The sequence below is a fragment of the Fringilla coelebs genome, assembly GCF_963513975.1.
Source record: "Fringilla coelebs genome assembly, contig: SCAFFOLD_38, whole genome shotgun sequence".
In the NCBI taxonomy this organism is placed as follows: domain Eukaryota; kingdom Metazoa; phylum Chordata; class Aves; order Passeriformes; family Fringillidae; genus Fringilla; species Fringilla coelebs.
The window spans coordinates 2044994-2187078 of record NW_028167583.1 but is presented as its reverse complement, the minus strand read 5'-3'; the positions used below and the strand labels follow the sequence as shown (position 1 = coordinate 2187078).

At 50.8% G+C, this 142085-nt stretch overlaps 3 protein-coding genes and 1 pseudogene across 4 annotated transcripts; 1 reads left to right on the top strand and 3 right to left on the bottom strand.

Moving 5' to 3' along the window:
- Nucleotides 1–22678: 22678 nt before the first annotated feature.
- LOC311165752 (olfactory receptor 14A16-like) lies at nucleotides 22679–23611 on the bottom strand (the record flags this gene model as incomplete). The annotated part of the gene is made up of 1 exon (XM_084227260.1): nucleotides 22679–23611. The coding sequence occupies one exon, from the start codon at nucleotides 23609–23611 to the stop codon at nucleotides 22679–22681; it is 933 nt and encodes a 310-aa protein (XP_084083386.1).
- Nucleotides 23612–48485: 24874 nt separating this feature from the next.
- On the bottom strand, nucleotides 48486–49418 carry LOC311165751 (olfactory receptor 14A16-like; the record flags this gene model as incomplete). The annotated part of the gene is made up of 1 exon (XM_084227259.1): nucleotides 48486–49418. One exon carries the CDS (start codon nucleotides 49416–49418, stop codon nucleotides 48486–48488), a length of 933 nt encoding a protein of 310 aa, XP_084083385.1.
- Nucleotides 49419–73473: 24055 nt separating this feature from the next.
- LOC311165749 (olfactory receptor 14C36-like) lies at nucleotides 73474–74406 on the top strand (the record flags this gene model as incomplete). Its single annotated transcript, XM_084227258.1, has 1 exon — nucleotides 73474–74406. One exon carries the CDS (start codon nucleotides 73474–73476, stop codon nucleotides 74404–74406), a length of 933 nt encoding a protein of 310 aa, XP_084083384.1.
- An 18236-nt stretch (nucleotides 74407–92642) lies between these two features.
- LOC311165748 lies at nucleotides 92643–132197 on the bottom strand (annotated as a pseudogene). The gene is made up of 32 exons: nucleotides 132103–132197; nucleotides 130040–130097; nucleotides 128985–129095; nucleotides 128675–128803; nucleotides 128094–128222; nucleotides 127609–127669; nucleotides 127377–127513; nucleotides 127135–127257; nucleotides 126450–126602; nucleotides 125238–125367; nucleotides 123740–123865; nucleotides 122606–122763; nucleotides 122036–122047; nucleotides 119001–119188; nucleotides 117442–117554; nucleotides 115406–115428; nucleotides 114097–114216; nucleotides 112563–112616; nucleotides 112169–112303; nucleotides 110535–110635; nucleotides 107753–107877; nucleotides 106756–106874; nucleotides 105405–105628; nucleotides 103409–103476; nucleotides 101022–101254; nucleotides 100118–100218; nucleotides 98739–98874; nucleotides 98128–98232; nucleotides 97425–97432; nucleotides 96440–96635; nucleotides 94921–95147; nucleotides 92643–93073 (listed from the first exon to the last, which is right to left on the bottom strand). The product of its transcript is annotated as an uncharacterized misc_RNA (transcript).
- Nucleotides 132198–142085: the final 9888 nt, after the last annotated feature.

The window sequence follows — 142085 nt, the reverse complement described above, 5'->3', positions numbered from 1 at the left end:
ATTTGTGCTGCTGGCCACTCTTCCTCCCCCCAGGCTTGTTTTCGGCTCATCACCGGTATTATTTTTTTTAAGCCTCTCCTCTCCCTTCTCAGGGTCTCATATAATGGAGCCCCCAACAGATTACTTTTTGCTCTCGGGAGAATAAAGAAAACGGGTCAGATCATGCCTAGAGTGCAAGAACTCTTCCACCTTGAGGGTAACTCACTGTATGCCTTTTCCCCACATATCCAGTGAATTCCATCAGGTGCTTTCCATTTTTCATTTATTTTCCCTGGGTCTTCCCAGGATTTTCTCACATCTTCCAGGGATTGGAAGGGGTTGGCTCCAGGACTTTTGACCCAGCACAATCTTATTCTCTCATCCCATTCAGAATTTGTATCGTTTTTCAGGCTCCAATACCCCAAAGGAGGCGCTAGGTGCCATGCTTTGCTCTTCGAATCTGAGTTCACCATCAGGGTAGATGCACATGGAGTGTATTCTACCATTTCAGTGTATTTTTCTTCCCTCCCAACTGACACAAATTGTGCTAATCACCCTCTGATATAAAATCTATCCCTCGGGTCTCTGCACCAATTTTGAGGCCCTTGGGTTGTCCCACTTTAAGAACTGTTCTGGAGCCAAACCTTCCCCTTTCCAAGGCCATTTTTCAGCAGATTTCAGCCCCCTGCAAATCCAACAATTCGACAGACCAAATTCTGTCGCGATTTATTGTATTAGATCAATGAACAGGTTTCTGTCTGGGGAAGGTAATTCCCCATCAGCATATTGCCTTTCCAGTACTTCGTACTGCTCACCCAATGTTTTCAATCTTTCCTGTTCGACTTTGTCTCCTCAGTTCTGACTCCCTTAGTTTCATTTCTTGAGTTATTTATCTCATCTTTCCCTCAGTATCCTTATTGCTTTTATTTTTCGAAAACCAGACTATCATATTGTAGGCACACCCTGTCATCATTTACCCGTGCCAGATCCAATATGAGTGGGTCCTTGTTCGGAGTAACCTTACTGTTAAATTTCATATTCTTTGTTACCCAGTACATTTTACCATTCATCATGCATATTTCCAGCCTTGTGTTATCATAACACAATGGGTTCACCTGGTGATATGCAATGAAAATAGATTCTGTCTTTCCCCCGACCCAGACGGTTCAATTACACTGGTTACAAATGGGGGTTGACCTCTGTTCTACTTCTTGTTTCTACTTCAGGTGCCTGTGATCGTTTGACTGTCCGTTCCTTAGCCCAGCCTCGGGACTGATACACCAAGTCCCAATTTCCAATTCACATAATTTTACCCGAATGCCATTCCTCCAACAGTACCTGCCAGTTCCACTGAGACATTTCTTTAGGGCTTGGTATGCCGAGTGACCCCCATCCCCTGCGACAGGGACCACCTGAGTGCACTTTCTGCACTCATCCGTGGAGCCCTCGCTTCCGCCTTTCTTTGGGACCTCAGTGCCCAGACTCTATGTCCTGCACATGGCTAGGCTCAGGCCAATCAGGATTCCCACTAGGTGTGCTCCTCTGCCTTTGCCTCCGCCCCCTGGGGTGCCACCAGGGGTGAGGAAGACCATCTTCACAGCAGCAGGAGTACTCTTCAGGGAAGACACCTTCGAACCTAGCTGCATACCTCCTCTTAAAGGTGCCCCACCTGGATACCCAAATGGCATTGGAACTGCACAGTACTCTGATGGTTTTCCAGCACTCCACATCCAGAATCTTGGCTTGTGCCCTGAGCTTTCCATGCACCCCGTTCTGAAAGATCCAAAACCACTCTTGTGAATCAAGTTCAATGATTCCTAAATTTTTGGCTAAGGTTAGGATACGGTCAGTCAATTCAAGCTCCTCCTCCAAGCACTGGGTACACAACCCCTTTGGTCTTTGTCCCCTCCTGCAATGAACCACGAAGACCCCCTGACAATATTCACACTTTAAAAGTACAAATGGATAGCATACACAATCTGACAGTATACAACTTATCCGCTCGTTGCTTGTCATTGATGAGGACGTTGGAGTTTGACTTTCAAGTCGCCAGGGGAAGAAGTGACCCTCCACTTGGGTGCTTCCTCCTGCAGCTCAGCCTTTTTCACTCTAAATGCGTGTGTTCAGCCTTTCTCCACTGTCCGAATGGCCGTGTCTGTTGTCAGGAGCACAAGAAAAGGACCTTCCCAGTGAGGAGAGAGAGGGACTTCTTTCCACACTTTCACAAACACCTTGTCCACTGGCTGGATTTTGTGAATAGCAAACTCTAGAGGGGCGCTCTGGGCTACCATTCCCTGCTTTTGGAGTTCCTAGAAGTTTCTGTTGATTGCAACCAGGTATGGTTGAATCTACTTGTCCTCAAACCTGGGGTGTCCCACCAGCATTCCATGCCTATATGGCATTCCATACAGCATTTCAAATGGTGAGAGCCCCGTGTCCGAATGAGGCATGATTCAGATATTAAGCAAGGCCAGGGGCAAACGCTTCAGCCAGGACATCTTTGTTTCTAAGATTAATTTAGATAACTGTGTCTTCAAAGTCTGATTCATCCTCTCCACCTGTCCTGAACTCTGGGGGTGCCACGGGGTGTGGTACTCCCATCAGATGCCCAGCACATCAGTCATTGGCTTAATAACCTTTGATGTAAAAGGTATTCCTTGATTCGAATTGACAGAGTTCACTACCCCATATCGGGGTACAACTTCTTCTAACAATTTTCTGGCCACGGTCTGAGCCATGACTCATGAGGTGGGGGAGGCTTCCACCCAATGAGTCAGTTTGTCTACAATTAGCAGTACAAATTTGAACCTCCCCACCTTTGGCAGTTCCGTGAAATCAACTTGAATTCCTTCAAATTGTCGGTATGCAAGGGGACGACTCCCCAGAGCAGCTTTTTTGGGCCCTTGATTTGTTAATCTTTTGACAAATCAAGCATCCCTCTACCTCCTGTCTTGCCAATTCATAGATTCCTTTGCACCCGTAAAATTTCAAAAATTGTTCTGCCAACGCCTGTGCCCCCTAGTGTATTCTTTGGTGCAATCTCCGTAAAATTCTCCTGGTGAAACCCCTGGACACCAATTCCCTCCCGTCAAGTAGCCTCCACCTACCTTCCTTCAGTTCACCTCCGATCTTTTCAAAACATTCAATTTCCTTTTGGGAGAGCTGGGGAAGTTCATCAGGGGTTTCTTCCCTCCTGATCTCAGGGGTACTTACCACCATCAACACCGCAGTTTTGGCCTCCTGATCTGCCAAATTGTTTCCCCTGGTTTGGAATTGAGTCCCTGTCTGATGCCCCTCCACATGGACCACTGCAATCTCATCTGGTCCTCTCAAGGCTTCTAAGATCTGCCTAATTAACTCCCCGTGCATCAGTTCTTTTCCCCTTGTGTTGATCAACCCCCTCTCTTCCCAGATTTTCCCAAACATATGAACCACCCCAAAGGCATACCTTGAGTCGGTGAAAATTGTCCCCTTTTTCCCTTTCAATCCTTTCAATGCTCTCAAAACTGCATACAATTCGCATGCCTGTGCTGACCAACTTGCATTCAGAGGACCTGCTTCAATTACATTCCCCATTTTCCTGTCCACAACTGCGTATCCGGACTTTCTTTTTCCTTCCATGATTCTGCTTGACCCATCAATGAACCATTTTTCCCCATCCTCTAATTCCTCTTCCTCCAAGTCCTCCCTAATTTTGATTTGTAATTCGACTATTTCCATGCAGTTGTTAACTAGTTTTTCTGCGGCTTCTCCAAACAAAAACTGTGCAGGATTCTGCACAGTCATGGTCCTCAATTCCAAATCTTGTGAGTGAATCAAAATGGCTTCATATTTTAACAACCTTGCATCTGTGAACCATTTGTCTGCCTTTTGTTGTAGTATTCCCCTCACATTGTGAGATGCAAATACTACCAGAGGTGCTCCGAAGGTCACCTTCTTTGCTTCTTCCACTAACAAAGCCACAGCCATAATTGCCTGCAAACATGTGGGCCAGCCCCTGCTGACCGGGTCTAAAAGCCAGGATAAGTACCCCACCGGTTTTCTGACCCCCGCCCAGACCTGTGTCAAAACTCCATGTGCTGTGTGATTGCTAGTGTCCACAAACAACTGAAAAGGTTTTCTCACGTCCGGGAGGCTCAGCACTGGAGCTGCTGTGAGCGCTTCCTTGACTTTCCTGAATTCCTCTTTGTCATTTTGTGTCCATTTGATCCAATCTGTGGTGAGTTTCTCATAGAGAAACTTCACCTTTTCACTGTAACTTTCGATCCATTGCCGGCAGTATCCTAACAGCCTTAGAATCTGCCATACCTCCCTCTGACTGTGGAGGTGTCAGGGCAATAGTCCCTGCCACCCTTTCTAGGTCCAGCTTTTTCTTGCCCTTAGTTAGCCAATGCCCTAAATACCTGACCTCCTGTTCTGTGAACTGCAACTTTGACTTTGAAACTTTCAACCCCTTCTTCCCTAAAAAATTTAGAAGCTCGATTGTGCTCACCCTTACCTCCTCCTCCCTGTGTCAGGCGACCAGTAAGTCGTCCATGTATTGTAAAAGCTTTGTCCCCCTGGTTGGTGTAAAATGGCTTAAAACTTGTTCCAGGGCTTGTCCGAATAAATTCGGAGAGTTGACAAAGCCCTGCGGCAGAGACGTCCACCTAAGTTGCTGCTTCCTGTTTGTCTCTGGATCTTCCCACTGAAACGCGAAATAATCGCAGCTGTCCTCTGCCAGAGGACAAGTCCAAAAAAAGCATCCTTCAAGTCAATTACACTATACCAAGTGTCCTCCAGAGAGAGATTATTCAACAGCGTGTAAGGGTTACAAATAGTGGGGAACAAAGTCTTAGTTCTCTGGTTCACAGCTCTCAAATCCTGCACCAGCCTGAAACTGCCATCAGGCTTTCTGACTGCCAAAATTGGGGTGTTATGCCTCGACGTGTATGGTTCCAATGTGCCCTTTTTCACTAGTTCATCAATTACTGATTTCAAACCCCTTCTCCCTTCCATGAAGAGGGGATATTGCTTGACCCTTATGGGGTCTTCTGGTCTCTCAGTTTCCACCCAGATGGGTTCTATGTCCAACCTCCCCACTTCCCCAGGGACATACCACACCCTTGAGTCTATCTTTTCCTCATCCAGACCCATGAGGCTGTAAAGCCTGACTTTGAGTTGGGATTTTTCAACCGCCAACCCCACCCCCAGAGCAACCATCATATCCCACCCCAGTAAGTTGAAGTCAGCGTCTTTTGCCAAGAAAACATTGCCCGTTTGCTTTCTATTTCCTGTATTTATTTCTACATTTTTTATGATGGAACCTCAAAAGGATCCCCTTTGCCCCAGTTACCACCATGGAGTCATTGCTCAGAGAGCACCCCTTCGGTAGCTGTAGCACCGTAGTCCATTCCGCCTCTGAATCTACCATAAACCATAGTTCTTCTTTGTAGGGTCCCACCTTCAATTTTATCAAGGACTCCCTGGATGTTCCAGACCCCAGACTGAAAAGCCCCTGACACCTCTAATCCTCTTGAAACATTGCCTGGTCTTTGGCTCTGTTGGGACAGTTTCGTTTAATATGGCCCTTCTGTTTGCAGTGAAAACACTCAAAATCCCGCTTCTGTTCACCTGAGCCCTTCTCTTGAGACGGACCTGGCTTCTTTGCCGGCATCTTTTTCATGGTGACTTTCTCCCGTTCCTGCTTCTGAGCCTCTCTCACCACCGCCACCAGGACTTTGGCTTGAGTTTTCTGCTTTTCTTCATCCCGGCGCATGTATACTTTTTGAGCCTCCCATAATAGTTCTTGCAATCCCTGCTCTTGCCATCCATCTATCTTTTCCAGCTTTCTCCAAATATCCTCCCAAGATTTCGCACTAATTGTGTTTTTAACAACACCATCCCCACCGGAGAATCAGGTTCTCTGCCGGAGTACATTCTCAAACCTTTCCGGAGTCTTTCTAACCACTCCGTCAGGGTTTCGTCTTTCCCCTGACATTCCCTGAGCACTTTGCTTATGTTTTGCCCTTTCGGTACTGCCTCCCTGATACCTTGGATAATCATATTTCTCAAATTTATCATCTTTTGCCTCCTCTCCTCCATCTGGGCTTCCCAGGATGGTTTCTGTTTGGCTACTGTTCCTCCCCGGCCCCCCCATTTGGGTTCCGCCTCTCCCAGTCCTTGATCACAGCTGACTGAATCATGTCCCTTTCCTCATTGTTGAACACCGATCTCAAGATCGCGTGAAGATCCTCATAAATGTATATGCTGGTTCCCAAAAATTCATCCAACCTCTCTGCCACCCCCAGAGGATCATCCATTAATTTCCCCATTTCTTTTTTGAACGCCCTTATATCGCTGGTATCAATTGGGGTGTGGACGTATCCAATCACCCCTGGGACTGTCGGAACCTCCCGTAAGGGGTAGATGCTGGGCTTCCCCGCTTTGTCCACACTCCCCCCCCACTTCGATCTCCTTTTTTGCCACCTGGTTTGATGTGTTGGGGGAGATGCGTCCCTGGGGACGCTTATGTCTACTTTTTCCTCCTCACTTTTTGTTGTTTCTTGCGGCTGCATCTGACCCTCAGCCCCTTGGCTCTGTGGAGGGGCGGTTGCCACTGCGTGACCCAGTGGCAGTGGCAGAGCGTTTACTTGGGCTTGCGGAGCCCCTGCTCCAGGTTGCATTCTTGCTGCCGCTTGTGCCTGCCCAGGGTCGGGTTGTTGTGGGGCCATGAGGTAAGGAGGTGGAAGATTTTCTAGCGGTTCCCATTCATTTCCCGCTTTCACAGCACGCTGGTGAGCTCGCACTGGATATAGACCAGAGTAAACATGCCTCCACATGTCTGCGTATTCGAGTTCCTCTGGATCCAGCGGACTACTACTGGTCACATGGTCAAACAAGAGACTCACAGGTCCAGTTCTCGAACGTGCCGAATATCGGCCAGACTACGTACCTTCTGATCTCCTTCCCTCCCCATTTTTCCATGCAAAAATGGATCATTTTCTCCTTGGACTTTCCCACCCTTTGTGGATTTTCGTCCCAGTGTCTCAGCACCCATCCCAAAGGACTATCTCTCAGGACTTCTGGTAAGACTTTCTCAGGGACCTGGGAGGGTTTTTCCTGAACTTTCCTCTGCTGTCTACTCTTCCCCACTCCCATTTTCTCAAGGAGTGTGGTGACTTTTCTTACTCTTTCTCGCTTTGCTAGGTTGTTTTGAGTCCTGTTTTTCCTTCCAATGTTGGATTCTCCGACTTGCGAACAGCCGCCAGCCTGACCAGGTCGAGCAGCGAACCACCCTGCTGACCCGTAGGCTGTTTTCTTATTTTCCCTTACCTGTTTGTCCTGGTTTCAGAAGGTGGACAGGTTCCTGGAACTCCCCAGGCCTGTCTCTCCCCTCCTGATCCCAAACATGACCGGCTTTCCCCCTAGACTCTTTCCCGAGCCCCGGGTCTCATGTGTTTCGAACACAGCCTTTCACTTCCCCCGCGCCTGACCACGTCCCTCGTGGGATAGTGGAACTGCATCCTCGGGTTCCGCACTCACCTCGTGACAATGTCACGTCTCACACACACTTCCGATCACGCTCCACCCAACCACACAATACTTATGGTTCTTTGTCTTGCGTGGATCTCTTCATGCACGTTGAGTTTTTATGGATGAAAACCTCGAGTCTCAGAAATCTCCCTAGATCTTTCTGATCCGAGAATCGGGGCCTTTTATCTCCCTTGGCTGTGGCTCTTTTGCAGCACGCAGCTCCAATTACCATCCATGGCTTTTTGCGGCTCTTTTGTGGATCTGATTGGTTTCAGAATCCGATTCCCGCTCGGGCCACTAGATCCAGTGGGGTGCCCCCCAGGCGGGAAAATGGTTTCCTAAACCCCAATATCAGATGTCGTTGGGTTGTCACCAAATTGTTATAAATTATTGACTCCCCAGCCAAATTTTAAAAAAAATGACAAGGATTTATTAATTACAAATTGTCCAAAAATATCCGCCACAGCCAAGACAGCGCCAACTCCAGAATTTGGCGCTGGGTGAACCTGGATCCGACTGACAGAGTGCCAGCGTTTCCCAGGAGGTTCACCCTGATCGTCTTGTACAGCCTGCTTATATACCCTATATTCTCCCCGAGGCCTGAATAACACAGGATGTCCCTTGTGTTTCTTCATATGTAGAGTTAGAAAACAGGGATGCAAAAGTCAGTCCCGGTGCTTCTACAACCATCTAGGTCCTTCCTGGATGTTCTTTTCACATGGATAACCGAGTCCATACGGATGCAAAAAGCGTGCCTCGATGTCTGCATAGCTTTCTTTCACATGTACTCGGGTGGTGCCGGTGTTTTGGGAAAACTGATGTAATCAGCTACTAGCGTCGATTTCTTGAATAGTCGAGGACGACAACGTTCATGGCCCGGGAAGGCTTCATTCTTAGGCAAAAGACTTGATATTATCTTTAGCATGTTCCGGGAACTGATTGAATAGAAATGGGACTATGCTCCTGGCCGGAGTGGTCAAGGGCATGAGGTGGATTAATGTAATATTTTATACATACACATATATTTTTACAGCATGATTTAACCATACATATATAACACCTTTGAACACTATTTTTCCATTTTCACAGACCTTGGAATGGACCCAAAAATCTCCCAAGATGGGGTTTGAAGGCCTCATCACATAACCAGCAGGGAGAGGCTGAGGGCTCTGGGGTCAGTCATGTGGAGACTGAGGCCAGAACAGAAATGGCCTGGAAAGGATTGAAGGGTAGTTTCAGAGAGGCTGGAGCTTTTCTTCCTAGAGGATATAAGCATGAGAAGGAAATAATGGCAGCAAGGGCAGCTGGGGAGGCCCACAGTGGACATAAGGAGAAAGGAATTTCCCTGCCAGGGCAGGGCTGTGGTGCAACACATCCCCCAGCAGGAGCCTGAAGCAGCCCAAGGCTTTGTGTGGGCAGGCAGAGGCAGGCAGGAGGCAGAGCTGTCAGCAAAGGAAGGGGCCAGCCAGGTGGGGTAGCCGGGGGATGATGACAGCCTGCAGGGACAGAGGTGCAGGGCAGGGACACGGTACGACAGCCTGGGCTGCACAGGGCAAAGGGATGGGCAGCAGCTGCAAGGCCCTGACAGAGCCGACTCCTGCAGCACTTTGGCCATGGCTGCTGGCCCTGGGACCACGAGGGGACAGGTGACCCTTGCAGGCCTGGGGCCTCATTGCCTCTTTGTCCCTGCTCAGCAGCCTGGCAGGGGCCACCCCACGGTCCTGCCCTTGGCATTGCCCATCCCCACATCCCAGTGCCCATCCCAGGAAGAGCCCTGAGCAATGAGGCAGGGACAGGATCTGCCTTGCCAGGGACTGGGGCTCAGGCCTTGGCCCTTTGCATTCCTGAAACACATCCAGGTTTGCTGAGCACCAGAGACACCTTTGCCTTGCTTGTCCCCACCATTCATCACTGCCTCCAGTGTTCTGCTCTAGCTGGAACCTGGGGACGTATTGTCAGTCTTGTCCCTCAGAAGGATCTATTTTATGTATGAGAAACTTCAGTGTTTCAACCACACTTCAAATTCTTGAGAAGTTCTTTGAGCACACTCTGAGGGACTGAGTCTGATGCAAAGAGCACCAAAGCCCCAGAGGGTCATTAAAGTCTTTGTGCTGTGTCTGTGCTGCTGAGCTGGGCCGGGCTCCTGGCCCAGAGGAAGCTCCTGGCAAGGGCAGCGCTGCAGAGAGACAGCTCTGGCCAGGAGCAGCTCCTGTGCACAGCCCAGCAGGGCTGGGGCACGGCCAGGGCACCTCAGGGACACCAGCAGGGCACAGACAGAGCTCACAGGGGCTCAGCATTGGCAGGGGCTGTGGGATGTCCCAGAGGGGGCTGTGTCACAGCAGCACCTCTGTGGCTGTGTCAGAGAGGCACAGAGCAGCTGTGATGTCAGCAAGGGGCTGTGTGACAGCACAGAGTGGGCTGTGTGAGGTCACAGATTGGGCTGTGACCTCACAGAGTTTGTTGTGTGAGGTCACTGAGCAGCTACACCATCATAGATTGGATTCTGTGAAATCACAGAGCAGGCTGAGACATCATGGCATGACTGACATCATAGAGTGGGCTTTGATTTAAAAAGGTGTGCTGTGACACTACAGAGTGGCAGTATGACATTACAGGGAGGGTTTTGTGACATCACTGAGGGGGTTGTGGAATCACGCAGCTGTCTGTGACATCACAGAGTACGGTGTGAGGCCACAGACCAGATCCTGCCATCACAGAGGGTGTCTCTGTGACATCAGAGAGAGGGTTGTGACATCACCAGGTGGCTGTGTAATGTCATAAGGCAGGCTGTGACATCACAGAAGAGATTCTGACATCACAGAGTGACTTTGTAACAACACTGTCTTCTGTGCCATTGCAGCACTGATGTATGGCATCACAGGATGACATCATAGAGTTGGGGCTGTGTGATGTCCCAGAGTGGGCTGTGTGACATCACAGGAGCTGTGTGAAGTCACTGGGGAGGTCACTCTGCCCTGTCACCCCTCACAGTTCCCCCCAGAGCAGTCCAACCCTGCTTGAACACAGCAGGGTCCCCTGTCCCCCCAGGGGCCCCCGCCCCTGGCACTGCAGCCTCCCCCAGAGGATGTTCCAGAAGATCGACCCCAGAGCCTGACACGGGGACGCGGGGCGGGGGCCCTGGGGGTGGGACAGGGGGACAGGGACCCCCTGGCAACGTCCCTGTGTCCCCCCAGGCCAGAGCCTGGGCCAGGTCTCCTTCACCCTGTTACGAACAAGGGCTTGAGGGCGCTGAAAAAATCCCCAGCAAGGGATCAGCAAATACCAGATTTAATATTAAGGGACAGCAGCACAAAGTTTTGTGGCAAGAGTCATTCTGCTCCTGGCTGGACACTTCAGGCACACCAAGGAAACAAAGCAACAACAAAACCACGCAAAATCCAGGCAATCAAACCAGAAATGAACTAAGAACTGTCCCTCTGTGTGTGTTTTACAAAAGAACAGTGAGGGCAAGGATAAAAGGAACACAGCCCAAAAGGTTAACAGAGCTCAAACTTAACAGGACTTAACCTTGACTGGTACCTGAAACTTCACAATTTTGCAAAAGAACAGCACGTAACAGTATTTAAATTAACTTAAATCTATGACTTTGCAATTAAACAGAGGAATAACATTTAACAGTATTTAACTCCTCTTATAACATACATTAAACAACTTAGCAAAAGAACAGCCCTTAGCAGCATTTAACTTCACTTAGACCTTGTAATTTAGCCTTACCTACAGGCCTGACTGACTCAGCTATCCAAGGCACTCAGACCCCTCAGAGAGCAGCATTTCTGCCACATTTCCCCAGCACAGGCACTCCTGTGTGCACACAGACACCAAGAGTCAGTGCAAGGCACCTGGGAGAAATTCCCCTGAGGGCAGGGAATGCTCCCTGCTGATGCTTTGGCATCTCCCCAGCAGGTGAAGGGCTGAGCCTGGAGGAGTGGGGGGATCGGCCCAGGCTCTGTCGTTGTTTGGGATCCCCGAGTGCAGCAAACGGGAGAGTTCCCAGCTGGGAGAGGCCCCACTCAGAGGGAGTCGCTGGTCCAGGAGAGCTCCAAGGGCTCCTTTTGGAGCGCTGTTTGCAGGGCCCCACGAGAGGGGCTTCAGTCCCAGCAATGGTTCATCCTGGCCACACTTGGCATCAGCAGCTTTCTTTGGCAGTGTGGGAACAGGGATGTTGTGCCACTGAGGGAACAGAAACAGCTCCCAGGGCTGCTCCTAAAGGAGCCAGGAGCTGTTTGGGCAGCAGCAGTGCCTGGAGCAGACAGTGTTTGTGATGAGCTGCAGAGGAGCTGAGCCCAGGGGCTGTTGGCCAAGGCCAAGGCCCAAGGAGCATTTCTCAGCTGGCAGGGCAGCCTGAGAAGGGGAGGGGGAAATGCAGCAGCACAGGGCCATGGAACCAAGGGACCCTTGTGACACTGTGGGACCTCATGGAATCATGGAGAGCACTGTGACATTGCTGAGCCTCATGGAACCAAGGGGACTGTACTGATGCTGTGTGGCTCCATGGAATGTAGGGATCATTGTGACACTGAGAGGCCCCATCAAACCAAGAGTCCATTGTGACACTGTGTGGCTTCATGGAACTGTGGAGACCATTGTGACACTTTGGGTGTCATGGAACCAAGGGGGCATTGTCACGCTGAGGAGCACCATGGATCCAAGGAGACCATTGTGACACTGTGAGGATCCGTGGAATAAGCAAAGCATTGTAACACTCTGAGGCCTCATTGAACCAGTGAGACCATTGTGACCCTGGCAGTCCCTACAGAACCAAGAGGACCATTGTGATTTTGTGGGGCCTGGTGAAACCAATTGGCCTTTGTGACACTGCAGGGGTGCATGGAACCAAGGGGCCATTGTGACATTGCAGGGCCTCATGGCATCAAGGCTCCATTGTGACACTGGGGAACAAAAGGAGACCATTGTGACACTGCAGGGCTGCATGGAACCAAAGCTCCAGGGTGACACAGAGTGGCCTCCTGTCATCAATGGTGCATTGTGACACTGTGGAGCCAAAGGAGACCATTGTGATACAGCAAACCCCCAAGGTCCAAAGGTACATTGTGACATTGCAGACCTCATGGAAGAGAGGAGTCAGGTGACATTGGGGGGCCTGGGGAACCACGGAGACCATTGTTACACTGCAAGGCCTCATGGAATCCTTGGGATCATTGTGACACTGTGAGGCCTTATGACACCTGGGAGCCAGCGTGACACTGCAGGTCTTCCTGTAATCAAGGGGTCATTGGGACACTGCTGGAACCCATGGAATCAAGTCACAATTATGACACTGTGGGGCCCCGTGGATCCAAGGCACCATTGTGACACTCTGGAGCCCCATAAAACCAAGGGAACACAGAACAGGTCTGGCTGGTTTTGTCTCCCAGGAGCCACCTGACTGGTCTGGCTGACCTTGGCATGTTGAGGGTCTCTTCTCATCTGCTGCTGAAACACTGGAGCTCCGTGCATTCCTTCCTATGGAAGAGAACTGTCCTTCTCCTCCAGGCACCCATGGACCGAATTGGGATTTCACTTCCAACATTGCCTCTTGTGAGAGACTGGAGGAGATTGTTTGCTCTAAACATTTCATGTGTGGGGGAGGAAGGGGCAGGTGCAGCCTTGCCCTGCCCTGCCCTGGAGACCAATCTCCCGAGAGCCTCTATCCCAGCCCAGCAGTGCCTGCCAGTCCCTGGCACAGCACAGGCAATGCTCCACAGCCACCACTGGAGCCCCAAGCCCAGCTCCTGAGGGACCAAATGACCCCAGGTCATACCCGGGGAAAGGGCCCAGGAAGACCAAGGGGTATTTAAGGCTGACCATGAGGCAAGCACACATCTTGACCCTACCTCCTCTTGGAATTTCCATCTGAACATCACTGGATTCCAGGAGTTGGTAGCTCTGGTTGTGTGCTTCTCTGTATCTTTTTTGTCTTTCTCTCTTTCTGTGTCTTTGTCTTCTGTTTCCATGCTCCTGCAGATTTTGATTAATTGAACAGGCTTAGAGTCTGTGAGGTTGAATGGGCCAAGTCAATGCTTTGAGAAGTGTGTTTTGTTTACTGAATGTCTGTTGTAGTTTGACATGAGAAGAATTTTAAAAAGTAATACAAAACTTTTTGTGTAACTGACAATCTGTTAAATTTCTAGGATACTGAACGTGCCTCTGTGAAACACATATATTAAAGATGAAAAAACCCAGGAACCTCCTCTTTCTTTTCCAGTCAACAAAGAAGAAACAGGCCCCAGCCCCCATCTCAACCAAACCAAACCAAACCAAACCAAACCAAACCAAACCAAACCAAGCAGCCTTGTCATGGGCCAAGCCCCTTCCCCCCTCTCCAGTCCATCCCCTCCCCATTGGCCCCATTCTGACCAAACCAAACCCCAACAACTCCCAAACAGGAAAACAAAAGAGGCTACAAAACCCCATCCTGAACAAAGCTAGCCACAGCTATTAAAATCTTACCGTCAAGTCCCCTCCCCCCAACAAAATTTAAAGGAAAAACTTCTACAACATACAACACACACAAAATAATGCTACAACTAAAATTAAACACAAAAAAACCCCGAAACCAACCATAAAATCAATCCTAACACAACCCAACCACAACTTCCCCCACAAGTTACTGGCAGGTCAGGTGTTAATCCTTTCAATGCTTCAATCCTCCTTTGAGTAAAAGGAAAACAAAACACAAGCATTTAAAAAAACAGCATCAAACCATCAAAGTCAGTAAAGAAGAAATTAAATCCTAATTAAAAAGGAAAAAAAAAACCCTTAATCTCAAAACTAAAATCCTCTTACAAACTTTAAAGGAAAAACTCTTTTTCTTTATAACACATAAAACTATAAAAAAATTAAAATATTCAAAGTAATATTAAGCAAAAACCTCCATAATAAGATAAAAAATGTTAAATTAACTGTATTTTCATCAAAAGTTTTAACAGAAAAGAAAGTAATGCAGTACCCCCAAGAGAAGATTTCTATTCCCAGGGATAAAAATAATTCTAAAAGTAAATAATAAAAATGTTTACCTTTAAATTACTCATCTTTAAAACAATACCCCATAAGTCAACATGGCCCATCAACAAGCTGTAAAAAAGCTTGTAGCAATAAAAACAACTTCCCAATAACAAAGTTCCCCAGAAAACTGTTATCCAAGACAATTGGAAGACCACCCTCAAAAATATTTTTCGTCTTGTAAAAACACTTGTAGAAATTTAAAGTTTTGTTTCTTTACATTGTCAGTTAAAAAAAAAAGTTGTTAAAAAAAAAGTTGCTAAAAAAAAGTTGTTCTAAAGAATTTATTTTAATGCTTACTGTCTTTTTTCTTTTAGTTACTTTTAATAAAATTTTCTTTATACCCCTTTAAAATTTTAAGCCTACTTTACCTTTCTTCTAATCGTATCTCACGACAAAATGAATACATAAATAATTAACCAACACTAAAACCCACCACACTCATCAGTCCATTAATTAAGAAATCTCAAGATTACAAAAATCTTAAATCCACAAACCAAAACCACTACAATGTCAAAAATAAACCTTTTGCCAAAGTTTATCTGATTTTCTAAAGTTCCCAGTAAAGGCTGTTTGGTTGTTTGGAGCTCTTGAGAATCTCTTGTTGATATTTCTCCAGGGAGTCCAACTCAGAGGACACAAACAATTGTAATTGCTTTTAAATATCTCCTTGAGAGAGTTGTTTGGGGGATGGCAGTCAGGGCTTGTCCGTCCTGCAGGACACAGCCCAGGCAGGGCTTTCCCAGCCACATTCCACACTCCATTTCCCAGCTGGAGCTGCTGGTGCCCCTGAGGTGTGCTGCCCCAGCCCCAGGGACGCTCTCCTTGTCTGCCCATTTCCCCACGGGCTCTGGGCAGGGATGGCCTCAGTGGGGGCAGCTGATATCCTCAGCAACTTGGAGGCTGCTGCTGAATTTTACTGCTCCAGAGGCTTGTTCAGCCTTCAGCTCTTCAGTTCAGGAATTCAGTGTCCCAGGGCTCATTAACATTCAGAACACCTTAACAAGCCAAACCTCTGGGAATAGTTTGATTTCAGTTTCCAAATACTTTGAAGTTAAGTAGCTCTCAGAAGTGTATTCAAAGTGAATACATGATATTTAAAAAGACAGCAAGATGAGATTTTTTTAGCTCCTGTTTAGTTTTGTTTTCCTGTAAATTTATTGATATGTGCAATCTCCAATTGACACTGAATCCAAGCACCTCCTCATGCAGTTGGAATTGATATGAAAGCCAAGACCCTTCTTGGCTGACAATCAATCAGACTCTGTCCCTACCCCCTCCCCACCATTTACCCCATCCAAGACCTGGCACTCAGAGCAGCCTTGTGCAAATCCCTCCAGCCCAGGCTCCACCTGCAGCTTTCAGCTCCTTGGCTCCAACTCCCACCTGCTTTCCTTGGAGAAGGAGCTGCCCAAGACACAGAGGGATGTTCATTTATTGTCAGTCAACAAAGCCAAGAGAAGGCACAGCTCCATCAAATGCAAAAGTTATTCTTCTCCCTGGCTCTGCCCTGCCCCTGATCCTCACAGCCTGTCCTGTTTCCTTCATCCCTGCATTGCCAGAGAATTTCTGGGACAAGGGAGCTCTGCTCTGTCTATGGCGGGGGTCCAAGTGCAGCCACTGGAGTGGGAACCACAACTCATCAGGTTTGTGTTCTTTGGGGGTCAGGAACTGGTGAGACTCAGAGGCACAGAAGGTTTCTCTTCATGACCAACAGACCACAGTTGAACAAGACACAATTTAATAACAATCTTGCTCTTCCCTGAGGTATGTGTGATGTCCTAACAGCATCTGATGAGTCCACCATCCACAAGTGATTTGCATACTAAAAATAATTTTAGACAAATGTGGTTCTGTGATAGATATAAACACAATTAAATTCTTGTATCAGGGTGCTCATCCTGGAGTGGTGGCAAAACAGCTCCAACAATTCCTGTTTTGCAAAGCTGTCAGTGGTGGATGGAGAAGGGAGGTCAGGCTGCTCTGGGTGTTGAGGAAATGCTGAAACCAGCCTGACTCATTTCATCTCCTCCTGTCCTGGCTGATCTCCCCTCTCTCCCCTCCCACCCATTGGCTTTTGTCTCCCACCAGGACCCCTGGTGAAGACCCTGGCTCTGTGTTCTCCATCAGCTCCTTGCTGGCACTGTCAGGCTGGGATGAGGAGCCCCTCAGCCTTCCCTGCTGTGGGCTGGACAAGTCCAGCTCCCTCAGCCTCTGCTCACAGCCCAAGGGCTCCAGCTGCTCGAGCTGCCAGACATCTTTCCTGCCCTGGGGAACCCAAACCAGGCTACAGTCATCTGGATAATCCCCATCCTTGTTGTCCTGGTCACACAGCCCTGGCCCATTTTCCCCATGTCAGGCTCTGGGGTGGATCCTGTGGAACATCCTTTGGTGGAGGCTGTGGCTCCAGGTGGGCTGGGGGGATCCTGGGGGACAGGGACCCTGCTGGGCATGAACAGCATTGGACTTGTTGGGAGAAACTGTTAGGGGGACCTGGGGCGGAGTGACCAATCCAGTGACCTCACACAGCCCTGCTGGGATTTTACACAGCCCTGCTGGGATGTCACAGCCTGCTCTGTGATGTCACAGCCCATTCTCTAATGTCACACAGCTGGTCTCTGATGTCACAGCCAACTCTGTGATGTCATAGTCTGCTCTGTGATGTCAGACCGTCTGCCCTGTGATGTCACAGCTGGCCTTATGATGTCACAGATGCAGTCTATGATATCATAGCTCTCAATGACCTCACACAACCCACTCTGAGATGTCATAGCCCTCTCTGTGACCTCATGTTTCCAGATGGTACATTTTCTACACCAGGTAAGCTGACACCTGGAGCTTGTTCTCCAAAACTTCAGGCCTATGGAAACAACAAAATGCCCATTGTGTCAGAAGGGGAACTGGAAGTTCACCAGCCTCAGTGTCCTGCCAGCTCAGCCAGGCCCACTGGAACATTGAGGTCCATGACCACCAGGGACCACCAGAGAGACCCCAGGACACAAGAGTGCATGGGTAAAGGGGAGGGGAGATATGTTATGATTTTGGGGAAATTTTTATCATATTTATGTTTAGTCCAGGACAATCAATGAATATGTGTGCAAAATACAGAAAATAAACACAAACTTTCCTGTACTCAGCATGCACAGCTTTGGGAGGAGCTTTCCCCCGTGCATCCAGCTGAATCAAGAATGCTGCTTCGTAATGCTACATTGGTGTTAAGGAGTTTTCCTTTTACCGAATATTGGTAACGCTCCCACTCCCAAGGAAAGCTCTGTCTCCTGCTGTTCACAAACAGAGAAAGGCTGGTGGCAGATGTGGGGGTCAGAGGCTGCCTGGGTCACAATGACCATGAAATAATCAAGTTTTCAATGTTGTGTGAAATAAGGAGGGGCAGCAACAAAACTTCTACACTGGAATTAGGAAGGGCAGACTTTGGCCTATTTAGGATGCAGATTTGGGGAGCACTGAATCAGGTATTGATTTTTTAAAGGAAAACAGCCCTTAAAAACAAAGGGGTCCATGAAGGATGGACACATCTCAAGAAATTAATCTTAAGGGGCAAGAAGCAGCCTGTCCCAGGGTGGCAAAAGATGAGCTAGTGAGGAAAATGATGGTCCTGGCTGCCCATGGAGCCTTTGTGGGGAACTCAGGGGAAAAAAAGGACTGGAAGCTCAGGAAGTGTTTAAGGGTGTCATTAAATTATAGAGAAAGAAAAGTTGAGACGTGAAAGCTCAATTTAGAGCTAACCTAGCCACTTCTGGAAAAAAGAAAATTATAAAAAAATTTATAGCAAAAAGAGGGAGATGGAGAACCTTTATTCATTTTTGGATTCAGTGGAGAATATAGTAACTGAAGACAAGGAAAAGGCTGAGCTTCTTAACACCTTGTTTGTCTCAATTTTCAGTATTAAGAGAGGTTGCCTCAGGATCAGTGTTCCCCTGAGCTGGTAGATGGGCACAGGGAGCAGAACAGCCCCCTGGAATCCAGGAGGAAACAGCTGGTGACCTGCTCAGCCACTCAGATGCTCACAGGTGTATGGGATCAGATGGGCTGCATCCCAGGGGAATGAGGGAGCTTATGGATGAGCTCCCCAAGCTGCTCTCCATCATTTACCATCAGTCCTGGCTCAGCAGGGAGGTTCTAGAGGACTGAAGGTGGCAGTGTGAGCCCATCCCCAAGAAGGGCTGGAAGAAGGATCTGGGAAACTCCAGGCCTGTCAACCTGACCTCAATGCCCAGCAAGGAAATGAAACAGATCACCCTGAGTGCCATCTCAGGGCACCCACAGGATGGCCAAGGGATCAGAGCAAGCCAGCATGGATTTAGGAGGGGCAGGTGTCCAGCCTGACCAACCTGGTCTCTCCTGTTATGACGAGGTTACCTATCTGTGGAGGTGGGAAAGGCTGTGGGTGTTGTGTGCCTGGACTTCAGAAAAGCCTTTGACACAGTAAGCCACAGAATTCCCTGGAAAAGCTGCAGCCTATAGGTTCGACATGTTCACCCTTCCCAGGTAAAGAGCTGGCTGTAGGCTGGGCCTAGAGCATGATGGGTATGGTGCTGCATCCATTGCGTGTCCAGTCTCCACTGGTGTCTCCCAAGGGTCTGTGCTGGGCCCAGTGCTGTTTAAAATCTTCACTGACAATGTGGATGAGAAGACTGAGCCCACTATTAACAAGTTTGCAGAGGACACCAAGCTGGGTGTGAGTGTGGATCTGATGGAGGGTAGGAGGGCTCTGCACAAGGCTCTGGACCAGCTTCATCCAGGGCCCAAACCCAACAAGGTGAGGTTTAACAAGTCCAAGTGCCAGGTCCTGCACTTTGGCCACAACAACCCCTGCAGCACTACAGGCTGGGGACAAGAGTGGCTGGACAGCAGCCAGGCAGAAAGGGACCTGCAGGGAATTATGGACAGCAGGCTGGACATGAGGCAGCAGTGTGCCCAGGTGGCCAAGAAGGCCAATGGCTCCTGGCCTGGCTCAGGAATGGTGTGGCCAGCAGGACCAGGGCAGTGATGCTTCCCCGGTGCTCGGAGACATTGGTTGGGCAGCAGCTCAAGTGCTGTGTCCAGTTCTGGGCCCCCAATTTAGGAAGGACATGGAAGGGCTGTGCGGGGTTCAGAGAAGGGCAACAAGGCTGGAGAGGGGTCTGCGATACAAGTTCTGTGAGGAGTGGCTGAGGGAGCTGTGGTTGTTTTTCATGGAGAAGAGGAGGCTCAGGGGAGACCTCATCACTCTCTAACACTCCCTGACAGGAGGGTGCAGCCAGCTGGGGATCAGGCTCTTTTCCAAGAGAACAGTGACAGGACAAGAGCACAGAGGCTTAAGCTGCACCAGGGAAAGTTTAGCCTGGATGTTAGGAAATATTCTTCACACAAAGTATGATCGGGTATTGGAATGGGCTGCCCAGGAAGATGGGTGAGTCAACATCCCTGGAAGTGTTTAAGGAAAACTGGATGTGGCACTCAGTGCCATGGCCTGGGTGACAAGGTGGTGTTGGGTCCCAGGTTGGACTTGATGCTCTCCAAAGTCTTTTCCAGCCTGGTTGATTCTCTGATGATTGGGACACTGCAGGGCCCAGGGGAAGCAAGGGTCCATTGTGAAACTGTGGGGCCTGGTGGCACTAAGAGGACCATGGTGACACTGTGTACAATATGGCAGCACAGAGCCAAGGGGTCATTGTGACACTGTGGGGCTGAATGGAAGCAAGGAGTCCATGGTGACAGTCTGGATCCTGGTGGAACCAAGAGGCCACTGTGACCCTGCAGGGCCTTGTGGAACCATGCAGAGCATTGTGACAGAGCAGGACCCGGTGTCACAATGGGGCCATTGTGACACTGTAGGGCGCCATGGAACCAAGGGGCCAGTGCTGCTCCTCAGGGACACCTGGAATGAAGGAAACATGTTTGACACCATGGTGGCCCTTGGGACCAAGAGGCCATTGTGACACTATGAAACCAAGGAGAGCATTACTGCATTGTCAGACCTCATGGAACCAGTGTGACACTGCAGGGCCTTGGGGACCAAGGGCCATTGTGACACTGCCAGGCCTTGGGGGGCCACAGCACCACTGTGACACTGCGGGCCCCAAGGATACAAAGGACTTTGTGACTCCAAGGGGTCCCATGGAATCAAAGGGACACTGTGACACTGGGAGGCCTCATGGAATCATGGAGACCATTGTGACACTCTGGGGCCTCAAGGAACTGTGGTGACACCAAGTTGGCTGGGAGTGTTGATCTGCTGGAAGGTAGGAGGGCTCTGCACAGGGCCCCAGACAGGCTGGATCCAGAGACCAAATCCAAAAAGGCGAGGTTTAACACTGGTTGGGTAGCACCTTGAGTGCTGTGTCCAGTTCAGGGCCCCCCAATTGAGGAAGGACATGGAGGGGCTGGAGCATGTCCAGAGAAGGGCAACAAGGCTGGGGAGGGGTCGGAAACACAAGAGCTGTGAGGAGCGGCTGAGGGAGCTGGGGGTGTTTATCCGGGAGAAGAGGAGGCTCAGGGGAGACAATGTGGTGTCAGGGAACATGTCTGATTTGATGATGTTAAAGGTCATTTCCAACCTGGCTGATTCTGTGGTTCTCTGAAAGCACCCTTGGAGCAGTTGCAGGATGAGCCCTGGGCCTCCTCTTGAGAAGCTCCAGCAGCCCAGGTCCCTCAGCTTCTCCTGCCAGCTCCATAGCCCATCCTGTCAGTCCTGCAGAGCCTCTGCAGGTCCTCCTCATTGCCCAGAACAGGGAGCCCCAGAGAAAGACACAGCAGCCCAGATGTGCCCCCCTGGCCTGTGGTGCCTCTGGCAAGGGAGCAGTAGGAGGCACTGCGGGAGCCTGCAGACAATTCCTGCAGCACATGTAGGATGATCCTGCTCCCCAAGACACATTCCCATGGTGCCAAGTCAGGAACTGGAATGGGGAGTGGGGCCAGAGAGGAAAGGGCAAAAAGGATGGACTGTTTGCAAGGGAAGGAAAAGTGGTGGGCAATAGGAAGAAATTTCTACAAGGGAAGAGTAAAGAAAGCAAAGGTGAAGCAAAGGAAATGCTCAGGGCAGATTGGGGGTGGCTGTCAGGCAGCCCTGGCTCTGACCAACAGCATCTGCAGTGGGAAAGGAAACTCCCAGCTGACTGGAACAAACTTTCTGGCTGACTGCAGAAGCCAGGACAAAGCTGAGTGGTTTCCTGGGTGTTCCCCAGCCCTTGCTGGCCCCAGGGGCTGATGGTATTTGTGCTCCCTCAGGTTCATGTCCCCACAGAAACAGCATGGGGGTGCTCCCGCCTGCTCTGTGCAATGCAAACAGGGGCTCCTAAGCCAGTGCTGCCGTGGCTGTGCCTGCAAGGATGGGGCACCTGTGTGAGCTGGGGGAGAGGCCAGGGGTTTAGAGGGGGGATGTTGTTGGCAGCTTTATGAGGACTCTCTGGGACACTGCCCTGGGCTCTCCAGAGCACTGGGGATGGATCAGCCCCTGCTCTGCTGCTCCTTCCCATCTTCCCCAGGGCCCTTGCAGAGCACCAGCCATGCTATTTGCCCCCAGCCTGCCCACGGCCACCCTGAGGCTGCTCACAGGGGTTTTCTGTGCTCAGCATTGGCCTGGGTGTGTTCTTGAGAGAGCCTGGGCAAGGAGCCTGGAGCCCCCAGGACCTGGCCTGAGGCGTCAGCGCTGCCCCAGCAGTGCCCATGGCCTGTCCCTGATGCAGCCCCGGCACTGCCACCCCAGCACTGTGTCTGGCCCCGAGAGGACTCAGGCCCTACAGCAACACCAGGGCCACCAGGGCAGTGGGGCAGGGCCACAGGTGCAGCATTGGCAACACCAAGTGCTGCTGCTGCTGGGCACAGCTGCTGTGCCAGCACTGATCTGCCCCCAGCTCTGCACACAGACATTGCTGCTGCAGCTCCAGAGAAGGCAACAAAAGGGCATCTCTGCAGAAAACGTTGCTGGGAGATCCTGTAGTTCCTTTAAAGCCACTGAGCGTGCAGCTCCTCATTCACGTATTCTGTGGCCATAGAGAAAGTGTAGAGAAACAAGATGCGTAATGTCACAAAGAATAACTTTTCTTTGTGGACTTTATTATTAAAGTAAAACAAATTAACAAAACTTCCAAAATGAGATGTACAAGAAGTATCAAAGATGAGTTTTATTAGAAGTGGTTTGCAGAAATCAGCAAGCACTTTAATGTTTTTGAAAGCATCCAGTCATCAGTGTCCACACTGCAGCCTTGAGCTCCTTGTTCCTCAGGCTGTAAATGAGGGGGTTCAGGGCTGGAGTCACCACCGAGTACAGAACTGACAGGGTCAGATCCAGGGATGGGGAGGACATGGAGGGGGGCTTCAGATAGGCAAATATGCCAGTGCTGAGGAACAGGGAAAGCACGGCCAGGTGAGGGAGGCAGGTGCAAAAGGCTTTGTGCCGTCTCTGCTCAGAGGGGATTCTCAGCACAGCCCTGAAGATCTGCACATAGGAGAAAACAATAAACGCAAAGCAGCCAAATACCAAACAGGCACCAACAGCAAGAAGCCAAAGTTCACTGAGGTAGGATTTGGAGCAGGAAAGCTTGAGGATCTGGGGGATTTCACAGAAGAACTGGCCCACGGTATTGCCCTGGCACAGGGGAAGGGAAAATGTATTGGCCGTGTGTAGCAGGGAATAGAGCAAGCCACTGGCCCAGGCAGCTGCTGCCATGTGGGCACAAGCTCTGCTACCTAGGAGGGTCCCGTAGTGCAGGGGTTTGCAGATGGACACATAGCGGTCATAGCACATGGTGGTGAGGAGGGAAAACTCTGCTCCCATGAAGAACATAACGAAAAATACTTGGGCAGCACATCCTGTGTAGGAGATGATCATGATGTTCCAGAGGGAATTGTGCATGGCTTTGGGGACAGTGGTGCAGATGGAGCCCAGATCAGTGAGGGCCAGGTTGAGCAGGAAGAAAAACATGGGGGTGTCAAGGTGGTGGCCGCAGACTACGGCGCTGATGATGAGGCCATTGCCCAGGAGGGCAGCCAAGGAGATGCCCAGCAAGAGGACGAAGTGCAGGAGCTGCAGCTGCCGCGTGTCTGCCAATGCCAGCAGGAGGAAGTGGCTGATGGAGCTGCTGTTGGACATTTGCCGTGGCTGCACTTGGGGACCTGTTCATGGAGAAAGGACAGCGAAGGGTTAGAGGAGATACCTGTTACCACAATCAAAGCCATTTCCCATTCCCACTTCCCTGGAAAACACAGACACAGTCTTTAGTTTTTTTGCGTTTTGAGGTTTTCTTTACAGGCTCCCCCTTATCTCTCCTGGTATTCTTGGATATTAGAAGCCCTCAGCATTTCTGCTGCACCCAGGGAAAACGGAGCAAGTTCTGTGACGCAAAGTGATGAGTGGAGACTGAGTGGAGATGGTTAGTCATGCTGACCTGTTCAGAGTTTCTCTGGGCTTAAACCTCTCTCAGGTGGAGGGTGATCACCTTCCCACATTTTCCCTAAAATGTCACCAGGCCCTGCTGAGAGCATATGGATCCACCACAGCCCAGCTCCACCTTTGTAGGCAAGGACTCACTTTGCTCATTTCACCAACCCAGCAGCATTTTCAGTGTCACAACGCCTCTGTCTCTCCCCATCAATCCTATAACTCAGAGTTGCTCTAGCACAGCTTTGCACCCTGGATTGTAGCTCCCAGCTTGGACAGAAATCTCAGGGAGACTTCCAAGTGTCCTATATGATGGCATTGGTTAAAAGGAGGATGCAGCTCCTTCCCTGGCTGCCCTGACAGCATTGTCCAGAGCCAGGCACTGGGGACAGCACCAGCCTGAGCCAGCTGTGCCCCCTTCCAGAGCCTACATCCCTGTGCTCTGCAGAGGGAACTGCCCTGGGGCTGCAGAGCTGCCCCATGGCTCTACTGCAGCTCTGCCTGCACAGGAGGGGCTGCACGCCTTGGAGCCCCGTCCCTGAGGGCAGAGGCTTGGCTGGGGGCACAGGAGGGAGAGGGCTTGTTCAGAGGGAGGGGCTGCACTGGAGGGGATCCTGTGGGCATCTCTAAACTCTCACTGCCACAGAATTTTTGGGGTTTGTTTTCTCTCATTGCCTGATATTAGCTCTGTTTCCTGGAGATTTTTCTCCTGCAGGTGTTTCTCTGTGCCTGATCTGTCCCTGCCAGCACTCACTGACCCCAAATCTCTGTGCACTCTACTTGACCTGACAGAACCCTGCTTGTTTGCAGGGCACTGTCTAGGGGCAGGTACAGTTTGCAGCTGGGAGAAAGAATGGCTCAAACCGAGCCTGATGGCTCCAGCAAAGGTGATGCTGCTGCTGTCCATGGGCAGAGGGGCTGAAAGCTGATTAGGCATCTCCTGTGAACCTATTGATCACTGAAAGAAACAATTTGGATGTCTCAGGCACTTGTCAAATTCATAAATAATATTTCATAATAAACCTCTAATATTTTTCCCCCTCCCTGCTATTCCTCAATAGTAGGACACTGAATACAAAGTATTTGGAAATGTTCTAATTTTTATCAAAATCCCTGTCTTGGAAATATTCTAGGACTGATCAGAAAACCTCAGCATGTCAGAGCTTCATGAGCATTTCATCCCCCCTGCACCAGAAATACCCAGAGTTGTACTCACAGAGTTTGTAGGTATTGGGATGTTCCAGCTTTAGGTGATGGCTCCAGGAGCTGCAGCTGCATTGTCCTGCAGCCAGAGGTTCCTGTGCCAAGGGCTGGCAGTGATTCAGTCCCAGGCACTTCTCAGCACCTTCCCAGCCCTGACTGATTGAAGCTCTCTGTGCCTCTGTGCTGAGCCTGGGGTGGCTGCAGGCAGTGCCCCAGCCTGCTGGCCTGGAAGAAGAGCTGCTCATCAAGAGAAATGTGCTTTTGAAGCTCTTCTTGGTTACCAGGAGCTGCCTCTGTGCCAAGAGCCCAGCTCAGCTCAGCAGCACAGACCCAGCACAAGGACTTTAATGAGGCTCTGGGGCTTTGTGCTCAGGCCCTGAACATCAGTGCCTGAGAGGGAGCTGAAGAAACCTCTCCAGAACTCCAAGTCCAAATCACACCTCAAAAGTTTCTTGGACTTTTAATGGGTCCCACTGAGGGACACAACAGAGAAAGTGTCCCCAGGCCCCAGGCAGAGCAGAGAACTGGAGGCAGGGATGACAGGTGGGTACATAGAAGCCAAGTCTTGGTGCCCTGGGGCACAGCAGGGTGTGTGCCACCAAGGGCTAGGAGGAGACACCATGTCCTAAGGCACTGGGGCCTCCTGGCAAAGCCCCAGCCAGGCTGGGCACTGTCACTCCCTTGTCCTGCCCTCTGCATCCCCCCCTAGCCCACATCCCAGTGGCCTCAAGGATCTGCTGGAAGGAGTCCCTGGGAAGCCTTGCTCAGGAATGGCTCTTCAATGCTCCCAGGGACTGCAGATTTTTCAAAGGACTTTGGGTTTGGCTTTTGGCTTGGAGTCTCTGAGAGGTTTGTGCAATCATGGCCTCCAATTATCTGCTGGAATTAGTCCCTGGAGAGGCTTTGTCAGTAACAACACTCAGTGGTGCTCATTAATGCTTCCAGGTACTTCAGTTCTTTTAAGGTACTTGGTGTTTCCCTTTTGATCCAGACTCTGGGAGAGGTATGTGCAATCATGGTCCCAATTATCTGCTTTAATGAGTCCCTTGAGAGCTTTGTACTGACACTCAGTGGGGCTCATTAATGCTTTGAGATACTCAAGGAGTTCAAGGTGCTTTGGATTTTCCTTTCTACTTTGAGTTTTCTGAGAAGTTTTTGAGCCATCCTGGCCTCCAGTTCTTTCTTCCAAGGAGTCCATGTGTTGGGGATGGACCTCAGTGGGGCCCATTAATGCCTTGAGACCCTTTGGGTGTTTCTTCTGACTTTGACTCCTGGAAATGTTTTTGCAATCTCCATTCAGGCCCTGAGGATCAAGGGCTCAGGTCCAAATGCACCATGTATCTCATTAAGATCAAGAAAGTCCTGACAAACCATAGCTCTGCCTTGATTTCCCTCTGCTCTTGTGCAGTTCATCAGGAAAGTTTCTGTAGTGGTTTTGGTTTGCCAATTTGAGATTTCTCGGCCAATGCATTGATTAGTATGGTGGGTTCAGTGTTGGCTAATTACCAGCACACTCACTAGAATATACTTATTTCCTGCTGTGAGATAGGATTATGAGAAAGGCAAAGTAGGCTCAAAGCTTTAAAAGGGTAAAAAGAAAAGTTTATCAATAGTAACTAAAAGAATGAGTAATAAGAATTCCCAACACTTCTCCTCTCCCTACAACCTTTTCTTTCTTACTGACAATGCAAAGAGACAAACCCTAAAATTTTCAGTCAGTTTACCAAGTCTAGAATAGTCTTTCTTCAATTCACTTAGGGAGAAGAGTCTCTCTTTCATTCTATGGAGACTTCTCCAGAAGTAAACAGTTCTCTCATGGCTCTCAATTCCCACAAATAGCAGCCACCACGAAAATCTGCACTTGTGAAGTCCCTCCTGTTTTTTCACAGCTTTTCCCACACCTGGGTTTATGAGCCATGCCAACTTATCGGGTATTAGTTTAAAGATGAGGTGTTTAACAGCAAAGGTTTTCTTCATCTATTTCTGAAATCATCTTCATCCCTGAGAAGACAGATCTTTTTCTTCTCTCCCTCAGGGCACAGGGTCTCATCACTCTGCTCTCTTTGTCTGTTCAAACTTCTCATGGGATCACAGCTACTTCAACATTTGCTTACTTTAGCATGGAGGCCTTTGCTGAACAAGTCATCTCCCCATAGTTTTCAATGCGTTATAGGGAAAAAGAGAGTCTGATGTATCAATGACATCTTTCTCCATAGCTTTACAGGAGGATTTCAGCCCTAGGATCAAGGCATCTCCTCATCCCTCCCATCTGGGACTCAACTTCCTCTTCACTGATCTCGGTGTCTTCATGTTGCTCCTCTGTGTGCCTGCACTTAGTCCTTTTCTCTCACTTGAGGGAGGATGGAAGCACTGAAAGAGTTCATATATCACCCTGGGCCTGCAGATGGTTCCGTGACCCCAGCCGGACTCAGTCCTTGAGGCCGGAGCTGTTTTACAATGGAGGTTTTTCTGCAGCAGCTGCGCTGGGGCTGTGTCAGGATGGCCATGGCCACGCTGGGGGTAGGGCCAGGATCTCAGCAGCCAGGCCAGAGCACAACAGCAGCATGGCCGGGGCCCGATGGCTTCTTCTCCCCCTGCGGGGGATTGCAGGCGAACCCCAACGGTGGCAGAATCTTGGCTTAGCTGGCCCAGCCCGGGGCTGCTTCTCGGGCCCGGCGGATTCTGGCTCAGCCTGGGCTAGCGGGTCGGCAGGGCTCAGCAGTGCCCGGATGTTGGCAACTGCAGACATAGCCCAGCCCGGCCTTGGCCCTGTAGCCTTCCCTGCCCTGCCCGGCAGCCGATGGGGCCTGGTGGGGTCCCTGGGAAGAGGCCCGGCCCCACAGCAGGAGCCACACAGCCTGCCCTGGCTGTGACAGGTGTTGTTTCAGCACAGAGCACAGAGCTCCTTTGTCCATATGTACTGCTCATGTGCCTGAGGCCACAAATCCCCTCCTTAGGAGATCTCTGGGCCCTCTCCAAGGTGTTTTCAAATGAAAACATTCAGATCATACTCTAAGGAAATCACCAGAGGACAGGGCCAGTCTGACCTGTCTTTCCTGGCTACTTTTGTTTGGGACCAATCCTTGGATATACGGAATTTGGGAGGCCAAAGTCTAATTTTGTCCACAGTCTTTTGGGAAGAAGGCAGGTTCTTTTCCATAGGACGGAAGGAACAGAGCTCCAGTGATTCAGGGGCAGATTAGAGGTGACCACCAGAGGCTAAGGCAAATCACAACTTGTTCTGAGAGATACCCTTGCATATAGGAAATTTTTTTAGGGGGAGTAACAATTTTGGCAATGGGCATCTGAAAAGACAGTCTATTTCCATGGCAAGGAGCCCTAGTGCTCCAGGAGTTGAGGAGAGGCAGCCCTTGACATCCCAACATCAGCGAGACATGTCAGGTGGCCCCTGGGAGGCCAAGCCAGACAGACCTGTTCCATGTTCCCTCAGATTCATGAGACCCCACAGTGTCGCAAGTGTCCCTCTCTTCCCTGAGGCCCTGAGGTGTCATAATGCCCCCTTGGTGACACCAGGCCCTGAAGAGTCACAATGGTCTCCATGGTTCCATCAGGCCCTTCAGAGCCATAATGGTCTCTGGGTTCCATAAAGCCCCACTGGGTCACCATGGCCCCTTGGTTCCATGGGCTCCAGTGGTGCCACAATGATCCCCTTGGTTCCATGAGGTCCCCACAGTGTCCCAGTGATCTCCAATGGGAAGGAAAGAACCCAGCCCCAGTGTTGCAGGGGCCGCCACCAGAGGCCAAGGCCAGCCTGACTTGATGGTACTGGAAAATTTTGCCTGGGAGCAACCCTTGGATATACAGAATTTTAGAGGTGGAATTCCAATTTCAGCCATGAACACCCGGAGGAGAACGACAGCTCTTTTCCATAGGAAGAAAGCAGGGAACACCAGTGTTTCAGGGAGAGATGAAAGGTGACTGCCAGTGGCCGAGGCCAGCCAGACCTCTCTGTTCTGGTAGCTTTTGTCTGAAAGCAGCCCTTGGATATAGGGAATTTGGAAGGTCGAATCCAAGTTTCGGCCCTTTCTGCATAGAAGAGGAGGCTCTTTCTGCATAGAAAAGAAGGTTCTTTTCCATAGGAAGGAAAGCACAGAGCCCAAGTGTTTCAAAGGCAGATGAGAGACGTGGCTCCTGGGAGGCCCAGCCATCCAGACCTGTTTGTCCTTGCAGCTTTTTTCAGGGAGGAATCCTTGGGTATATGGAATTTGGGAGGAGGAATCTCCATTTTGACCAGAGACACTTTGAGTAGAAGGATGGTTCTTTTTCTTTGGAAGGAAATCACTGAGCCCCAGTAGTTCCAAATCAGGTGAGAGGCAGCTCCCAAGAGGCCAAGGGCAGCCACACTTCTCTGTCCTCGCTGCTCTCACTTGAGAGCAATCCTTGGATGTACAGACTTTCAGACCTGGAATCCCAGGTTTGGCCTGGGGCACCTGGACAAGATGGATGTGTTTTTCCCATAAGAAAGAAAAGCGTGAAGTCCAGGTGTTCCGGAAGAAGATGTCACGTGGCGACTCTTAGGCCAAGCCAGCCAGACCTGTCTCTCCTGGCACCTTTCATCTAGGGGCTGTCCTTGGACACAGGCATTTTGGAGGTGCAATCTCATTTTTGGCCATGGGCACCTGGTTCAGGAAGAGGAGTTCTTTTTACTAGGAAGGAAAGCACAGAGCCCCAGTGCTTCAGAGGCAGATGAGCACCAGCCCTCAGAAAGCCAAGGCCAGCTAGATTTGTCAGTCCTGGAACCTATTGTCAGAGAGCTATCCTTGGATATAGGGTATGGTAGAGGCAGATGCCCAATTTTAGCCATGGGTGCCTGGTCAAGATACTGTTCTCCCCAAGAAAGAAAAGCACATGATCAAAGTTTTCATAGGCAGATGAGAGGTGGCCCCTGGGTTGCCAAGGCAGCCAAATCTGTCTCTCCTGGCAGATTTCATCTTTGCATATAAGGAAATTTGGAGGTAGAATCCCAATTTTGGCCATGTGCCCCTGGGGAAGAAGGACAGTTCTCTCCATAGGATGGAAAGCCCAGAGCCCCAGTGCTTCAGGGGCAGATGAGAAGCAGCCCTCAACATGCCAAGGTCAGCTGGACCTGTCAGGTGTCCCCAGGAGGCCCAGCCAGCCAGAGCTGTTCCATGTTCCCTTGGTTTATGGAACCCCACAGTGTCCCAATGGTCTTCTTGCTTCCATGAGGCCCTGGAGTGTCACAATGTTCCTCTTGCTTCTGTAGTGTCACAATGGTCCTGTGCTTCCATGAGGCCTTAAAATGTCACAATGGCTTCGTGGTTCCATGAACCCTGATGTGCCACTATGGCCCCTTGGCTCCATGCGCCCTCGCTGTGCCCCAGTGACTCCTCCGTGACACTCTGGGCTCCACAAGGTCACCATGGACCCTTGGTTCCCTGGGGCGCCTGAGTGTCACAATCGTGTCCTTGATTCCATGAGGCACCACAGTGTCACAATGGCCCCTTGGTTCCATGAAGTTACATAGTGTCACCGTGGTGTCCTTGGATCTTCATTGTCACAGCTGACCCATGGCTCCATGAGGTTCCATAGTGTCACCATGGTTGTTGTCAGAGGCTGGATGAGAGTGATGTCCCGAGACACCTTGGGATGCTCAGAATGCCTGTGTGGGGCCAGGGCTGGGTCAGGCCTTGGTTTGTGGTGGGACAGAGTGCCTGGCCTGGCAGAGCTGTCAATCACACAGCAGGGGTGGTGCAAACCCAGCTCTGATTGGCCAAGCTGTCAATCAATCACACAACAGGGGCAAGAGGTGTTACCCTGACTCTGATTGGACAAGCAGCTGGTAGTTCCTCCCCAGGGGCGGGCCCATGGAGGCCGAGGGGGTTAAAAGCCAGAGCCTGAAGCCAGCCCAGGGTCTGGATCCTGCATTTTTGTGGGGTTCCTCTGCTGGTGATGCTGGAACCGGAGCAGTTGGTTCCTATGTGCGAGTCTTTCTATAGATCCTCTGTCTTGCTGTTTTTCTGTTTTTCTTCTCCTTCTAATCCTATTTACCTGGAACATTGTTGGGTAACTTCACATCTTAAGTGTTAAAGGATTTTCGGTTTAATGGGCTAAGTTAATGAAGTTAATGCTATGATAAGAGTTTTATGTTGCAGTGGATGTTGTATTAAACCCTTTGACAAAGTTCCTTGATTATCTGTATTCTGCCAGTAAAATTTGGTGTCATTTTGACATCTTAGCTCTATTGGTCAGAGCATGGTGCTGGAATCACCAAGGCTGTGGGTTCAATCCCTGTGTGGGCCATTCACTTAAGATCTGGACTTGATGATCCTCGTGGGTCCCTTCCTACCAAGAATATTCTTTGCATCTGGCCATGTTGAGAATATCTGGTTGGTGTTTCTCCTGTGCACCAAACTCAAGTCAAGGAACCCTTGGTTACCCCCAGCATTTCAGTGTTCTGGTGTGTTCCAGCCCTGCAGGCTCACAATGGCCTCTCATTTCCATGAGGCCCCACAGTGTCACACTGGCCCCTTGTTTCCATAGGCCCAGCAATGCCACAGTGATCCCTTTGGTCCCACAACTTCCCACAGTGTCACACTGGTCCCTTGGTTCCATGAGGATCTGCAGTGTCACACAGGTTTTATGACATTTGTCCTTGCTGCCCCTCACATCCCACTGCCCCACAAATAGCCCCAAGCCACCCGTGAGGGACAGGCCCTGCTGTCCCAGGCCGGGCTCAGGGCTTGACCTTTCTGATTCCTGCAGCCAAGCCAGACCTTGCTCAGCATTGCAGTTCCCTGCTCAGAGCTTTTGGTTCCCTGCAATCCTGGCCTCAAGGACCTGCTCTCAGCACTCCCTGGGCAGCCTTTGGTACTCCCTGCCCTCAGTGGGGCCCAGTGATGCTCCAAGGGATTTGGAGTTTTGCTTTTGACTCCTTGAGAAGCTTCTTCAGCCTTCTCTCAGTGCCTGAGGGTTCTGCATTCAGCCCCAAAATCACTGCTGTGATCATTAAAATACAGAAAGCTCTTGGGGGCTCTTTCTCTTCCTTCAGTGGTCTTCAATTCTTCAGGACTTGTGCAGCTGATTGGAGTCAGTTTGAAATTCTCTTAAGGAAGAAGATTTCAAAGTGCACCTCATGACTTTTCTTCTTTAATCAAGTATTTTTTTATTTTTCAGTTCAGAGAAGAGCTGATAGAAGCACTCCCCAGGTGATCCTGATGCTGAATGTCTCCTTAGGAGGTCTGGGCATGTAGAAGAATGAGCCCCTTGAGGACTGACCCTGTTTGGACAAGCTGCTCCTCACCCCCAGCCTCACCATGTCTGACATGGCCCACCTGGCACTGACATCCCTGTGCCCTGCAGTAGAACCTTGTTCCCTGAGCCCTGCAGCTCCATGTCCCAGCTCATTGCACCCTGTCCCACCTGCTCTCCTGACGGCTCCGCCAGCACACCAGCCCAGGAGAAGTTTTCCTGTTGGGAAGGAAAGAATGGAAAAGCCTGAGCAGCTTTCCTGAGCAACAAACCACACTCAGGAATCACCTGCTCAGTCCAGGCTGCCTGGAATTGTGTCACCTTTCTGCAAGGGACAGTGTGAGCAGAAATGATCTCTGGAAACAGAATTCTCTGAGTCCTGCAGCTGAATTCTTCTGTCCCTGTCCTTTCCCTGGATCTCTGTTGCAGATGGAAGCTGCTGGTGCCATTCTCACCTTTAACCTCTCTTTTGAATGCAAGCAGATATTCCCAGGTGTGTTAAGCAGGATTTGCTCAATGTTTCTATTATTTTCCATGTTTCTACAAGTTTCCATGTTTCTCATGGAACGAAGCGGCCATTTTGGCAATGAGCGGGCAACGTGGAAGTAAGGAGTTAATTGTGACCCTGGGGTCCCATGGAACCAAGGGGCCATGGTGACACAGCAGGGCCACGTGTATCCAGTAGTCCATTGTGACACTGTGGGTCAAAGGTGACCATGGAGACACCCCCAGAACCTCATTGAACCAAGGAGTCCATGGTGATCCAGCAGGGCTGCATGGAGCCAATGGTCCATGGTGACACTGCCCATGGAAGGAGGCAATTGTGACACTGCAGAAGCTCATGGAGCGAGGGAGGTCATTGTGACACTGAAGAACTTCATGACACCAAATATCCATGGTGACACAGCAGGGCATCATGGGAACCAAGGAACTGCTGTTGGCAGTAGGTAAACTCATGGAACCAGGGACCCTTGTGGCACTGCAGAACCAACAGAGCTGCTGGAGCTTGTCCCCTGGCTCTGCACAGCTCCTTGGGAGGCACAAAGGGAGCAGCACCCTGGGAGCCTCGGGAATGCCCCTCTGGGATCCATGGCACACACTCCCAGTGGCTGGAATTCCAGTTCCCAGGCAGGAAAAGATGTTCCTGCCCTCAAAGGCAAAGCTCTGAAGAAGAAGCCAAAAGCCAAGTGGAGCAAGATCCTACAGTGACATTTCACTGCCAACCTTCATAACTTCACCCATGGTTGCTGTAGCTCGTGGATTGGGAATCAAATCAGGGCAGGGTCTTTGGTGGGAGCTGCCCTGGGTCAAGAGAGACACTGAGAGAGAAACAGAGCAGGCAAAGAAAGGCAGGAGAGAAAGGAGGGCACAAACACAATCAGCTGAGAAGGTGGCACTTTCAAAACAGAACTGGAACTGATGGAAAATGAATGGGACAGAAATCAGTAGTTCTGAAAGTTTTATTTACTGTCAGAATATATCCCACACACCCAGCCCCACACAATCCTGATCCCACAGCTTCAAATTTGGATCCCACTTCTCCCAGTCTCCATCCAATCCCATCTCACGCTGCAGGCTGTGGAATTGAGTAATTTTGGCATGGGACTATGGGACTTATTTTTTTTGAGGTGGGAACCAGTGAATTTGAGGTGGGATTGGGCCCCATGAGGGTAAGATTGACTTGTTTTTAGTGGTATTGACTTGTTTTCAGTGGTATTGAATCATTTTGAGGTGAGAGATCAATCAAACTTACTTTTGGAGTGCAAAGATATGGAGAACACTACATGAATTCTCCCAAGAACCCACAAATCTTCTAGAATATGTCCCAAAACCATAAGTTCCTTCTTAAGTAAGTGTTAACTGATGGAACTTTAGACATCTTTGATCAATTCCTTTCTTTTTAGTCCTATTTCAGGTGTTTTTAAGTGATAAAGACAAACGAAGAGGAAATTGTGGCCAAACTAAAAGGATAACTAGCCAGGTGTCCTCCGAGCACAGATCACAGGGAATTTGGCTCACCACGGCTCTGCCCAACATGGATTCTCCCATGGGGGATGAAGCTGGAGCGGTGCATGAAGCTTTTCCAGTTGCTGGGGCACTCGCAGGGCTTCCCTTACCAGTGTGTTCATTGGTGTCTTGTCAAGTGAGAGTTGCTGGAGAAGCTCTTCCCACACTGGGGACACTCGGAGGGCCTCTCCCCAGTGTGGATGTGCTGGTGCCTGATGAGGTGGGAGTTGTGCTTGAAGCCCTTCCCGCACTCAGGGCAGCAGAAGGGCCTCTCATCCGTGTGAATCCGCTGGTGCTTGAGGAGATTGGAGCTGGTCTGAAATCTCTTGTGGCACTCGGGGCATTCGTAGGGTCTCTCCCCAGTGTGGATCATTTGGTGGATGATCAGCTGGGATCTACGACAGAAAGTCATCCCACACTCCCCACACTTGTATGGCCTTTCCCCAGTGTGGATCCTCTGATGGCAGATCAAGTGGGACTTCTTCCTGAAGCTCTTCCCACATTCCCCACACTCATAGGGTCTCTCCCCAATGTGGACGCACCGGTGAGTGATGAGGTGGGATTTCTGCTTGAAGCCCATCCCACACTAAGGGCAGCAGAAGGGCTTCTCATCGGTGTGAATCCACTGGTGCTTGAAGAGATTGGAGCTGGTCTGAAACCTCTTGTGGCACTCAGGGCATTCGTAGGGCCTCTCTCCAGTGTGGGTGCGTAATGGGTGAGGAGGTCTGAGCTGCAGCTGAAGCCCTTCCCACACTCCCCACACTCGTAGGCCCATTCCTCAGTGTGGATCATCTGGTGGCAGATCAGGTTGCTGCTCTGACTGAAGCTCTTCCCACACTCCAAGCACTTGTAGGGCTTCTCTCCCTCATGAAGCTGCTCATGGACCACCAGCTCTGAGCTCTGGCGGAAGCTCTGTCCACTTTGCTGGCACAGGGTGGGTCTTTCCTCCTCAAAGCACCCTGGCCTGGGTTTGCAGCCCCTCCTTATGTGGGATCTCTGTGGCTTTTCTTCCCTGTTGGATTCCTGTGCCCTGGAGCCACTCAGAACAGCCTCTTTCATAAGAGTCTGCCGTGGAGATTTGTCCTCCCTGATCTCCATCCTCAGCTTCTCCTTCTCTGGGTGAGGAAGGACTAGGAGAGGATGGGATTTGCCTCCGTGACAGAGGGAAAGGGAAGGAGATCCCACCAGGGCGTCCCCAGCAGAATGGCGTTGGCAGCAGGGTTGTCTTGCAGCTGGGGGCCGTGCTGGGCTGGGAGGTGGAGCAGGACAGAGGGGGAAAGGGGCACTGATTTCCTCCTCATCTGCCTAGGGGTCCTGCGGTATCTTTGTCTTCATTGCAGCCTCCTCCTTCATCTGGCAAAGGTTTGGGAATGGGATATCCTGGTTTGGGAGGAAAACAACGGATGAGCACATTGAGTCTTTTACTGGATTGAAGGCAAACCAGGGGGAGTGTCTAAGCTAGAATTACAATTCAATAAGAAAATTAAGATCAAGGCAATGATACAGAAACACTGCCTTAACCTGACAGAGTCGGGATATAACCTGACACCCAGTGTGTCAGGGTGGTGGTAGCAGTCCCATGAAATGGTGGCTGCAGTCCTGTTGGAGTGATGAACGTGATTGTGTCGAAGCAGTGATCCTGTAGAAGGGTCTGGTCTTCCTCTGAAGGTCCAGCGGTGGTTATGGAGCTCTTGTCCTCTGGGAATCCAGTCAGCAAGGTGCTCCTGGTGTTGCAAGCCTCAGAATATATCCAGGTAGGAATGCTTGGATCCTCCCCCTGGGCGGAGCATCCCACAATGGGAGGATGTAATTTTATCAGTCCTGCAGTGACACTCAATGGTCCATTCACAGAAGATAGCCCCTGCAGGGCGTTATCAGGGGTGAGCCATGGAAGAGATAAAGAACACTGCACCAGCTGTTTATAACAGTTTATGGAGATGGTGATGGAAAACATGCTTTTGGTTACGTCTTACATTGTAACCTAAACAGTAGGGTAATCCCTGCTCAAGGGGGTGAACACCACCCCCCTTACCCAAACTAGATCAGGGGTACCCCAGGAAACAGCACACACATATAGGGGATAATGTCCCACTTGCCCCACCCCAAGGGACATCTCTGTCCCTATCACTCCCTTGCTGTTCCCCCCTTTTCTCTTTTATGGGCTGAGGGGCTTTGCAAAATGTGAGAATGATTTTCCTGTTTGTCCCTGTCACATTTGTGACAGCTACACAGAGCATTCCTTCCTTTTCATAATCTGTATTTGGCCGAATTTCCACTTTTATCAGAATGCACCAGCAGCTGAGCTGGAGCTCTGCAGGAACCAATTCAACTTGGAATTGCCACAAAATTGCTTCTACTGTCAGTTTAATAAAGTTTGGGATTTGTTTGCATTTCCGTTACAAGTGACTTGTGGGAAGAGCAAATTCAAGGCACTTTATGTAGGGTTAAGTTTGATTTCTGACAAGAAAACACTTTACTTTGTCTGATGCCCAGTGGATTCTTTAGGGGTCCCTGTGCCTCTTGTCCTGGGGCATGCTTGGGAGGGGCTGGAGGGGTTTGTCCCTATCCTTGTCACCCCAGGCTATTCCCCAGGGGGTGTCCCTGTCCCTGTCATCCCAGTCCATTTCCCAGGAGGTCTCCATTTTTCTCACCTAGGGAATGCCTGGAGGCTCCCTGTCCCTCTCACCCCTGTGCCATGTGTTGCTCAGGGCAGTGTCTGTCCCTCTCAGCCCAGGGGATGCTCGGGGGTCTCTGTCTCCTCACCCTGGGGGATGCTCAGGGGGTCTCCATCCCTCTGGCCTCAGGGAATGCCTGTGCAGGGCTGGGCACCAGGGGCTCTGTGTCCCTCTCACCGCTGAGGGTGCTCGGGGCTGGGGGGACTCTCCGACCTTCTCACACCTGGGGGGCCAGGGTGTCTCTGTCCCTCTCAGCCCTGGTGTGACCCCACCCAAACATCATCGGGGTCAGAGGGACAGAGACACCCCCAAACCCCCAGAAGGGCTGAACCTGGGATTTGGTTTGGGGCTGAGGATTTAGGAAGGGGCTGGAATTGGGGCTGGGGTTGCAGTTGGGGCTGAGATTTGGATTAGAGCGGGGATTGGGGTTATGGCTAGACATGGGATTGACTTTAGGGCTGGGGTTGCATTAGGGTCTAGGGCTAGACGAGTCTGGACTGGGATGAGATAAAATACAGAACTGTGAGTGTGTCTAAACATGGAGTGAGATTGAGACCAGGATCAGGGTCACACAGAGCAAGACAGGGGGATGTCACTGCAGGATGTCCCTGGCACCATCCCTGCCCTCATCAAGCGCCTCCAAACACGGGGGGCAGGTGGGTGCAGCAAGATCCAGATGCTCCCACCCTGCCCCTCAGTACCAGGGGAGCATTCCCTGAGGGCAGCCCTGACTGTGACCCTTGGGGCTCTGGAATCAGCCTTGACATCCCTGTGGGAGCAGCTAGAGACAGGATGAGAGATTTCCCCCCTGCTCTTTCCTGTGGAAGGATGAAGCCCAGCTGCCCTTTTCTTCTGGTGCCTCCTCCTCAGCTGAGGATGTCAAACTCCTCAAGAGCAGGAAAATCCCCATTCCCTGTTTCCTTGTGGCTGTAGCCAGGAACATCCACTCCGAATGAAAAACTTTCTGACAGCTGTGCTGAATGACACTGGGAGGAGGTTTGTGAGAAAGGGGGGAAATTGTGTTTTGATAGGAAATAAAGTTACAAAATTGTTGATTTCTGTCCCATTCATTTTCCATCACTTCCAGTTTGTTTTTCAGAATGCCACCTTCTCAGCTGATTGTGTTTGTTTCCTCCTTTCTCTTCTGCCTTTCTCTGCCTGCTCTCTTTTTCTCTCAGGGTGTCTCCCCTGACCCAGAGCAGCTCCCACCAAAGACCCTGCCCGGATTTAATTCCCCATCCAGGAGTTTCAACAGCCATGGTTGAAATTATGAAGGGTGGCAGTGAAATGTCACTGTTAGATCTTGCTCCACTTGGCTTTTGGCTCCTTCTTGAGAGCTTTGCCTTCAAGGGCAGGAACTTCTTTCCCTGGCTGAGAACTGGAATTCCAGCCCCTGGGAGTGTGTGCCATGGCTCCCAGGGTGCTGCTCCTGCCGTGCCTCCCAGGGAGCTGTGCAGGGCCAGGGGACAAGCTCCAGCAGCTCTGGGGGCTCCCAGAGCTCACAGCAAAGGTGGCTTTGCTGGGCATTTTACAGCACATTTCCGGCTGGAACCAGAGGGAAGGAGGAAATGGAAGGTAGTCCCTGACAGAATCCCAGAACGATTGGGGTGGGGAGGGACCCTGCCCATGGGTTATGATCTCACGAGGGAGAGACGCCTCTGCCACAGTGAAGGTGCAAATGAGACCCTGGGATCGCAACCTGCGGATCTGCTCGAACTTGGATTGAACTGAAAAAGAAATGGGAAGGAGAAAGGGAGAGAAAAAGTAGGGAAGAGGTCTTGGGGGAGGGGAGAAAGAAATAGGAAAGTGCTCTCATAGGGAGAGAAAGAAATAGGAAAAAGGTCTCAGAGGGAGAGAAAGAAAGAGGAAAAGGCTCCGGCCCGGACTCCACAGCTCCCAGGGACACCTGAAGGGCACCGCTCTTTTCACAATTCCAGCCAATCAGAGAACGCACTAAACAATTTTCAGCCAACCAGAGCTTTTCTCGGCGATGACTCACCGGTTGCCAGGTGGACCCGCAGAGCCCAGCAGCCCCCGGAGCGGAATTTGGGGCTCGGGCCGGGGGGACGGATCCGCACCGGGGGGGTCCCTGAGCCCCCTGCCCACTCCTGGGGCCGATCGGGGGCTCCCCCCAGCCAGCAGCCGGTGCTGCAGCGGCCGTGGGGCAGAGGGGTGGGAAAGGGGGTCCGGGCTGGGAGTGGAGGAAATGCGGGGGCTGGTGCTGAGCACAGGGCTGAGCACGCAGAGATGGTTTTGTTCTTGCTGAGCTCGCACTGAGCCAAGGCCTGTCCTGCCCCTCGTCCGGCCACGCTGGGGAGGGGCTGGGGCTGTGGGGGAGGTTGGGAGGGGACACAGCCAGGACAGGTGACCCCAACTGAGCCCGGGGATACCCCAGACCATAGGACATCATGATCAGTGTATAATGTGGGGGAACAAAGAGGAAGGAGGGACATTTGGAGTGAGGGTATTGGTCTTCTCAGGTAACACTTAGGCAGGATGGGGCCATGTTTCGCTGGTGGGAAGGGTCAGCACCGAAGACACAGACACCAACTTAACTTTAGGAACAGTGTAACTTCGGTAATGCAAAATTGCAAAAAATTACAAAAGTATTAGATAGGCAATGCAAAAAAATCCTTAGAAAATAATTCCAAAAGAGAAGATGTTGAAATGATTATCACACAACTCTCCATTTCTGGCTGCAGGCTCTGGAGAGTCTATCTCTGCCTTCAGACAGGGTTGCATTCCCTAACAAGTCCTGGTACCAAATCCTGCTTTCCAAGGCTGCAACAGTGTCTCAGGTTTAGCTGGGTGTGTATTCAATTACCATCTGTTAAAGGTGGGGCAGTTATCATCTGTTAATTGAGCAGTTTACTTTATCTCTTCCACAGTGAATCCTCCCTCTGAGGAGATATCTTCTGTGAATGGGCCATTGAGTGTCACTGCAGGACTGATAAAAATTCCATCACCCCATTGTGAGGTGCTCCTCCCAGAGGGAGGAGCCAAGCATTCCTACCTGGATATAAGCTGAGAATGTGAACAATAGAGTCAGCCTTCTCCCACAGGATTCCCAGAAGAGCAACTTTGAGCTCCACTGCCTCCCAGAGGAAGACCCTCGACACCACCACTGGACCTTCAGAGGAAAACTCCACCCTTCTACAGGATCACTGCTCCAACAAATCTGCATCTCTCACTGCAGGAAGACGGCCGCCACCATTTCACGGGATTGCTACCAACACCCTGAGCCACAGCGCGTCAGGTTGTATTCTGACTCTGTAAGTTGTATTTTAGTATTATTGCATTTCTATTTTTAATTTTCCTACTAAAGAACTCTTATTCCTATTCCCACAGCTTTTTCTTGACAGCCCCCTATTTTGAAAATTATAATTCCAAGGGAGGGAGTTAGCATTTTCCATTTCAAGGGAGGCTCCTGCCCTCCTTAGCAGACACCTGTCTTTTCAAACTGACACAATGCCCCTGGACACCCAAGCAGGTGAGGAGGAAGTCAGTGCCCCTTTCCCCCTCTCTCCTGCTCCATCTCCCAGCCCAGCATGGTCCCCAGCTGCAGGACAACCCCAGTGCAAATGCCGTCCTGCCAGGGATGCACTGAGGGGATCTCCTTCCCGTTCCCTCTGGCACGGAGGCAAATCCCATCCTCTCCTTTTCCTTCCTCCCCCAGAGAAGGCACTGAGGATGGAGACCAGGGAGGAAAAATCCCCAGAGCAGAACCTCATGAAAGAGAACGTCTACAAATGCTTGGAGTGGGGGAAGAACTTCAAGCAGAGCTCTGACCTGATCTGCCACCAGATGATCCACACCAGGGAACGGCCCTGTGAGTGTGGGAAGGGCTTCAGCTGCAACTCCAACCTCATCAGCCACCAACGCATCCGCACTGAGGAGAGGCCCTTCCGCTGCCCTGACTGTGGGAAGGGCTTCAAGCGCAACTCCCACCTCTTCAGGCACCGGCTCATCCACAACAGGGAGAGGCCCTATGAGTGCACCCAGTGTCAGAAGAGGTTTCAGACCAGCTCCAGTCTCCTCCTGCATTCACACTGAGCAGAGGCCCTTCTACTGCCCTGAGTGCGGGAAGGGCTTCAAGCAAAACCCCACCCTCATCAGGCACCGACATATCCACACTGGGGAGAGCCCTGATGAACGTGGGGAATGTGGGATGAGCTCCAGCGAGGGCTCTGCCTTGACCAGACACCAACGGAGGCACCAGTAAGGGAAGCCCTTCCACCGCGCCAATTACAGGAGGATCTTCGTTCACTGCTCCAGCTTTATCTCCCATTGGAGGTCCCATGTTGGGAAGAGCCCTGGTGATCCATGTTCCCCATGATTCATGCTGGAAAGACACCTGTCTCTTTTCCTGCCCATGCCAATGACATGGTGTGGGATTGAAGAAGATGAGGGTCTGGCCATGGCCGTGGCATTACATTCACTCCCACCTCAGGTCAATGCCAGGGGCAGGAAAGGGACTCTCTGTCTCTCCCTGAGGAGAATGGTGTCTTTACCAGGCAGAGGAAATACGTGGCCAGGAAGAGCCAGTTGTTGGTGTTGTAGTTTTCTGTGTAAATAGTTTTTCTTATCCCTTCTGTTACCAATATATTTTTTTGTTTCTCTTTGTTCCTTATCTTGTTGCTGTTCCCAATATATTGTTCTTATCCTAGCCCGGGATTTTTGCCTTTTGTGCTTTCCACGGGAGGTGGGAGGGCAGTGAGGGCAGCACAGTTTTAGTGGGAGCAGGAAGTTGGGGGAATCCCATTCCTGAACCCCGGCCCATGGAAACCGAGCATCCCAGCTGGTCCCAGCCCTGGTGGCCATGGGAACAGCCTTGGGAGCGGGTCCCTGGCTGGGGCTGTGGGAGCCTCTTCACTCTGGTGCCCAGGGACAGGAGTGGAGGGAACGGCTGCTGCTGAGTCGGGGCAGGCTTAGGTTGGATCTCAGGAAAAGGTTTTTCCCCAGAGGATGCTGGGGCCCTGCCCAGGCTCCCCAGGGAAGGGTGACAGCTCCAGGGCTCTCTGAACTCCAGCAGCGTTTGGACAGTGCTGCCAGGCCCAGGCTGGCATTGTTGGGGTGTCCTGTGCAGGGCCAGCAGTTTCACTCCAGGATCCTGATGGGTCCCTCCCAGGTCAGCCAATTCTGTGGTTCTGGGATCCCATGACCCTGGAGATGGGACTGCCAATGGTTGCCATGGCAACAGGCTCTGGCTGCAGGCCTGAGCTGGTGTCCCTGGCTACCACCCCTGGCTTGGGGTCTCCATGGAGCTGCCGAGGGTCTGAGCATAGCAACAGGGGGATGGTAATGGTGTCCACTAAGGCTCAGATTTCTCATAGGCCCTCAGCGGGGTTCCCTGGGTACTTTCCAAGAGTCTCCAGGCTGTTCAAGAGCTGGAATGTCACAGGCAGAGTCAGGGGCTCCATGGAGACCTCCCAGGGCTTTCTGGGGATGGTAAAGAGCCCTGTGGTCAGAGGCAGTCACAGCCATTCCATGGTGACATCCCAGGGGACCTTGGGCTGCAAAGGCACCGATCTGTCACAGGCACTCACGGGGGCTCCACGGTGACATCCCAGGAGTCTCTAGTCTGCCAAAGAGCCAGGATGTCCCAGACACTCACAGAGGTTCCTGTAATGGGCAGAGTGGGAGATTCAGGGAAAGGTTTTATTTCTTTACTGGAGAAACTCCTGCTGAGACATGAGGTGGAGAAATGACATCAAACAGCCACCATGGATCCTCAAACCCCTGCAGAGCCCCTAGACTTCTGAAATTCCTTCTAAGAGAGGAGACTGGGAGTGGCTGGTTTCAATCCCAGCCCCAGAATTTCTCAAAGGTTCATGTATAAAAGATTGGACAGGTGGAATTGAACCTTAGCTCACAGGGGCTCAGCACTGGCAGGGGCTGTGCGATGTCCCAGAGGGGGCTGTGTCACATCAGCACCTCTGTGGCTGTGTCATAAAGGCACAGAGCAGCTGTGATGTCAGCAAGGGGCTGCGTGACAGCACAGAGTGGGCTGTGTGAGGTCACAGATTGGTCTATGACATCACAGAGTTTGTTGTGAGATGTCACTGAGCAGCTAGAGCAACATAGAGGGGATTCTGTGACATCACAGAGCCGGCTGTGACATCATGGCATCATAGAACAGGCTGTGAGGTCAAAGTGTGTGCTGTGACATAACAGAGTGGCAGTGTGACATCACAGAGAGGGTTTGGTGAAATCACTAAGGGGGTTGTGACATCACAGACCTGTCTGTGACATCATAGAGAAGGGTGTGAGGCCATAGAACAGATCCTGCCATCAGAAATGGTGGCCTAATGACATGACAGAGTGGGTTTTGACATCACTGGGTGGCTGTGTATATATCATAGAGCAGGCTGTGAGATCATGGAACAGACAGTGACATTACAGGGTGACTTTGTGACATCACAGAGTCTTCTGTGACATCACATAGCAGCCCTATGACATTCCGGGGTGACATCCCAGACTTGGCTCTGAGACATCACACGGGTGCTGTGTGACGTCCCAGAGTGGGCTGTGACATCACAGGCACGCTGTGTGGCATCATAGGGGGCTGTGTGACATCACAGGGGTTGTGTGTGGTCACTCTGCCCTGTCCCCCCTCACAGTTCCCCCCAGAGCAGTCCAACCCTGCTCATGCACAGCAGGGTCCCCTGTCCCCCTGGGTCCCCCCGCCCCCAGCGCCGCAGCCTCCCCCAGAGGATGTTCCATGAGATCGACCCCAGACCCTGACACAGGGACGGGGACGGGGCCCTGGGGGTGGGACAGGGGGACAGGGACCCCCCGGCAGCGTCCCCCTGTCCCCCAGGGCCAGAGCCTGGGCCAGGGCTCCTTCACCCTGTTACGAACGAGGGCATGAGAGCGCTGAAAAAATCCCTGGCAAGGGATCAGCAAAAACCAGATTTAATATTAAGGGACAGCAGCACAAAGTTCCTTGGCAAGAGTCACTCTGCTCCTGACTGGACACTTCAGGCACACCAAGGAAACAAAGCAACAACAAAACCAAACAAAATCCAGGCAATCAAACCAGAAAAGAACCAAGTACTGTCCCTGTGTGTGTGTGTGACAAAAAGACAGTGAGGGCAAGGATAAAAGGAATACGGCCTAAAAGCTTAATAGAGCTCAAACATAAGAGGACTTAACTGATACCTTAACAGATACCTTCAGCTTCTGAATTTAGCAAAAGAACAGCACTTAAACTAAGAAAATCTATGAGTTTGCAATTTAACAGAGGAATAACACTTAACAATATTTTTCTTAGCTTTTAGTTATATTAAATATAACAGCTTATCAAAGGAACAGCTCTTAGAAGAATGTAACTTCACTTAGACCTGGTGATTTAACCTTACCTTGAGGCCTGACTGACTCAGCTATCCAAGGCACTCAGACCCCTCAGAGAGCAGCATTTCTGCCACATTTCCCTGAGCACAGGCACTCCTGAGTGCACACAGACACAAAGAGTCAGTGCAAGGCACCTGGGAGAAATTCCCCTGAGGGCAGGGAATGCTCACTGCTGATGCTTTGGCATCTCCCCAGCGGGTGAAGGGTTGAGCCTGGAGGAGTGGGGGATCAGCCCAGGCTCTGTCGTTGTTTGGGATCCCCGAGTGCAGCAAACGGGAGAGTTCCCGGCTTGGAGAGGCTCCATTCAGAGGGAGTCGCTGGCCCAGGAGAGCTCCAAGGGCTCCTTTTGGAGCGCTGTTTGCAGGGCCCTACGAGAGGGGCTTCAGTCCCAGCAATGGCTCATCCTGGCCACACTTGGCATCAGCAGCTTTCTTTGGCAGGGTGAGAACAGGGATGTTGTGCCACAGAGGGAACAGAAACAGCTCCCAGGGCTGCTCCTAAAGGAGCCAGGAGCTGTTTGGGCAGCAGCAGTGCCTGGAGCAGACAGTGTTTATGATGAGGTGCAGAGGAGCTGAACCCAGGGGCTGTTGGCCAAGGCCGAGGCCCAAGGAGCATTTCTCAGCTGGCAGGGCGGCCTGAGAAGGGGAAGGGGGAATGCAGCAGAACAGGGCCATGGAACCAAGGGACCCTTGTGACACTGTGGGGCCCTGTGAGACCAAGGAACCCTTGTGACACTGTGGGGACTCATGGAATCATGGAGAGCACTGTGACATTGCTGGGCCTCATGGAACCAAGGGGACTGTACTGACACTTTGTGGCTCCATGGAATGAAGGGATCATTGTGACACTGAGAGGCTCTATCAAACCAAGGGTTCATTGTGACACCGCGGGGCCTCATGGAACCATGGAGACCATTGTGACACCTTGGAGTGTCATGGAACCAAGGGACCAATTTGACATGCGAGACCCCATGGAGCCAAAAGTCCATTGTGACATTGCAGGGCTTCATGGAACCATGGAGACACCATAAGGACACTTCACAGCCTCATGGAACCAAGGGGCCATTGTGACACTGAGGGGCGCCATGGAATCACAGAGACCATTGTGACATGGAGGGGACTCATGGAATCGTGGAGACCATTGTGACACTATAAGGCCCCATGGAATAAGCAAAGCAGTGTGACACTGTGAGGCCTCATGGAACCACTGAGACCATTGTGACCCTGGGGGTCCCCACAGAACTAAGAGGACCATTGTGATATTGTGGGGTCTGGTAAAACCAAGAGGCCTTTGTGACACTGCAGGGCTGCATGGAACCAAAGGTCCATTATGACATTGCAGGACCTCATGACATCAGTGATCCATTGTGACACTGGGGAACCAAAGGAGAGACCATTGTGACACTGCAGGGCTGCATGGAACCAAAGCTCCAGGGTGACACAGAGGGGCCTCCTGTAATCAGTGGTCCATTGTGACACTGTGGAGCCAAAGGAGACCATTGTGACACAGCAAACCCCCAGGGTCCAAAGGTCCATTGTGACACTGCAAGGCCTCATGGAATCCTTGGGACCATTGTGACACTGCAGCGCCCCATAGAACCAAGGGGCCAGTCCTGCTCCTCAGAGACTCCTGGAATGAAGGAAACATGTTTGACACCGTGGTGGCCCGTGGGACCAAGAGGCTATTGTGACACTGTGGAACCAAGGAGAGAATTGCTGCACTGCCGTCCTCATGGAACCAAGGATCCATTGTGACACTGCGGGGCGTGGGGGTACATGGCACCATTGTGACACTGTTGGGCCCAAGGGTCCAAGGGACTTTGTGACACCAAAGTGGCCCCTGGAGCCAAAGGGACATTGTGACACTGGGAGACCTCATGGAATCTTGGAGACCATTGGGACACTCAGGGACCTCGTGGAACTGTAGTGACACCAAGTTGTCAGGGAGTGATTATCTGCTGGAGCGTAGGAGGGCTCTGCACAGGGTCCTGGACAGGCTGGATCCAGGGCCGAAATCCAACAAGGTGAGGTTTAACAAATCCAAGTGCCAGGTCCTGCACTTTGGCCACAACAACCCCTGCAGCACTAGAGGCTGGGGACAGAGTGGCTGGACAGCAGCCAGGCAGAAATGGAACTGCAGAGACTGATGGACAGCAGGCTGGACATGAGGTAGCAGTGTGCCCAGGTGGCCAAGAAGGCCATTGGCTCATGGCCTGGATCAGGAATCGTGCGGCCAGCAGGAGCAGGGCAGTGATTCTTCCCCTCTGCTTGGCACTGGCTGGGCAGCACCTCGACTGCTGTGTCCAGTTCTGGGGCTCCCAATTTAGGAAGGACGTGGAGGGGCTGGAGTGTGTCCAGAGATGGGCAACAAGGCTGGTGAGGGGTCTGGAAGACAAGTCCTGTGAGGAGCGGCTGAGGTAGCTGGGGTTGTTTATCCTGGAGAAGAGGAGGCTAATGGGAGACAAGGTGATGTCAGGGGAGAGCTTCGACTTGATGAGCTCCATGGCCTGTTCCACCCTCGCTGATTCTGGGATTCTCTGAAAGCATCCTTGGAGCAGTTGCAGGATGAGCCCTGGGCCTCCTCTTGAGGAGCCCCAGCAGCCCAGGTCCCTCAGCTTCTCCTGCCAGGCCCAAAGCCCATCCTGTCAGTCCTGCAGAGCCTCTGCAGCTCCTCCTCATTGCCCAGAACAGGGAGCCCCACAGGCAGACACAGCAGCCCAAATGTGCCCTACTGGCCTGTGGTGCCTCTGGCAAGGGAGCAGCACGAGGCACTGCAAGAGCCTGCAGACAATTCCTGCAGCACTTGTAGGATGATCCTGCTGCCCAAGGGACGTTCCCATGGTGCCAAGTCAGGAACTGCAATGGGGAGTGGGGCCAGAGAGGAAAGGACAAACAGGGATGGGCTGTTTGCAGGGGAGGGAACAGGGGTGAGCAATAGGAAGAAATGTGAACCAAGGGAGAGGAAAGAAATCAAAGGGGAAGCCAAGAAAATGGTCAGGGCAGTATGGAGGTGGCTGCCAGGCAGCCCTGGCTCTGAGCAACAGCATCTGCAGTGGGACAGGAAACTCCCAGCTGATGGGAACAAACTTTCTGGCTGACTATAGAGGCCAGGACAAATCTGAGTGGTTTCCCTTGTGTCCCCCATACCCGTGCTGGCCCCAGGGGCTGATGGCATTTGTGCTCCTCAGGTTCATGTTCCCCACACCAACAGCATGGGGGTGCTCCCCCCTGCTCTGTGCAATGCAAACAGGGGCTCCTGAGCCAGTGCTGCTGTGTCTGTGCCTGCAAGGATGGGGCACCTGTGTGAGCTGGGAGAGAGGCCACAGCTGCAGAGGGGGAATGTTGTTGGCAGCTCCATGAGGACGCTCTGGGACACTGCCCTGGGCTGTCCAGCACACTGGGGATGGATCAGCCCCAGCTTTGCTGCTCCTTCCCATCTTCCCCAGGGCCCTTGCAAAGCACCAGCCATGCTGTTTGCCCCTGACTGCTCACGGCCACCCTGGGGCTGCTCACGGGGGTTTTCTGTGTTGAGCATTGGCCTGGCCGTGTTCTTGAGAGAGCCTGGGCAAGGAGCCTGGAGCCCTCAAGGCCTGGCCTGAGGTGCCAGCGCTGCCCCAGCAGTGCCCATGGTCTGTCCCTGCTGCAGCCCCGGAACTGCCACCCCAGGACTGTACCTGGCTCTGAGACCACTCAGGGCCTACAGCAACACCAGGGCCATCAGGGCACCAGGGCAGGGCCACGGCAGCAGCACTGGCAACACCAAGTGCTGCTGCTCCTGGGCACAGCTGCTGTGCCAGCACTGATCTGCCCCCAGCTCTGCACACAGACATTGCTGCTGCAGCTCCAGAGAAGGCAACAAAAGGGCATCTCTGCAGAAAACGTTGCTGGGACATCCTTTAGTTTATTTAAAGCCATCGAGAGCACAGTCCCTCATTGACACAGTCTGTGGTCACAGGGAAGGTGGAGTGAAACAAAATGAGAAATGGTAGAAAAAGTGGTTTTTATTTGTGGACAATATACTAAAACTAAATCAAAGGAAATAAACATCCAAAATGAAACCAACAAGAAGTATCAAAGACAGTTTTTATTACAATTGATTTGCAGAAATTTTCTGGCAGTTTAATGTTTGTGAAACCATTCAGTGATCAGTGTCCATACTGCAGCCTTGAGCTCCTGGTTCCTCAGGCTGTAGATGAGGGGGTTCAGGGCTGGAGGCACAACCGTGTACAGAACTGACAGGGCCAGATCCAGGGATGGGGAGGACATGGTCGGGGGCTTCAGGTGAGCAAATGTGCCAGTGCTGATGAACAGGGAGATCACAGCCAGGTGAGGGAGGCAGGTGGAAAAGGCTTTGTGTCGTCCCTGCTCAGAGGGGATCCTCAGCACAGCCCTGAAGATCTGCACATAGGAGAAAATAATGAACAGAAAGCAGCCAAATGATAAGCAGATGGAACACACAAGAAGCCCCAGTTCCCTGAGTTTTGAGTGTGAGCAGGAGAGCTTGAGAATTGCGGGGATTTCACAGAAGAACTGGCCCAGGGCATTGCCCTGGCACAGGGGCAGGGAAAATATATTGGCTGTTTGCAGAAGAGCATTGAGAAAGGCACTGGCCCAGGCAGCTGCTGCCATGTGGGCACAAGCTCTGCTGCCCAGGAGGGTCGTGTAGTGCAGGGGTTTGCAGATGGACACATAGCGGTCGTAGCACATAGTAGTCAGGAGAAAATACTCTGCTCCCATGAAGAAGATCAGCAGAAAAACCTGAACAGCACATCCTTTGTAGGAGATGGTCCTGTTGTCCCAGAGGGCATTGTGCATGGCTTTGGGGACAGTGGTGCAGATGGAGCCCAGATCAGTGAGGGCCAGGTTGAGCAGGAAAAAAAACATGGGTGTGTGTAGGTGGTGGCTGCAGGCTATGGCACTGATGATGAGGCCGTTGCCCAGGAGGGCAGCCAGGGAGATGGCCAGCAGGAGGCAGAAGTGCAGGAGCTGCAGCTGCCGTGTGTCTGCCAGTGCCAGCAGGAGGAAGTGGCTGATGGAGCTGCTGTTGGACATTTGCTGGGGCTGGACGTGGGATCCTGTTCATAGAGAAAGGACAGTGACAAGTCAGGAGAGGCTGCTTTGAGGCAAACCTGGGCCATTCTCTGCAGACTGTCCTGCTGGGACTCATCCAGCCTTGTTCCTGCTCTGGGAAAACCTTCATCCAGGTCCCTGCCTGAGCTCCAGTTGTGCTGGCTGAGTGTGCCTGGGGCAGCCAGGCCTGTGTGTGGGGGCTCTTGAGGAGCCATCCCTGCCCCACTGCCCTGGGTTTGTGGCCCTGGGGCGGGGGGACAAGGCTGGATATTCAGGATTTGTCAGGGGAATCACTCCTACTGCAGACAGGCTTGGTAGCATCTGCACTCCCAGTTCTAAAGGATGGCAGGAGTTGATTTAAAGATTGTTTTCCATCCAACACATCATTCCTGGCTCTCTGAGGTCGAAATCCCCAGCATTTCTGCTGCACTCAGAGCTTGCCACTGAGAGATGGGAGAGGAAAAGGATTCCCTGTGGCTGAGGGAAGGTGAGGGGCTGGATGGGCTTGTTCCCAGCTGCCCTGGCTCTTCACCTTTGGCTGCAATAAGAGCACAATCACACTCCTGGGTCACCTTGGGATACTCCAAGAGGTTGGAACTCCAAGAGATCCAGGCACAGATTTGAATCCAGGAGGGCAGCTCAGAGCATGGAAGGGCACAGAAAGGAGATCCCTGGGTGTGCCCATGATGGGATCTCAGGGAGGGGGCTCAGCTCATTCCCCTTTCCCATGGATTGCTTTGCCCACAGCCCTACAGGTGCCAGGAAGCTTGGACACCCCATCTCCATGGACACATCCCTGCCTGGCAGGAATGCCAAGGGCAGTGCCTGACTCAGCTGCTGCAAATGCCAGAGCCTCCCTGGGAGCAGCAGATAACAGTGACAATATCAGGGCAGTGCAGAAACAAGAGAAGATGTTGTGGTGCTGTGCCTGAGAGGACAGGGCAGAGACAGCCGGGCACTCAGGACAGTGTTCCCGTACCCAGCTGTGCCCAGCACCTCCCACACACCAACAGTGCCCTCCTGCCCCCTGCACTGCTCTCTTCAGCCCCCTCTCCTTCCCTGAGCATCTCCCTGGGCCTGGACATTCCCTCCTGAGAGGAGCCTTGTCTCTGCCAGCACTCACAGAGCCCATCCCACTCTGTGTGCCCTGGCCCCACCCCTACAGAAACCTGCAGGGCCCTGGCTGGGGCAGGCTCTGTGTGCAGGTGGGCAAGGGCAGCTCAGGAGAGCCCTGCTGGGCCCTGCAAAGGTGATGCTGCTGCTTTCCAGGGCTGAGGAGTAGCTGAGGGCCCTTTGGGAGGCTCCCAGCAGGGAGACTAACCACCAAAGTTACAGTTCTGGAGTCTCTGTAAATGTTCAAACATTCCCTTGGATAATCCTGTGTGTCCCTTTCAACTCAGAGTGTTCTGTGATTCTGGGATTACAGTTCCTGTTCTGCTTCTCTCATTCCCCTGTTGCCTATAATGCAAAGAAAAAAAAATCCTTGCATCAAAGTTAGAACAGTAAAGGAAAAAACATTAATTGGAAGCTTCCAGGTGTCCCAGTGGGGATGGAGCACACCTGGCCCCTGATTTCAACAATTGATTAAGGTTGATAAATTAAGATATCTAACAGGAACATCCAATAAGAGATTCAGTTGCCCCTGTTACACACCCCGGGGTCAACCCATTGGAGCAGGTTCAAGAGCTTCTTTGCCTTCAATTTTGTTGCGACTGCTCACATTCTGGTCAATTAAAAAAATGTTCTTGTAGGTTCTCTTCCTGATAATAAGACTATTTAATAATAGGACTGATAATAAGACAGTATTTCAGGTATGTATTTAAACAGTGACCTGATTTGAAAAGGAAGTGAGTTTTTTTGGAGAAAGACCATGAGAGACAGTCAGCTTATTGTTCTAAAATCTAAGAGAAAGGTTAGGAAACATACTAGAGTTAATTAAGGATTATATATATGGAAATATTTAATAGTAGTTTAATGGAGTTTATAAAGAGTTTAATAGAGTTAAGTAAGGATTATATTTTTACAACTATATAATAGTAATTTCTAGAGCTTTGAAGATATGGAAATGTATAAAATGCCAAAATCTTTTTGCTATCACCCCAACTTTCCCTCCTTCTCCAAGCAGGAAATTGAAAACACTCTCAGGAAAGCTCCTGATCTTTCCAGCAATCCCAAGCTTACCTTCTATCGGAAGTGTCCTCCAGAGCTGTGCCCAGGCAGGTCTGGAGCTGGGAGCAGCCCTGCCCCACCCAGCCCCTCTCAGCAGCAGCACCTGCCCTGCTCAGGGTGGCTCCTTCCCCCCACAGCTTCTCCCCAGTGCTGGGAGCAGGTCCCTGGGCCGGCTGAGAGCTGTCCCTGGCAGGCAGCAGAGTCCCTGCTCCAGCACAGTGCCCTGGGCTGCAGGACCCTGCTCTGCAGGACAGCCCTGGGCACCCCCGGCTGCAACCGCGGCTGCTCAGCCCTGCAGCAGAGCCTGGCAACAGGAGCTGCCTTGGGCTGCACCTGGGCTGGGGCAGCAGGGAAAGCCAGCCCTGCCCTAGGGCCACAGCCCTGGAGCAGCTCTGAGAGTCCTCCTGAAAGGTCCTCAAAGCTGTGGGATGTGCAAGCTCCAGGAGATCCCTGCAGGAACTGCAGCTTCTCTCCCCACAGCCAGGGAATGACTGTTTAAAACCTGGGATGATTTCTGCTCTATTGAGCCTTGAGTGAGCTCTGCTCTGTGCTCCCAGCCCAGGCTGAGTTTAACCCCTCTGTGCCTCTGTGCTGCGCCCGGGGTGGCTGCAGGCCCTGGGCTGTGCACAGGAGCTGCTCCTGGCAAGAGCTGTCTCCCTGCAGGTGCTACTCTTGCCTGGAGCTGCGTCTTGCCAGGAGCTCCTATGCAGGTTTTTCAAAGGACTTTGGGTTTTGCTTTTGTCTTGGAGTCTCTGAGAAGTTTGTGCAATCATGGCCTCCAATTATCTGCTGTAATTAGTCCCTGGAGAGGCTTTCTCAGGAACAACACTTAGTGGGGTTCATTAATGCTTCAGAGTACTTCACTTATTTTAAGGTACTTGGTGTTTCCCTTTTGATACAGACTCTGGGAGAGGTTTGTGCAATCATGGCCCCAGTTATCTGCTTTAATGAATCCCTGGAGAGCTTTGTACTGACACTCAGTGGGGCTCATTAATACTTTGAGATACTCCAGGTTTTTATGGTACTTTGGACTTTCCTTTCTACACTGAGTGTCTGAGAAGTTTTTGTTTCATCCTGGCCTCATTCTCTCTTCTAAGGAGTCCATGAGGAGCCTGTGTGTGGGATGGACCTCAGTGGGACCCATTCATGCCTTGAGACACTTTAGGTGTTTCCTCTGACTTTGACTCGTGGAAAGGTTTCTGCAGTCTCCTCTCAGGCCCTGAGGTTCAAGGGCTCAGCTCCAAATGCACCACGGGTCTCATTAGGATCAAGGAAGTCCTGACAAACCATGGCTCTGCCTTGATTTCCCTCTGCTCTAGTGCAGTTCATCAGAAATGTTTCTGTAATGGTTTTGGTTCGCCAATTTGAGATTTCTTGGAGAATGCAGCAATTATTGTGGTGGGTCTAGTATTGGCTAATTTCCAGTGTACTCACTAGAATATCCTTACTCATTTCCTGCTGTGAGATAAGATTAGGAGAAAGGCAATGTAGGCTAAAAATTTTTAAAAGGTATAAAAGCTACAAAGAAAAGTTGATTAAAAATAACTAAAAGAAAGAGTGATAAGGATCAGAACAAAACTTTCAGAACACTTCTCCTCTCCTTACATCTGTTTCTTTCTTACTGACAATGTAAAAAGACAAAAACTAAAATTTTCAGTCTACCACCTCTAGAATAGCCTTTCTTCAGTTCACTTAGGGAGAGGAGTCTCTCTTTCATGCTAAGGAGACTTCTCAATAAGAAAACAGTTCTCTTGTGGCACTCAATTTTCACAAATAACAGACACCTGGAAAAACATGCAATCATGAGGTCCCTCCCATTTTTTCACAGCCTTTCCCACAGCTGTGTTTTTGGACCATGTCAACTTCTGGGGTATTAGTTTAAAGATGAGCTTTTTAAAAGCAAGTGTTCTCTTCCTCTACATGTGAAATCATCTTCATCTCTAGAAACAGAAGTAATCTTCTCTCCCTGAGGGCACCGGGTCTCATCACTCCTTTCTTTTTCTCTGTTCAAACTTCTCATAGGATCAAAGCTACTTCATTTGTTTACTTTAGCATGGAGGCCATTGCTGAAATAGTCATCTCCCAATACTTTTCAATGTGTTACAGAGAGTCTGATGTATGAATTACATCCTTCTCCATATCCTTACAAGAGGATTTCAGCCCCAAGATCAAGGCCTCTCCTCATCTCTCCCATCTGGGACTCAACTTCCCGTTCAATGACCTCGGTGTCTTTATGTTGCTCCTCTATATGCCTGCACTTTCTCCTTTTCTCTCCCTCAAGGGGGGATAAAAGCACTCAAAGAGTTCATATCTCACCCGGGGCCTGCAGATGGTTCTGTGACCCCAGCCAGGCTCGGTCCTTGCAGCCGGAGCTGTTTTACAATGGAGGTTTCTGCAGCGGCTGCGCTGGGGCTCTGTCAAGATGGGCCGCGCTGGGGGGAGGGCCAGGATCTCAGCAGCCAGGCCAGAACACAGCAGCAGCACGGCCGGGGGCCGATGGCTTCTCCTCCCCCTGCCTGGGGGTTGGGGGCAAACCCCAACGGTGGCAGAATCTTGCCCAAACCGGCCCAGCCCGGGGCTGCTCCTGGGCCCAGCGGATCCTGGCTAAGCCTGGGCTGGCGGCAGGGCAGGGCTCAGCAGTGCCCAGATGTTGGCAACTGCAGCCATGGCCCGGCCCAGCCTCGGCCGCGCGGCCTCCCCTGCCCTGCCTGGCAGCCGATGGGGCCTGGCGGGGTCCCTGGGAAGGGGCAGGAGCCGCCCGGCCCAGCCTGGCTGAGACGGGGCCAGGTCAGCCTTGTTAGCTCTTTGCCAGCCAGAAGGGAAAGAGACCCTCCCAGGGTTTCTCGTCTTTAACATGTGTCTTCACAGAGGTGTGTACAGTTTCCTTCATGGTTTAACAGATTGTCAGTTCTCAAAGCTAATTTCTGATTGGGTTTTTCGTCAGACACAGAGGAAACTGCAAGCAGCTTCTCTTAGGACATCACTTCCATAATGCAAAACTACCAGAACAGCACAGAGCTCCTTTGTCCATATGTAGTGGTCATGTGCCCAAGTCCTCAAATCCCCTCCTTGGGAGATCTCTGGGCCCTCCCCAGCTGTTTTCAAATGAAAAATTCAGCTCAGACTCTAAGAAAATCAGAAGAGGACCGGGGCAGCCTGACCTGTCTGTCCTGGCTGCTTTTGTCTGGGAGCAATCCTTGGATATATAGAATTTGGGATGCCAAATCCTAATTTTGGCCATGGTTCCTGGACTTAAAGCTGGTTCTTTTCCATAAGAATGAAGGAACAGAGCCCCAGTGTTTCAGGGGCAGATGAGAGGTGACCACCAGAGGCCAAGGCCAGCGAGAGCTGGCAGGTTTTTTCTGAGGGATACCCTTGCATATAGGAAATTTTTTAGGGGGAGTACCAGTTTTGGCAATGGGCATCTGAAAAGAGGAATAGTTCTTTTCCATAGCAAGGAAAGCATGGAGCACCAGTGCTCCAGGAGCTGATGAGAGGCAGCCCTTGACATCCCAACATCAGCCTGACCTGTCAGGTGGACCCTGGGAGGCCAAGCCAGACAGACCGTTCCATGTTCCCTGGGTTCCATGGGGCCCCACAGTGTCCCAATGGTCCCTTGCTTCCCTAAGGCCCTGAGGTGCCATAATGCCCCCTCGGTGACAATAGGCCCTGAAGGGTCACAATGGTCTCCATGGCTCCATCAGGCCCCACAGAGCCATAATGGTCTCTGGGTTCCATGAAGCCCTGCTGGATCACCATGGCCCCTTGGTTCCATGGGCTCCAGTGGTGCCACAATGATCTCCTTGGTTCCATGGGCTCCAGTGGTGCCACAATGATCCCCTTGGTTCCATGGGCTCCAGTTGTGCCACAATGAGCCCCTTGGTTCCATGAGGTCCCCACAGTGTCCCAGTGATCTCCATGGGAAGTAAAGTACCCAGCCCCAGTGTTGCAGGGGAAGCCACCAGAGGCCAAGTCTGTCCAGACTTAGTGGTACTGGCAGATTTTGCCTGGGAGCAGCCCTGGGATATACAGAATTTTCGAGGTGGAGTCCCAACTTCAGACATGGACACCCGGAAGAGAAGGATGGATCTTTTCCATAGGAAGGAAAGCACGGAAACCCTGGTGTTTCAGGGACAGAGGAAGGGTGGCCATCAGAGGCCTAGGGCAGCCACTCCTCTCTGTCCTGGTAGTTTCTGTCTGTAAGCAACCCTTGGATATAGGGAATTAGGGAGGTGGAATCCCATTTTTGGCCATTTCTTCATAGATAAGAAGGACAGTTCTTTTCGTTAGAAGGAAAACACCAAGCCCCAGTGTTTGAAAGCAGGTGAGAGGCAGCCCCCAAGAGGCCAAGGGCAGACAGACCTGTCTTTCCTGGCAGCTTTTTCTGGGGAGCAATCCTTGGATGTACAGAATTTTGGATGTGGATTCCCAGTTTTGGCCATGGGCACCTGGTGAAGATGGATGGTTTTTTCCCATAAGAAAGAAAAATGTGAAGTCCAAGTGGAAGAAGATGAGAGGTGGCCCCCTTAGGCCAAGCCAGCCAGACCTGTCTCTCCTGGCAACATGCATCTAAGGGCTGTCTTTGGACAGAGGGCATTTTTGAGGTGGAATCTCACTTTTGGCCATGGGCACCTCGTTCAGGAAGAGGAGTTCTTTTTACTAGGAAGGAAAGCACAGAGCCCCACGGTTTCAGAGGCAGATGAGTGCCAGCCCTCAGGAAGCCAAGGCCAGCCAGACTTGTCAATCCTGGCAGCTTTTGTGTGGGTACTATTCTTGGATATATGGAATGCTGGAGGCAGATGCCCAATTTTGGCCATGGGTGCCTGGTTGAGATGGATGGTTTTTCCCCTAAGAAAGAAAAGCACATGATCCCAGTGTTTCAAAGGCAGATGACAGGTGCCCCTGGGTGGCCAAGGCAGCCAGAGCTGTCTCTCCTGGCAGATTTCATCTGGGAACAATCTTTGCATATAAGGAAATTTGGAGGACGAATCCTGATTTTGGCCATGTGCCCCTGGAGGAGAAGGACAGTTCTCACCCATAGGAAGGAAAGCCCAGAGCCCCAGTGCTTCAGGGGCAGATGAGAAGCAGCCCTCGACATGCCAAGGTCAGCTGGACCTGTCAGGTGTCCCCAGGTGGCGCAGCCAGCCAGACCTGTTCCATGTTCCCTTGGCTTTGTGGGACCCCACAGTGTCCCAAAGGTCTCCATGAGGATCTGGAGTGTCACAATGTTCCCCTTGCTTCTGCAGTGTCACAATGGCCCCGTGCTTCCATGTGGCCTTGGAGTGTCACAATGGCTTTGTGGTTCCACAGAGCCCTGATGTGTCACCATGGCCCCTTGGCTCCATGCCGCCCCGCTGTGCCACAATGGCTCCTTGATTCCATGGGCCCCACAGCTTCATCCTTGACCCTTGAATCCATACAGATCCTGAGTTTCACAATGGTCTCCTTGATTTTGTGAGACACCAAAGTGTCACAATTGTCCCTCTCCTTCCATGCAATTCCATAGTGTCACCATGGTGTCCTTGGATCTGCATTGTCCCGATGGCCCCTTGGTTCCATAAGTTCTGTATTGTCAGCAATTGTTTCTTTGTTCCAATGGGGCCTTGATATGTCACAATGGCTCCTTGGTTCCTTGACTTTTCAGAGGGTCATGTATGGAAAATCAGGCTATGAAAATCCAGTGTCCATAATGGAGACACAGGAGTCCTTCAACTTTATTGGAAAAAAGGGAGAGAATCCATCAAGGAACACACCCACGGGGTTTTCTCTCTTGAGGTTTCAGAGGGAACAGCCTCCTTTTATCCTAAGCTCCCGGTCACACGTTACCCTCTTCCTTTCCCCACTGGTTGAGGTACGAGGAAGGTACAGCCATCCTAAACTCCCAACCCCATATTCCCCTCTTGAACCTGTCATTTTAACCCAAAGTTCATAAACTCAAGCTCATGCAGACACACTTGTCTGTTTCAGAAGCCAAGCTGTCAGGGCTCTGTAATAAACCTGTTGCTGGAAGTTAGTAGAGACATTTAGACCCAATTCAAGGATATTAACACCCCTACATTCACCCAACAAATAGTCTGTAAAGACATTCTGCCTACCAGCCACAATGGACTCCTCAGTTCTGTGGGGCTCCACAGTGTCACCATGGCCCCTTGGTTCCACGATGTTCCATAGCGTCACCATGGTGTCCTTTGACCCACATTGTCACAACTGACCAATGGTTCCATGAGGTTCTGTAGTGTAACTGTGGTCACTGTGAGAGGCTGGATGAGATCAGTGTCCCGAGACACCTTGGGATGCTCGGAATGCCCGTGTGGGGCCAGGGCCGGGTCAGGCCTTGGTTTGTGGTGGGACAGAGCCCTGCCCCCAGCCTTGGCCTGGCAGAGCTGTCAATAACACAACAGGCCACGCAAACCCAGCTCTGATTGGCTCAGCTGTCAATCAATCACACATTAGCAGCATGCACCAACCCTGACTCTGATTGGACAAGCAAGTGGCCATCCCACCCCAAGGGGCGGGCCCATGAAGGCCCAGGGCGTTAAAAAAAACTGGAGCATGAGGCCAGCTTAGGGTCTGGATCCTGCCTTCTCCTGGGGTTTCTTGGTGGGTGATGCTGGAACACGAGCAGTTGGTACCTATGGACGTGTCTTTCTATAGATCTTCTGTCTTTCTGTTTCTTCTCCTCCTAATCCTACTTATGTGGAACATTTTTGGGTAATTTAACATCTTAAGGGATAAAGGTTTTTAGGTTAAATGGGCTAAGTTAATGAAGTTAATGCTATGAGAAGAGTTTTATGTTGAAGTGAATGTTGCATTAAACCCTTTGCCAAAGTTCCTTGATTGTCTATGTTTTGCCAGAAATATTTTGTGTCATTTTGACCTCTTAACTCAGTAGGTCAGAGCATGGTGCTGGTATCGCCAAGGTTGTGGGTTCAATCCCTGTGTGGGCCATTCACTTAAGATCTGGACTTGATGATCCTTGTGGGTCCCTGCCCTCCAGGAATACTCTTTGCATCTGGCCATGTTGAGAATATTTGGTTGGTGTTTCTCCTGTGCACCAAACTCAAGGAAAGGAACCTTTGGTTACCCTCAGCATTTCGGGGTTCTGGGGTGTTGCAGCCCTGCAGGCTCACAATGGCCTCTTGTTTACATGAGGCCCCACAGTGTCACACTGGCCCCTTGGTTCCATGGCCACAACAGTGCCACAATGATCCCCTTGGTCCCACAACTTCCCACAGTGTCACACTGGTCCCTTGGTTCCATGAGGATCTGCAGTGTCACATAGGTTTATGACATTTGTCCTTGCTGCCCCTCACATCCCCCTGCCCCACAAAGAGCCCCAAGTCACCTGTGAGGAACAGGCCCTGCTGTCTTAGGCTGGGCTCAGGGCTTGGCCTTTCTGCTTCCCCCACCCAGCCCAGGCCTTGCTCAGCATTGCAGTTCCCTGCTCAGAGCCTTGGGTTCCCTGCAATCCTGGTCTCAAGGATCTGCTCTCACCAGCCCCTGGGGAGCCTTTGGCACTCCCTGCCCTCAGTGGGGCCCAGGGATGCTCCAAGGGACTTGGAGTTTTGCTTCTGACTCCTTGAGCAGCTTCTTCAGCCTTCTCTCAGTGCCTGAGGGCCCTGTACTCAGCCCCAAATCCACCATAGGAATCATCAAAATACAGAAAGACCTCGTGCGCGGGCTCTTTCTTTTCTTTCGGATTTTCAGGGCTTGTGCAGCTGACTGGAGTCGATTTGGAGTTCTTGTAAGGATAAAGATTTCAAAGTGCACCTGATGAATTTCTACTTTAATTGAGTGTTTTCTTATTTTCCAGTTCAGAGAAGAGCTGATAGAAGCATTCCCCAGGTGATCTGGATGCTGAATGTCTCCTTAGGAGGTCTGGGTATGTAGAAGAATGAGCCCCTTGAGGGCTGACCCTGTGTGGAGAAGGTGCTCCTCACCCCCAGCCTCACCATGTCTGACGTGGCCCACCTGGCACTGACATCCCTGTGCCCTGCAGCAGGACCTTGTCCCCTGAGCTCTGCAGCTCCATGTCCCAGCCCATTGCACCATGTCCCACCTGCTCTCCTCAGGGCTCTGCCTGCACACAGGCCCAGGAGAAGTTTTCCTGTTGGGAAGGAAAGAATGGAAAAGCCTGAGAAGGTTTCCTGAACAACAAACCCCACTCAGGAACCACCTGCTCAGTCCAGGCTGCCTGGAATTGTGTCACCTTTCTGCAAGGGCCAGTGTGAGCAGAAATGATCTCTAGAAGCAGAATTCTCTGACTCTTGCAGCTGAATTCTTCTGTCCCTGTCCTTTCCCTGGATCTGTGTTGCAGATGGAAGCTGCTGGTGCCATCCTCACCTTTAACCTCTCTTTTGAATACAAGCAGATATTCCCAGGTGTGGTAAGCAGGATTTGCTCAATGTTTCCACAATTTTCCATGTTTCTACAGTTTCCATCTTTCTTATGGAACGAAGAGGCCATTTTGGCACTGAGGGAGTGACGTGGAAGCAAGGAGTCAATTGTGACCCTGGGGTCCCATGGAACCAAGGCGCCATGGTGACACAGCAGGGCCACATGGATCCAGTGGTCCATTGTGACACTGTGGATCCAAAGAGACCATGGAGACACCCCCAGAACCTCATGGAACCAAGGAGTCCATGGTGATCCAGCAGGGCTGCATGGAGCCAATGGTCCATGGTGACCCTGCCCATGGAAGGAGGCAATTGTGACACTGCAGAAGCTCATGGAATGAGGGAGGCCATTGTGACACTGAAGAACTTGATGGCACCAAATATCCATGGTGACACAGCAGGGCATCATGGGAACCGAGGAACTGCTGTTGGCAGTAGGGAAACTCATGGAACCAGGGACCGTTGTGGCACTGCAGAACCAACAGAGCTGCTGGATCTTGTCCCCTGGCCCTGCACAGCTCCTTGAGAGGCACAGCAGGAGCAGCACCCTGGGAGCCTCGAGAATGCCCCTCTGGGATTCATGGTACACATTCCCAGTGGCTGGAATTCCAGTTCCCAGCCAGGAAAAGAAGTTCCTGCCCTTGAAGGCAAAGCTCTAAAGTTGGAGCCAAAAGCCAAGTGGAGCATGATCTAACAGTGACATTTCACTGCCACCCTTCATAATTTCAACCATGGCTGTTGTAACTCCTGAATGGGGAATTAAATCATGTCAGGGTCTTTGGTGGGAGCTGCCCTGCATCAGGGGAGAAACACTGAGAGAGAAAGAGAGCAGGCAGAGAAAGGCAGGAGAGAAAGGAGGAAACAAACACAATCAGCTGAGAAGGTGGCATTCTGAAAAACAAACTGGAACTGATGGAATATGAATGGGACAGAAATCAACAATTTTGTGTCTTTATTTCCTATCAAAACACAATTTCCCCCCTTTCTCACAAACCTCCTCCCAGTGTCATTCAGCACAGCTGTCAGAAAGTTTTTCTTTCAGAGTAGATGTTCCTGGCTACAGCCACAAGGAAACAGGGAATGGGGATTTTCCTGCTCCTGGGGAGTTTGGCATCCCCAGCTGAAGAAAGAACGAGGCAGCAGAGGCAAACAGCAGCTGGGCTTCATCCTCCCATAGAAAAGAGGGAAGGGGAAATATCCTGTCCTGTCAATGAGGAGGAGGACAAGGACAAGGAGCACAAGGAGGATGAGGACAAGGAAGGAGAGGAGGAGGAGGATAATGATAAAGAGGAGGAAGAGGAGGATGAGGAGGAAGAGGATGAGGACGTGGAGAAGGAGGCCATGAATGAGGAGGATGAGGAGGTTGAGGAGGATGAGGAGGTTGAGGAGGATGAGGAGGAAGAGAAGGAGGAGAAGGAGGAAGAGGACAATGAGGGGGAGGAAGTAAAGGGGGAGAAGGAGGAGGATGAGGAAGACATGGAGGAGGAAGAGGACGAGGGGGACAAGGAGGTTAATGAGGAGGCAGAGGACAAGGACGAGGAAGAGGAGGAGGGGGATGGGGAGGATGAGGACGAGGAGGAAGAGGAGGAGGAAAAGGAGGAGGAGGAAGAGAAGAATGAGGAAGTAGATGAGGAGGCAGAGAAGAAGGACAAGGAGGAGGATGAAGATGAGGAGGGCGAGGAGGAGGAGGTGGACGTGGAGTTGTAGGTTGAGGAGGACGAAGAGGAGAAGGAGGGGGAGTAGGATGAGGAGGAGGAGGACAATGAGGACGAGGAGGAAGACAAGGGAAATGACCAGGAGGAAGAGGAGGAGGCAGAGGAGGATGAGGTTGAGGAGAGGGAAGAGGAGGTGTATGAGGATCATGAGGAGGAGGATAAGGAGGATGAGGAGGAGTATGAGTTGGAAGAGGAAAAAGAGGAGGAGGAGGACAACGATGAGGAGGATTGGGTTGAGGAAAAGGAGAAGGAGGACGTGGAGTATGAGGAGGAAGAGAAGAATGAGGAGGCAGAGGAGGAGGACAATGATGAGGAAGAGGATGATGAGGACAAGGACGAGGATATGGAGGAGGTGGAGAAGGACAAGGAGGAGGAGGCAGACGAGGAGAAGGAGGACGAGGAGAACGTGGAGGAGGAGGAGGATGAGGAGGAGGAAGAAAAAGAGGAGGTGGAGGACAAGGAGGAGAACGGGGAGGACTAAGACAAGGAGAAGAAGTAGGAGGAGGACGAGGAAGAATAAGACGAGGAGGAGAAGGAAGAGGAGTAGCAGGAGAAGGATGAGGATGATGACAAGGATGAGGAGGAGGAGGAGAAGGATGATGATGAGGCAGAGGACGGTGAGGAGGAGGAAGAGGTTGCGGAGGGGGAGAAGGACGAGGAGGAGTAGGACGAAGAGGAGGCTGAGTAGGACGTGGATGTGTATGTTGAGGAGGAGGAAGATGAGAAGGAGGGGGAGTAGGACAAGAACGAGGAGGAGGATGATGAGGACGAGGAAGAGGAGGAGGAGGATGAGAACAAGGAGGAGGGTGATGAGGTTGAGGAGGGGGAGGAGGATGATGATGAGGAGGAAGAGGGGGAGGATGAGGAGGAGGATGAGGTTGAGAAGGGGGTGGAGGACAAGGAGGAGGAGGAGGATGATGATGATGAGGTTGAGGAGAGGGAGGAGGAGGGGAATGAGGAGGATGAGGAGATGGACGAGGAGGCGGCAGAGGAGGAGGAGGATGAAGACAAGGATGAGGAGGAGGAGAATGAGGAGGAGAATGAGGAAGGATAGGAAGAGGAGGAAGATGTGGAGGAGGAGGAGGTGGACACTGAGGAGGTGGAGGAGAAGGGTGATGAGGAGGAGGACGAGGAGGATGAGGACGAGGAGTAGGATGAGGAAGAATAGGAGGAGTAGGAGGAGGAAGAGGAAGACGAGGACAAGGGCGAGGAGGTAGAGGAGGAAGAGGAGGCTGGGGACAAGGAGATAGACGAGGATGAGGAGGAGGAGGATGACAGGGAGGAGCATGCAGATGAGGAAGAGGAGTATGAGAAGAACGTGGAGGAGGAGTACGAGGAGGATGAGGAGGTGGAGGACAAGGGAGAGGATGAGGAGGCTGATGAGGAGGACGAGGTTGAGGAGGACGTGGCGGAGGAAGACGAGGAGGACGAGGTGGAGGAGGATGATGAGTGGGAGGAAGAGGTGGATTAGGAGGAAGAGGATGAGGAGGAGGATGAGGAGGTGGAGGAAAAGGAGGACGAGGATGAGGAGAAAGAGGAGGTAGAGGAGGAGGACGAAAAGGAGGAGGATGCGGAGGAGGATGAGGATGAGAAGGACGAGGAGGGGGAGGAGGATGAGGAGGAGAATGAGTAGGAGGAGCACATGGAGGAGGAAGAGGAGGATGAGGAGGTGGAGGAGGACAAGGATAAGAAGGAGAAGCATTTGGAGAAGGAGGAGGGGGAGGATGAGGAGGATGAGAAAGGAGGAGGATGAAGTGGAGGAAAAGGAGGAGAAGGACCAGGAGGTGGAGGACGAGGAGGAGGATGAGGAGGATGACGAGGATGAGGATGAAGAGGAGGACGAGGAGGTAGAGAAGGAGGAGGAGGACAATGAGGAGGAGGATGAAGAGGAGGACGAGGACAAGGAGGAAGCAGGCGAGGAGGAGGAGAAGGAGGAGGACAGAGGTGGATGAGGAGGAGGCAGAAGAGGAGGACGAGGATGGATGAGGATGAGAAGGACGAGGAGGAGGAGGGTCCAGAGGAGGATGACAAGGACGAGTTGGAGGAGGACGAGGAGGAGGACAGCAATTAGGAGGAGGATGAGGTTGAGGAGGAGGAGGAGGAGGATGAGGAGGAGGATGTGGATGTGGAGGAGGAGGAGGGCAAGGGTGAGGAGGACAAGGAGGAGGAGGAACAGGAGGATGAGGAGGAGGACGAAGAGGAGGAGGAGGTGGAGGAGGATGAGGATGAGGTTGTGGAGGAGGTGGAGGAGGAGGCTGAGGATGAGGAGAAGGATGAGGACGGGGAGGAGGATGAGGAAGAGGATGAATAGGAGGAGCATGTGGAGGAGGAAGAGGAGGAGGATAAGAAGGTGGAGGAGGACAAGGATGAGGAGGAGAAGCATTTGGAGGAGGAGGGGGAGGATGAGGAGGGGGAGGAGGACAAGGATGAGGAGGAGGAGGAAGAGGAGGACAAGGACGAGGAGGACCAGGAAGAGGAGGGTGAGGATGAACAGGATGATGAGGAAGAATAGGAAGAGTAGGAGGACGAGGACATGAAGGAGGATGGCGAGGAGGAGGAGGATGAGGAGGATGACAAGGCTGAGGAGGAGGAGAATGAGGAGGAAGATTACAAGGCTGAGGAGGACGAGGAGGATGAAGTGGATGAGGAGATAGATGAGGACAAGGAGGATGATGAGGATGAGGAAGCAGAGGAGGTCGAGGAGGATGAGGAGGGGTAGGATATCTCTGTCTCTCTAAGAGGAGCTTTTTTGGATGGAGAGGAGCTGTAATTGCCCCTGGGGAGGGTCTTGGGGGGTCTACATGGGGATAGCCTGGTATTGATGGGGCAGGACATTGGTTTTGGGGATCCCTGTGAGAGCTGGTGCTGTGGAACATGGGACCCTCGGGGTGGGGAGAGGGGAAGGGGTGATACTGGAGCTGGGGGATCCCCAGCGGCCTTGAGATGAGGTGGGGATGGGACCCCCTGACCCTGACCAGGGCGAGTCCTGGGGTGACTTCATGATGCTCGTACCCCATCGGTCTGTTCAGCCCAGAAATGAGTTCTGCACTTTTAAGGCTGGTTCTGAGAGCAAAGGGGGGGAGGAAGAAGCAGCAGTTTGTTTTCAGAAACTGCATTCACTTCTCCACATTCCAGCTCCTGGGATGTTGTGATGCCTTAAGGAACTGGAATAGAGGCCAGATGGAGCTAAAAGGAATAAAGTGGATTTATATTGAAGTACCTTCCAAGGTCACACTCTGGCAGTACCAGAGGCACAGTTGTGGCTCTGCCTGGATAGCTCCAAGAGAGGAGCAAAAGAGGGCTTGGTCACGAGATCTCACATTTTTATAAGTTTTAGTCCATTTGCACATAGAAGTTAACTGCCCAATTAATAGCTTCAAATTATGAAGTTTCATCCTCCTTGCTTGCTTGCCCGGCCTCCTCTTTTCATGTTGTTTGTGTAATAAATGGGCAGGAGATTGTTCTCCTTTTGATGCCTTTATTAAAAGTGATCAGCTCAGGATGGGGGCACCTGGCAGGTCTGCAGCTCTGCTGTCGCTGTTCCCAGGGTGACTCAGAGGAGGAGGAATGCGCAGCAGCTTTGTCCCCTAAGGGGCAGAGCTGGGGGTCCCATCCTCACGAGAGTGCTACGGTATACCCGTATCTTTCTGCCGGCCAGTCCAGGGGTCCTCACTCGTGCTGTTGTCTTCTTCAGCTAGGGTGAGGGGTGACCGAGGCTTCCAGCATCTCTGCAGGCTGGGAAGTCTGTTTTTGATACCTAGACCCCGCTCTACTCTCCTAATTTTGAGTTGGCTCGTTGCTTTTGGGGGTTTATTAGATGAGTTGGGGGGTTTTCACCCCGTTGCAATTTGGCTATAGGATTCATTTACATGTCTCTTGATATTGCCCTCCCATCCCACTGAGAAACAGTCGTTTACTCGTCCCAAGCAAGTTGATACTGATACAACACAGCCTTATTGACCACATTAGCATACCAATCTGTTGGGGTGCCAGCACTCAGGAGACAGCGGGCTTTGCCCAGCAGCTGTTCCGGCAGGAAAGGGGTTCAGGCTGGTCCCTGCCCCCGTGCTATTTCCGGGGTGCCCCCTCCGTGGCTCAGTTAGGACTCGTGCCTCATGGGGGGTCAGCCCGCCGTTCCCGGGGCGGGCCGGTCCCCGCGGACACTACCCGCGGGGGCTCCCCCGGCCCCGCCAGGACTCGCGATGGGGAGGGGCCGCTCCACTACCCCCGCATCATCCCCAGCCCGGGCGGGACCGTGCCGAAGGTGGGGGTCGGCCCCCACTACTCCCGGGCAGCCCCGCAGTCACTGAGAACCGGCAATCAAAAGTACACTGTTAACAGAACACTACAACACGAAATTATAAACCACAAATAGCTAGGACTCCCACTTGGCAGTCATTGGCCTCAGTTTTAAACTTTGCAATCTAAAAAGAATGGATATCCTTCTTTTTGTTCATAACATTTGTGCTTTGGCCTGAAGTTTGAAGAGATTGTCCTCGAGTCTCCAGCTAGAATAGGATTTTTTTGTCTTCACCAACCTGTGCAAAGATCCCAGTAACACTTAATATAAAGCTAAAAGCTGCTCACCAAAACTGAACAGAAAAACTTAAACCTAAGCTATCAGTTGTCTGTGGATGGACAGACAGCAGGACAGAGCTCTCCTTTGCTTTTAGTTAGTTTTTAGCTCACTGAGGCAGAGAAGTTCCTGGACTGTGGTTTTTCTTTTTCTTTGGAGCTCTTTAGCCTGCTCTGGACTGAACACCCAGAACACCACTGGCAGCTCACACCTGTGGCCCAACTGGCTGAGCCTGGGCTGCAGCATTTCCAGCACCAGAGGGACTGATAAGAGACTGTCCTGGTAGTGTCCTGGTTTGAAAAAGAAGTGAGCTTTTTGCAAGTTTGGTGGTTCAAACCAATAGGTGCTCAGATTTGAATACTGGCACGTTGTGTGGCCACTGAGGACACGGATACGCCTCTGAGAACACAAGGGGTTAAAAGCAGAGAACTCCCAGGGCAAGCCCTCTTGGGTCTTGTCCATGAAAGAGGTCAGACCTGCCCTGCCCAGCTGCGGGCTGGGTGGGGGAGGGGAAGCCACAAAGTCCTGAGTGAGGTAGGCCGGGGCCTTGGACAGAGAAGAGAGGTGCAGGATGGAAGGGTGGAGGAGCACTGAGAGGCATTGGGCAGCCCCCCTGGGAGAGAGAGAGAGGGAGCCTGTGCCTGTGCCTGTGCCACCTTGAAATTTGATATCATGTTCTGGCAGCACAGCTGGCCAGGAAGGAGAAGTGGTGTGCAGCAAGAAGGTGCCTGGCAGGGCAGCATGAGAGTTCTGGACAGGCAGAGGCTGAGATTTTAACCCTTTTCTTAGATGACAGAAACCTTACAAATGCTGATCTGCCAGGAGCTGAATGAGAAGAGAGATAGAGATGAAATAGGAGGAAATGGGCAAGTGTGATGAAAGTTTGTGCAAATGGAAGATGTCAGAAGAGTTAAGAAGAATCCTAGGTGGGAGGAGATGATGGAGTGGCCTTGAGCTGGACTTTTCTTGTATAGCCATGGACAGAACCATTTTTCCTGTGACACAGAGACTGCATTTAGGGGGAGGCAATGGCTTGGAGCCAAGAGAGTGCACTGTTGTTATGTGAAGGAGTTCATGAACAGAGACAACAGGTGAGGAGGGTGGTGTTGCCCTCTGTCTTGAGTGAAGAAGAAGATCTCTGTTCTCGAGACCCCTCAGACCCAGGGGGTGAATGTGGGGGAAACAGGTGTCCCAAAAGTGAGAGACTGTGCTTTTTTTGGAACTGGGCAAAGCATCCTTAAAAGGGGAACCCTAGAAGCAGCCCTGGTCCATGTGCTCTGAGAACCCTGTCCATGTGGTGAGAGCACTGGACATGGAAGGAAGATGTCATGATGGCAAATGTTATTCAGGTGGTACCACATGTGACATGGAAACACAAGAGGTTTCAACTGTGTTTCCTGGAGAAGCCTGTGGTACAAGAAGGACTTCTCTCTTATTGATGAACTGAGAATTGATAATGTGATGGGTGGTGATGAACTGAGAGTTGGTGATCTGAGGGGTGGTAACTGAATTGAGAACCCAAGGTTTTGTCTTACTGTGATGCATTGGAAATTTGGTGGGGGGGAGGAGGAATGTTTTGGAAGGTTTTCATTCTGAGTTCTCTGTGTATTTCTTTTTACATATAGTTGTAGGTTAATAAAGTTTTTTTTTCTCTTTATTTCTAAGTTGGAGCCTGCTTTGCTCTATTCCTGGTCACATCTCACAGCAGACATTAGAGAAAATATATTTTCATGGGGGCACTGGCATTGCACCAGCATCAAACCATGACACACTCCAAGGTGGAAAATGATTGTACATCGATGGATGATGATGTACATTGATGGATCTTCATGGGTAATAAAGGGGCACAGGGTATCGGGGTACGCTATAGTGGATGAAGGGTTGGTAGCTTAGAAAAGTTACCTTCCAACTGGTCAGCCCAAGCGTGGGAGCTATAAGCCCTAATGTGAGCTCTGGAAATATTAGCACAGAAAAGAGGAACAATAGATACAGACTGAAAATACACTTTTGGAGTAGTGCATACGTTTGGAAACATTTGGGAAGAGAGGGGGCTATTCAATTCAAAGGGAAAGGGGCTGATTCACAAAAAAATTTCTTTTGGAAGAGTTAGAAACTTTACAATACCAGAAGAAGTAGTGGTGGTATATGTTAAAGAACATCAAAAAGAGGTTACTCAGGAGGCGTGAGGGAACAATTCAATCTATTTAGAAGCTAAAAATGCAACTGAAACAGAGACAGAAAAACTAATAATAGTATTAATACCTATGAGAGAAATGCAAAAAGTCCCCGTATTCAGTGGGACAGAAGAGGAAGCACTCCTTAAAATAGGAGCCAGGAAAGATAATGAAGGGAAGTAGAGATTAGCAGATGGGGGGGCAAATGTTGAAGAAACCCCTTGCCAAGAAAATGCTAGAAGGCATGCATGCAACAGCACATTGGGGTACACAAATGCTAAGTGATCAATTCCTGAGGGATTGGGGATGCAAAAGAATTTTCAGAATAGCTAAGCAAGTAATTGAATGGTGTGTGATATGTCAACAAGTGAATAAGAAAATCATGAGGAAAACACTTAGAGGAGGGCAAGAACTAGCCTTACAGCCCTTCCAAAACATCCAAGTAGACTTTACTGAGCTTCCCCATGTACAAGGGTGGAAGATTTTGCTAGTGATAGGAGATCACTTGACTCATTGGGTAGAGGTGGTACCCACTGTGAAAACCAGTGCCAATGTTGTGAATAAAACACTTCTAGAATCAATTATTCCCCGATATGGGATGGCAAACAGGATTGTTTCAGACTGGGAAATTCATTTCACATCAAAGATATTACAGAAAGTTTTTCAGGCCCTGGGAGTAAAATGGGAATTACACACTCCATGGCATCCACAGAGTTCTGGTCAGGTTGAGAGAATGAATCAAACTCTTAAAAGTGCTCTAGTTAAGCTAATTATTGAAACCTAAATGTCATGGATAAAATGTCTCCTTTTGGCCTTATTCAGAATTCGAACCCAACCCCAGTCAGATCTGGGGGTGTCACCCTATGAAATGATGTTTGGGTTACCCTTCCTGACCTCACCCCAGAAGGTTGCCACCTATGAGGAAGGGGAAGCCAATGCCAAGAAATAAGTTCTGTCTGTAGCACAAACCATAGAAGGGCTAAGACATGAAGGGGCAATTTCGTCAAACTACCACCCTGGATTTCAGAATCCATAATATTAATCCCAGGTATTGGGTGATGATTAAATCATGGAGTGATCAGCCTCTAACTCCTCAGTGGGAAGGTCCCTTTCGGGTACTGCTCACCACCAAATCGGCTGTGCGAACTGCAGAGCGGGGATGGACTCATGCCAACAGAGTCAAAGGCCCAGTAGAAGAACCCAAAGAGTGGACTATAACATCCAGGCTGGGTGAAACAAGATTGACTTTCAAGCAGAGACTGAAAGACAGCCAGAAAGACACCAAGACGCCCCAAAAGTAGAGTCAAGCTTCCACCAACCAGTTCGAGAACTGTCTTCTGTTTTAATGGGTGAGAATTACCAGAATCTGTTGAGGGGAAGTACACAAGGGACTGAAAAGGTAATGGGACAGCTTTTTTAAGAAAATAAAGAAAGGAAGGAAGGCCCCTTTGTTTGCTACCAAGAAAGCTCCATAGCCCTGCTGAGGGTAGCAGCCCTTAGGCATGGTCAGGAAGGGGCAAAAGGCCATACCAGACCTCTATAATTTCTCAATTGTCTTTTAATTAAACAGAGACTAGAGGGCAGGATTGAGCTGGCCTCTGTACTCACCCCTAAGATAGACCAACTATGGGTAGCAGCCACATAGGTACAGTAGATGGGAGTCAAAGCCGTACTAGACTTGTTTGATCCTAATGAGCCCCGTGGTGCATTTGGAGCTGAGTCCTGGAACCTCAGGGCCTGAGAGGAGATTGCACAAACCTTTCCAGGAGTCAAAGTCAGAGAAAAAACTCAAAGTGTCTCAAAGCATGAATGGGCCCCACTGAGGTCCATCTCCAACACAGACTCCTCATAGACTCTTTGGAGGGGAGAATTAGAGGCCAGGATCTCTAAAAAACCTCTCAGAAGCCTCAGTGAAGAAAGGAAACTCAAAAGTACCTTAAAAACTTTGAGTATCTCAGAGCATTAATGAGCCCCACTGAGTGTCAGTACAAAGCTCTCAAGGGACTCGTTAAAGCAGATAATTGGGGCCATGATTGCACAAACCTCTCCCAGAGTCTGGATCAAAAGGGAAACACCAAGTACCTTAAAATAACTGAAGTACCTTGAAGCATTAATGAGCCCCACTGAGTGTTGTTACTGACAAAGCCTCTCCAGGGACTAATTACAGCAGATAATTGGAGGCCATGATTGCCCAAACCTCTCAGAGACTCCAAGCTGAAAAGCCAAACCCAAAGTCCTTTGAAAAACCTGCAGTCCCTGGGAGCATTAAGGAGCCCCCAGGGCCATTCCTGAGCAAGGCTCCCCAGGGACTCCTTCCAGCAGATCCTTAAGGCCACTGGCATGTGGGCTAGGGGAGTTGCAGAGAGCAGGACAAGGGGCTGACAGTGCCCAGCCTGGCTGGGGCTGTGCCAGGAGGCCCCAGTTCCTCAGGACAAGGTGTCTCCTCACAGCCCTTGGTGGCACAGACCCTGCTGTGGCCCAGGGCACCAAGACTTTGGCTTCTCTTTGTCCCCACCTGTCATCAGTGCCTCCAGTTCTCTGCTCTGCCTGGCGCCTGGGGACACTTTCTCAGTCGTGTCCCTCAGTGGGACCCATTAAAAGTCCAAGAAACTTTGGAGTGTGATTCTGACTTGGATTTCTGGAGAGGTTTCTTCAGCTCCCTCTCAGGGACTGATGTTCAGGGTCTAAGCACATAGCCCCAGAGGCTCATTAAAGTCCTTGTGCTGTGTCTGTGCTGCTGAGCTGGGCTGGGCTCCTGGCACAGAGGCAGTTCCTGGTAACCAAGAAGAGCTTCAAAAGCACATTTCTCTTGATGTGCAGCTTTTCTCCCAGCCCAGCAGGGCTGGGGCACTGCCTGCAGGTACCTGGGAGCAGTGAAGCAGACAGAGGCTTAAAGCAGCTGGAAGGACAATTCTGAACTCCTTCATGGAGAAATCTTCACCACTTCTGACACAGTCAGTCTCTGGCTGCAGGGATGTCCTAAAGCTGACCCAGGACAGGACTGATGTGACTGTAAGGATGGCTCTGCTGCCGTTTCTGCTTTGGGGGAGGATGTGCTCCAGAGTGGGGCTGCCCTGAGCAGCGTCAGAGGGGACAGGGCAGGACGGCTCCTGATAGGGACGGCTGCAGGGGGTGAAGCTAGGGCTGCAGCCAGGGCTGCCCAGAGCTGTCCTGCAGAGCAGGTCCTGCAGCCCTCAGGGCTCTTGGCCAGCCCAGGGCATGTGCCACCTGCCAGGGGCAGCTCTCAGCCTGCCTGGCAGCTCCCCATGGAAAGTGCAAGGGAGCTGTGGGTGCAAGGTGACTCCTGCTAGGGCAAGTCCTGCTGCTGTAGAGAGGGTGCTGTGTGGGCCAGGGCTGCTCAGAGCTCCACCTCATGCCCACATCATTCCTGAGGGGAATTTTCATGAGGTCCTTCAGTGCAAGGGTTTCCTGCTTGGGTCTCTGCTTTCCTGAATCCATGCTCCCACTTTTCCCTGGCTCAGCTTGGTGTCAATGGAAACTCAGCTGTGCAGAGCAGAGGAGGGGCTGAGGCTCTCAAACCATCACAGCGAGTTTTCCTGGGAACCTCAGCAAGTGCCTCTACCTGCCCAGCCTCCAGATCCATGCAGCATCACCTTTTCATGGTGGCCCAGGCTGGGGGAGCTGCTCTTTAATCCCTGCAGCCCTGAGCAACTGCAGGGCAGAGCTGGCCCAGGGGCTGGGCTGGGCTCTGGCAGCTCTGGCAGGGAAGGAGCCCGGGGGCACAGGAGCAACTCGGGCTGGCACAGCTCCAGCAGCAGAGCCATGGGCAGGGAGGGAGGGAGGCAATGCTGAGGGAAGCCCTGCTGATGGGCAGATGTGGCACCTGCCAGCCCTGCCCTGCAGGGCAGACCCTGCCCTGAGCAGCACAGCTCTTGTGTCCCCTCCCAGCCAGCACAGACCTCAGCCCGGGGGCTCGGGGTCCTCAGTCCCTCCTGGGCCAGCAGAGCAGCACCGGAGATGAAGGGCATCTCTCCGGCCATGTGCTCATTCCCTGCTGACCAGGGCCTGAGGGCTGCTGTCATGCCCTGGTGCTGCCGGGCAGGGGCTGGGCAGGGCTGGGCAGTGAAAGGCTTTTCCTCAAGCCTGGCTCTCTCTCCTTGCGTCGCCCAGGTGCTCCTGGCATTGCTGAGGGTCTCTCTGGAATGGCAGTTCCAGCTGCAGGGTCAGGCCCAGCCCTTGGGCTCTTCTTGTGCAGGCTGAGCATTGCAATGGGGTGTCCCAGCTCCCTGTTCCTGGGGAGCTCTGGGCAAGGCAGACTGGGAGGCTGGCAATGAGCCCACTCTCCTCAAGCAGTGCCAGGGACAGGACACTCCGTGTGTCCTTGGGATGCCATCCAAGCTGTGAGCTGCCTCCAGGGGACACTAGGGGACAGGAGTGTCCTTGGCCAGAGTGGGACAAGACTGAGAAAGGCTGAGCCAGTTTGCTCTGATGTGGGTCCCTCTGCTCTCAGCTGTGTCAGGCTGATTTCCAGGGGAGCACAGGGACTTCACTGGATCTCAGAAAGGGCAGCTGGGGACAGATGGAGAAACAGAGCAGCTCCCCTCACCCTTCACTGAGTTAAAGCCAATGTTCTTGCTTTGCACAGTTCTCTCTAATCTCCCTGGGCACACCAGGAAACCATCTCAAACTGCCTTTGGCTGTCACTGTCCTGAGCCCTAGGACAGGAGGTGCTGCTGAGCTCCTCTGCCTCAGGAGCAGTTTGGGCTGATGACGTCCAAGCCCCATTCCCATGACCCCAGTGCTGCAGAGCAGAGCTGATCCCTCAGTGTCCATGGGAAGGGCCCCTGCTCATCACAGCAACAGGGCCAGATTCCAGCAGAGCTCCAGGCACAGGGCTGAAGGAAAGGCTCTGAGAAAAGGAAAAAGGGGTGGCAGAGAGCAGCAGGGGCAGGGCTGGGAGAAAGGGCTTGGACATTGCTCAGCAATGTATGCCCTGACTTGTCACTGTGTCCTCCTTGACCAGGACTCCATGGGCAGAGGGAAGAAATGTCCAACAGCAGCTCCATCAGCCACTTCCTCCTGCTGGCATTGGCAGACACACGGCAGCTGCAGCTCCTGCACTTCTGCCTCTTGCTGGGCATCTCCCTGGCTGCCCTCCTGGGCAACGGCCTCATCATCAGCACTGTAGCCTGCAGCCACCACCTGAACAAGCCCATGTTTTTCTTCCTGCTCAACCTGGCCCTCACTGACCTGGGCTCCATCTGCACCACTGTCCCCAAAGCCATGCACAATTCCCTCTGGGACAACAGGACCATCTCCTACACAGGATGTGCAGTCCAACTATTTTTTTTGGTCTTTTTCATTGCAGCAGAATATTTCCTCCTGACCATCATGTGCTACGACCGCTACGTGTCCATTTGCAAACCCCTGCACTATGGGACCCTCCTGGGCAGCAGAGCTTGTGCCCACATGGCAGCAGCTGCCTGGGCCAGTGCCTTTCTCACTGCTGTGCTGCTCATAGCCAGTACATTTTCCCTGCCGCTGTGCCATGGCAATGCCCTTGGCCAGTTCTTCTGTGAAATCCCACAGATCCTCAAGCTCTCCTGCTCCAAATCCTACCTCAGGGAATTTGGGCTCATTGCTGTTAGTGCCTGTTTATCAGTTGGCTGTTTTGTGTTCATTGTTTTCTCCTATGTGCAGATCTTCAGGGCTGTGCTGAGGATCTCCTCTGAACAGGGACGGCACAAAGCCTTTTCCACCTGCCTCCCCCATCTGGCAGTGCTCTCCCTGTTCCTCAGCAGTGCAATGTTTGCGTATCTGAAGCCTCCCTCCATCTCCTTCCCATCCCTGGATCTGGCCCTGTCACTTCTGTACTCAATAGTGCCTCCAGTCCTGAACCCCCTCATCTACAGCCTGAGGAACCAGGAGCTCAAGGCTGCAGTGGGGACATTGATGACTGGATGCTTTCAGGAATATTAAACTGCTGGCCAATTTCTGCAAATCACTTGTAATAAAAGTAATCTTTGATACTTCTTGTTGGTTTCATTTTGGAGGTCTTTTTTCTTTGTTTTACTTTTTTCATATTGTCCATTAAAAAAAAGCCATTGTTTCTGCCATTTCTAATTTTTCCCCGCCCACCTTCCCTGTGACCACAGACTGTGTCAATGAGGGGCTGCACTCTTGGTGGCTTTAAGCAAACGAAAGGATCTCCCAGCAAAGTTTTCTGCAGAGATGCCCTTTTGTTGCCTTCTCTGGAGCTGCAGCAGCAATGTCTGTGTACAGAGCTGGGGGCAGATCAGTGCTGGCAGTCCTGACAGCTGTGCACAGGAGCAGCAGCACTTGGGCTCCTTGCCCAGGCTCTCTCGAGAGCACAGCCAGGCCAATGCTGAGCACAGAAAACCCCCGTGAGCAGCCCCAGGGTGGCTGTAGGCAGGCTGGGGGCAAACAGCATGGCTGGGGCTCTGCAAGGGCCCTGGGGAGATGGGAAGGAGCAGCAGAGCAGGGGCTGATCCACCCCCAGTGTGCTGGACAGCCCAGGGCAGTGTCCCAGAGCGTCCTCATGGAGCTGCCAACAACATCCCCCTCTGCAGCCCTGGCCTCTCCCCCAGCTCACACAGGTGCCCCATCCTTGCAGGCACAGAGACGGCAGCCCTGGCTCAGGAGCCCCTGTTTGCATTGCACAGAGCAGGCAGGAGCACCCCCATGCTGTTGCTGTGGGGACATGAACCTGAGGGAGCAGAAATGCCATCAGCCCCTGGGGTCAGCAAGGGCTGGGGGACAGCAGGAAAACCACTCAGCTTTGTCCTGACCTCTGCAGTCAGCCAGAAAGTTTGTTCCCATGAGCTGGGAGTTTCCTGTCCCACTGCAGACGCTGTTGCTCAGAGCCAGGCCTGCCTGGCAGCCACCCCCAAACAGCCCTGAGCATTTCCTTGGCTTCACCTTTTCTTTCTTTACACTTCCCTCTTTAATATTTCTTCCTCTTGCCCACCCCTGTTCACTCCCCTGCAAACAGCCCATCCCTGTTTGCCCTTTCCTCTCTGGCCCCACTCCCCATTGCAGTTCCTGACTTGGCACCATAGGAACGTCCCTTGGGGAGCAGGATCATCCTACAAGTGCTGAAGGAATTGTCTGCAGGCTCCTGGAGTGCCTGGTGCTGCTCCCTTGCCAGAGGCACCACAGGCCAGGGGGACACATCTGGGCTGCTGTGTCTGCCTGTGGGGCTCCCTGTTCTGGGCAATGAGGAGGAGCTGCAGAGGCTCTGCAGGACTGACAGGATGGGCTTTGGGCCTGGTAGGAGAAGCTGAGGGACCTGGGCTGCTGGAGCTTCTGAAGAGGAGGCCCAGGGCTCATCCTGCAACTGCTCCAAGGGTGGCTTCAGAGAACCTCAGAATCAGCAAGGCTGGAAAAGTCCTTGGAGATCATCAAGTTCAATCTGTGTCCTGACACTTCCTTGTCTCCTGTGAGCCTCCTCCTGTCCAGGATAAACAACCCCAGCTCCCTCAGCCACTCCTCACAGGACTTGTCTTCCAGACCCATCCCCAGCCTTGTTGCTCTTCTCTGGACATGCTCCAGCCCCTACATTTCCTTCCTAAATTGGAGGGCCTCCAAACTGCAAACAGCACTCCAGGTGCTGCCTCACCAATGCCCAGTACAGGGGAAGAATCACTGCCCTGCTCCTGCTGGCCGCACGATTCCTGATCCAGGCCAGGAGCCATTGGCCTTCTTGGCCACCTGGGTACACTGCTGCCTCATGTCCAGCCTGCTGTCCATCAGTCCCTGCAGGTCCCTTTCTGCCTGGCTGCTGTCCAGCCACTCTCTCCCCAGCCTGTATCACTGCAGGGGTTGTTGTGGCCAAAGTGCAGGACCTGGCACTTGGACTTGTTAAACCTGACCTTGTTGGATTTGGGTCCTGTATCCAGCCTGTCCAGGGCCCTGTGCAGAGCCCTCCTACCTTCCAGCAGATCCAAACTTGCACCCAGCTAACTTGGTGTCACCACGGTTCCATGATGCTCCCCAGTGTCCCAATGGTCTCCATGATTCCATGAGGCCTTCCAGTGTCACAGTGTCACTTTGGTTCCTTGGCACCCCTTGGTGTCACAAAGTCCCTTGGATCCTTGGGCCCTGCAGTGTCACAACTGAGCCGGGGTCCCCCAAGGCCCTCCAGGGTCACAATGGACTCCTTGCTTTCACTCTGCCCCACAGTGTCACAATGGCTCCTTGGCTCTGTGCTGCCATGTCGTACACAGTGTCACCATGGTCCTCTTAGTGCCACCAGGCCCTGAAGTGTCACAATGGCCCTTTGCTTTCCTCTAGGGCCCTGCAGTGTCCCAGTCATCAGAGAATCAGCCAGGCTGCAAAAGACCTTGGAGAGCATCAAGTCCAACCTGGGACTCAACACCACCTTGTCACCCAGGCCATGGCACTGAGTGCCACATCCAGTCTTTCCTTAAACACTTCCAGGGATAGTGATTCACCAACCTCCCTGGGCTGCCAGATCCTGTGACCTAACACTGTGCTGCCCAACCAGTGCTGAGCACAGGGAAAAAATTGCTGCACTCCTCCTGCCAGCCACACTGTTCGTGATCCATAGGAGTGCCAGGGGTTGGATGAGGGAAATGGTGGGGAGGGAGTGATGACAAAATGTTACTGATTGTCAGCCATGAAGGGTCTTGATCTTCATATCTATTCAGACTACATCAGAAGGTGCTGGGGGTCAATATCAATAGGTCATTGCTGATACCAATCTATAAATAGGAAGAGACAACAGGACAAAACTGTTCACTTTGCATTGTTTCCAATAAAATATATTCACTTTGAATTCACTTCTGAAGTCTGTCTAATAAACCACAGAAGAATTGAAAATTTAAATTATTCCATGGGCCTTTTCTTGTTCAGGTGCTTTGAAAAAATGTTTTATGCTTTTCTCACTGAATTCCTGAACTGAAAACCTCAAGAAAGAAGAGGTCTCTGGAGGATTAAAATTCATCAGCATCATCCAAGTGGCTGAGGATCCATCCCCATCAGAGCAGCAATGAACAGAAATGGGCACAGCTCTGTGGCAGCCCCAGCTTTGGGATGGGCCCTGGGCCTGGAGCAGGAGCAGCTCTGGAGGGCCTCAAGGCCGGGGCTCTTGTGCTGCCCTGGCCAGATGGGATGGCAGCAGGGGCTGCAGAGCTCTCAGCACCTCAGCCAAAGGGGAGCAGGACACCCAGGGAGCCTCCTTGTGCCTTGGCCAAGCCCCTTCCCCCATGGTGGGGCTGAGTGCTGTGGCAGCTGCAGCTGCTGCTGTGCCCTTGCCAGGGGCTGAGGCCGTGGGGCCAGTGCCCAGAGCAGCCTGGCCTGAGCAGAGCTGTGAGGCCAGAGGTGGCTGGGCTGGGCTGGCCAGAGGCCCTTGGTGCTGCCCAGAGCTCAGGGCAGCTGGCAGAGCTTGCAGGGAGCTGGGCTGGGCTCAGAGAGCCTGGCCCAGACACCATCAGTGTCCATCTCAGCCTGGCTGAGTGTGCAGGGGCAGGACTCAGGCCAGGCCTTGTAGGGCAGGGCCAGCGCCTGTGCAAGGCATTGAAAACAGGCAAGTGCCCCAGAGAGGAGGCTGCTCTGTGCCCTGGGGGGACATGGACAGAGCAGGGAGGGGACCCAGGACATTTGTCCGTGCCAGCCTCTTTCCCCAGCCCTTGGCAGCCCTGACTGCTGAGCCCAGCTTTGCCCTGGGCTGAGTTTGGCCGTGGCCCAGCTCCATCCTCCTGCGGGGCTCAGGGCCTGTTCCCAGCCATGGCCAGCCCTGGCTGCCTCTCAGCTGGCCCAGAGGCCGGCAGAGCCCGGGGCAGGGCTGTCTGTGCAGGCCCACAGGTGCCACGGGCTCTATAGGGGCTGGCAGAGGCTGCCCAGCAGGGAGGCCATGGGGCACAGAGCCCCAAGGCTGCTGTGGGCACCATGGCACAGGGGCCCTTCCCAGCCACAATGCTCCTGGCCTGGGCTGGGCCTGCACAGGGGCTGTGCCACCATGGCTGGGCCAGCACAGGGCCACAAAGGGGCCACGCAGCCGCTGCCCTTTGGGGCTGACAGCAAGGCCAGGCACAGACAGGGAATTGCTGAGCATGGCCTATGCTGGGCAGGGCTGAGTGTGCCAAAGGCAGAGCTCAGCTGCCCTTGGGGGCTGCAGGAACAGTCCAGAGTCCAAAAAGGCTCCATGGCTGTGCTGGAGACCAAGGCTGGAGCAGGGAGATGCAGGGCTGCTGCGGGATGGGGAGGGCATTGAATTCCAGCACACACCTCAGTTCTCTGAGGATCCCAGCACCATGCTGGGCCCTGTTCCAGGCTGGAGCAGAGCAGATGTTGATGGGACAGGAGCCCTGCGGGGCTGTCATGGACCTGCAGCATGTAAGGTGCTCTGCTCTCCCTCAGGTGCTCTCTGAGAGATCCAATCCCAGCTGGGCACCTCAGGGCACAAGCGGCACTGCCTGTTCACTGATGCCTGCCTGGTAAGGGGCACAGGTTTTAACACCTGTTAGTTTCATATTATACGAGCAAATATTTATTATCTGGATAATATGACTACTTTTAAAAAATGGCAATATTTTCCCACCATGGACAGGAATTTCCTGGAGGTTGGCCATGACAGAAACCTTTCTGTTCCTCTGAGTCTCCCCACTTTCTGGTCCCTCAAAGGACACAAACCTGAGGAGTTGCGGTTCCCATTCCAGTGGCTGCACTTGGACCTCCCTTCATAGCCAGAGCAGAGCTCCTGTGTCCCACAAAGTCCTTGGCAAAGGAGGGATGAAGAAAACAGGACAGGTTGTGGAGATCAGGAGCATGGAAGAGCCAAGGAGAAGAATGACTTTTGCATTTGATGGAGCTGTGCCTTCCCTTGGCTTTGTTGGCTGACAAGAAATGAACATCCCTCTGTGTCTCAGGCAGCTCCTTCTGCAAGGAAAGCAGGTGGGAGCTGGTGCCAAGGAGCTGAAACTTGCAGGTGCAGCCTGGGCTGGAGGCAGCTCAGATTTGCACAAAGCTGCTCTGAGTGCCAGGGCTTGGGTGGGGGAAATGGTAGGGTGTGGACAGAATCTGATTGATTGTCAGCAATAAAGGGTCTTAGATAGATTTTCATATCTATTCAGACTGCATGAGGAGGTCCTTGGACTCAGTGTCAACTAGAGATTGCACATATCAATGAATTAGGAGTAAAAAAAATCTAAACAGGACATAAAATATCTTTTCACACTATCTTTTTAAATATAATATATTTAGTTTGAATACACTTCTGAAATCTAATTAACCATAAATTATTTGGAAACTTAAATAAATTATTCCCAGAGGTTTGGCTTGTTAAGGTGTTCTGAATGTTAATGAGCCCTGGGACACTGAATTCCTGCACTGAAGAGCTGAAGGCTGAACAAGCCTCTGGAGCAGGGAAATTCAGCAGCAGCCTCCAAGTTGCTGAGGTTGTCAGCAGCCCCCACTGAGGCCATCCCTGCCCAGAGCCCGTGGGGGAATGGGCAGACAAGGAGAGCATTCCTGGGGCTGGGGCAGCACAACTCAGAGGCACCAGCAGCTCCAGCTGGGAAATGGAGGGTGGAATGAGGCTGGGAAAGCCCTGCCTGGACTGTGCCAAGCAGGATGGACAAGCCCTGATTCCCATCCCCCCAAAAATTCTCTCAATGAGACATTTTAAAGTCTGTCAAAATAGAGAATGTTGGAGGTGGAACACAAATTTCTTGGGCACCTGGACAAGGACAGCTCCTTTCAAAAGGAAGGAAAGACCCAGTTCTCTGTTCTTTTCTTTTTGATTGCCTGGATTTTGTTTGGTTTTGTTGTTGCTTTGTTTCCCTGGTGTGCCTGAAGTATCCAGTCAGGAGCAGAGTGACTCTTGCCAAGGAACTTTGTGCTGCTGTCCCTTAATATTAAATCTGTTTTTTGCTTATCCCTTGCCAAGGATTTTTTCAGCGCTCTCAAGCCCTCGTTCGTAACAGGGTGAAGGAGCCCTGGCCAAGGCTCTGGCCCTGAGGGACAGGGGGCCGTTGCTGGGGGGTCCCTGTCCCCCTGTCTCACCCCCAGGGCCCCGGCCCCCCGTCCCCGTGTCAGGCTCTGGGGTCGATATCGTGGAACATCCTCTGGGGGAGGCTGCAGTGCCGGGGGCGGGGGGACCCGGGGAGACAGGGGACCCTGCTGTGCACAAGCAGGGTTGGACTGCTCTGGGGGGAACTGTGAGGGGGGACAGGGCAGAGTGACCTCCCCAGTGACCTCACACAGTCTTCCTGTGATGTTACACAGCCCCCTATGATGCCACAAAGCCTCTGTGATGTCACAGCCCAATCTGTGATGTCACAAAACCTCCTGTAATGTCATTCTGCCACCTGTGATGTCACAAATGCCCCTGTGATGTCACACAGCCATCTTTGTGATGTCACAGCCCCTTATGATGCCACACAGCTTTTTTGTGATGTCACACCACCCCCTATGATGTAACACAGCCCTCCTGTGATTTCACAGCCCACTCCAGGACGTCACACAGCACCCTCATTATGTCACAGAGACAACTCTAAGATGTCACCCTGGAATGTCATGAAGCTGCACTGTGATGTCACAGAAGTCTCTGTGATGTCCCAAAGTCACCCTCTGATGCCACTGCCTTTTCTTTGATGTCACAGCCTGCTCCTTGGTGTTACACAGCCACTCAGTGATGTCACAACCCACTCTCTGATGTCACAGAGACACCCTCTACGATGGCAGGATCTGCTCTATGGCCTCACACCCTATTCAATGATGTCACAGCCAGATCTGTGATGTCACAACCCCCTCAGTGATGTCACAAAACTCTCTGTGATGTCATACTGCCATTCTGTAATGTCATAGCACACACTTTGACCTCACAGCTGGCTCTATGATGTCATACTACCATACCATGATGTCACAGCCTCCTCTGGGATATCACATAGTCCCCTCAATAATGGTGCAGCTGCTCAATGACCTCACACAACAAACTCTGTGATGTCACAGCCCAATCTGTGACTTCACATAGCCCACTCTGTGCTGTCACACAGCCCCTTGCTGACATCACAGCTGCTCTGTGCCTCCATGACACAACCACACAGGTGCTGCTGTGACACAGCCCCCTCTGGGACATCCCACAGCCCCTGCCAGTGCTGAGCCCCTGTGAGCTCTGTCTGTGCCCTGCTGGTGTCCCTGAGGTGCCCTGGCAGTGCCCCAGCCCTGCTGGGCTGTGCACAGGAGCTGCTCCTGGCCAGAGCTGTCTCTCTGCAGCGCTGCCCTTGCCAGGAGCTGCCTCTGTGCCAGGAGCCCAGCCCAGCTCAGCAGCACAGACACAGCATAAGGACTTTATTGACCTCTGGGGCTTTGGTGCTCTTTGCATCAGACTCAGTCCTTCAAAGTGTGCTCAAAGCACCTGGACAAGGCGGACAGTTCTTTTCTACAGGAAGGAAACCACAGAACCCCAGGGTTTAAAGGCAGATGAGAGGCAGTCACCAGGAGGCCAAGGCAAGCCACATCTGTCTGACCTTGCAGCTTTTGTCTGAAAGCAACCTTTGGATATATGGGGCGTTTTGGGGGTGGAATTCCATTTCAGCCATGGGTTCCTGGATTGGAATGACAGTTCTCCATAGGAAGAAAAGGGCAGAGCCCCAGTGTTTCAAAGGCTGATTAGAGGCAGCCCCAAGGAGGTCAAGGCCAGCCAGACCTGTTGTCAGGGAAGAATCCTTGGATAGACAGAACTTAGGAGGCCAAACCCCACTTTTGTCTATGGGCATCTGGACAGGAAGGACAGTTCTTTTCAATAGGAAGGAAAGTGCAGAACCCCAGTGTTTTGAAGGCAGATGAGAGCTGGCCCTGAAGAATCCAAGGGAACCTGGACAATCCTGGCAGCTTTTGTCTGATAGGTGTCCTTGGATATAAGGAGTTTTGGAGGCTGATTCTCAATTTTGGCCATGGATGCCTGGACTTGAAACATGATTTTTTTCCATGGGAAGAAAAGCACAGCCCACACTGTTTTGAGGGCAGATGAGAGGTGGCCCCCAAGAGGCCAAGGCCAGCCAGAGCTGTCTGTCCTGGCAGGTTTCATATGGGAATAATCCTTGGATATAATCAAATTTGGAGGAGGAATCCCAATTTCTGCCATGAACCCCTGGAGGAGGAAGACAGTTCTTTCCCACAGGAAGGAATGCACAGGACTCCAGGGTTTCAAGGGGTGATGAGAAGTGACCCTCAACATGCCAAGGTCAGCTGGACCAGTCAGGCAGCTCCCAGGAGGCCCAGCCGCCAGACTTGTTCCATGTTCTTGGATCCTTGGGACCCTGCAGCATCACAATATCCCCTTGGTTCCATGAGTCCCTGCAGGATCACAACAGATCTTTGTTTCCATGAGGCCCAGTGATGTAACAATGGTCTCCTTGGCTCCACAGTAGCACAATGGCCCCTTGCTTCCATGAGACCTTGCAGTATCAAAACGGTTTCCTTGTTTCCATGGGACAGCACAATGCCACAAGGGCCCATTTGTTCCATGAGGTCAGAGTTTCAAAATAGCCCCTTGGTTTGATTGTGTTCCCCTGGATCATAAGGGTCCCTTGGTTCCACAAGGCCTGGATGTTTTAAAATAGTCCCTTGCTTCCATGGGAACTCACAGCGTCACAATGGCTCCTTGCTTCCATGAGACCTCTCAGTGTCTGTTCCAGATTGCAAGGCAAGATGTATTCTATTGCCATCTGTATGGCAGTTGTCTGGTGTCAAGTGAGTAATTCTCTTTATCTCTCTTCCTGAGTGATCATGATCAAGGTCCCTCAGCAGGGAACATCTGCTGATAAGAGGTTACTGAATGTCACCACATGACTGATAAGAACTATACCATCCCATTGTGAGATGCTCCACCCAGAGGGAGGAGCCAAGGAGTGCCATGCAGATATAACCTGGAAGATTCTGACACGCCAGCCAGTGCTTTCTCCACTGGACTCCCCAGAGGATCAGCAGCTGCTTCTACTTCCACGGATCTGCGGAGGAAGAAGACACCCCTTTCCTACAGGACTCCCTGCTCCAACAGAACTACACCTGACACTCCAGGAGGACTGCAGCCCCTTTTCCAACTGGACTGCTACCAACACCCTGACCAGCAGGGTATCAGGTAGAGTTCTGACTCTGACAGTGTTGTTCTAGTGTATTTTATCATTTTATTTTATCCTTTTATTTTTTTTCCTCCCCTACTAAAGAACTGTTATTTTCTGCTCCCATATTTTTTGCCTGAGAGCCCCTTATTTAAAATTCATAGCAATTCGGAGGGGTGGGGAGGGTTTGCATTCTCCATTTCAGGGGAGGCTCTTGTCTCCTTTAGCAGGCACCTGTCTTTCCAAACCAACACAAGCCCCTGCAGCTCAGGGCAGAGAATGAGGGGAGAAGGGACCCCGGGAGCCCAAACAGCCCTGGCATCCCAAAATGGGGAGAGCGAAGAGGGGGAACCTTTGGGATTGCTGGGACTGCCAGCAGCCTGGAGAACGCAGGCACCGAAGAGAAGGGGGACTCCTAATCCAAGGGTGACCCCAAGCAGCTGGGACAGAGGGAAACCCCCCAAACAACAGAGGGGAGGGACCAGGGATGGGGAACTCCTGGGAGGCTTTTTCAGGGCGGAATCTTGGTGTTTGGGAGGTTTTTCTGGAGCCCAGATGGTCGGTGACTTGTAGAGATGGAGTCGGGCAGAGAGACCTTCAAAGTCAGCATGCTCATCCCTTGTTTTCTCCAAACCAGGTTTTCCCATTCCCAACCCCTGGGAGGCTGTGAGGAAGAGGAAGATGCCCCGGAAGACTGAGACAGGTGAGGAGGAAGTCAGTGCCCCGTTCCCCCCTGTGCTGCTCCATCTCCCAGCCCAGCATGGCCCCTGGCTGCAGGACAGCCCTGGGGGATCTCCTTCCCCTTGCCTGTGGCACAGAAGCAAATCCCATCCTCTCCTTGTCCTTCCTCCTCCAGAGCAGGAGCTGAGCATGGAGAGCAGGGAGGACAAATCCCCACAGCAGAACCTGGTGGAAGAGGCCATTTTGAGCAGCTCCATGGCACAGGAACCCAACGGGGAGGAAAAGCCTCGGAGATCCCACACGAGGAGGGGCTGCAAACGCAGATCACGGGGATCTGAGGGGGAAAGACCCAGCCTGGGCCGGGAAGGCGGCCGGAGATCGAACCAGGGCTCGGAGCTGGTGATCCATGAGCAGCTTCGTGATAGGGAGAAGCCCCACAAGTGCGTGGAGTGTGGGAAGAGCTTCAGGTGGAGCTCCCAGCTGATCGTGCACCAGAGCACCCACACTGGGGAACGGCCCTATGAGTGTGATCAGTGCAGGAAGAGGTTTCAGAACAGCTCCCATCTCCTGCAGCACCTGCACACGCACACAGAGGAGAGGCCCTTCCTCTGCCCCGACTGCGGGCAGGGCTTCAGGAAGAACTGCAATCTTGTCAGGCACCGGCGCATTCACACTGGGGAGAGGCCCCACAAGTGTGGGGAGTGTGGGAAGAGCTTCAGGTGGAGCTCCCAGCTGATCGTGCACCAGAGCACCCACACTGGGGAACGGCCCTATGAGTGTGATCAGTGCAGGAAGAGGTTTCAGAACAGCTCCCATCTCCTGCAGCACCTGCGCACGCACATAGAGGAGAGGCCCTTCCTCTGCCCCGACTGCGGGCAGGGCTTCAGGAAGAACTGCAATCTTGTCATGCACCGGCGCATTCACACTGGGGAGAGGCCCCACAAGTGTGGGGAGTGTGGGAAGAGCTTCAGCCTCAGCTCCACCCTGACCCAGCACCAAAGGATCCACTCTGGGGAACGGCCCTATAAGTGTGAGGAATGTGGGAAGAGCTTCAGCCAGAGCTCTACCCTGATCAAGCACCAAAAGATCCACACTGGGGAGAGGCCCTACGAGTGTGATAAATGCGGGAAGGGGTTTAAGACCAGCACAGATCTCCTCAGGCACTATCAGATTCACACAGAGGAGAGGCCCTTCTGCTGCCCCGACTGTGGGAAGGGATTCAAGCACAACTCCACCCTCGTCACCCACCGGCGCATCCACACTGGGGAGAGGCCCTACCAGTGTGACGAGTGTGGGAAGAGCTTCTCCAGCAGCTCTAACTTGACCCGACACCAACCGAGGCACCAGTGAGGGAAGCCCTGCGAGTGCCCCGAGTGCAGGAAGAGCTTCGTGCCTTCTCCAGCTCCATCCCCCACTGGAGGCCCCACGTTGGCCACAGCCCTGGTGCCCCACATTCCCTGTGATCCATGTTGGGAACACACCTGGCTGCTTCTCCTTTTGGTTTGGCCTTAATTTTCTTGTGCCTCATCTTCATCCCTTAAAATCTGCCAAAACAGGGTTAAATTAAGGAATTTGATCCAAAATGTCTAACGTCCCATCATTTCACCGGTGTTTTAGAGGGAATTTAGGATTTGGGAACACATTCTGTGTGGAGTGCCCCTGTTGCTAATAGGCAGGAATTTGATCTCACCCTTCTTGCGTTGCTAAGATCTCCTGCCCTGACCCACACCCAAACTCCACCCCTGGGATACCCTATAAAAACCCCACGGCCCTGCCTTTGCCCTGTCTTTCGGGGGTCAGAAATAGGTTCTGGAGCTTTCTGACACCAAGCACCATCTCGTTTGTCCCCGGCACCGGCAGCTGCCGCCTCCCTGGACACCATGAACTCAGCTGCAGCAATTCTGGAGGATTTGTGGGTTCTGGGAGGATTTTGGGCCGTCCACTCCATCTCTTTGCACTCCAAAAGCCAAAAGGAATGGATCTGTCACCTCAAAACCACTCAAATCCCACTGTAAAGAACTGAATTTTAGCCCATCAAGGTGCCATAGCAGCTCAAATTGCTTGTTCCCTCCTCAAAAATACTCAATCCCAGGCCAGACTCACTCCATTCCACAGCTGCCAGGGTGAGATGGGGTTGGGAGGGGATTGGGAGAAGTGGGATCCCAATTTGGAGCGGTGGGATGGGGATTGTGTGGGGCTGGCTGGGTGGGATGTATTTGATAGCACATAAAACTTTGAGAGTTACTGATTTCTGTCCTGTTCATTTTCAGTCAGTTCTGTTTGCAGAGTGCTGCTTTCTCATCTGAATGAATTCCTTAAAACTCCCATTTTTTGAATAATCTACCCCAAACAATCCGAAAACCAATATCCAAATAAGACCACTCACGCACAGTTAAATTAAAATAATTTTAATATTTTTAGAGTACTTAAGGATGATATTAAAGTTCAATTGTTTAGATAAAATGTATGAGAAATTAAAGTGGTGTTTGGCTTTGTGTTTAGTATATCCCCCTCCTTCCTGCTCTCCTGCCCCTTCCCCATCGTTCCCCCAATCCCCAATCCCCTCCCCCGTGCTTGGTTTTGAGGGTTCCCGGTCCCTCCTGCTCCCTTTGGGGTCCCGACCCCCCTTTGGTTGAATTTGGGGCCCCTGCCCCCTTCTCACCGCGCCCCCCACTCCCCCCACAGCCAGGGGGTCTCCCAGCACCCCCAGGGCCACCAGTACGGCCCCAGCTGCCCCCGCATGCCCCATCCCCAGGGTCACCTCCCCCCTCCCCAAATTCTGCTCCTGGACACTTATGAGTCATCAGCGACAAGCACTCTGATTGGCTGGAAATGGCCCTGCACAGTCTCTGATTGGCTAGCGCTGTGGGAGGGACTGGGTTCTCCCCGCCAGCTGATGAGTCAGAGCAGAGGCAGGCGCTGTTTCGCTGAAGGTTGCTGGGCGGGGCCAGAGCACCAAGTTTCTGCCTGGCAATTGGATCGTCATCAGCATCACACGCTCTGATTGGCCAGGATCTGTTTTGGGGTGGGGACGGGAGGATCCGGGCACCCCCGGGAGCCCCTCGGGTTTGGGGCTTTTGATCCCCCCTCGGCCCCCGGGGCGGCCCTGGGGCCACCCCAACACCCCCAAAATGCGGAGGGTCCCCGGGACCCTTTGGAACCCCCAGGAATGGGCGGGAAGCGGCAGGAGCCGCCCCAAAAAGGGATTGAAGGGTCCGGACCTGGAATGGGGGAGGCTCTGGGGATGGCTCCGGTCCGGACTGGGGCGGGCTGGGATTGAGGGAGGGTCCAATCAGCAGCTGGGGAGTGGCTGGGACTGGGAAGGGGTCCGGGATTGTGGGGATGGGTCCATTGCAGGACTGGGGCAGGGTCTCTCCCTGTGATTCGGGTCCGAGATTGGGTCAGGGTCCTTCCCCGTTTCTGTTCTGATTCCCGATACCGATGCCGTTCCCATTCCCAATCCCAATCCTATTCCTGATTCCAATCCTGTTCCTGATGCCATTCCCAATCCCAATCCCATTTCTGATTCCGATCCTGTTCCCGATGCCATTTCCAATCCCAATCCCAATCTTGTTCCTATTCCTGTTCGCAATCCCGTTCCCGATCCCATTCCCACCCGCGTTCCTGTTCCAAATCCCGATCCCGCCATTGTTTCCAGGGAATAGCTCTGATCCCAACCCAGACCACAAACCTGGGGTGGGGGGCCAAACGCTGGGGTCAAACACCCCAAATCCTGGAGTCAACTTCCCCCAACCCCAAATCCTGGAGTTTGAAACATTTGGGGTGTCCAACACCCCCCGTTCCCAAAGTCTGGGGTCAAACACCCCCAAATCCCAAATCCTGAGGTGTCAAAAATCCCCAACCCCAAAAATATGGGGTTAAAACCCCCAATCCCAACTCTTGGGGTTTTAAATATCTGGGGCGTCCAACCCTTCTCATACCCAAACTCTGGGGTAAAACCTCCCCAATCCCAAAACTTTGGGGTCAAAGGCCCCCTGATCCCAAACTCTGAGGTGTCAAATCCCCCTGATCCCCCCAACTTTGGGGTTAAATTCCCCAAAATCCTGGGGTCAATCCTTCCACTTCCCAGACTTTGGCATCAAAACCCCCTGTCCCCAAATCCTGGGGTTTGAAACATCTATGGTGTCCAACTGCCCTGATCCCAAAGTTTGGGGTCAAACCCCCTGATCCCAAAATCCTGGGGACAAAAACCTCCAAATCCCAAACACTGGGGTGTCAAACATCCCAAACTCCCAAAGTTTGGGGTCAAAAATCCCCAACCCCTGAGGTGGCAAACCTCCCCAAACCCGAAATCTTAGGATCAAAACCTCCCAATCCCCAAAGTTTGGGGTCAAACCCCCCAGTCCCCAAATTTTGGGGTCTAAACTCCCCAGATCCCAAACCCTGAGGTGTCAAAGTCCCCTAAACCCCACATTCATTTGGGGTTAAGTTTGGGTTATTTGGGGTTTATTTGTGGTTTATTTGGGGTTTATTTGGGGCAGCTCCAGGTGCAATGTCTGCAGAGAGACCCTGGGTACAATGGTGGGAAAAACCCCAAAAACCCCTCAGGAACCCCAAAACCCCTGGGGGCTGGGAAAGGGGATTTGGGGTGGGGATTTGGGGTGAAAGGAGAAGGACTTGGGGTGAGGAGATTTGGGGTGGAAAAAGAGGGATTCATGATGGATAAAGGAGATTTTGGGGTGAAAGAAGGAAGATTTGGGGGTGGGAAAAACGGATCTGGAGTAGGAAAAAAGGGTTTGGGGTGAAAGGAGAGGATTTGAGATGCACAAAGAAGGATTTGGGGTGGAAAAATAGGATTTGGGGTGGGAAATTGGGGTGGAAAACGGAGATTTTGGGATGGGAAAAGGGATTTGGTCTACACAAAGGATTTGGAGTGGGGAAAGGAAATTTGGGGCACACAAAGAAGGATTTGGGGTAAAATAAAAATATTTAGGGTGAAAGAAGATTTTGGGGATGAAAAAAGGAGGATTTGGGGGAAAATGAGGATTTGGGATAAAAAAACCCCAAGGATTTGGGTTGAGTTGAGCTTACCTGGGAGAGTGGGGGTACATGGGGGTTTGGGGTAGGGTCAGGGCTGTTTTCTGGCAGGTTTTCTAGGATTTTTCTGGGATGTTTCTACGGGATTTTGGGGTGTTTCTATAGGATTTTTGGCAGCTTGAAGGCATTGGAGGTGATTTAGGGTATTCAGGAGCAGTTTTGAATGATCTTGGGGATGTTTGGAGGGACTTCAGGGTGTTTCTATGTGATTTTGGGGAGGTTTGGAAGGGTTTGGGGTGTTTTGGGGCAGTTTTGGGTATTTACGGTTTGAGGTGGGTTTTTTTTATTTTGGGGTATTTCACGCCCATTTTTGGGGGGTGTTGAGGGTGTTTTGGAGGGGTTTGGGGTGTTGTAGGTCCCTTTTTGGTGAAGGAGATCTTCCTGGTACTGCTCTGGGTGATCCTGGAGCCCTGCAGGGCCTCGCAGGCAGCGCCCGCCTGCACCTCGGTGTCCAACCGCACCCAGGCGATGTCGCGGCGCTCGGCACCAGGGCAGCTCCTGGAACCCCGGGAACCTGGGATGGGAACGGGGCCAGGAGAGCCCCAGACACCCGGGAACGATCCCCAGACACCCGGGAACATTCCCTAGACACCTGGGAACGTTCCCCCAGACACATGGGAATGTTCCCCAAAACACCCGGGAATGTTTCCCCCAAAAAATCCAGAAATGTTCCCCCCCAAATGAAGAAATGTTCTCCAAAAAAATCCAGAAATGTTCCTCCAAAAAATCCTGGAACATTCCCAAAAAATGAGGAACTTTCCCCAGAAAATCCAGAAATATTCCTCCTCAAAAATTCCAAAACCAACCTGGTTCCCCATCCAGAAACATTCCCCAAAACTACAGAAACATTCCCAAAAATCCAGAAATCCCCACCCACCCCAAATCCAGATTCCTCCAAAAATCCTGAAATTCCCCCTCAAATAAAACCAGAACCGCCCCAAAAAATCCAGAAGTCTCCACCCCAATTCAGAAATTCCCCTTTAGAAAATCCTAAAATACACCCCCCCCAATCAAGAAATTTCCCACCAAAAATCCAGAAAATCCAGAAATTCACCCTCAAAACTCCAGACATTCCCCCCAAAATCCCGATACTTTCCCCAAGCAATCCAGCCCCAGGCCCCCCTCACCCCTCTCACCCCCCAAGCCCCACAATTCCCCAATGCCCAAAGGCCGCCCGGAATCCCCGGAATCCCCGGGATGCCGGGATTGCCCCAGATCTCCCTGGGGGTAGAGCATGGAGAGCATCAGCTCCTGGGGCTCCTCAGGAGCTGGGGCAGGAACAGGATGTGCTTCAGGGCTTTGCCCACAGCTGGACAAATGGGAGAAAAACCCCAACATCAGCAACAGATCTGCCCCAAATCTGCCCCAAGCAGGCCCCAAATCTGCCCAAAGTCACTCTGGATACACACCAAACCATCTGCCCAAAATCCCACCAAAATCCTCCATGCTGTGACCCAGTGCTGTCTCATCATTTTTAGGGATTTTTCACAGTTCCAAGAAATGATATCTCAGCTCTGGGGGAAGCCTCCTCTAAACTGATGGTGTTGTGCCATCTCCTCAAGGAATCAGCTGCAGTCCCAATTATTATTACAGAACCACTCCAACAGTTTGCTGGGTTTAAAGCATCTCTGTGCTGAGGGAATTTTGGAGGAGACAGCTGTTGGGTGGTTCATTAGTCTGTCACCCCCAGACCTTCACTCCTAAGTGCCGTTCTCAAGAGCCTTGTTTTAAATTCCATTTAGGGAATTCTCTCCCACTTAGAGCCTGGGTGTTGGCCAGGCCTCAGCTCTGCCTGGACGGGAATTTGCCAACAGACCCAGATGTTTTCTGCATCAAAACTAGATTTGATTTGCTCTGACTGGGCAATCTGACCCTCTAGACATGACAGTTGGACTATTTTTAAAGGGAGCTTGGGAATTATTATCTGGAAATAATTATCCAAGTTCCCCCTGAATGGAAGTTTCTCAGCTGTGTGCAGACTCTGGGATGATGGTACATTATTTCAGAGATTGCTATTTACCTAATTTCACCTATGTTGTTAGTTTTGTCTGCTATTTGAAATATACCTGATTGTTGTATCCAAACTATTCCTAATTGCTGTAAGTTTCTTGTCCACTGCGTTGAATTTTACTATGATGTTGCTTCATACTCATAACAAAAGACATGCATCTCATTCTTAAAAAACAAAAAAGAGGAATGAATGCCTTAAGAATGTTCAATAATACAATATGGACATGAGAAATTTGGATGACTAATCATTCTGAATGATGCAATATTTACATGAGAAATTTGGAAAAAAGATCATCACCTCTAAATCCCAACTGAGTGTACCACAGTGAAGCCCAATTGATTCTTTACCTTCAGGAGAAGATGTGCCTGTCTTTTATCATCAGCAGCTCAAAGCAGTCACCTGTTCATTCCATCAGACACTGATCAGCTCTGAAAAAATGAGGCCCAGTGGAAAGAGAAATAACCTCATGACCTTGCAGCCTCTGTGGCCAGAGCAGGAGCAGGAGGAGGACTGCCAAGACATGGCTGTGTCTGGAAACTGACAGAGGCCATTTGCCAACAAAAGCCTCAGGGCATCCTCATGGTACAGTGCTCCTACTGCCCTTCCTCAGTTATTCCCTGTTCAAGCTCCCAGGAGGAATTCAGGGATGCCAAAGATCAACATTTCCAGCTAACAGACTTTCTCACACTTCTAAACTAATTGGAAACAAAGGTCATTTCTTTCCATTTCCCCAAGAGACATTGGACATTATTCCTTTGTTTTCTCATGCTGCAAAACCCTGCGTCAATGACTTGATGGAATCTGGTAAGTTTTGTTGATTGTAATTGCTCTTTTATCTATCTTATCCCATATCTTAGAGATAGCCAGTGAGAACCTTGATGAGATAATACCCTCACAAGAGTGAGCAGTTTCAACATCAGAACATAGGAGCCTTTTTTAAATTAACAAAAAGGGGGAGATGCCATAGACAGGTAGAACAATGATAAAAGAAAGGCCTTATGAAATCAGGCCTTGCTCTGCTCTATTAATAGCTGGCCTGTCATCTCCTCTGAGTGCAGCTGAGCAGTTACAAGTTCCCATGTGAAGCTATTTTGAGAGTGAGACTTTGTGAACAATCTGTTCTGAGGGTGAGAAACAAATGCACCTGCAACAACAAGGGATTTGTCCCATGAGAATCAGTGAAGAGAACAGGTAAACAATACAACAGAGAGATTTGATGCACAACTAAAATCTATTTCATTAACCAATAAAAGAGTAAGTACTAAGAAATTTCTTAACTAACTAAAGTTACACATGAGGTCTATCAAACTGACTAAAATGAGCTGTGTGAATAAAAAATTAAGAGTTCTTCTCCATCCCAGGTCTTCTCCAGGTGGGTCTTCTGGGATTTCAGCTTCCCCCCTTCTTTTGGGCTTTTGCTTCCCCCTTCTTTGGGGTTTTGGTTTCCTTCTTTTCTGGTGCTTTTGTTTCTTTCTTCGCTGTGGCTTCCTTTTCCTTCCCTGGGATTTTGGTTTCCTTCCTCTCTGATGCTTTGGTATCATTCTTTGGGGCCTTGGTGTTCTTCTTCTCTGTGGCTTTCTTTTCCTTCTCAGGATATCTGGTTTCCTTTTTTGGGATTTTTGTTTTGTTCTTCTCTGGTGCTTTGCATTTCCCCTTCTCTGGTTTTGAAAGTTTCTTCCCCACAGAGACTACTCCCTTCTTTTCCTTCTTCCACCTATCTTCCTCCTTTCGCCTCTCTTCCTCCTCTGAGGCTTTTGCCTCCTCCTTTTGAGCTGGCTGCTTCAGCTCCCTTCTGCAGACAAAACAGAAAACATGGCTGAGAGTCCCCACCAGAAGCTTGGGCTCACCAGTCCTGGCTGGCCCTGCACTTCATTCCTTGACCCTGAGGCCATTTCTGTGAATTCTTCTCAGCCCACAGAGGAGAACATCCCAAGTGAGGGCATTGCTGGAAGGGGACCTCCAGGACCAGCCAAACCTGAGCTTTGCCATCATAAGCTCTTGGCTGTGCAAGCTCCCTCTCAAGGCACAGCCAGAGCCCTCCAGCCCAGTGCCAAAGGCTGATCCACCAGCTCTCTGTGCTGATGCTGAAAATGCCCTTTGTCTCTTGGCTTCCCAGGTGAGAGCAGAGCACAGATTGCCAACATCTGCTCATCTCTCCTACAATTCTTACTCAGCTCAATCAGCCCCCTTCTCCCTGGGCATGGCTGAAGCATGATTTTAAAGAGTTAAGATTTCAGCTGAGGGTTAGAAGCAATTCACATGGATCAGGATGTAAGGTAGATAGGCAGACCATAGGTTAATGATTATGAGATGCTGAAGCTGGAGCTGATTGTTCTGTTGTTTGCCATTAGGAGCTTCTTTCTAGAAGGAAGTGGAGGAAGTGAACTGTTATAAGAACAAATTGAAACCTGGAGAACAATGGTTAGCACCTGGGCTTGATGTCAATCAATCACTGAGCAGGGGACCTTGGATCCTGCCAGAGGGTCACAGAGACCTGATGAAGACATTCCTGACTTCATCCCTTAAGACCAGGGACCCAATTCAAGACCACTGACCCAATTCAAGGGAAGAATTGCACAAGTGTGAAGGACCAATGACCTCATTTGAATGCAGAGCAGGGATGGGAGGTGCTGGGGCTGTGCAGATGTATTGTATGTAAGATCTTGGGAAATAGAGGGCACAGAACCTTGGGCAGCGCGGTCATGCCTGTTAGGGACGGCTCTGGTGCTGCCCTCCGGTGTTAATAAACACACCACTGTCTAACTTTAATTAGTTAGAGAGTCTCTGTCTGTCATCTTCGGGTTTAACAATTCACAGCCTGCTCCTTAATGAGAACAATCCTGTCAGTCAGAAAGCAAAGGCTGCAGGAACTCCTCTCCTGCCAGACAGGCTCTTGGCAGCCAGATTTCCTGCTGGAGCCCAGCTGGGACCAAGCAAACCAGGGCTGGCTGCCATGGAAACCATTTGAAGCAGCCTTGTCCCTCTCCTCCCTGTGAAACCAACTCCAGCCTGACCTGGACAAGTCCTGATGCACAGGCTTGCTTTGAGCAGCCTCCTCTCCCAGCTCCACACTTTGCCTGTGTGTCCTGAGCTGGGCAGCCCTGCTGCAGCTGAGCTTCTCCTGGGCTTGCCTACTGCTGCAGCTGAAGGGGAGCCCAAAGGACATGAGCTTTTCTGGGTGCTGTCCCAGCACAAGGAGAACCCTGGCAGATCAGCACTGCAAGGACTTCATCTGGGGCAGGAGCAGGACCCAAAGCAAGGTTTGGTCTGTGCCCCACGCCTGCCCATACCACAATCCCACTGCTTTGGTGAAGAAGGGAGATGATGAAGAAGATGCCACTCAACACCATGGACTTCAAGACACCTCTAGAGGCAGTGCCAAGGCCAGCCCAGAGCCCAGCTCCCTGCAGGCAGCAGCTAAGCCAGGAGGGCTCAGCACTCCAATAGAGAAGAAGATGTTCTGTGTCAACAGAAGAAGGTCCTTCCTCTCTTGGGAGCCAGGGAGCTCAGAGTGGCCATCCCTGGGCTGCTTCTAGCCTTTGCTCAGCAGCACCTCTGAGCTCAGAGTCCTTGGAGCAGGGCAGCCCTGCAGGGACAAGAACCCCTGGCAGAGCAGTAACCCATGGAAGGCTCACTCACCTTTCTCTGAGAGGGGCCTGAGAGCCACAGTTGATCTCCCAGGGGCTCAGGGAGGAGCTGACACGTGAGGCCTCCCCGCTCACCAGCACCTTGGAGGTGGGGCCTCCCTCCACGGGGCACAGCTCCCTGACATTGGAGGTGCTGCTGAGGTGGCCAGAGAAGGTGGAGGAGACCTGCTGGCTCTGTCCTGGCTGCAGCACACCTGACAGTGGAAGGATACTGAAAGCCTGGATGGAAGACAGGAGAGATTGAGGTGCTGAGCATGGAAATGGATGCAGAAGAGCATCTTGGAGCAAAGTGCAGCTGTACCTGGAGGGGCCTATTCCCCAAACACTGCCAGAATCACCCTCACCTCATCCTGCATCCATGCTACTGACCAGTGCAGGGACCATGGCGAAAATCTTCTCCCATACCCACGGGTCAATGCATTAATTAGTACATTGCATGGAAGTGAACTGGGATGTCTCCTGGCAGTAGACATTCTCTCTGATGCACAACTTGCCTTTAAAAAGTTTAAAAACTTCCTGCTTTAGAGAAGGAGAAGACTCAGAGTGAGAGCTCTTGGAGCTGAGGGAAGGACTCCAGCCCAGCTCATCTGACTCCTGAGGCTCTTCCCCTCTCTCTCTGATTTAAATGCTGCTTTCCCAAGGTGCTACAGCAAAAGCTCCTGCAAAAATTTCCTGTGCACCACCTGAGGAGTTCCAGGGGGAGCAGTGCCCTCCACAGGTGCTGCACAGCGTCCTTGGGCAGCCCCACAACGTGTCCTGCACGGCCTCTCCAACAAGCAGCTGCTTCAGCAGCACTTTGGGATGGCCTGGAGGGATGGGAGGCCCCTCTGTGCCCAATGCTGAGGGCCCCCAGTGGCACTGGGAGCTCCAGCCCTGCTGGCCACACTGACAATGGGCAAGGGAGACACATTCCCTCTTGCCTTCTCTGCTTCCAGGGGAGTGTGCCCTACGTCCAGGGAGCACCTGAACCCCTCCAAGCCTCGTGGGAGGTGAGGGTTTTCAGGAGTTTGTGCTGGCACCTGAAAAACAAGCCATTTTCTGTGCTGGCAGGAAGAGACAGCCACTCTGCAAAGTCTCTGTCTGTAAGAGAGCTTCAGGGCCAGCAGTGCAATGGCAGCTCTGGGCTGAAAGCAGAGCCCTGCACACAGGGAGTCTGGCTGGCTTGGCAAGAGGCTCCATGGAGATCAGGACTCATCCCAGCTGGCTCTGGGAAGGAAGCTGCAGGTCTGACCATGATGATGCAGATAAAAGCCTCATCTTACATTGGGAATGAAAGAAGGCAAAAAATCCCACACTCAGCACAGGCCTGTAGGATCTGAGTCAGCTTCTCCAAGGAAAACTCTCCTATTTCTCCGTCCCACTCACCCCATGTCCAGCCACTGGCCCTGCTGCCCAGCTCACTGCCCGGGCACAGGATAGCAGGACAGCAAAAAGGGAGGTCAGCACGAGCATGACTTGGTGCTGGCAGGCTGGGGAGGCAACACAAGCACTGGATGTACAACAAAATCTACCTCTGCTCCTGAAGACTGCCTAAAATCCTGCACTTCCTTCAGGGCTCTGGCTGGCTCCTCCTCCTTTCTAATCCTGAAGTGCCTCCATCGCGTTCCTGAGGAGGAAGCACTGCTCCTTTTTTCTTTTGGTGGTTGGGGTTTGAATTTCAGAGGGTAAAGCTCATCTCTGGAAAATAAGATAACTATGAACAGGGACCTGCAGTGGGAGGGAGGGACACCTGCACCAGCAGCTCCTGGCCAGGATGCAGCCCCTGGCTGGGTGCTGGGCAGGTTGAACTGAGAAATGGTTTGATCCAGCCCTTCCCAATCCAGGCTGGAGCAGCTCTGTTCTAAAGGCAGCCCAGGGATGGCACTGAGGTGCTGCAGCAGCTGCAACTGCTTGCACTGAGGAACTACAGAGGACAGGCATGAACACCTTGTGGGGATGCCAAAAGCACAGTGGGAGAGGAAAAGACAGAGAAGGCAGCAAAAAGGTGAGATCTGAGGCACCCAGGGGCAGACCCAGCCAGTGCCCAGCCAGCACAGCCCCGCCAGGGCCCAAGGCCAGAAACTCTGCAGCTCCAGCAGGGATTTATCAGCAATGTTCCCCTGACACTGCTGGGGGGTTGGCTGACATTTTCCAACACTCCCAGGTGACTCAGCTCACATTCCCCATCCATCCATCCATCCATCCATCCATCCATCCATCCATCCATCCATCCATCCATCCATCCATCCATCCATCCATCCTCAGGCTGTGGTGCTGGGATCCTGCCAAGCTCTGTCAGCCTTGGGCTTGGGGAGGTTTCTGCCGGCCGTCCTGAGCTCCGTAATTGTGCTCTCTGTGCCAGGAAGCAAGCAAGAAAGATGTTTAAAAAACCAAAACAAACCACAACAGGGAAACCTAAAAAATCTTCAACAGCTCAACCCTGCTCAAGTCATTTCTTTAGGGACACCTACCCCTCTCCAGCTGAAATGCTGGGCTTTTGGGGAAAAAGAAAATTACATGTTCACCTCCAAATGGAAAAGGATTAAGGTTAGAGAACCTTTCAAACTACAAATTACTGGCCCAAAGGTAAAAGCTTTGCAAGAAATCTCTAGTTATGACCAGGCTGACAGTTCAACAACTGGTTCTTCTGGTAGAGAGAAACCCTCCTCTTTAAGGGAAGCAGCCTCAGAGTTGAAAGCAACTGTTTTGTCAAACTTCAGGCTCCCTGGCACAGCCTGCACTGCCTGTTCTTCCTGTTCAATGATTTACAACAGTGCCACAATGGCCCTGGTTCAGATGTTTGGTGCCATCCAGGGAATTTGGCATCATCATTTCCATATGTCTTAATATAAGTTTCAATCTTTGCAACCACTCTTCAAATGCCAGCTTTCCTTTCTTTTACAGAAAGCTCAAGGTTCCCAGAAGTCTTATGACATCCTCTTTTGTGCTCACAGAGATGACATTTTAATCCAGATGTTTCCAAATTTAACAGCATTTTAAAGAATGAAGAATTAAAATGACCCTGGATTCCAGCTGTGCCCAACTCCATTCTGTGTCAGACACTGAGATTCCCACCTCTAAGGCACGAGCTGTTTGTGCCACCCATCCCTCCTGTCCTTCCCACAGCAGCCTGTGCCTGTTTTCCCTAGCAGAATCCCTGTGCCCTGTGCCCCCTGCCAGGAGCAGTTGCACACAGGCACACAGCTCCCCGTGCCCTCACCCGTGGGTTTCTCTCATCCCCGAACACGCCGATGAGAACACTGGTACGATGCTCGCCCGGCGCCTGCACTTCCACCACAACGGGGATCTCTGCTGTGCTCTGGGGCTGGACAATCCCACAGGGCTTGGGGCTGGAGTACAACACAGCAGAGTCCTCCTTGCGTTTCTGGAAGGGACAGAATGAAACAAAGCTTCAGAGGCACCTCTGAAGAAACTTCAGACTCCTTAACATCCACCGCAACAGCAACTTACACACACGTTTAAAACTCCCCTGGACAAAGGTAAAAGGCACAAACAAGATGCAAGAATTGGAGACTCAGCACTCTCAGGGGATCCTGCAAGGAGGCTGCCAGCACAGGCATTGCTGTCTGTGGTTGCAGCAGCTTTTGACAACCCTCTAAGATCTCCCACAAGAAAACACCCTGAAGACTAGAACATCAACTGTTTCTTAAGGAGCTTCAACTGCCTCCTCAAGTTTACATTTGGGTAGGATCCTGTTCTCAGCAGATCTTGAAGACTGAATGGAAATTAACAAGGTCTTATCCAAAGCCTTTTTTCCCCGTACAATCCCTCAATAGTATTTGACAGGACGAGGTGGATGTGATGCCAAACCTGGGGAATAAGCCCGTAGCAGCCTGGAAGGTGGCTGGGATTCCTAATGAGGATCTTCCTCTCATAGGGCACCTTCAGCTGGCACTCATCGTACTGGAGCACATGGTTGGACACTTGGAGCTCAGGAACCAGACATCTGGGCAAAGAGATGACCCCAGGGGAATCAGAGGTACTGAGAGAATAGAGAACATTTACCCCCAAAGATTGGGAAATGGAGCAGAAAACATTGGTCACTGTCAAATGGACATTTAACAGCCCTACAGGGATAAATTGCCTTCTACCTCTTCCCACTCCAACGGGTCTTGTCAAGGAGGGCCAAACCCTGAGAGGCAGCACCCAGAGGCTGCCAAGTGCCCCAGGCAGAGCACTTGGGGCCACAGCTGCCTCAGCCCCTCCTTCACCCAAGGAGGCTGGCAAGGACTCCTGTCACAGTCCCAGTGATCCACGAGCTCTGGGGGAGCCTTCCCAACAAGGATCAGGGCTCACTAAGGCTCAAGGAACACACAGCTCCAGTGTCTCAGTAAAAATGACTCCCTTCTCTCCCATGGTGCTGCTGCCCTGCCTGAGAACTCAGCTCTTTGCCCCAGCCCTGCAGGCCACGAGACACCAGCTGCCCTCCAGAGTGGCTGATCACCCCCTCCCAGGCCCTGCAGCTCCCTTGCTCCTTCACTCCACAGCTCCAGGCACTGACTGGCCCCAGCTCCACCTGCTGTACACAATGGCAGCCCAGGCACTGACTGCATGGCTCTGCCTGGCACAGGGAACAGCACCAAGGAGCTGCAGCCCTCTGGCCATTCAGCTGGCACCCACAGCAGCACAGCAGGATGCAATTCTGCTGCAGCAACAACCACTTTTGGTCTCAACTCTGAGAACATTCAAGCTCCAAATGGCAAGCAGAGGGAAGCAGAAAAACTGCAGCTGACCTGCCACATCCAGGGCTGCTTTCCCCTCCTAAGACCTTGCCCTCAGCACTTGCTGGGAGCCACTTGCCCCCTGCCATGTGCCCTCATCAACAGAAGCAGACCCTGACTCTCAGCACGCTGCTTGCTGTGGCCCAAACCAATGCACGCTGGTCACAACCTGCACAACTCCACCTCTTGAAGCAAGAAGGAGAGGAGGCCCTCGGCAAATTTGGCCCACCTCAAGCACCAGAACCCAAGCCCATAAATGAGATCATTCCTGCTCCCTTTAGATGAGGGCCCAGGGCCGTGCTGGGCTGTGAGCAGGGCTGCTTTTCACCACAGGCTGCTGTCCAAGCCCTGCTGTTCTCATGTCCAGCTGGCACAACATGAGGCCATTGAGCAGCACTTCTCCTGGGCAGCTGCAGCCAGCAAAGCCTGTGCAAGGCAGTGCCTGGGGAGGCCAGCAAGGGCTGGTACCTGGCTGTGATGATCAGTGTTGCCACTCCCTTGCCAATACCCTCCAGATCCACCAGCATCCTCCTGTAGAACTCCATCACCGTGTTGGAACATAGGGTCACCTGGTGGAAGAGAAGGACAGGAAATTCTTCCTTACAAAAGCTTCCTTACACACCCATGCGTGATATCTTTCAGTTCTTGAGGGAGGATTTGGCCACAATTCTTCTGCTGTTCCATGTGTAGAGCACAGTCTGAGAGGAACAAAAGCCTTCTCCCAATACCAGATTTGTTAAACACACCTTGCTATCAGGACACAGCTCAGCTACATTAAAACGTCAGACTAAAGCTCTCTGCACCACTGTGTTCAAATTAAGGGGCCAATTTCTCATCTGACCACAATGACATCCATACAGAGGAAATCTGACTTGAACACAATGAGTTCAGCTTCATAGCATGAAGCTGAAGGCAAAGGGTGGCCCAGCAGGTGCTGGGCACTTCATGGCTGCAGAATATTTTGTCTCCACTGGAGATTCCTGCAGTGAACACAAATCATTCTGCTCCCCGGGAGGGGGGAAATGAGACCAAGAAGAAAAGCTAACTGCTTTATACAATGACATCTCTCTAACAGCCACCTTCTGCCCTCATCTTTGCTCTGCCCACTTGCAATCAAATCAATTGCTCTCAAAAACACAAGAATGGCTTCAGGCCTTGACCATAAGGTATGTGACCACAGCAGATGATGTTGGAAACCAAACAGTGCTCCTGGAAGAACATCCCGAGTAAGGCAGCTAGCAGAGGCCTCCCAGCAGTGCAGATCTCTCACTCCCAGCATGCTTAAAGCTGGCACCAGAGCTGAAGCCCTCCCACACTCCAGTGCAGCTTCAGCCCTGCTGCTGCAGCGTCTGTGGCTGCACTCTTGCCGTACCTCGATGTCCTGGTGGCCCTGGGGGAGGATGGTCCCTTGGCTGGGATTGATGGTGAACTCCCTGGGCTCCACATAGAAATGGATTCCCTTCCTCCAGGCTGGGTCGCTGTCCCTGCGGATCTGATCCACGCTGTCCACAGCCGGCTGCGTGCCATCGTCCGACATGCGAAGCTGGAACGTCAGGGGCACCGGGGAGCTGTTGGTGAGGCGACGGCGCTGGGTGTAGGGAAAGCCTGGCAAAGGACACAAATATCCAGTCAGGCACCCACTATGGCATGATCCTGGGGTGAATATCCTGCCAGGATGAACGTGGGATTGGAGTTCAGCTCTTTATTATCTGAACTAGAGCTCACTGAGAAGCTGCATGAGGAATTAATCGTCACTTAGTTCCCTCTGACATGGATTCCAGACTGCAGCCCTGAAAATGCCCACTCCTAGCCCTGCTCAACACTGCAAGCTTCTCTCTTTGGCATGGGGAGGAGCTCCCTCACCTGCCCCAAACCAGCACCACTTATTTCTCAGTGATGACTGTGCACCCAGACCCAGCAGTTACTCTGAGAATTCAAGCTGGAAAATTTCCTGGGAAGCCTGCCAACACTCCCACTGTTTTCAGAGATATATAAACAGTGTGTTGTCATTGAGAAGAAGCTACAGCAAAAGAAAGTGAGGATGGAATCAGGAACTAGAATGTGAGGCAAAGCACCCTAAAGCAGCTTCTCTCTGCAGGATCCTTAAGGCATCTCTTGCTTTGGGCCAAACAGACTGAGCACGTGACAGCTCAGAGGCCACTCAACTGGGGGCACACCCGAGCCTTGCTTTGAGATTAGCAATGAGGAACCAGGTCCCACCTCACCCAACAAATGGGGACATCACACCCATGCTGCTCACTGGGATTGCTGCCTGCAAGGGTTGACCCCACTTTAGCTCTGGGATTTGCTTTCCATCCTGCAAAGCCAGAGATACAGCCACTGATGGTGGGCATGTCCTGCAGAGCCCGCAGAGCAGCCACAACCTGCTCTGCAGTGCACATCTGGCTGGGCTGGCCAGTTCTGTAGGGAGGAGACTTCTCCCCAGGCCTGCTCACCAAGACTCACTGGAACACATATGGGCAGAAAAAACAACTGCAGCTGCAGCCCAGAGCTGCTCTGTGCCCATTCAAGTGACCACTGCCAGCTCCAGCAGTGACTCCAGCAGGGAGGCAAGAGAGGCACAAAAAGACAAACCCAGATGGCAAAACCTCAAATGAGACTGAGCTCAGCACATGCACACAACAGCCAACAGTTACAAAGAAGCAAAGATACAACAGTTGCCTTCAGCTGGAGAGATCTTAGGAATGAAATCAGATTCAGCAGGATCAATCTCCTAGTTCAGAACCATATTTCCATCTGTTGCCTTTCTTGTTTCATTTCCTCAAAAGGCAACTTGACAAGTGCCCCCATGCTGATGCAGGCTGGGGAAGAAGCAGCTCAGCAAAGGCAATGAGTTTCCTTCAAAAGGTCATGAACTTCATTGTTCTGGGTTTGGGCTTGGCAGTGAATGTTGCCCTTGGTCTGGGAAGGGGCAGAGGGGTTTTGGGGCATTTTGGTCCTGGGGCTGGGCTTTTCCCTTCGGGGTTTTTGGGAGTTGTGGCATGATGCCGTGGGCGGCTGTGCAGTCAGAACTGACCTTGGGCAGGGAGTGGAGCTTCCCTTCCTCCCGCTCGGGGACCGAAGCTCGGCCGCTGCTGCTGCGGGAGGTTGTGTGCTTGGCCCCGGGACTGCCCTGGCTGCAGCTCAGCGCTGGCATCGACCCTGCCTGCCCCGCTCCTGCCTGCTGCTGCTCCGCACTGCCAACAGCCCCCTGCCCTTGGGGAGTGTGCAAAAGGAGCATTTCCTTCCTTCCCTTCCCTTCCTTCCTCCACCGGCTGGAAGGGAATCACTGCCCTGCCAGAGCCCACAGCTCCTCTTTCTGGGACCGCAACTCCACCAAAGGGGAAAAACGGGACTTGGTGCCTGGGAAACGTCTGTTCTTGCCTTCTTGTCTGTGCTCTCCTGAGACAGTCTAGGAAAGAACTGTTATTCCTTTTCCCATAGTTCTCCCTGGGAGCCCTGTCATTTCAAAGGTATAAGAATTTGCAGGGAGGGGCTTATCTTTCCATCGCAGGAAGATTCTCACCTCCCTTGGCAGACATCTGTCTTTTAAAGCAGCACAGAGACACCAGAAAATACTGACTTTCTATTCCTTGCTTCTATTGGATCTCCCAAGGGCAAAATGCCACCCGAGGCAGCAGCAGCAGCCCTGCAGTTCACAGCCTGGAGAGGCTGCTGGGACAGACCAGGAGTGAGGGAGGCTTTTCTGTGGGAAGGCACAGATCCCTGACGCTGTGTCCCAGCCCAGGGAACACTCACCAAAGGAGATGTCCCCGAAGTCGAGCTCAGGGAGGTCGAAGTGCAAACTCCGAGCAGTGACGCTGCCTCTGGAGGGCGAGGACAGAGGAGGAAATGGCTCGGTTAAAGGAATTGCAAAGGCCCGGCTGTCGTGGCTCGGGGGCACAAAACCTGGGCTCAGGGCACCCTGGGTTTCCAACCAACACAGCACCATGTGCTCAGCACAGGGCCCTGTGCACAGGAGGCAGCTAAAGCCAAGTGGCCAGCAGCCAACAGCCACAGATGGGCTTTGGGCACAGGGCAGGCAGGAGAAGACCCCGGGTTGCTGGTGCTCCCATGAAGGACCCTCAACACACACCCAGACATGGCTCTGTGCCTCACTTTCCCCATCTGCAATGGGATGGACATAAAGGTGTCCCCACAAACTTCTGTAGGCAGCCCTTCCAGCCACAGGTTCCCTGCTTTGCTCCTTCTTAGCTGGAACCGCTGTTCCCATGGAGGAGCTTACTCAGGGGAGTTTGAACCACACAATCATTACAGACAGAGTTCTGGAGACTTGAATCCAGGGCATTCCCAAACATCCTCTGAAAAGAGCAGCAACAGCTCTAGCCAGGGGACAGATGAATCCTAGAGGAAAGGTCCAGCTTGTCAGCAGTGCACCAGCTGGCACAGCCAAGAGCAACAGCTTCAACAACCAAACCAGGGTGTCCTGAATCCAGCACAGCACCTCAGCTCTCCTTCAACTCAGCAGACAGACTCCACAAGTCACCAACATCCACTGAAATCAGCACTTGAAGCTGCACAACACTCACAAGTTGATTTCATGCTTGATGCCAATCAATGCCCACTCTGCCTTTTGGTTCCAAATCAAGGAGCAGTGACCTGGGCCTTCTGTTGTGTTCACAGGACTGCCCCTGGCTCTGCTCTGCACATCTCAACAAGAGACACCTGCCCTTGCCCCAGGAGAAAGCTGCTTATGCAGAAACACCCATGGCCACTTTGGGGCAGGGACAGAGGAGAATCAATGATTTGATGGTGAAATGTTCCCTCTTGATTTCCAAAATACAAAAGCAGCACTTTTCCTAAAAAACAAAGCCAGCATCATTGTTTCTCCACTATGGGCACACCTACTCACCACTTTTCTCTTGCTAAGTAATAACTTCCTTGTTCTGTTTTATCCAACTCCCTTATCTCTGGTATAATCCAGTGCAGATTGCTTTCATTTCTTTACTGCCTTGAGCCAGTGCCTGCCCACAGAAGCAGCCCAGCTCCAAAGCTGCAGAGCAGCCAGCATCAGCTCTCCTGCTCCCACTACATTATCCTAGCAGCACATGGCTCAGGCTGGCAGGGACAAGGCCTCACGCTGCTCTGCTCTTGAGCACTGAGCTCTGCCTCCCCTGGGATCAGCCCTTCTCCCTTTGCCTGCGCCAGGATTATCTCTTGCCATGGCACCAGCCCACGCGAGGATGCCCAAGTCCTTGGCACACTTCCTGATGCACACTTCCCTGACTCCCACATCAGCCCTTCCTGCCTGTGCCAAGGAGGCACCAGAGCACTCTGTGCACAGCAGCTGCAAGCACAGCTTTCCTCCACAGCAGGGCTGCCAGAGGTGAGCTGAGCCTGCTGCTGCCCATCTGCCATGGATTGTTAACACAAGTTTTTACAAACACTGCTGCTGCTGCTGCACAATCACCCAGGCTGGCCCATCTCCAGAGCCCTGGAAGCCTTGCTGGCTGCTCAGGTGGGACATCCCAGAGCAGCTGCTGCCCAAAGCTGATCCATCCCACTGCCTGCCATGGCCCAAGGCACAGGGAGATCCCTGCAGGGAGGAGTCATTCCAGCTCCCAGCTACCACCCAGGGCAGGAGTCATCCTCACACTAAAGCAATGCCAGCATCACAGCAGAGATTCAGACCCCAGGAAACACCTTTTTTCTCTGCTCCAGCCCAACATGAGGTAGCAGCGGGATGTCCCAGACACAGCTACAGATGTGCCCACCCAGCTCCCAGGGTCCTTACTTGATGGTCAGGATGGCAGGCGTAGGAGATCCAGCCACTTGGAACTGGAACTCTTCCTCAAAGCTCCCCAACACGGTGGCACTGAAGGAGATCTGAACACTCTGGCTCCCACCTGCTGCAATGATGCCCTCCAAGGGTGCAAACTTGAAGCAGGAGCCCATGCTGGTGGCTGAAGGGATACAGCTGAAGGGAGCAGCCAGAGCTCCTTGGTTCATCAGTTTCACCTGCAGCAGCAAGAAAGCCAAGTGGAAATACATGTGGAACCTTCCTTTCTTGGGAGTTATTGTCTCATGATGCCATGAACACCCAGAAAAGGCAGAAGATGCTTTGTGCTGCTGAGTGGCAGAAGGCAAAAGAGACAACAGGACAAGTTCTGCCTTTGGGTTTTCATGCAGAGCAGAGAGAACTCCACAGAACTGCAGTCACCCTGGGCTGAGCCCATGCACACAGAGCAATGCACCTCTGCTCAGCATCACCAAGCTCACTGAGAGCTGGCCCTGAGAGCAACGTGGGCTGATTGCAGCTGCCTAGTCAATCACCCCAGAGCTGCTGCTGCCCCACTTAGCACAGCTCCAACAGCACCACCTGCTCATTCACCTTTTCCCACACCATGAAAACAATACACTGGGAATGAGGCATCAGCACCAAAATGTATAGACAGCACCATCTTTTGGTAAGAAAACTCAGGGTGTCTTTCTCTTCCCCAGACAAGCTTTTGAAAGTGTCTGCCATGATGCAGGGCCTCATTTTCTACCTCTTCACTTTCTCCTTCATGATGCTTTTGTAAACTTGACACTATTGTGGGGGAGGCAAATAGGTAGGAAAATCCTTTGCTTTATTCCCAGGAACACTTTTCTCTTTCTAGAGCCAGAGATGCACCAAGGCCGAAGTGTGGTGAGCGACTGGCCAGCAAGGGAGAGAATCCCAAGGCTTTCCTGTCACTTGCAGCAATAAGCAGGAGACACTTGGCTGGAGGCTGTTTGCAGTGGGCTGAATCTCAAAGGCAGCCAGTTTGTTGCAGCTGCTTCTGCAGAGCCCAGCCCAAAGGTGCCTTGTGTCTGGCACTGCCACAAAAGCCTCTGAACATGCAGCTTTTGGAGCCAGTGCTGGTTTCATGTGCCAAGGGGTTCTTGTGCAGGGAGCCTCCCAGCTGAGCCCTAAGGAAGGCTGCCCAAAAGCAGGGACTGGGGCTTCAGGAACAACAGACACACCTTTCTGAGCCCCCAGATTTGAGCGGGACATCAAATATTCCCTGCTCACAGCTGCCCAGGCTGGCAGCAATTCCACAGCCCCACCAGGCTTGCTGCTGCCTCAGGAGCCATCAGGATCCCTCCCAAGCCCTGCTGCTCACCTCAGAGACATGAGGGGTGTTGACAAAAATGTTCCCAAGGTCCAGAGTCTGAGAGCTGAGTTCAACCAAGGATCCTTGGCCTTCCCCTCTGAGCTGCAGGGGCAGCCTGCTCTCACGGCCTGGGGAGAGATGTCCATTGCAGTACAATCATTCCCTCTCTTACACTGCATTTTCCAGGCTGCCTCAGTGCCAGTCCCTGACTCTGAGCTGGATGTAAGCAGCTCCTGATGCTGCAGGAGAACATATGGACCCTTCTCTTCCCTCACGAGATATCCCTTGGGGAGGACTTCTAATTTCTAACCCATTCCTCGGGCTCACTGAGAGGTGATCCAGGTTCTGATCTGAAAAACCTAGCTGGAGCATTGCAAATCAAATTAAAAAGGGACAAAGGAAAGATTAGTAAGTACAGAGCAGCTTCTATATGAAGACTGAATGGGATTCCTCAGTCTAGAAATGAAATGGGAGATAGATGTGAGAGGTCTGAAACACCATGAATGGCCTGAGAAATGGGGACAGGGAAAATTTTATTTGGATTTGTCACAAAAAAGGAACTTGAGGGTCTGAAAATAACCTTAGGCAGAAACTACATCTCTGTGTAAGGGCCACTTAGAAAAAGGCTCTGTGGCAAGCCAGTGGAGAAGCAGCAGATGGGACAGAGGTGGGCAAGAAATCCATTGCACTGGAGAGAGGCTGATGGAGACCTCCCCTACAACACTGCCCAGGAATCAAAGAAAACTTCAGCCAGGCACAGCCACATGGTAGTGGAGAATCAGGGATCCTCCTTCCTCCCCTCAGCAACTCCCAGCAAAACAGGAGTCCAAACTCTTTGCCTGTGAGAGGGGATCCACTTTCTCAAGGCCCTAAACACCAAGGAGTTCTCAGTTTGCTCTGGGGTAGAGCTGAGCAGGGAGGTACCTCTGGAGGGAATGCAGGGCACGGGACAGCAGGGAGCCCTGGTGCAGAACTGTCCTGTGCCCCTGCAGGGCCCAGCACTCACCTGTGCTGCAGCACACTGCCAGGGAGCCGCAGGGGTCACCGCTGGCCCGCGGGTGACATCCCACTGTCCCCTGCACGGTGTCACCAGCGCCCAGAGCTCCTGTGGCCGGCACCACGCAGAAAGGACTGCAACACAGACAGAGGGAGCAGGGCTGGGGGGACACCTGGCCAGGAGATTCCTTCTGCACTGCAGCTCTCTGCAGCTGCCTTGGGCAAGCAGGGAGCAAACCAAGCACAGGCAGCAGAAGACAGCCAGGACAGACAGCATCAGAAACAGCCACGCAGCCACTGCTGAGGAGATCCAGCCCTCACCAGATCCTCTGGGGAAAATGACCTCAGTTCCCCCATACTCTGCATCCAGCCCTCTGCCATGAGCCTCAAGGGTCCCACTGCCAGAAATCCCATCACAGAATGCTTTGTGAAGAGCACAGAGAGCGTTCAGAGCTATCTGCATGCACAACCTGACACTGACTGCCTCAGGAATTTCTCTTTTCCTGCTGCCTATAAACCTCATCTCAGGAGATGCAAATGTTAGGGCACTCCCTGTCCTGGCAGATTACAGCCTAGGAATCAGACAGGGAGAAGGAACTTTTCCCTGAAGACCAAAGAATAGTTACTGTGGAACTTGCAGTGTGGTTCTCTGGTTTCTTTTCCCTTGAAAACATCCTGATTTAGCCTAAAAAGGACACATTTTATCAGCATTGCAATGAAAGCTGCTCCAAGAAATCAGAGCAATCAAAGCTCTGAGAGAGTGCAAATGCAGATATGAGCAATACAGTGACATGCACACAAGACCCAGATGGAGGATGCCATTTACAGTCTGAAGGGTCCAATCCCAGCTCAATGAAGCACCATGAGCAGGAGCACATCAAGGAAGCACAACAGGAGGTTTCTGTGTATTTACCAGCAATGCAGTCTGGGACTCTGGGTTGTCATCCAGGCTGGAAACTGTTTGCTTGGCCCAGCAGACAAACTCTGGGCAATGTCTTGGAAATAATGATGCAGATGTGTTGGTGCACTTTGGATTTACCAGGAGCAATCAGGATTGGTCACCAGGGCAAGAGCTCTTGCCTGACAAACACCAGACTCTGTGCTTTGATGCTCAGGGACAGCTCAGGGCAAATGTGCTTCTGCCCAGCAGCTGCTGGGCTTTGTGATCTTCTACAGCCCCACTGAGGAAACAAAAGTTCCTGGCCTTGGTGCTTTGCTGCTGCTCAATCTGTCACTTCAAAGTGTCTTCTGGGGACTTGGGTGATGAATGCATCACACACAAAAACAAAGAGAACTTCTGGCAAGCTGAGCTTTGTTCATGTCAGCAGTGACAGCTGATGAACTTGCTTCAGGTTCTGCTCATGAAGGACCTCTTGCTGCAGTGATGGGCTGAGCTGTTCCCATTCCCACTGGGGAGAACATCACTGCTGGCTGATGGAGAAGCCTTGGGCCAGCAATGTTGATGTGCTGGGTGTGAGATTTTGGAGGGAGGGCAGGAAAGACAAGGCCCCAGCAGCCCCAGAGCCAGATCAGTGCACGGGCTTCTGCCTCTGCCCCGGGGTTGATGCCAGCACTGCTGCAGCTCTGCTGGGGCTCAGGGGGAGCAGAGCCTGCTGGGGGCAAGGCACAGCATCCTTTTCTTAGTCTTGTGCCAGAAATTTCATGAGAACAGAGAAGCTGACAGTTAGGGGAATCCCTGGCCAGGCTTCAGCACTACCTTCCATTCCATTCCCTTCCCACTTCTGCCCCATGTTCCATGCTCCTGCCCTCACATAGCAGGATGAGAATAAACATTTCTGGGAGTGACTTCAGGGCTTGCCTGAGAAAGAAGGTGTCTTCTTCTTTTCAAATTAGCAGGAGAAGAGGATCCAGCCAAGTTCAGGACTCGGTTGTCACAACTGAAAAACTGACTGCAAATCAGCCCCTGCATCTCCTCCATCCCTGGGCTGTCCCCACCAGACTCCTCTGTTCCTGCTGTAGCAGTCGTCTCTCACACAGATCTGGCTCCCCAAGACCCAAGGACACAAGCTCTACAGATAAACTTAACTCCTCTGAATTTCAGCCAACAGCACTAAGCTGTTCCCTGAGCCCACAGACAGAAGAGCTGGCAAGGAGACATCACCGACACTGTCATAACCAAATGAAAACCACTGCCAAGAGTTGGGGCTGGAAAGCTCAGTTTTGGCCTTTTCTCTGTTAATTGTCAGCTGCTCCTTCAGACACTTCGCACCCTCTTAGATCCATCCTCTCAATGAATCACTACTGCACCTGACAGGCAGAAAAGAGAAGGCATGGAGGAGCTTTTCATAGGTTGTTTTCTTCTGCTTTTTAACTAAGTCCATTGAGATGTTTGTTTCCTTGTATGGCATCTAAAGACAGGTCCAGATCTCCCAATGGCACCTTGCAATCCCCAGACACTGCCCTTGCTTTCAGCAGTGTGTTTGCTCAGATGATTTCCAGAGCTCCCCTCCAGCACCACTGCAAAGCCACGTGCCTGTGGCCTCCCAGAGAATGGCTCTATTTGGCTGACAGGGCTGAGGAAGCTTTTCAGAAGCTGCTTGTGCTCAGGAGGGTGCAAGCCAGCTCCCAACATGTTCCAGCAGCCTCCAGGAAATCTGGGACAGACAAAGCTCAAAGGCCACTGAAAGCAAGAGCAGAGCCATCCATCCTGCTCCCTTCCAGCCAGGCTGCAGGGCAGCAGTTGCTGTGCTCTGGTTCCTTTTGCTGCTCTTTCCCAACTCTGCTATCATCCCCCAAAGGTGTTTTGCACAAGGACAGATGAGCTGCCTCACCTCTGGCTGCTCAGCTGGTACCGAGCTGCCCGGGTACCCACACTGGGCACCAGCAGAGCCTGCTGGCTGCTGCACTGGGCTGCACCCTTGGAGATGTCCAGCTGGGCAGGGAAGTCCAGGACAGCTCGGGCACCAATGGCCCGAATTGGCACAACTATCCTTTCCCTGCTAGTCATGCAGACAAGCTCGTGTCAATAATCCTGCAGGAAAAGAAACTGGCTCAGCACAGGGCATTTAGTGCCATCCCCATGGCTGAAGAAAAACCATTTCTATAACCCTCCAAGGGCATCAATTTACCTATTGCACACTAAAATGAACACTAAGTTCTACTAATATGTCACATTTTGACGGCACCCGTCAACTTTGCAAAACCTATCTCTGTGGCATTCAGCTCTTGTGTCACTTGGGTCATACCCATACCCTAGGCCACCATAATTTTCATTTTAAACTTTAATGATGTTAAAGAATTCCTAAGTCCCTTCTAAAGGAGCATGGAGCTAGGGAACACAGGACATTCCTCTTTAGGTTTCTATATTCTCACTGTCTGACAATAGGACAAAGTGTTCAACTGACTCTAAGCAGCAAAAGAAGATGAGAAAACAGCTGCACCCAAAGAGATCCTGCACCTCTAGCCTGGTGTAGAAACATCAGCTGGCTCAGAACTCCCCTCAAACTTTGCCTCTCCAACCAAGTCAGGAGAAGAGCAGTGCCAAGAGGCAGCAGGTTGCTGTTGGAAAGGGCCTCTCTTTGTTTCCCTGCAAGGCTTCCTCCCTTCCATGCCATGTCCTAAACCCTGGCATATGAACACGCCTCTTAATCAAAACATGAACCCTCCAGATCCCAGCACTGAGATCAGACTTGCCAGGGCCTCAGCACTGCTCTTCAAACCTGCACACAAAAGCACCTTTGGCACGGGATGGCTGCCAGCTGACAGAGCAAGCACAGTGACAGGCATGAAGACAGAGCCCCAGCAGTGTCACTGCCACGGGCTCTGGGCTCACAGCTCTGCCTGCAGCTTGTACCTGCCCTGCACCAGCTCCTTCAGGCAGCTGTCCCAGTCCCCTGCAGCTCAGCAACCTCCTGCTGACCAAGGGCACCCAGAGCCTAGTCTGCCTAGGCCAGGCCGGGCTCACGGGCACTGCACATCCTCTGCCCTGGCCCTGCAGCTGCACCATGCTCACTTGTGCTCTGGGACAGCACAGCTGCAAGGCTGGAGAGCAGAGGGGCTGAAAAAGCACCATCTTTGCTCCAGCCCAGGGGCAGGCAGGGAAGCTGTTGCCAGTCAGGGAGGAGGAAACCTCTCTGACCTCTTTCTTCCTCTGGTGTTTCCATCATAATGAAACCCCTTCCACTGGACCTAGAGATGGCCCAACATCTATCAACAGCCCTCTGACATTTCCATCCTCTTCCCTGTGCATCTTCCCTTGGCAATGCTTAGGGATGGGCAGGCAGGGGAAGCAGAGCCTGGCAGGCCTGGCTGCAGCGCCTGCCAGCCCGTGCCAAGATGGGACTGCCTGCAGGCTTCCTGCCCACGGCCTGCAGCCAAGCTCACAGCATGCAATGGGCTGGAGCCAGAGTGCAGGGAAAACAATGGCTGTGCAGATCGCTCTGTGCTTTGGCTCCTCCAATCTCACCTTGTTCTCGGCGGGGCTGAAGCGGATGCGCACAGGGGCAGAGGCGCCTGCTGGCACCACATGGTACACATCCCTGGGGCACTCCAGCTGGAAATAAGGGCAGCTCTCCATGCACACCTTCACCAGATGAGGAATCTGCAGCAAAGACACCAAATGATCATTCTGACACTTGTGCAAACAGCACCAGAGGAGACCTGTCCCTGCCCTGCTCACATCCCTCCTTGGTCCCTTCTCCAAAGCACTTTCAGCTCTGCAGGCACAGGCACATCATTCACAAGGCTGAACTGGAATCCCTTCTGTCTGCCTCCAGCATTTTGGCCAGGGACAGTGGGGCAGTGCCTGCTGGCAAGGAAGGGCCAAGCAGGTCAGCACCAGCAGGATGGAGACAGAGCACCTGAACCAAGTCATCTGCATATTCAACAAGGCCAAAAAACCCGCTGGCTTCTGCCTGCACACAGCCATGCAGTTGTCATGTCCCAGAGGGGGAAAGTGCTACCTGAAAGCAAACCAGCACATTATCCTGGGGGAAGGAAGAAATTCCTTTCTAGCAGATCAGGTTTGGGCAGGGACCTTGTGGGGATACAGTCAGGCAGGAAGAGCAGCAAGAGAGGAGATCAAACCCTGTGGCCTTACTGGGAATAAAAGCAAACCTGAAAAGCAAAAGAAGGAAGGAACACAGCAAGACAATCCCTAAAACAAGGAGAGGGCAAAGAGAATTTCAATGGGCAGTAAAGCAGCAAGGAAGAATCATAAAACCATGAGAGCAATCAGCTTGCCAAAAGTGACAGAAACACAGACAGGCTGTGCCTATTGACTGTGGGCTTCCAAGGCATTTTCTGCCTGGAGAAACATGACGAGCACTGACTGACACTGTGCTTCCAGGATCAAAAGCCAGTCTTGGCTCTCCAGGCCTTCTTGCTGCCTGTGCAGGCAAGCTGGGCTGCTGGGCATTCCTGCCTGCAGCCAGCAGGCCAGGTTCTGCCCTCTGCCATTCACAGACACAGCAAATGTGCAATTTCTAGCACACTGACAGCATCAACCCCTCAGCACCAAAATGCTCTCCAAAAGTCTCAACCAGATGGTTTGGACTCCCTCCTGTCTCCTCCCACCAGCTCACTCTTGGCACAAGCCTCACTTAAGAAAATGTTTCCCTGACTGAAATTCTAATGGTCTCAGGTTGTCCTCTTTACACTGGAACACAACTGATGACATTTTTCAACTTTTCCCCTCTCTGCTCACTTGGAAAACTGCAAAACAATCCCAATTTCTTCAAGTGAAGGTGAGAACCTCCAGGAGCACATGGCATTGGATGTGCTGTGGCTCTCCAAAGGGAAAGCAGAGAACTGTGTTGCTTTTGGAAAAGCTGAGCAGGGCTGGATGAAGCTGAGCAGGAGCCTGAAGTGGCACCTAAAGGCCTCTCACTGCTTCTGCTCCCTCAGGCTGATTGCAGGGCTCTTTCAGAACACAGCTCCTGCACTGCCAATGCCATTCATGAGAAGTGATTACAGCATAAAGTGGAAAGGACTCAGCCCCTGAGCTTTGACTGTGAACTGCACAAAGGGAGCCAAACTGCCTGAGGGAGGCAGAGATTCCTACCAGGAGCCAAGATTAACCAAGGAGACACAGGCTGTGGAATAGACTCAAGGCAAAGCACGAGAGCAGGTAAGAACTGTACAGCCCTCAGCATTCCTATCAGTCCTGAGCTTGCAAGAGAGGGAAACTCCTTTGGGATAGACACCATCAAGGCATGGCCAAAATCAGGGGACAATTCCCAGCACAGGAAGATTTACAGCATCTTGCAGAACAAGGTGCTGAGACATTTTCTTCTGCATGTGCTGCAGCAGATAACTTGCTTTGCTGTACCCTGGGAGAACGACACCACTCTCCTCTTCCAGCACAGTGTTAAAGCCCCGGGTGCCAGCACTTACCTTGCCCTTATTAATGAGACACAGCACCATTTCAGAGACCTCCCGAGCAACGAAGTTCCGAAATACCACCTCTGGTGGGGAAACCCCAAACCAGCTCTGTTTCGGGGCAGCTGATGGCAGCTGGAGAGGAGAGAGAGAGCAGGGAGAGCTTCAGCTGCTGGTAGGAAGGTTTATGCAGGAGAATCTTCCACTGATCCCCAGGGAAGTACAGACTCTGGGGGAGCACGTCTGCCCAGCCCACACTGGGCAAACAGTGGCTCACCCACCTCTGCTCTGAGCTGACCCACAGCTGCTGGGCCACACAGAGCAGCCTCAAGCCAAGCTGCTCTTTTGGCATGTATTTCTCCAGCTTTCTTGCTCTACAACGCCAGGCAGCACTTCCCTTAATCACAGCCCTGTGCCCAGGTGGTCACAGAGCTCTGGGGCACTGACTGAGCTCTCATGGAATAAGTAAAACCCATGGATTTACAGGAGACTCCGTGGGAAACAGTTTTGGGATGTCCTTTACTCTGAGACAGGGAAACCCAGGCCCACACAACTGCAAATATCTCTTTTGCTCTAAAAATTACACATCGGTAAGAAGAGCACAGGACCAGAGGAGGTGGGAGAGATGAGGTGATATTTGGCTGAAGCCAAAAGGTTATGAAGCAAAAGAATGGAATTTGTTGGTTCTATGTGTTGTTTGTGGTTTGGATTTGTTCAGGTTGCTTTGTTGAGTGTCGCAGTGAGAGGGATGAGGTTGAAGACCTGACCAAAAGGAAGGGGACAAGAGGGGAGAGGACAGAAAAGTTGGTGGTCAGTAGAGAATGGAAGCTCCTGAGTACCCACCAATGGGAAAGGGGACAGGGACTGCCCCAGCCAGGTATAAAGGGCACAAAAAGATTGCCATTTTCTCGGAGGGTGTGTGTGTGCTTGGCTCTGGGGGAGGGAGACACACCCGGCTCAGCTGAATCCTTACTAATAAACAGTTTTCTTTTGCTTGGATGATTTTGTCCCCTTTCATTCTACTTAAATGTTACTGTGTTTCAAACAGAGGGAAAGGCAAAATTAAAAGACAAATGGGGTGAAAATCAAAAGACAAGTGAGGTGAATGGTGAATGAGGATAAGCATTCAGTTATTTTTTCAGCAACTTGGGTAAAAGTAGAATTGGTATCTCCTTTTTCCATGAGCTTTAAATGGCTGCTTTCTTGTCATTATTGCTATCTTATTTAATGCCATTCTAGAGGCACGTCTGGAATGACACCACAACAGCAAATGCTTCTGGAGCAGAGACATTGCTTTGAGAAAACTCTCCCCTGCTGTGTTTGCCTTCTCCAGCCACACTGCTGTCACTGCAGAGACACAAGCAGGTCTCCTGTGGGACTTCACAGCAGACATATTCTGCTGAAGGGAGTGGCTGCAGCACACTGTCCCTTAGTTGTGCCCTTCCCTGAGCTGTTCCCAATGCCCCTCTCCAGGGCAATCCTCAACCAGTTTGCTCCATGTCTCTTGCTGCCAATTTCCTGCTCAACAGCCCACCTCGGTCACCTACCCCTTTGGACTGTGCTTTCTACTGAGCCAGTCCTGCCAGAAAAGCAGCTTTAAACACATCTCTCAGTAGGCACTGATCCAGATAAAGCACATCCATTCCCCTCTGTCCAGGGCCAGTCCCCTCTACATCTGGCAGCCTGCAAAATCTAACAGCCCGTCAGGTTCAGACACATTGTTCCAGCCCAAAGCAGGAATGCAATTTGTTTTGTTAAATCTGAAGTAATTCCTGCAGATCCTTGGCCTTCAAAGGCCAACGCTGCCACTCTGGAGGGAATCCTGTGACCCCAAGCATTTGATGGTGAGCACACCAAAGCAAGAGGTGGCTATTTCAGCAGGAGAATGGCAAATGGCAATGTTGTGCCTTTGTGACCCCAGCCTTCCCCTTGTCAGCAATGGCAGCTACACTCCAGCACAGCCCAGCAGCTTCAGCAGAGGTCATTTGTGTTGCTTAGTGCACATCAGCACTCCCAGTCCACCACTCCCAGCAGTTTGCAATGACAACAGCACCTGCACACTGAGGTGTTTTGCTGGAGGCAAGCCTGTCACAAGCACACACCCTCTGCAAACTTCATGGTAAATAGAAAGGAAAAGAGCAGGAAAAGGCTACCTTGGGACGAGTCTCACTCTTGTCTAGAAATGGGCCAGTTCTGGGCAGAATACTCCCCCCAGTGCTGGCCTCCTTCTTCCTGCTGGGAAACTTCCCCCTCTGGAACTTAGACGGAAGCAGCTGAAAGGCAAAAATACACCAGCTAGAGCCTCAGAGATGGGCTTGTTCAGAAAGGCTTTTCATGAACAAGTGGCACTGGTGAATAACTTGTGATCACAGCCACTAGGACAGTCCTGGGAGCCCTGGAAGGTTCCTACTGAAATCCTTAGCATCCTTAGTAAATTAATAATACAGAGTGCAATACACATACTCCAGCCACATGGCTCTGTCCCATTGGCTTCTCCCTGACTGGATGGGACATGCTTGCAGATTTCTGTTGTTTGGGCATTTGTTTTCTCTCACATTTCCTTGGATTGAGGTCATGACCTTTCCAGAGAATGGGGAGGAGCTCTCAGAACTGCCTGAACTCCATCCCTGCACAACACTCAGAACTCACAGCAAGGAGATATCGCTGCTGGCTGAGTCCAAGAGATGCAAGAAAACAAAGTTGTACCAAGAGGGAGGTGCACAGGAATGTGTCCAGGTTTTGGTTCTCCCTGTTAATTGTTTTCTCAGTCTGGGCTGACAGAGCCCTCCTCAGAAGAAAACAGAGGGATCTCCTCGACAGAGCCTCAGCACTGGGGCACCTTCAGCCAAGGGAACTCCAGACAGCAAGGGACCTTTGTGGCCCTGGCTCCAGTGCTGCCTGCAGGGCTGGCTCTGTGCCCACACAGGAGCTGGGAGAGAACAGCTGCTCTGGAAGCTCTTCCAGCTGGGACACCCTGTGGCTCTCAAGGCTTTGGGCAGAGTTTGAGCTTTCTCCCCCCACATGCCCGGGTGCCGAAGGGCAGGTAGGTCAGAGCAGCACAGGTGAGTGCCCAGCCTGACAGAAGGAATTCCTGGGGCAAAGGCAAAGGGACAGAACACATGCTCAGGCCTTCAGCTCTACATTGGTTTCACTTGGCTCTGCTGGCACAGCCAGGCAAGGCACAACTGAAGCATCCCACAGTGTTCCCTACTGCACCAGGACAGCCCCAGCAACAGGAGCACGGCACAAAGGGCTGGGGAGGGGCTCTGCAGCTTCACAGCGCTGCTGGACAGCAGGGCCAGGGAGAGCAGGGATACCAGGGCACTTGCCAGCCTTAGCACAGCCCCAGGGGCTACTCACAGTATTTGGCTTCAGCCTTTCCCTCAGCAAAAGACGAGGTGTTGGTGTCTTCTGGAATCCAGACGCCATTTCCAGGGATGATGTCACAGATGGGTGACAATTCCTCAACACAACTGGAAGGAGCAACAATGGAACTCTGAAAATCCACAACCCAATTCATGGCACATTCAAGGCATATACTGGGGCTAAAAAATTTGATATGATTTGAAAGTAGCTAAGTGCTTGTTTGGCATAAGTAGCTGGTATTGTTAGGCCTCTAGTTGGACTTTATTTGAACTCTATGGCTGCCGTGTGCAATTCAAAGATGGATCGTACTGAAACCTGGAGCTCAAAAGCTGAATATTAAGAAGAGTTGGAACAGACAAAGCTGTAGCTTCAATATTAATTAAAAATAGCTGGAGTGGGCCTCCTCTTCTTTAGGCTAAACCACCCCTGCTCTCTCACCTGCTCCTCACAGGACTTGGGAGAGACTGGAAGGTTATGGCTAATGGCTTAAATCTTGGTATGAAGGAATTTTTGCCCATTCTGACAAAACTGAATAAAGAAGCTGCGACCACTGAAGCCCAGCCCTCTCTGAAAATGCCTCCTGACTGGAACCTGGGACTGGGAGTTAAGCCACCTAAAGGAACTTGAGACAAGATCAAGGTGACACCATTGTCCATTTAGCTCAGGTCTGGAGAGAAGTGAACAAGGCTAATTGAGAAAAATGTATCCACAACAAAGCCAAACCCTGCAGCTCTCCTGAAAATCAGCTCTGTCTGCCTTCAGGCTGGGCAAGGCATAGCCACAGACTCGTCTGCTGAGGCCAGGTTTGCACACAAACTTCCCATCAACAGAGGGAGGAGGAGGAAATTTTGGGGGTGTGGCGCAACCTCTGGTAGGGGGCAGTGGACACCCATCCTCCTTCAGACAAACGGGCTCAGCTCTAAAACCCCCCAGCCCCAGAAGGCCACAGCCAGGGCACATTCCCATGAGGGCCACCTGAGGGGGTGTCATAACCCATCCAAGACCTCCAAAGTGCCCCCAGACCTATTCCTGAGGCCTTGCACACCACAACAGCATGGCATGCAAAGGAACACAACAGATCTGAAAATCCACAACCCAATTCATGGCAGGCTCAAAAGGATATACTGGTGCTAAAGATTTCATATTATTTGAAAGTAGCACGAGACAGAGTCCAACTTGCCCCACCCCAAGAAGGTGCCTGTACATGCAAATGAACTGCTGCATGAGGAGAGTGGCATGATCACATCCTCTCTTTCCCTTTGGAATTCCCTTTCAGAGCACAGATGTGACAAAACCAGAAAGTACAACTTGAGCCCATCTTTACCTTCAAACGCAATTCAGGACTCCTCGCTGGCAGAGACCAATGCCCTGGCAGTTCAGGGCTGGCTGGCAGAGACAATCTCTGTGCACAAGTCACCTGGGGAATCGCTGGGTGCGGCCGTGGCAGAGCCCAGGCTGCCAACACCCAGCCCGGAGCGCTCTGCGCCAACTGAGGCAGCGGCGCCGTCACAGCCGCTGTGGCCGCGCTCGCGGTTCCCCGGCAACCGCGGCACCCGATTGTCGGGGCCGGGCCGGGCCGGGCCGGGGACGCCGGGCGGGCCTCGGTCCCCGCTCCTTCCAGCCCTGCTGCCCCCTCGGGCCCCGGGCGCAGGGCGAGGAATCCGCTCCGGGGCCCGCACCGTGACGGCCACAGCGGCAGCGCCCGATATCGCCGGGGCTCGGCCCCAGCCCCGGGCTGCTCCTGCACAAGGAAGGCGGCGCCGGGGGAACCCAGGCTCGGACACTTTGTGTTCAGCGCACAGAACAAGTGGGAATCAGCCACTGCAGGCACGAACAGGCACCTTCTCCTTCTTCCTAGGGACACACAAGGAGCAGAAGGCATTTCCTGCTGGAATGCTTTATCACCTCATCAGCAGACAGGAATTAGGACTCCAGAAGACTGACAGGATCACATCCTCGATTCCTCTTTGGCATTCTCTTTCAGAACACAGATGTGCTAAAAGGAAAAAAAAACAACAATATTGATCAACCTATATCTTCATATGAAATGCAAGACTGATTTTCAGTTGTATTCCCAGCATTGTAATAAAAACACATACTAGAATCAGAATTGTTGCAAGTTTCCTGCTTGCAGTAAACTCCAGATTTTAATATTCTTGCAGTAAACTCGAGATTTTAATACTTTTTCTGAGTTGATCTGGAATATATAGTTTTATATAGTCTAAAGAAATTAAGTTTTTTAAATTACTGCATGCAGCTTCATGCTGCTGAGCAATAGCACAGATTGAGTGTGTCTTCAGCAGAACTGGTTTGTCTTAGTAGAAATACTTAGACATGAAAACTTTCTGAGTTAACCAGAATTAAGAAAGTACTTTTGAAAAGGAGGGAAAAAAAAACCAACCCCATTAGTTTATGATGTTTCTAAGTCTACTGCTTTGTGCAGCCTAAGGAAGCTGTCATGGAATAAGGGAAGAGAGATCTTACAGCCATGTTAACCATAAGTGTGTGGAAAACCTTCACACAGAGTGCCTGCACGGCTGCTTTACAGACTTGGTGACAGAAGAGTAACACAGGATTGAACTAAGACAGACAAACATCCAATTCAAGTCAAATGACAAGTTATTTTCTTGTCAGATGGGGCCGCAGATTGTACGCTGATCACCATCCTGGGGGTTCAGGATGTCTTGCAGCATGGCTGAGCCATGAGACTTGTGGAGTAGAATTATGAAGAGGTGAAGCACAAACATTTCTTATGCACCTTTATTGCGTTACCAACTCAGTTTAAATCTCTGAAGTAGTCATTAGTGTCAAGAGCATATTCAACCACAAATTTATCTGGAATTTCAAAGCCTGCATCTGTAAGAAAATGCAGTTCTTTTTATACTTCAGTGGTGTAAGTAGCTCTGAAATGCACAGTTGGTTTTCAACACATACTTGAGCTTCGATAAATAGGCATCACCTCCTTCAGGGTGCTTTCTTAAGAATCTGAGCTGTACATTGATGACAGAGGCTACAATCTAAACCATTCTTTTCAGTCAGTAATATAATTAAGGTGTTAAGAGAATGATTTTTATGAAAAAAAATACTTGTTTCTAACCTAGTTATGAGGTAGTCCTCGGAGAGGAGACAAGAAGTGAGATTTTACTTGAGTGAAAGTAGATGAACTGTTATTCAGTAGGACTTTTCAGTTTGGAAACAAGTCAAGTTTAATAATGAATGTGGAGTCAAAACAAATGCCCTCCAGGGTCAAAGCAAAGCAAACACAGTTAAGGTTTGAGCTGTTTCCGCTATCTAAAGAGTTGAATTTGTATATCAAACAGCTAAACCTGCACTCAGGCCAACCAGGGGAAAAAAACAAGGTGGTCATGAAGTCTCAGGATAGCCTAGCTGGTCATTGGCTTTTTGTGTAGCTTCTCCTCATTGCTCTTGCCCTTCATTAAACTTATTTGCCAGCTGTCAGATGTGCTGCTTGAAGAGAAACTGCAGGACTGTTTTAGAAAGGACAGAAAAAAAAATGCCAGAAAAAGACGATACTTACAGTCTGCTCTGTTTCCTGGACTCTGATGTGTCCTTGTAAGGAGCAGGCTGTAAGGCAGAGCAGAGAAGGTTGGTTTTTAAAATGCCTTGGCCTAAGCTCCAGACTTCCGTTCTGCCACACCTTCCCATAAGTGTCAGAGGGGAAGGGATGGGAAGGGATGGGAAGGGATGGGAAGGGATGGGAAGGGATGGGAAGGGATGGGAAGGGATGGGAAGGGATGGGAAGGGATGGGAAGGGATGGGAAGGGATGGGAAGGGATGGGAAGGGATGGGAAGGGATGGGAAGGGATGGGAAGGGATGGGAAGGGATGGGATGGGAAGGGAAGGGAAGGGAAGGGAAGGGAAGGGAAGGGAAGGGAAGGGAAGGGAAGGGAAGGGAAGGGAAGGGAAGGGAAGGGAAGGGAAGGGAAGGGAAGGGAAGGGAAGGGAAGGGAAGGGAAGGGAAGGGAAGGGAAGGGAAGGGAAGGGAAGGGAAGGGAAGGGAAGGGAAGGGAAGGGAAGGGAAACAGCAAATTGCAGCAAATTAGGCAAGAACAACACACTAAAACCCTCAGTTAAAGGAATTTGCATTGATTTTCAAAGGAGATTGTTGCTTGAAATACAGACTTGACTTTAGTGGTTTCTGAAGAGTCTTTCTGTAAGTATTTATGAAAGCTTAAAAGATGGTGGTAAAGGCACCTATGTCAGGTCTATCCATTGCTCTCTGTATAGCACTGGTATTCTAGAGCCACACTGAACGAGTCAGTTTAGTATGGTTCATTTCTGGGCACTCTGGGATAAAATGGGGAATAGGATCTTTGGCAGCAGTCATCACTGATCACTCCAAGTTTCCATTAAGCTGGGTGGGAATTATTCACTGTTTCAAAGCCCAGCAATTGAAATCAGTGTTAAGTGGCTGGAAGTATGCAGTATCAAAATCTTAATAAAGAGGGATTTCCTGGAAAATACACAAGAACAGTTGCTTCCCTTTAAAAGCTGAAGATGCTAATTCATACCTTCCCATTTAGTGCAGACAGTTCCTCTCCAAGAAAAAATTTTTTTTTTTTTTTGCAGGAGTATCATTCTAGAAGGAGAAAAGAGAGATGGAAGTCATATAAAGCATGCCTCAAAGGGTTATCCTGTATTTATTTGAAAGGTGTGCTGCTCTTGCTTTTTGCAAGAGGAGGGAGTTGGAGCTCTGCCCTGGCTTTGGCATGTTGAGTGTTCTGCTGGATGTTTATTCCAGTGAATGTATAATATCCATCCTTTGGGGTAGATCAGTAAATCAGCTCCTACAGCTGTACAACCCTGAGCATTTCATGCATCCAAATATTAAAATTACAGGTTTGAATGTCCAGCAATTAAAAATTTATTCAACTCCTTTTTCTAGCTCATAGAATATCTGGGTTTACAACAAACTAGAATACTTCCTACAACACAGATGCCTCCATTCTCTGCACATCTGTAACTCTGGCTGATCTACAATTCTGATAAAAATTGCAGGTTGTAGTTTCACACAAATTCAACGTTTTTTCCTGGGTTTTCTGCTTACATTGAACTTATCTTAAGGATTTACTTTTGCTTTCTCCTTAAACTCTGGAAAGATGTGATTAGTTTTATCTTATTTAGTAAGTAGGCCAACCTGATCATGCTGTTTTTCAATTGAGTTTATTCTGTGTAAAATTACTTTTGCTTTCTTCCAGCAGTCTTGCAGACATCCTTTTCTGACTTGCACATCCAATTCTTCTGCATTGTTCACATTTAATGAGTTATCATATCATTTCACAGACAACTGTTCAGCTTTATAAAATATAAAACAACATTAATATTTAAAATTTTATCAACTAAATACAACATTTAAAAGGTATTTACTATATTTTAGTATGCTGAAGGACAGCCCCAATAATTTAATACAAAATAACAATTTTTATAAAACTTAGATTTATATATAAATGTAAACACACTTGAAATATAAGCTGCAGTTACAAGAGGTGAACTTGCAATTATAGTTCCTATAAACTATTTTCACAATGATGCTGTGAAAAGAAAAAGAAAAGTTTTTTCATTGAATTAACTCTGGGCTCTTCACCAGTATGAGTATCTGCTTTTTTAAAAAAACAGTTCCATATTAATGGACACTACAAATCTCCACACCTCCTCAGTCTTACACAAACATCTCAGTTGTGCTTGCAGCACAGAAATGGAGGTACATGTTTGTTTTTTCCTAATTAACAACTGCACACCCTCCATGCTCTAGAGATTAGAGGACAAGGTCTCTCTGTTTCATGGGAGGGATTGTACAGATAATTAACAAAAAAACTGAAATGGGGCCTAAAAATACATCCTACTTCAGAAAAAAAAAAATCAAGATTTCCTAAGATTGGAAATTAATGCAGACACAGTGATTTCAGGCTTGCTGATCTCCTGGTTTATTCTCTCCCTCTAGTGGTACATCCCCAGGAAGAAAGTATCCCCTGGGTATTAAATGACAATATTGAGATTTTTCACACAATTTAGAGATGGGAAAGCTTTTAAGAACTGGCCCTACATGGAGAGGTTTCACAAATGCATTTTTGCAACACGGTTGGAATTTTACTTCTCTTTTTTAGCCTAAGTCTTGATGACAAATAGGCAACTTTCTGTGCAGAAAACAAACATCTTTTGGACTATACAGAATTACAAAAAAAGCTACCACAGTAAAATCACTTGGGGAATCAGCAGAACACTGAGATGGAAACAATCCCTCTCCTTTTTAAAGCAGTAACAGCAAGCTTACTCATTTGTTTGCAGTTCTGCAGCACAAAAGGAGCAGCTTTGATGAGTTCCTCGTCCTGAGATTCTGTCAATACCTGAACCATGAGTGCCAGACCATTGCTCTGAAGCAGCTCACACTGGTTCTCTTCTAGAACAGGACATGGTAAGGAAAGCTTTGGTTTCAGCCCCACACACCTTCACCTTACAGTCATTTGAGGGGCTGCAAGTTTCTGTAGAAAGAGAGATTTTCATTCCAGACCCGAGCCTGCTGCAGTGACAGCAGGAGAGCTTCACATCCCACAGGATGATTTGACCAGAACTCAGATTGCTGTAAGAAAACTGAAGGATTGAGACCACTTATTCGATGGAGTTCCAAGAGCATTTAATTCTGGCCTTAAACATTTGAATAATGACTCCTGTATTTCTTCTCTTCCATCACCTGCTCTTGGAGTAGATATGCAACATTTCTGTGAGGCCTGGGATGCAGAAATATCAAACTCTCAAGGCTTATAATTAGCAAAATAAAATTAGTAGCTTAAGCCTGGTCTGGCCAATCAGCTCCTCCTCATTTCTTATGTCATTAGCTGAATTTTTATTGTGTTCTCATTCACATATGGAATCATAGAACTGGTAACTTGCTAAACATAGTTCTTTCTTCTGTAAACTTAATAAAAAAGGAAATATAAAATTTTAACATTTTTATTTTGACAGTGTTGACATTTTAAGAGAAACTTTTTTCTTTTGAAATAAGTTTTCAATAATTTTAAAATGTTTTTTCTTTTCAAAAGACATTTTTCATTAAGTCTTGTTTCACTAATTCTTCATGGAAAAATGTCTGTTAAAATAAATTTATGACGTATTGAGCTAATTATTGAACATGTTATTGGCACTCAGAGGAAGAAAATCAACCAGGATTTTTGAACATAAGGCCTTTTTCTTGTTTCTCTAAACATACATGAAAAAAAAACAGAAGTACAAATAAATTTCCCTTTCTCTTTGCTTGTGCTACCACAAAATACCAACTGAAGTGCTGTATTTGTACCAGACATGCTTGGGCAAGCCCTGAGGAACATGGCAAAAACATTTCAGGGCTACCAACTGCTTCTGTCTCTTGAAAGCAATGCTCTTAAATGGCTTTTACAAATATTCCCGGCCTTGTAAGCAGTGGATAGAAGCTGTATGTGCCCAGGACCATGAAAAGGGCACTCAAGACAACCCATCTGCTAGGTCTGGATTGTAGTAGCTTTCAGGTCTGGATTAATTATTCCCTGGGACACCTAAGCCCAGCTCTGAATTCTTGCATATTGAGTCTAGGTTTCAAAGCTCCTAAAGACACTTCCTGCTAACAAGCTTTAAAGATGGAACATTCTAGAAAACTTTTTGTCCAAATACTGACATTGTATTTAATAGAACTCTCTCTCATGTTCCAGTCTTGATGAAGTGGCACCACGGGAGGCGTCAGTGGATGAGAATTTAGGAGAAGCTGACAGACAGGAAAGAGAAAAAATAAAGCTTATCACAAACTTCAGTACAGTGTGCAATTGTTAGAATAATACTGATTTTTTTCTCCTGTGCTCAGTGTCTCATTGGACAGCAGCTTCAGCAGCTCTGACACAGTGGGATACTCTGCCAAGACAACACTCATGGCAGCTGTTTGTTAAAATAATTGGAAGGAAAAGAAAGTCAATCATGAGTGTACAGGAATTATCCAAGGATCAAATGGGTTTGGAGGGAACTGTGCAGAGCCCTCAGAGCCTTGGGCCTGCTCAGCTCTGCCCTGCTCCACCTTGAACAGCTCAGATTACCCCACCCCTCCTGTGCTGCTCCCAAATCCAGCCCTGCCCATCCTCCCAGCCTGTGCCCCACGGAGAGGAGGCAGAAGATCTGATAAATGAGGAGGGCTTTGCACTGTGCAGCTTCTGGAGATCCCTGCTGAGTTTCTCCATGTCTTTAATCAGCTCCAGCATGGAGCCAGAAAGAGCTGAATAAGCTCTGACACGCAGAGTATCTGCCATAAAAAGAGCAGGGGGCAAGCCCTTCCTGGCACTGGAAACACCACTGCCGGACCATCCACGCTGAGGCCCAGTCCTGTCACACCCAGCTGATCTGAAACTACCCTCACAACTAGTGCAGGCTGATGCTTTTCAACCTTTGGGAACTTCCATTTGAAGCTCTTATGGCAGAAGTGTGAGATACAGCAACCATGGCCACAGCACAGGCTCGTCAGGATCACAGGCTTCTGCAAACCTCCTGTGCAAAACACAAAACCTCATCAGGAGAGCAGTGCCCAGCCAACAAACCACAGCAGAGTGTGCTGTGCACAAACAACTTATTTGTTCAGCTCCACCTCTAAATGCCTAAGGCTTCCTAAAGCTACACAATTTATTATTCAGCCACAGGCCTAACTCCAGGATCCAAACTGACGGGTCAAATCCAGGCCCAGAGCTCAGCTTTACTTACCCAGCATGGGCTGGAGCATCTCACTTTTAATGTTCAGTGGGGTTTAAATTTCACTGCATTTATTTGAGCAACAATGGGACAGTAATCCACCTCAGATGAACTGAATCACTCCCTACTTACACCTCTGAGTTTTAAAAAGCACTGCTACATCCACTGGGATGTGTAGAACTTGACTGCCTTTCAGCATTCATTTCTGCAACTTTTCCACCAGCACAAGACTTTAAAAATTGCATTTTAAAACTACCACAGATCAAAAATGTCTTTCCACTCACAGTTAGTAGCAATACAGGCATCCAGAGTCTTTGTTACTACCACTGCAAGTTTCATGATGGAGTGACACAAACAGGAATCATGCAAAAGCTCAAGGAGAACTTTGGCTAATGTATCCAATCCTCCAATAGAAACAAAATATTTCTGCACATCAGCTCAGTGGAAAAAAGAAAAAATGTGATTTAAGCTACAGAGTTTGCAAATGATTTCAGCATTTCACCAAGTAAGTCCATCAGAGTTTTTCTGTGCATGTGTTAGTCATTACATTTCTTATACAACAGAAGCTGGATATACATTGATCTCAAGAAATGCAGTAACTGCATATAAAATAGTTACAGGAAAACATGACCCTGATATGTGCACACAAATGGCAAACATCATGCCTGAGTTCTACCTAAGTCATTGTTTTCAGTCACGTCATGAGGACTTTAATTTAGACACACTTTGAATCAGAACAGCTCTGAACAGTTTTACTGGCCCTATGAAATGTAAGCAGACTGTGGCTATTTGTGGACTTGAGCACAGCGTAGTGTAAGTAAAGATGGTGGAATACAGTGGTCAGAGTAAAAGTGGGAAGAACAGCAAATGACTTTGTAGGGATTGACAAGAAAGAAAAACCCATTGAGCTCTTGGATTAAGCTTTCTTTTATCAAATGCAAAGCTGTGTAAAGCTTGAGCTGCACTTACAGTTGTTTGCAACTGTGAGACCAAGAAATGAACAGATGGGACGAACTATCTCAGGCTCTGTGCAACTCTCCAGCCACTCTTTGGCACAGGGAAAAACCCAAGAGGAAATGTTTGTATTCTCTTCTGGAAAAGGAAAAACAAATTACCCCAAATCAAAATGCAATGAAATCAACTTCAGCTGAACGGTAAAAATGAAACCGAAGTGTGTACAGATTTGGAGAATATCTTGGAACTCCTTCCACAATTTTCAGAGCAACACATCCCGTTCTGGGGGCTGTTGACACAGACACAGAGAGTGCTGCACACTGAGGAGCAGAGCTGATAGCAGTGATCAGTGTTTTCAGCTGACAGATTCTTCTCAGACCTGGAGAGAGTTGTTCTCTTAGTGAAAATGCAAACAAGTCCCAAATAGTCAAGGAAACATAGCTGCTAACCAGTCTACTATTTGTCTGTTTGAATTGCAACCCTGTTCACCTGAACAACTGCAGCAGCAGGCTGATGCAGCCTGTGTCTCTGACATAGCTTTGCCCAGTTTCTAAAAGAGAACACACACAAGACTCCAGAGACAAATGCAACTGCAGACAAAATCTTAACAGCAAGCTGAATTTACATACATACATTCCCTTTTCTGAGCACATATCCTTCCCAGAAGGAAATACAAAATCAGATCAGCATGTTGGTAAATAACCTTTCTATGTCTCTCTCTTTCTAGACACTCTCAGAAACTATGGGTTTGCATTTGCAAACAATCTTTTTAGAACTAAACCACATTCTGCTGTTTAAGGAAATCCCAGTGAGCAATGACCTACTTTGACAATTCAGGTTCAGTTCCATGCAAACATTCATCTTTATAAATTCACTTCACCAAAACATTGCTTAGTGAATGTTCCAAATTTTGGACTGCAGATTGGCAAATAGAAAAGGAGTGTTGTTGTAACACGGAATAAAACCCAACTTACCGTTATTTGACACCAGTACTAAGATAACAAAAGTCATTCTTTTCAAGTTCACACCAGAATTCTTTATAATTAAAAATCAAATGAGGTCTTCAAACAATGCAGAAGTACACAAAGTCCGTTGACAAGACACTGAAAACAAAAAGTGACAACCATTAAGTCCTAAAGTAAGCTACTCATCATCCTAAATTATTAATTCTCACTTGTGGCCAGTATGTGGGGAGCAGAGACAGGGCAGGACTATGAAGTGCCTGAGGGCTTCCCCCTGCAGTGAGTTCTACACCCAGCAGGACCCTGGCAAGCTTTGGAACAACCCAGGAGTCATTGAACACTTGCTGCTGAGGGAGAGGGGGAGTGCACGTGTCTGGTAACTTAAAGACACCCTGTGTGCACAAGTCAGCAAGGCACTGATCAAATCTGGGCATTGACAGGGCAACTGGGGCACCCTCACTGCCCTTGCTCCAACTGACAATCTTGTCATCTCATTTGGTGAGACCAAAAGCAAATGGAGACAAAGCAGGAGCACAAGTAATGACAGGGCGCCATAGCGCACTCAGAAATACAAACAATGTTATTTTTATTACCATTGCTCTCTAGAATAATCCCCAATGTAAACAAAGCTGCTTCCTTTACCATGCAATGAGCACTCGACTTGGCAAGGTCATTTATAAACATCAAACCACCAATTTCTCCAAAGTATTCGCTCGCTTCACCTACAAGAGGAAAAAAGAACAGAAACTTTTGCTTCTGTTTCTCTGCAAAATGAAAGGCTTCTAAGATCTTCCAACATCTCAAGCCTTATGTCTTTTAGACATTTTTACAGTGCCACCAGTTTCTTGGCATATATGGTGAACAGAAATGACTGCATTGTTTCTAAGGAAAAGCCTTTCTTACTGTTTTGTTGGCAAATGGAATAGATAGTGACCAAAGCCTCCTGCTCAGACCGAGCGCAGTCCATCTGAGGTTTAAGGCATTCAAGCAGTAAGTTCTGATCTCTTTTCATATCTAGGAGCAAACACAAAAAACTTCATTAAAATTGTTATCTTTTCAATCTATTCATCTAGTCAGTATTAGAATAAACCTGTCAAAATGTAGTATCTACATGTATTTTTAAAAAGGAGGGGAAGTGAGCCAAAATGGAGCGACATCACTTCTATTCAGCCACAAACAACAAACTTAGAAACCTTTCTGTCCAGAGTTTGTCATTTGAGCATGATTACATTTGCAGACTAACAGCCTCTTTTTAATATTTCTGGCCTTTAATTACTAGTAATTCTTAGGAAGTCTGATGTAAACTACTACATATTAAATTCACAGTTGCAAGGTGCATTAAGTGTAAATAATACACAGCCATTAAAGTATTCAGAGTGCAAATAAAATTCGGAGTGCAGCTGAAAATCTGTGGAGTAGTAAGGAAAGAGTCCAAGAGCACAAGGCTGCTCCGTGGTACTGAGGTACAGGAGACATAAACCATGCAGCACAGCAGCAGACCCCACAGTCAGGTGGTTGGAGATGTAACACAAAATATTCTCTGGGCACCTACATACAACCCTAGGTGAGTAAACAGACTTGGAAAATCTGCTTCTTAGTCTTTGGGCTATCAAAGACTTAGTTGATAATTATTTCTAACAGTGACAGAAGGTATTGTTTACTGCAAACCCTTACAAGGTTTGAGGGTTCTTAAAGAAGATAAAATACAATAAAAATGTGGAAAAATATTAGCAAATTTTAAAAAAAAGTGACTTTGTGGTTGTGTGTTTTACTATGTGTGTGGGTTTGGCATTGGATTTACCCTTTGCATTTCCAATACAGTATCTGAAATTTGGCAACCAGGAAAAAGCATGTTTTCCCAACTGCTCACCACCCCACAACAGGCCTGTCACAGTGGTCTACTAAAACTTTGTAAAATTGATGCAGATTATAATGACAAATTATATTAGATTTCTTACCACACTGATTTATCTCCACCTTTTGAGTCTTCATTTTTGTTTTATCTCTGTTCTTGTTCTACAACAGCAAGGAAAAAGTTCTTTCAGTTCTGTTCAGATTAGCAGTGTTTATAATATATGCAGTATAAATGACATCATTTTTTTAAAATGCACTTTTCCCAGTTTTCTGCTTTTACTTTGTCATCTCACACACACAGTTTAATGTATTCTTCTATGGCAAAGTTTTCCTTTGGAAATACAGCATTTTATAATAGCCCTGCATTTGTAACTACCAGGTGATCATCTTTTGAGAGTGGACATTCTGCAGAAATCAGGTTGTTCCATGTTACCCCTGCGGGGCCCTGTCAGTAAAGAATATCCCCTGCTCCGTGTCACTGATCACAACAAAGCTGATCCAACTCTCCTTACAAGAGTGGCCAACTTTGCCATCAGCCAACAACTGGCACTAAGACCAAGTCATGTTCCTTAGGGGGTGAACACTCTAAAACACTCGGCCTCCTGCTGCTCAAGGAGCCACTAAAGCATCAGCATTGTTCTGGCAGCACTGATCAAACCAAGGGCAGTGAGCACAGAGACATGTTCCTTACAGTGAGAACTCACTGAAATTCACCAAAGACATTGCCACATTCCATGGACCACGTAACCCACAAAACCCCACTGCATTGCTTCTTCACAAACCCCACGGGGCAGCCTCTGAGAGCAGAGCAGCAGAGTGACATTCAGCTTTGGAGGCAGAAAGATGCTCCCTCCAACACGCCCCAAGTCCCAAACAGAGAAGGTTGATGCAAGCATCACAGCAACCTCTTATGATTTCTCCAAAAATTACTTTGCTCCAGGTAGAAACTTTAAATCAGTGGCAAATGCAGCTAAAGAATGGAATCCTTTTCCTTCTCCAAGTGGAGCAAAGGCTCAAAGCAGAATCACTGTCATCTTAATGAAGACAGCCAGCCCTGCTTTCTCTTGGGAGTTACTGATTGCCCCCATCCCTTTGCTGCTTCCCTTAGAGAGCGAGAATTGAGAGTTCATGTCCCTGCAGCCTTTCAGAAGAGATAACAGACATGCATTTCATTTTCCTGCAAATCCAACTCTGCCACAACAAGGAAAAGCTTGCCAGCCTTCCTCACCTCTTTTTGTCCTACTGCCACCACCCTGCCAGCCTAAGTAATAACATAACTCATCCAAACAAAAGGAAGGGTGTAAAAATGAGTTCGCTCTGGAGCTAACTGCTTTTCAGAAGAGTTTCATTTCATACATGTTTATACAATTATGCAATATAGGAAGCAACAAGGGGTTTAAAACTGGATGTATACAAGGACACATCTTGACCTTTACCTGCATCTTTTTGACTTTTGCAACCTACAGGAATTACACAAAATAGTATTTATAAGCCAGCCTACATTAATTAGATGCAAATAGCTCACCTCAGTTGTTGCATCACAGAGCAAGGTGGAAAGGCAAACAACTAGATTTGCTTCAACAAACAGCTGCCAAATGTTGCATATCAAACTCTTCTCCATCAGTTATGGAAAATAACCCAGTAACATCGCTTCAAACCTCAGAAACCACTCCTGGAGAAGTGCAGATCTGCCAACGTGTGTGCTCAGCAGCACTAGAGCACATGGCTGGCACGGTCAGTAGACCAGCCAGCCTGGGCAGGATTTACCCTTCGAAACCCAGGGAGCAAAGCCCAGAGGGGAGAAGTGCGGGTTGTTGGCGTCCTGTGCAAACCAAACCCCACAGCAGCAGCTGAGGCCGTGAGGACGCTGAGCTGTGGAACAGGACTCGGGGCTGTCCTGGCCTATTCCAGCTCCCTCGCACCCTCCTCCCTCAGATGGGCCGTGTGTGATTTACAGCTCATTATCAGAGCTCCACTCTGAAGTCTTAGCAAGCACCCCAGATCAGCCCAAATAGAAAAGGGAAAGAACATATCAAAATTTAAAACAAAGCGGGGGGAGGGGGGCTTGGAAGACAACAGTCTAAAGATGAAGCAGCAGCTGCATTCTTCTGTGGGAAGGCCGGGGAGTCCCGAGGGGGAAATGGGGCACGGCTCGGGGCTCGGGTACCTGTGATCCAGCGGCGCGGGTGGCTCCGGGCAGACCCCGAGGCGAGGCGGGTGCCCGCTGCCGAGCGCTGTCCGGCTGAGAGATGGGATCTGCGGGCTGAGAGATGGGATCTGCGGGATGAGGGGTGGGATCTGCGGTATGAGGGGTGGGATATGCGGGATGAGGGGTGGGATCTGCGGGCTGAGTGCTGGGATCTGCGGGCTGAGGGGTGGGATCTGCGGGCTGAGGGGTGGGATCTGCGGGCTGAAGGACAGCGGAGGCCCCGCCGGACTGAGGGCCGGGATCTCTCGGAGCTGAGGGCAGAGCCCGGCCCGGCCCCTCAGGAGACGCCGCAGCCGCAGCGCCGCCCCAGCGCCTCAGGGCGCGGCCGCCCTCGGAGTCGGGACAGCCCTGAGCCTTCCCCTCGGCCCGGCAGGAAGCACTTGGAATTGTAGAACCGCCGGGGGTGAAAGAGATCTTAAAGACCATCAGTTCAACATCAACCCAGCACTGACACTGCAAACCCTAAACCACTAAACCATTTGCCAGTGTCAGATCCAGAGGCCTCTTTAACACCTCCAGGGATGGCAACAGCACCCCCTCTCTGGCCAACCTATTCCCAGGCCTGAACTCCTGAACAGTGAAATTTTTTTTCTAAAGTCTAACCTGAATTTCCTCTCAACGTGAGGCCACTTCCTCTGGCTCTCAGTGCAGGCCCAGCAAAGAGAGCAGCCCCCCCTCAGTGCTCGCTCCTGTCAGGGAGTTGGAGAGAGCGGTGAGGTCCCTCCGGAGCCTCTTCTCCAGACTGAACAAACCCAGCTCCCCCAGCTACTCCTCATGGGGCATGTTTTCTAGAGCCTTCGTGAGCCTTGCTGCCCTTCTCTGGACACACTCAGCCCCTCAATGTCCTTTTTCTGAGGGGCCCAGAGCTGACACAGCACTCGAGCTGTGGCCTCAGCAGTGCCCAGCGCAGAGGGGCAGGCGCTGCCCTGGTCCCGCTGCCCACACTGCTGCTGATCCAGGCCAGGTGCCATTGGCCTCTTGCCCCCTTGGGCACACCTGGGCTCACACTGGGGCGGCTGGTGACCTGCAGCATGTGGCACTTGGCCTTGTGGAGCCTCACACCCTTGTCCTTGGCCCATTGATCGAGTCTGTCCAAGTCTCACTGCAGAGCCTTCCCGTCCTCCAGCAGATCCACGCTCCCCCCCAACTGGGCATCTGCAAATTTACTGAGGGTGCTCTCAATCCCCACCTCCAGATCATCAATAAAGATGTTAACCAGGACCAGCCCCAAAACTGAGCCCTGGAGAACACATTTCAGTGCAGCTCAGTTTGCGTATTCTGCAGTTGGAGGCTGTACTGTCCCCACAACAGAAAGAGCTGCCATCCCTTGGCATTGGCCACACACACGGGTGCAGGAAAAAAACCTTTTACTCGGTGAATCTGGCTGACAGAACTGAGCTTTCAGGCACACATTCCCTTTCCCTAATGACCCTGAACTCAAGAAAAGGTATTTCACCTTCCAGCTCTTTGCACCTTTGGATCCTCAGACCATCAGAGCTCCACCAGCCTCTCTCATCCTTCTGCGCCTTCTCCCCACTCAAGCTGAGGAGCAGCTTTGATAAGAAAAAATGCAGTTCTGCTGCCAAGGAGGTGAGCCAATTTGCAAATGCAACTTACCCTGCCAAAAACCGCTACTGCCTTTTTCTTTCAGAGGTGAGTCATCAGAAGTAATGAAAATGTGTTGCATTATAAACCAAAGAGGAAAAGAAATGAAAGCACTCAGAGAGGATTTGGCAAAGCCAAGAGATGCCAATGTGGCTTATCCTGTTGGCTGCTCAGTTATTGCAGACCTTTACTACTTTAGCATTTGTCTTGTTTGGAGATTGTGCTCAGATAATTCAGTGATGGGTACAAGAGAAATTTTAAAAATCATAGTTGATCGCAAAATAATACAGCTTAGGAAAATATAAATAGATCAGGAAGTATTTACATCAGGATGATGACAGTTACCACATAGAGACCAAAATAAGCCCTTTTAACCAAACTTCATTGATATCCTTGTTCCTCATGCCCTACTATCCATTTGTTTGGCGGATGTAGTATAATGTAAAAATACTGTTCAATAGCTTGTATTGTTTATACTTTCCAACACTTCTGTTGTGTTTTCTAAAAGCTCTGAGTATTTTTTAGTTTGAAAGAAAAATCTATTATTTTGGTAGTAACATTGCAGTTCTGTGTTTCCTTTTGGTACGCAGCTGAAGAAATACAGAAAAAAAAAAGAGCAGAAGAAATAGCAGAGGTGGATAGTAGATCACAAGGAGCATACTTACAGGAGATGAGGACATTACTACTGCCACTGCTTAAGAGCATCTCTCACAAAAAGCAGACTGGCTACACTGTCCCAACTCTGTCATTTCAACTCTCCATGACTTGCTTCTTGCTTTGCAAAGCTGAGCTGAGCCATTTTCACCTAATATGAATAACAACTAGTAATACACACTTACAGTTCTCTTGTATCACTGCAACAGCACGAGGTACCCTTAGAATTTTTTAGGGTAATTGCAATGCCGTCCCTGAATTTAAACAGGTTCAAGGTATTATTTGTAGTTTATTCTTGAAGGTAATTTGTAGCAAAAGTCAAAAAATTATTGCAGATGGTCAGTAACTGGACTGTTATGTGTATGGGATGCACAGTGTGATTTAAGTACTGCTCCATTCTGTGTGACTCCAGGCTTTGAGAAAGAGTAATCCCACTTGGCATTTGGCCTCCATTTGGTCTCAGTAATTATGGATCCAGAGTAACTTGTTAGAAGCTTGTGAAAAAATGTCTCTGACGTTTACAGCAGAGCTGAAGTGTATAGAAGGATGGGAATTCAATGAATAATTCAATGAATTACCAAGCTGTTTTGCCTTTTTGAAGCTCTTGGTTTTTTTGTGTTAAGTATTTACATGTATAATACAGGTGGCTCCTGTGTCTTGGTTTGGAAAGACAGGTGTTTGCTAAGGAAGGCAGGAGCCTTTCTTGAAATGGAAAAATGTAAACCCCTTCCTTCTGAATTGTTAAAAATTTGAAATTAAAGGGGGCTCTCAGGTAAAAATATGGGAGCATGAATAACAGTTCTTTATTAGGGAAGTGTCAGCGATGGAGAGAGACAGGGAGACTGACTCGGTGACCAGAATCTGCTTTTATTGTGGGATACAAGCACTTATGTACTATTTTATGGAGACTAGGAATGTGAACTACAATGATTAGGTTAAAATCACATACATAAACATGCATATAACAACATCCCTTAGTTGCAGTGTTGAATGGGATTTTCTTTTTCCAGTAAACCTGTCTGATTTAATATTCTTGCACTCTAAGTCTAATTTTCAAAGTTCCCTTTGTTTTTGCCAAACAATCCTGTAAGAAAATCTCTTCTGTTTACCAGGTCCAAAGTCCAACATCTGAACATCTTACATGTCCTCCAACATCCCAACGTCGTAACCCCTGAATTATATAACTGATGGATGGGAATGGTTTAGATTGTAGCCTCTGTCATCAATGTACAGCTCAGATTCTTAAGAAATCACCCTGAAGGAGATGATGCCTATTTACATCAGCTCAAGTATGTGTTGAAAACCAACTGTGCATTTCAGAGCTACTTACACCACTGAAGTATAAAAAGAACTGTATTTTTTTACAGATACGGGTTTTGAAATTCCAGATAAATTTGTGGTTGGAAATGCTCTTGAAACTAACGACTACTTCAGAGATTTAAAGTGAGTTGGCAATGCAATATAGGTGCATAGGAAATGTTTGTGCTTCACCTTTTCATAATTCTACTCCACAAGTCTCATGGCTCAGCCATGCTGCAGGACATCCTGAACCCCCAGGATGGTGAGCAGCGTACAATCTGCGGCCCCATCTGACAAGAAAATAACTTGTCATTTGACTTGAATTGGATGTTTGTCTGTCTTAGTTCAATCCTGTGTTGCTCTTCTGTCTCTAGGTCTGTACAGCAGCCGTGCAGGCTCTCTGTGTGCAGGTTTTGCACACACTTATGGATAACATGGCTGTGAGATCTCTCTTCCCTTATTCCATGACAGCTTCCTTAGGCTGCACAGAGTAGTAGACTTAGAAACATCATAAACTAATGGGGTTGGTCTTTTTTTCCTTCCTTTTCAAAAGTACTTTCTTAATGCTGGTTAACTCAGAAAGGTTTCATTTCTAAGTCTTTCCACTAAGACAAACCAGTTCTGCTAAAGACACACTCAATCTGCTATTGTTCAGCACTGTGAAGCTGTATGCAGTAATTAAAAAGCCCTAAGTTCTTTAGAATATATAAACTATATATTCCAGATCAACTCAGAAAAAGTATTAAAATCTCGAGTTTACTGCACGAAGATTAAAATCGGAAGTTTACTGCAAGCAGGAAACTTGCAACAATTCTGATTCTAGTGTGTGTTTTATTACAATGCTGGGAATACAACTGAAAAACAATCTTGCATTTCATTTGAAGATAGAGGTTGATCAATATTGTCGGGGTTTTTTCCCTTTTAGCACATCTGTGTACTGAAAGAGAATGCCAAAGAGAAATCCAGGATGTGATCATGTCAGTCTTCTAGAGCCCTAATTCCTTGCTGCTGATGAGGTGATAAAGCATTCCAGCAGGAAATGCCTTCTGCTCCTTGTGTGTCCCTAGGAAGAAGGAGAAGGTGCCTGTTCCTGCCTGCAGTGGCTGATTCCCACTTGTTCTGTGCGCTGAACACAAAGTGTCCGAGCCTGGGTTCCCCCGGCGCCGCCTTCCTTGTGCAGGAGCAGCCCGGGGCTGGGGTCGAGCCCCGGCGATATCGAGCGCTGCCGCTGTGGCCGTCACGGTGCGGGCCCTGGAGCGGATTCCTCGCCCTGCGCCCGGGGCCCGAGGGGGCAGCAGGGCTGGAAGGAGCGGGGACCGAGGCCCGCCCGGCGTGCCCGGCCCGGCCCGGCCCCGACAATCGGGTGCCGCGGTTGCCGGGGAACCGCGAGCGCGGCCGCAGCGGCTGTGACGGCGCCGCCGCCTCCGTTGGCGCAGAGCGCTCCGGGCTGGGTGTTGGCAGCCTGGGCTCTGCCACGGCCGCAGCCAGCGATTCCCCAGGTGACTTGTGCACAGAGATTGTCTCTGCCAGCCAGCCCTGAACTGCCAGGGCATTGGTCTCTGCCAGCGAGGAGTCCTGAATTGCGTTTGAAGGTAAAGATGGGCTCAAGCTGTACTTTTTGGTTTTGTCACATCTGTGCTCTGAAAGGGAATTCCAAAGGGAAAGAGAGGATGTGATCATGCCACTCTCCTCATGCAGCAGTTCAGTTGCATATACAGGCACCTCCTTGGGGTGGGGCAAGTTGGACTCTGTCTCTTGCTACTTTCAATTAATATGAAATCTTTAGCACCAGTTTATCCTTTTGAGCCTGCCATGAATTGGGTTGTGGATTTTCAGATCTGTTGTGTTCCTTTGCATGCCATGCAGTTGTCTGGTGTAAGGCCTCAGGAATGGGTCTGGGGGCACTTTGGAGGTCTTGGATGGGTTATGACACCCCCTCAGCTGCCCCTCATGGGAATGTGCCCTGGCTGTGGCCTTCTGGGGCTGGGGGGTTTTAGAGCTGAGCCCGTTTGTCTGAGGGAGGATGGGTGTCCACTGCCCCTTACTAGAGGTTGCACCACACCCCCAAAATTTCCTCCTCCCCCCTCTGTTCATGGGAGGTTTGTGTGCCAACCTGGCCTCAGCAGATGAGTCTGTGGCTATGCCTTGCCCAGCCTGAAGTCAGACAGAGCTGATTTTCAGGAGAGTAGCTGTGTTTGGCTTTGTTGTGGTTACATTTTTCTCAATGAGCCTTGTTCACTTCTCCCCAGACCTGAGCTAAAAGGACAATGGTGTCACCTTGATCTTGTCTCAAGTTCCCTTAGGTGGCTTAACTCCCAGTCCCAAGTTCCACTCAGGAGGGCATTTTTAGTGGTCGCAGCTTCTTTATTCAGTTTTGTCAGAATGGGCAAAAATTCCTTCCTAACAAGATTTCAGCCATTAGCCATAACCTTCCAGTCTCTCTCCTACGTCCTGTGAGGAGCAGCTGAGAGAGCAGGTGTGGTTTAGCCTAAAGAAAAGGAGGCCCACTCCAGCTATTTTTAAATAATATTGAAGCTAATGATTTGTCTGTTCCAACTCTTATTAATGTTCAGCTTTCGAGCTCCAAGTTTCAGTACGATCCATCTTTGAATTGCACAAGGCAGCCATAGAGTTCAAATAAAGTCCAGCTAGAGGCCTAACAGTACCAGCTACTTATGCCAAACAAGCACTTTGCTACTTTCAAATCATATCAAATTTTTTAGCCCCAGTATATGCCTTGAATGTGCCATGAATTGGGTTGTGGATTTTCAGAGTTCCATTGTTGCTCCTTCCAGTTTTGTTGAGGAATTGTCACCCATCTGTGACATCATCCCCTGGAAATGGCGTCTGGATTCCAAAAGACACCAACACCTCGTCTTTTGCTGAGGGAAAGGCTGAAGCCAAATACTGTGAGTAGCCCCTGGGGCTGTGCAGAGGCTGGCAAGTGCCCTGGTGTCCCTGCTCTCCCTGGCCCTGCTGTCCAGCAGCGCTGTGAAGCTGCAGAGCCCCTCCCCAGCCCTTTGTGCCATGCTCCTGTTGCTGGGGGCTGTCCTGGTGCAGTAGGGAACACTGTGGGATGCTTCAGTTGTGCCTTGCCTGGCTGTGCCAGCGGAGCCAAGTGAAACCAGTGTACAGCTGAAGGCCTGAGCATGTGTTCTGTCCCTTTCCCTTTGCCCCAGGAATTCCTTCTGTCATGCTGGGCACTCACCTGTGCTGCTCTGACCATCCTGCCCTTGGGCACCCAGGCATGTGGGAGGGGAAAGCTCAAACTCTGCCCAAAGCCTTGAGAGCCACGGGGTGTCCCAGCTGGAAGAGCTTCCAGAGCAGCTGTTCTCTCCCAGCTCCTGTGTGGGCACAGAGCCAGCCCTGCAGGCAGCACTGGAGCCAGGGCCACAAAGGTCCCTTGCTGTCTGGAGCTCCCTTGGCCGAAGGTGCCCCAGTGCTGAGGCTCTGTCAAGGAGAATTCTGTTTTCTTCTGAGGAGGGCTTTGTCAGCCCAGACAGAGAAAACAATTAAGAGGGAGAACCAAAACCTGGACACATTCCTGTGCACCTCCCTCTTGGTACAACTTTGTTTTCTTGCATCTCTTGGACTCAGCCAGCAGCGCTATCTCCTTGCTGTGAGTTCTGAGTGTTGTGCAGGGATGGAGTTCAGGCAGTTCTGAGAGCTCCTCCCCATGCTCTGGAAAGGTCACTGCCTCAATCCAAGGAAATCTTAAGAGGAAACAAATGCCCAAAGAGCAGAAATCCCCAACCATGTCCCATCCAGTCCTGGAGAAACCAATGGGACAGAGCCATGTGGCTGGAGTTGTGTATTGCACTCTGTATTATTAATTTACTGATGCTAAGGATTTCAGCAGGAAACTTCCATTGCTCCCAGGACTGTCCTAGTGGCTGTGATCACAAGTTATTCACATGTGCCATTTTTTCAAGAGAAGCCTTTCTGAACAAGCCCATCTCTGAGGCTTTAGCTGGTGTATTTTTGCCTTTCAGCTGCTTCCATCTAAGTTCCAGAGAGAGAAGTTTCCCAGCAGGAAGAAGGAGGCCAGCACTGGGGGGAGTATTCTGCCCAGAACTGGCCCATTTCTAGACAAGAGTGAGACTCGTCCCAAGGTAGCTTTTTCCTGCTCTTTTCCTTTCTATTTATCATGAAGTTTGCAGAGGGTGTGTGCTTGTGACAGGCTTGCCTCCAGCAAAACACCTCAGTATCCAAGTGCTGTTGTCATTGCAAACTGCTGGGAGTGGTGGACTGGGAGCCCTGATGTGCACTAAGCAACACAAATGACCTCTGCTGAAGGTGCTGGGCTGTGCTGGAGTGTAGCTGCCATTGCTGACAGGGGGAAGGCTGGGGACACAAAGGCACAACATTGCCATTTGCCATTCTCCTGCTGAAATAACCACCTCTTGCTTTGGTGTGCTGACCCTCAAATGCTTGGGGTCACAGGATTCCCTCCAGAGTGGCAGCGCTGGCCTTTGAAGGCCAAGGATCTGCAGGAATTACTTCAGATTTAACAAAACAAATTGCATTCCTGCTTTGGGCTGGAACGATGTGTTGGAACCTGACGGGCTGTTAGATTTTGCAGGCTGCCAGATGTAGAGGGGACTGGCCCTGGGCAGAGGGGAATGGATGTGCTTTATCTGGATCAGTGCCTACTGAGAGGTGTGTTTAAAGCTGCTTTTCTGGCAGGACTGGCTCAGTAGAAAGCACAGTCCAAAGGGGTAGGTGACCGAGGTGGGCTGTTGAGCAGGAAATTGGCAGCAAGAGACATGGAACAAACTGGTTGAGGATTGCCCTGGAGAGGGGCGTTGGGAACAGCTCAGGGAAGGGCACAACTAAGGGACAGTGTGCTGCAGCCAGTCCCTTCAGCAGAATGTGTCTGCTGTGAAGCCCCACAGGAGACCTGCTTGTGTCTCTGCAGTGACAGCAGTGTGGCTGGAGAAGGCAGACTCAGCAGGGGAGAGTTTTCTCAAAGCAATGTTTCTGCTCCAGAAGCATTTGCTGTTGTGGTGTCATTCCAGACGTGCCTCTAGAATGGCATTAAATAAGATAGCAATAATGACAAGAAAGCAGCCATTTAAAGCTCATGGAAAAAGGAGATACCAATTCTACTTTTACCCAAGTTGCTGAAAAAATAACTGAATGCTTATCCTCATTCAGCATTCACCTCACTTGTCTTTTGATTTTCACCCCATTTGTCTTTTTAATTTTGCCTTTCCCTCGGTTTGAAACACACTAACATTTAACTAGAATGAAAGGGGACAAAATCATCCAATCAAAAGAAAACTGTTTATTAGTAAGGATTCAGCTGAGCCGGGTGTGTCTCCCTCCCCGAGAGCCAAGCACACACACACCCTCTGAGAAAATGGCAATCTTTCTGTGCCCTTTATACGCGGCTGGGGCAGTCCCTGTCCCTATTCCCATTGATGGGTACTCAGGAGCTTCCATTCTCTACTGACCACCAACTTCTCTGTCCCCTCCCCTCTTGTCCTCCTTCCTTTTGGTCAGATCTTCAACCCCATCCCTCTCACTGCCGCACTCAACAAAGCAACCTGAACAAATCCAAACCACAAACAACACATAGAACCAACAAATTCCATTCTTTTGCTTCATAACCTAATGGCTTTAGCCAATTATCACCTCTGGTCCTGTGCTCTTCTTAATAAGTTCTAGAGCAAAAAAGATATTTGCAGTTGTGTGGGCCTGGGCTTCCCTGTCTCAGAGTAAAGGACATCCCAAAATTGTTTCCCATGGAGTCTCCTGTAAATCCATGGGTTTTACTTACTCCATGTATGCTCAGTCATTGCCCCAGAGCTCTGTGAGCACCTGGGCACAGGGCTGTGCTTAAGGGAAGTGCTGCCTGGCATTGTGGAGAAAGAAAGCTGGAGAAATACATGCCAAAAGAGCAACTTGGCTTGAGGCTGCTCTGTGTGGGCCAGCAGCTGTGGATCAGCTCAGAGCAGAGGTGGGTGAGGCACTGTTTGCCCAGTGTGGGCTGGGCAGACGAGCTCCCCCAGAGTCTGTACTTCCCTGGGGATCAGTGGAAGATTCTCCTGGATGAACCTTCCTCCCAGCAGCTGAAGCTCTCCCTGCTCTCTCTCCCCTCTCCAGCTGCCGTCAGCTGCCCCGAAACAGAGCTGGTTTGGGGTTTCCCCACCAGAGCTGGTCTTTCAGAACTTTGTTGCTCGGGAGGTCTCTGAAATGGTGCTGTGTCTCATTAATAAGGGCAAGGTAAGTGCTGGCACCCGGGGCTTTAACACTGTGCTGGAAGAGGAGAGTGCTGTCATTCCCCCAGTGTGCAGCAAAGCAAGTTATCTGCTGCAGCACATGCAGAAGAAAATGTCTCAGCACCTTGTTCTGCAAGATGCTGGAAATCTTCCTGTGCT